This window comes from Tachyglossus aculeatus, chromosome 11 (assembly GCF_015852505.1).
Source record: "Tachyglossus aculeatus isolate mTacAcu1 chromosome 11, mTacAcu1.pri, whole genome shotgun sequence".
NCBI classification, from domain to species: domain Eukaryota; kingdom Metazoa; phylum Chordata; class Mammalia; order Monotremata; family Tachyglossidae; genus Tachyglossus; species Tachyglossus aculeatus.
The window spans coordinates 40,373,689-40,517,867 of NC_052076.1; the positions used below are offsets into that span (position 1 = coordinate 40,373,689).

General features: G+C 43.8%; 1 protein-coding gene and 1 non-coding gene across 3 annotated transcripts; both read right to left on the reverse strand.

The window, feature by feature from the left end:
- Positions 1-3,493: 3,493 nt before the first annotated feature.
- On the reverse strand, positions 3,494-101,413 carry MLYCD (malonyl-CoA decarboxylase). Of its 2 annotated transcripts, XM_038754593.1 has the most exons (5): positions 100,905-101,413; positions 62,364-62,476; positions 60,970-61,126; positions 55,267-55,416; positions 3,494-4,922 (listed from the first exon to the last, which is right to left on the reverse strand). In XM_038754593.1, exons 1-5 carry the CDS (start codon positions 101,394-101,396, stop codon positions 4,389-4,391), a joined length of 1,446 nt encoding a protein of 481 aa, XP_038610521.1. In that variant the 5' UTR covers positions 101,397-101,413; the 3' UTR covers positions 3,494-4,388. The 2 variants fall into 2 exon arrangements, with proteins under 2 accessions (XP_038610521.1, XP_038610522.1); XM_038754594.1 differs by lacking the exons at positions 60,970-61,126; positions 62,364-62,476.
- TRNAG-GCC lies at positions 11,284-11,354 on the reverse strand. Its single transcript has one exon. It is a non-coding gene; the product is annotated as a tRNA-Gly (tRNA).
- Positions 101,414-144,179: the final 42,766 nt, after the last annotated feature.

Consider the following 144,179-nt stretch of genomic DNA (forward strand, 5'->3'; position numbering starts at 1 on the left):
AGATCCTCCTGTCTCGCAGGCCTGTGCTCCGTCCTTTAGGCCACACTGCTTCCTGACTCCCTTAGAACTGTTCACGGTTTCTCCCCTGCTTTTCCAGGAGCCTCCATCCCACCCTGCCTTACCCCACCCCGGTGGAAAACGGAAAACCAGCCACAGTTTGGGCCACCTCCACAAAATCTCGGGAAGACTGCTGTGGTGGTCACCGTGACTACGACTTGGATTCTAAACTGGGAGAAGCCAGAAATTCAGTTCCTCGGGCAGCAACACCCCACTGCTATTTGTTTTTATTTTGACCATTGTTCCATTGTTCTTAAATTCGATGTTGTTTTAGTATTTTATTGTATCACTTCTTAACCGTCTGTCACCAGCCCCCTCTCTCCATCTAGTATTGTTAGATTGCAAACTCCTTGAGCCCTAGGGACCATGTCGAATTTCCACCAGTACATTCTTTCCCACGCAGAGTACACTGCTCTGCATGCAGTAAGCCATTAATCATTCAATCGTATTTATTGAGCACTTACTGTGTGCAGAGCACTGTACTAAGCGCTTGGGAAGTACAAGTTGGCAACAAATAGACAGTCCCTACCCAACAGCGGGCTCACGGTCTAGAAGCTAATCAATGCTATTACCATTAGTACTCCTCTGCCTTTCCTGACTCTGGGGCAGAAGGAGGGCTTGATTGGCAACACGGACACTGAGGAGATTCCCCTATGCTGCCGTTTTTTGTTCTTAGGTAACAGTTGCAGTACAGCCCATTAAAAATGGAGTCCTACATATAGGACACTAAGCAGTAAGGACACTGCTCCTTTCGCAGTTACGATACCCCCACACTGCTCTGCAACTTTGGCGATACTTTTTACAGCGTTAACCTAAATCTCAACTTTCGCGGGGTGCGTGAAAATTCCGAAATTAAAAGTGGCACCGGTTGACCTTTCTGCCACGTGAAAGGCTTTGCAGGGGGTAGAATTTGGGGTGAAACTGGAACTTTCATTTCATTCGGCTATTGACCGCCTGGAACAAACAAACGATGAAAGTGGCTGCAAAGGGAGATGTGCATGGACCACCAATGGGGCTCAGACTGCTTTGTTCTCCTCCCTCTGCAGATCTAACGGGGTCAGAGGATAAAATAAAAGCACAAGATCATCTTGTTTACTGTTAAAGAACTCCCTGTTTCTTCCTTGAAAGCGGTCTTCTACACTCACTCGAGCTCCAGACTCTCTGAAACTCATCCATTCCCGCGGAGTTAGCAAGCCTAACCAATAAACTGATCTTTTCCTGCAGGTACCAGTCCGATTTTAATGGGATTATTGAATTATCCCATTGCTGACATCAAAACGCAGAAAGCGTATAGTTTTCACTCGGAACTTTAGGCTGTTTTCTCTGGCCGCGGTTCAAGAGGATGTGAAAAATGCCATGGCAGAACAGCTGTCTTCTGGCCCAAGCAGCTCTGCCCTTTTGGCATCTCCACACAAATTTCAACTCAAGTCACGATGAGGGTCTCTCAATTTCTCTCTAATGGCTATGGCATGGAAACAGCTTGTTTTTCAGAAAAGTCCATTTCTTTCTAGAAGTTGATCATAACCAATAGATTTGCCTTGAATGACTGTCATAGGATGCAAATGCCAGTTCTAAGACACGATGGGCTTTCCTATTGAATCATTCTTAAAAACATAATGAAAAGCCACATGACACGGATAGAGACGATATGAGGCCCGGCTGCTTAAGGCCACTGTGGCTGATGAATCCTACCTCCTGCATGATCGCCCTGAGAATCTGCCTGCAGCTAGTCACTGCTACTTTTAAGTCAGAGAATCAGAGAGGTTCAATTCAGAGCACAAGCAGATTTCCAGCAGGGGTGAACACAAATGATCTCGATGTATTTTCATTCCTGGGAAGAAATGGTCCAATGGAAAAATCAAATACCTTACAAACAAAATCCAACCCATGCCATGCAGTTATGGTGGCAAAGAAAGGGATTTAAGGCATACTTATCAGCGTACACAGCCCTGTTGTTAGCCCAGTGGAAAAACACTGATTTAGGAATCACGACACCTGGGTTCTGGTTCTGATTCTGTCTGTAGCTGGCTAATATGGGCGAAGATCACACGTTCTTTCGCAACGGACTGCACCCTTACCTGACAATTTTTTCATTGCACTCTGTGCCCTACTGGGCACTATCTTGTATCTATCCCAAGGCTTAGTACAGTGTATGGAACGTAGTAAGCGCTTAACAATACCAAAAAAAAACAAAAAAAAAGGATTGGCAGGGTTGGAAGTGAGTGATGTCACACACACCAATCAACAATTCCTGTTCTCAGACGTGTGCAATCAATAAACCAATCAATGGTTCTCAATCAATAAATCCATCGATGGTATTCATTGAGCATTTTGTGCAGAGCACCGTACAACACAACAGAGTCGGTAAATATGATCCTTGCCTACAAGGAGCTTACAGGCTACAGGGAGAGAGCTGTGTCACAACAGCAGCTTAAAAGGATGGCTAGCATCTTGGGAAGTTGGAGTGAGAATTCAGCAACTGGGAAACCTGATCAGAAATAAATATAATATCAATCAATAGTGTTTATTTTTTTAATGTTAATTGTTAAGCGCTTATTATGTGTCAAACACTGTTCTAAGCCCTGAGGTAGGTGTAAGTTAATTAGGTTGGACACAGTCCCTGTCCCGCAAGAGGCTCACAGTTTAAGTAGGCGGGAGAATAGGTATCCCCATTTTACAGATGAGGAAGCTGAGGCAAAGAGAAGTTGGGACTTGCCAAGGTCAAGCAATTGGCAGAGCCAGTTTAGAATCCAGGTCCTTCTGACTCCCAGTTCTGTGCTCTCTCCACTAGGCCAAGCTCCCTCTCTTTATTGAGTACTTACTGTGCCAACTTGTACTTCCCAAGCGCTTAGTACAGTGCTCTGCACACAGTAAGCGCTCAATAAATGATTGAATGAATGAATGAATGAATGCACGCACTGTACGAGGTGGCTTGGGATAGTATAATACAGTTGGCAGTTGTGAACACTGCCCACAAGGAACATGCGTATAAATACCATTTGGCGAAAGAATAAGTGCAGTGGGGCCGAGTTGCACGGGACTGGATTTCACGCGACCCAGGTTCTCATCCTGGCTCTGCAATTGGCCTGCTGTGAGACCATGAGCAAGTCATTTAACCTCTCTAGCCCTCAGTTTTCCTCATCCGTAAAATGGGGAGATACCAACTCTCCCTTCCTCTTAAACTGGGAACCCCTTGTGTGATAAAGTCTATATCTGATTTGATTATCTTGTAATTGATCAAGTGCCTTGCACACGCTAAGCGCATAAGAATCCCAATGCTATATTTGGAATAAAGTATCAAAGTGCTTAGGAGATCATCTCTTCTAGGCCTTTTAGAGACTCAATTTTCTGAAATGGCTTTGATCTGGATCTGTCTGACTTTAAGGACAAAAATTAAATGACCTCCCCAAACACAAAAACAGACAGCACACACTTCTTAGGCAACCAAGTTTTATTGTTTAATACTTTGTAGAACAAACTGGGAGTTTTAAAAACCTCAATTTGAACTTGCAAATCCCCACCATGCCACAGTAAGGCTTAAAAGAATATAAAAGAAAACCAGCAAATGATACCAAATGGCAGGAAGCGATTGCCCTCCCTACACTACAAATCCTGAACCCTGCATGCAATCTGGAAAGCTACTGTTCCTAACCACTGACCTACTCAGTGTATTCACAGTCCAACCAGTAAATTGCAGAAAATTCTGTCCTCCATCAAATTCCTTATTCAGTGCTAACATTTTGAAAAGTGCGAAAATGGCGAAAGAAATAAAGAGATTTACAAGTTAGTGATTTCTTCGGAAGGAGAGCCTGCAGGATACCAATTTGGTGAGACTTGAAAGACAAAGGTCTGTCCTCTCAACCTGCCCCCTTTTTCCTGGGCACACAGATTCATTAATGTGTCAGCGTGTGAGAGTTCCTATATTCTTCTGAATACACAGTTTGGACAACAGCACATTGATTCTGCCAGTTACCCTGGGGCTTCAGGCTGTCCCCAAAGAAGTCAAGAATGACGTGGCAGCCTACCAGGGTGAGTACACAACTGCTCCTCCTCCTCTCCTCCCCTCCAAAAGCTTTTCTGCGGTACACCTGTACAGCAGCTATAGCAAAGACCCACAGCTGGAGAGCACTGGGCATCACATCGTCCCATGAAATATAATTACCAAAGTCTACACAGCTGTAAATCCCTGCCTATTTGGAGAAAAAAACCAGCTCAATCTGTGCATCCGTAAAAACGTCCCACCCCCGTCAGATCCAGCCAACTCCAGAAGAACCGCCCTCCCTCCCCCCATTTCAAACCAGGGGTCTTTGCTTCTGTGAGCCTGGATGTTTTCAGAGCTTGCTATTTTTCTGAAACTGAGACACGAGGTTCAGAACCTGCTCAGAAGCTTTGATGTGCTTTGTCCCAAGGTAAGCGGCACTGTTGGCGGCTGTTTCTTCCAAGAAGTATCGGTAGTTGACCATCAGCCCGCAAGACGCAGTGATGCCTTTGAAGCTCGTGTCTGCCATCCAGTTGATGCGCCACATCACGGCACCGTTCTGCAAGTGAAAATTGGCCACGGGGTTGAGGGCGAAGCCTCGGTGCTTCTCCCCAAACAGGTACCAGGCACAGAGCCGCATCAAAGGGGCCTGCAGCACTTTGACCAATTTCTCCGACTTGACCCACTCGTTGCTGGTTAGCAGCACCTTTAACGTTTCAGCCACGGGGCCCCCGGTGACTCCTGAGATTTCTTGACTTTCGGAATCAGTGAACAGTTCATTCCTTCCAAGTTCCTTTGTTTGGGAAGACAGGGTCCCGAGAAGCCATTTGGTGAAGCCGGGGATGGGCGACAGGCTGGAAAACGTGGTGAGATGTGGAAATTCTGTCTGAAAGTAGAAGGGGAAAAGGAACCATCAGGCGTTTGGGGGCATTCAAATTCTTATCTGCATTGACAGTGTGGGATTCTCTACTGACTCCTCTGATCTCGGGAATGACCGTTCCTTCCGTAAAAGTATTACATTGGGAAACTAAGTAAAAGAAGGGTCAGGCGGTTTGGATAATGTAGATGCTTTCTTGCTTATCAAGGAGTTAAACTGTTGACAAATGGATCATTTATGATTCAGTAGCCTCCTCCAAGACGCCTTTCCCGACTAAGCCGTACTTGTACATATCTATTCTATTTATTTTATTTTGTTAGTATGTTTGGTTTTGTTCTCTGTCTCCCCCTTTTAGACTGTGAGCCCACTGTTGGGTAGGGACTGTCTCTATATGTTGCCAACTTGTACTTCCCAAGCGCTTAGTACAGTGCTCTGCACACAGTAAGCGCTCAATACATACTATTGATTGATTTGTTTACTCCTCCCTTCTGTATCACCCTTGCATTTGGATTTGCAGTGCTTATTCACCCTACTCTCAGCTCCACAGCACGTCTATACATAACCATAATTTATTTATTTATATTAATATCTGTCTCTCCCTCTAGACCGTAACTTCCTTGGGGGCAGGGAACATGTCTACTAACTTTGTTATATTTTACTGTCCCAAGCACTTAGGACAATGCCCTGCACAAAGTAAATGCCCAATAAATACGGCTGGCTGACTGGCAAAATAAATACGATTGATTGATTGATTGACTGAACATTCACATCACTGTTAAAACCAACCAGCAGTCCCTGCCATCCCATCCTGATGTCCTAGCCCTGGTGAGGATTTCTGTACTTTGGGGGAACTGTTTTCCACTTAGTGCAAAGGCATGTTTGGAATATACCAATGACTGAATTTGTGCTTGGAGCTTTTGGAAACGTTTCCCAAGCCCCTTTCCCTCTAGCCTGCTAGCTTGTTATGGGCAAGGAACAGGTCTGCTAATTCTGTTGTACCATACTCTCCCGAGCACTTAATACAGCGCTCTGCAGATAGTAAGCACTCGATAAATACGACTGACTGACTGATTTACACCGCAACTTTCCCCATCAAACTGATGCTGCTACATCCCCAATTTTCCTATTGTTATTTTCTGACACATCGACTGTAGCAAAACCGAGAAGGAGCATGGATAGAGCATGGGCATGGGAGTCGGAAGGACCTGGGTTCTAATCCCAGCTCTGCCACTTGTGGGCTGTGTGACCTTGGGTAAGTCACTTCACTTCTCTGTGCCTCAGTTACTGCATCTATAAAATGGGGGTTAAGACTTGTGAGCCCTATGTGGGACAAGGACCGTGTCCAAACTGATTAGCAGGTATCTATCTACTCAAGCATTTAGTACAGTGCTGACCACGTATTAAGCGCTGAACAAATGCCATAAAAAAATCATATCTGATTTTTTAGTTACAATACCTGTGAGGTGGTCAGAGATTTTTAGGTGGGGCTTGCCCCTCTAAGTTTGAAAATGTTTTTTTGAATAGACTTATGAAACTACAACAGCTCACTTCTCTTAACCTATCTAAGGCTCCAGTGATGGTGATAACATTTTACAACAAAAGCACGTTTACTTTCATATCATAACTTCCCCGGGATCAGCAGGTTTGCCACAGAGGCTACGGGAAGTATCTCTTCTGCTTCGGTTGACATCTTCTATTGACACATCATGAAAAGGAACAACTCCCTTGACATAGCGTTGTGTCTACACCAGATACCACAACACGTCAGGAGAAGTTCCTGCCTAGCAAATGAATATACAGATCTGGCATCGCATTGTATCCAGACCAGCCTGAAATCCAACTTGTTGTTGTCAAAGGAAGAAATTGCGGGTCATTTATTTCCTCTTCTCCCACTCCCTTCGGGGTCCCACTTGCCCTAAGACTTGCACTCCTCCCTCAGCCCCTTAGCACTTACATACATATCCGCAATTGAATCTATTTTTTATTAATGTCTGTCTCCCCCTCTAGACTATACGCTTGCTGTGGGCAGGGAACGTGTCTACCAACTCTGTTAAACTGTACTCTCCCAAGAGCTTAATACAGTGCTTTTCACATAGTAAGTGTTCAATATCTATGACTGATTGCCTGGTTTCTCTGGCCCTGCAGAAGACTTCACAGAGGCGGCCGGGGCTGGGAAGTGAAGGAACAGAGAGGAGAGTGGGGTAAATAAGTGCTTCCCATTTCCAATCAATCAATCAATCGTATTTATTGAGGTCTTACTGTGTGCAGAGCACTGTACTAAGCACTTGGGAAGAACAAGCTGGCAACATATAGAGACAGTCCCTACCCAACAGTGGGCTCACAGTCTAGAAGGGGGAGACAGAGAACAAAACCAAACATACTAATAAAATAAATAGAATAGATATGTACAAGATAATAAATAGAGTGATAAATATGTACAAACATATATACAGCCTCTGACATATAGTTTGCTTAGGGTCAGGAGCCGATGGCCCTGGGGGTGGGTTTTGGATGAGACAGGGGTGGGGATGAGGGTAGACAGTCAGAGCAGATAAAGAACAGATCATCAATCGTATTTATTGAGCTCTTACTGTGTGCAGAGCACTGTACTAAGCAGATGTGGCTAGGAGCAGATTAGGAGAGCTGTGGGAGGGTGTGCTGTTTTTCCCTAACAGCATCATTTCCACATTCCATTCAACTGCCTTGGCTGGCAATTCTGCTCAATGGGGCGTGAGCAGACTCTGTGAGAGTCACTGACCGCAGAAAACTCAGAGAAAGCATACATAACGTCTGGCACTCGGCTAACTGCTCTTAAGTTTGAAAGGGTTTCGCCAGATGGAGCGAAGAAACGGGGATTTCCTGAGGGGCATCTCTGTGATTATACCATTGTGACAAACCCCCGAGGCCTGGAATTAAAGAAACCCGTCTAATGCACTTTCCTGAACTATAGCCTTTATCAACTTGAGCCCAAATCACTCCAGCCTGAGGGCCCCTATGGCAGAGGGGCAGTTTAATAGTGTTACTGAGAAGGCTCCTCCTCCGCTCTTCAGACAGTGCATCTTAGTCTCTACTTGGGAAAAGCCACTTCATTACAATCCTTACCATTCTGTCAATCAATCAATCAATCGTATTTATTGAGCGCTTACTGTGTGCAAAGCACTGTATTAAGCGCTTGGGATGTACAAGTTGGCAACATATAGAGACAGTCCCTACCCAACAGTGGGCTCACAGTCTAAAAAGGGGGAGACAGAGAACAAAACCAAAACATACTAACAAAATAAAATAAATAGAATAGAATTCTATTCTATTCTGTCAAGGGGAACCTGACAACTAATCTCAAAAGTTTTTTTTTTTTTTTTTTTTTCCTTCTCTGGAATGCTGAAACAGTTACTGTAGAGGGATAAAAATAAGACTCATTTTCTTGAGAGAGCTGAATAATTTAAGCCAGTGTGCAGTTACCCCCCAATTGAGGAGAAACATTCTAGTCGCTTTCCCCGACTTTGTGCTAACATTTTAATATCACTAGAAATGCAGTTGACAATGGAAATGAGGCCCCCCAAAATGGATCTTCTATCTTTTACTATTTTCTTGGCCACTAAAGCATCATTGTTAAGAAGTTAACTAAAGCAAACCGATTTAAATAAGGGGTCACACTACTTAATCCCTGCAACTGCAAAGAGACTCTTTAGAAACAAAACCAAACCTGGTATATTGAGAGAAATACCATAACCGGATTAGAGACAAACTGTACAAAACTACAGTGTCAGCTCTTCATTAGAATCTTGACTTTAAAAGTAAGATACCTTGAAACAACCTCACGGGAAACATCAACTCAGATGTGCAACTCAGCCCTTAAATTCTAACCTCAAACATGCATCTTCATTCTCTAAATAACCTTTTGGTTACGATAGGCACCATTTTGGGCATTTTAAGATTTTATATTTAGCATTTCCATTGAGCCCATAGACTGAGGGTCTTCATATAAAATCGACAGGACTCCTTTCTGAGTAAATGCAAGTGAATCAATACAGTTTAAATTTAGAAATAAACTTTTGATGTGCTAGGGGCCAAAGTACTTAACTGTGATATTGCCTGGACTAGCCTCTGCATCACTTTTTGTTTCAATTAGCCTCTGCATCACTTTTTGTTTCAATAGGAGATGTGGTATGTTCTCCTTTCCTGGCAGCGTGGCTCAGTGGCAAGAGCCCGGGCTCGGGCGTCAGAGGTCGTGGGTTCTAATCCCGGTTCCGCCACTTTGCTGTGTGACCTTGGGTAAGCCACTTAACTTCTCTGGGCCCCAGTAACGTCATCTGTAAAATGGGGATGAAGACTGTGAGCCCCATGTGGGGCAATCTGCTTACCTTGAATCTACCCCAGCGCTTAGAACAGTGCATGGCACATAGTAAGCGCTTAACAAATAGCATAATTATTATTATTATTAAATTTTGCTCCTGGGATCTAGTGACCCAGATTATATGGTGAATTTCTCATCGGGAGAGAGAGATCGTAAGGTTAGATCTGGATAAACCCAGAATACACAGAACGTCTACTTCCTACCAGGTAAAAGCCTATGACAGGGACACAGAGGCATTTGCTTTGCAACAGTGAGTCGGAAATGCTCGAAGACACCACTGAACATTTGTTAGACAAGGACCCTCTGGTAGTTCTATTTTTCTTGATTTAACAGCATCACAGCTGTAGAACAATACTAAGTGTATCAGAAAAGAAAACACTCTTGGTCCTAAAGCTGGAAATAAATCACAAATGGGAGTGCCATCCCTTCGATTCTAATTACGCTTTCAACTAAACCACCGCGGGCTGCCTAACACAGGAGGTAATCATTTAAACTCTTCTACACGCTTACCCGGGTACATTACGGCTGAAGAGAGGGGAGAAAAAAAACTGGAATAAGTATACTTCTCAACATACAATATTAATCTCAAATGCTAGATGTGGGCGCATCGGCGAAGTCAGGGAAACAAAAAAAGCCATGGGGGAAAAAAAAATTGAGGAAGGGCATCAGGAAAATGTATTCGGGGAAATAGCCTGGGCTTTGGTGTCAGAGGTCATGAGTTCAAATCCCACCTCCGCTGCTTGTCAGCTGTGTGACTTTGGGCAAGTCACTTCACTTCTCTGGGCCTCAGTTACCTCATCTGCAAAATGGAGATTAAGACTGTGAGCCCCACATGGGACAACCTGATCGCTTTGTATCCTCCCCAGTGCTTAGAACAGTGCTTTGCATATAGTAAGCGCTTAACAAATACCAAAATTATTATTATAGAGAAGCAGCGCGGCTCAGTGGAAAGAGCCCGGGCTTTGGAGTCAGAGGTCATGGGTTCAGATCCCGGCTCTGCCACTCGGCAGCTGTGTGACTTTGGGCAAGTCACTTAACTTCTCTGGGCCTCAGTTGCCTCATCTGTAACTGTTACCTCATCTGTTACCTCATACTGTCTCTATGTGTTGCCAATTTGTACTTCCCAAGCGCTTAGTACAGTGCTCTGCACATAGTAGGCGCTCAATAAATACGATTGATTGAGTGATCTGTAAAATGGGGATGAAGACTGTGAGCCCCACATGGGACAACCTGGTCACCTTGTAAATTCCCCAGCGCCTAGAACAGTGCTCTGCACATAGTAAGCGCTTAATAAATGCCATTATTATTATTATTCCAATGTAGTATTACTTAATTACTCTGTTTGCTTTGACATAATGAGTTCTTTACAACAGCAATTAGTAATCTCATATGATTGACAGTAGTACAGCCTTCTCCCTCTTCCCATCAAACCTACCAGGCAAATCAATTTAAACGAGCAGAGAGGAAACTGGCGAAATGCAGAAATTACATAACCTAACACAGCTCCAGAGCACAGGCAGCTCAGGTTCTTGTTCAACTAGGCTGCGTTTTTTCTCGGCGATAACCTGGAAGGGAGAGGTGTTCTGACATCTTTTATTAGACCATTAAATATCCTTTGGGCACTTGGAGCTAGGCTGTTGCAGGCTCCAGCGTTAGAAACTGTCCAAGTTCATTCATTGTCGTATTTATTGAGCGCTTACTGTGTGCAGAGCACTGTACTGAGCGCTTGGGAAGTACAAGTTGGCAACATATAGGGACGGTCCCTACCCAACAGCGGGCTCACAGTCTAGAAGGGGGAGAGAGACAACAAAACTAAACGTATAAACCAAATAGAATACATATGTACAAGTAAAATAGAGTAATAAATATGTGCAAACATATATACAGGTGCTGGGGGGAGGGGAAGGAGGTAAGGTGGGGGAGATGGGGAGGGGGAGAGGAAGGAGGGGGCTCAGTCTGGGAAGGCCTCCTGGAGGAGGTGAGCTCTCAGTAGGGCTTTGAAGGGAAAACATCTGTTGCATTGGCCGGGAACCGAACCCGGGCCTCCCGCGTGGCGGGCGAGAATTGTACCACTGAACCACCAATGCTCACATACTTATTGAGCGCTTACTGTGTGCAGAGCACTGCACTAAGCCTCCTCCTTCCCCCCCGCCCTACCTCCTTCTCCTCCCCACAGCACCTGTATATATCATCAATCGTATTTATTGAGCTCTTACTGTGTGCAGAGCACTGTACTAAGCACTCGGGAAGTACAAATTGGCAACGTATAGAGACAGTCCCTACCCAACAGTGGGCTCACAGTCTAAAAGACTGTCTGTATATGTCTGTACTGATTTATTACCAAGGCCGAGCCCTCGCATGGCGCCGGGCGGGGGGCAAGTTCTTAAAGGCCTTAAAAAAAGCACGAATGGAACAAAACCAAAGCTGTTCGCACTCTCCACTTGAGATTTGAAGAGAAGCAGCATGGTCTAGTGGATAGAAAGCGGGCCTGGGAGTCCTAAGGACCTGGGTTCTAATCCCGACTCCTCGACTTGTCAGCGGTGTGACACTGACCAAGTCACTTCACTTCTCTGTGCCTCAGTTCATGTGTAAAACAGGGATTAAGATTGGGACAGGGACTGTGTCCAACCCACCCGATTTGCTTGTATCCATCCCCGCGCTTAGTACAGTGCCTAGCACATAGTAAGTGCGTAACACATACCACAGTTATTATAAAGAGTGGGGGAGCGGCCAGTAGACACAGTAGCGTTTATACGGTTTAGCTGCGAAAAAGGATGATGGGGGAGAAAAAAATGGAAGGAAGCTTGAATGGTGATAAAGGTTTAGTTTCTCTTGTTGTGTGGCTTGCAGTGAAAAGCTAGATTACCTAAGCTTTATTATTTTGCCACCGTGTTGGGGCTGCTGGGGTCCACTTCTCTAATGAGAAGCAGGGTGGCTTAATGGGCCTGGTCAGAAGGACCTGGATTCTAATCCTGCCTCCGCCACCTGTCTGCTGTATAACCTAGAAGTCACTTAATTTATCTGTGCCTCGGTTCCCTCATCTGTAAAACGGGCATTAAGACTACGCCCCATGTGGGACAGCCCGCTGTTGGGTAGGGACTGTCTCTATGTGCTGCCGACTTGTACTTCCCAAGCGCTTAGTACAGTGCTCTGCACACAGTAAGTGCCCAATAAATATGATTGATCGATAGGATAATCCAGCCTGATTACCTTGTATTTACCCCAGTGCTTACAACAGTGCTTGACACATAATAAGCACTTAACAAATGCCATCAGCAGCAGCAGCAGTAAAATAATAATAATAATAATGGCGGCATTTATTAAACACTTACGATGTAAGCGCTGGGGAAGTTACAAGGTGATCGGGTTGTCCCACCCGGGGGGCTCACAGTCCTACTCCCCGTTTTACAGATGAAGTAACTGAGGCACAGAGACGTTAAGTGACTTGCCCAAGGTCACACAGCAGACACGTGGCGGAGCCGGGATTTGAACCCGTGACCTCTGACTCCCAAGGCCGGGCTCTTTCCACTAAAGCCACGCTGCTTCTCAGAAGCTCGAGCGGTGCCTGGGCCGGAGAGGGGTGCAGCCCACTGGCTGTCTCTTGCCTGTCCCCGCCATCCCTCCCCAACTGGGATCACCTTCCCTCTCCACCTCTCGCTGAAACCCCTTCCCACTCCCAACTCCTGGGAGCCTGCTCGCTATTCCCGCTAAAAGAATTTCTCTGGATCTGTGGCTCTAGGCCATATTTGGTTTTGGGTTTGTACACCTTTCCAAGACCAGATGGCCTGAGTTCCTGACCACATCACTGAGCGAGAATACGTCGTGCCAGTCAAGTGTTCAGAGGCAGAGATGTTCGTGATACAAAAAAATGCTATTAGGGTCTGAAGGAGAAAGAAATACACTACCTTATGAAGAGACGAGAGCTTCGGGGCTCGCTGAACTAAAAAGGGAGACGGGAGAGTGGGGACCAGGCGTTCATTCATTCAATCGTATTTATTGAGCGCTTACTGTGTGCACAGCACTGTACTAAGAGCTTGGGAACGTACAAGTTGGCCACATCTAGAGACGGTCCCTACCCAGCAGCGGGCTCACAGTCTAGAAGGGGGAGACAGACAACAAAACAAAACACGTGGACAGGTGTCAAGTCTTCAGAACAAACAGAATTAAAGCTAAATTCATTCGTTCAAATCTACCTCCCTGAGATTTGGGGCAAACCGCCAGATGTTACTCCCTTCGACTCAATATTCCTAACCTCTGCAACGACGAAAGTAGCCAGTACGCTGCTGGTCAGTCTGTCTTCAGTCTGTCTTAGGGAAGCAGCGTGGCTCAGTGGAAAGAGCCCGGGCTTTGGAGTCAGAGGTCATGGGTTCAAATCCCAGCTCCGCCAATCGTCAGCTGGGTGACTTTCGGCAAGTCACTTAACTTCTCTGGGCCTCAGTTCCCTCATCTGTAAAATGGGGATTAAGATTGTGAGCCCCACATGGGACAGCCTGACCAACTTGTATCCTCCCCAGCGCTTAGAACAGTGCTTTGCACATAGTAAGCGCTTAACAAATGCCATCATTATTATCATCATTATTCAGGACAGGGTTGATATTTCTAAGCTATGTAAAACAACTAATCTGATAGCAAGTACGGGCAAGCATTTTCAAATGGTCACTCGAAGATGTTACCATTAAATCTGCATGAATAATTGACTGGATGAGATCAAAAGAGAGTTTGTAATGGGCCTTGCAGTGATATTGGCAGCCTGTGGGGAGCATGTTAGGTATAGGAACTTACCAACCGCTTACTAGGTGCCAAGCCCTGTGCTAAGCGCTGGGATAGAGATGTAAGATAATCACAGCAGACCCAGTCCCTTCCCACACGGCACTTATGGTCAGACTGAGCCCCTTCCTTCCTCTCCCCCTCGTGCTCAGTGGAAAGAGCCCGGGCTTTGGAGTCAGAGGTCATGGGTTCAAATCCCAGCTCCGCCAATCGTCAGCTGGGTGACTTTGGGCAAGTCACTTAACTTCTCTGGGCCTCAGTTCCTTCATCTGTAAAATGGGGATTAAGATTGTGAGCCCCACATGGGACAACCTGACCAACTTGTATCCTCCCCAGCGCTTAGAACAGTGCTTTGCACATAGTAAGCGCTTAACAAATGCCATTATTATTATTATTATTCAGGACAGGGTTGATATTTCTAAGCTATGTAAAACAACTAATCTGATAGCAAGTACGGGCAAGCATTTTCAAATGGTCACTCGAAGATGTTACCATTAAATCTGCATGAATAATTGACTGGATGAGATCAAAAGAGAGTTTGTCATGGACCTTGCAGTGATATTGGCAGCTTGTGGGGAGCATGTTAGGTATAGGAACTTACCAGTCACTAGGTGCCAAGCCCTGTGCTAAACGCTGGGATAGAGATGTAAGATAGTCATAGGAGACCCAGTCCCTTCCCACACGGCACTTATGGTCAGACTGAACCCCTTCCTTCCTCTCCCCCTCGTCCCCCTCTCCATCCCCCCATCTTACCTCCTTCCCTTCCCATCACCTGTATATATGTATATATGTTTGTACATATTTATTACTCTATTTATTTATTTATTTTACTTGTACATATCTATTCTATTTATTTTATTTTGTTAGCATGTTTGGTTTTGTTCTCTGTCTCCCCCTTTTAGACCGTGAGCCCACTGTTGGGTAGGGACTGTCTCTATATGTTGCCAATTTGTACTTCCCAAGCGCTTAGTGCAGTGCTCTGCACATAGTAAGCGCTCAATAAATACGATTGATGATGATGATGATGATAAGAGGATTTTCTCCCTTCCCTGGCAGTCTAGCAACACTGCCCAGTTCCTGGACACAGCCAGGATGCTCTCTAAGGAGATCATCATGGGGAAAATCAAAGTTGGGAGGGGTGGAGGGTGCAGACAGTCTTAGTCATCTTCCCACTAGTTTCAGGGGAAACGAAATTCACTTGTAAGTCACAAGGAAAAATTCAATTTTCCTCTGACCCAGCTGAGAGGGGCTGGGAGGGGGGAGAAGTGGGGAGGTCTACAAATGATTTGTGTACATATGCGCACATACAGATGGGCTCTGTATTCAAATAATACACTACAGGCATGGTTGTTAATACGTTTAATTTTACAGAAATGGCCTGCAGAAACACATTCACTGGGAAAATAGTATTAATGAAAACAGCACTCCAAGCAATTATTCAACACATTTTCATGGCAATGTCTACTGAGAATGATATATTGGTTACCAGCAGTCTTGTCAACCATAGCTTTGCAAATAATTACTTATGGTGCCACTGGAACAAACGTGCTTCTCTCCAGATCCTGTCACCCTGGATATTGATTTGTGGCAAGACAAAAACATTTAGATGCATTTCCTTACGATTAGTAGAAGGGTTTTCATGGAAAATGAATTTTCGAGCACTGAACATCCAAGAGGAAGCTATCTTTAAAGAACAGAATCACTATATAATCTAAAACTTAAATAAAAGTTAGTTTTAGTAAACAAAAAGGTCGAAACTCACTTGCTGAAAGGATACATTTGGACTCTAGAATTGAGATGAATTTATTTAGTCCTGAGTTAAGAGCACATTCTCTCTCATGAAAGCGATATTGTTGAGACATCCTTCGATGTGACAACAATACTGCTGATGATGAGATTACACCCACGGCTGGGAGTCGTACTGAGTGTGTCTGTGAGCCTTCCCCTCTAGACTGTGAGCCTTCCCCTCTAGACTGTAAGCTCGTCATGGGCAGGGATCTTTTTTTTTTAATCGTATTTACTGAGCACTTACTGTGTGCAGAGCACTGGACTAAATGCTTGGGAGAGTGCAATATAATAATAAACAGACGCATTCCCTGACCAAAACGATCTTACAGTCTAGAGATAATGTCTACCAACTGTGTTGTACTGTATTCTCCCAAGTGCTTAGTACAGTGCTCTGCACACAGTAAGTGCTCAATAAAAACCACAGATTAACTGCTTGACTCTTTAGTATTTGTGTCCACAATGGCATTTGCTGGGCCCTTACCATTTGGGAGGATTGCTCAGATAATAATGATGGCATTTGTTAAGCGCTTACTATGCACAAAGCACTGTTCTAAGTGCTGGGGCGGATACAAATCTTGCCAAATCCAACGGCTCCTACTCTATCCTAATCCTCCTCGACCTCTCAGCTGCCTTCGACACTGTGGACCACCCCCTTCTCCTCAACACGCTATGCAACCTTGGCTTCACAGACTCCGTCCTCTCCTGGTTCTCTTCTTATCTCTCCAGCCGTTCATTCTCAGTCTCCTTTGCGGGCTCCTCCTCCCCCTTCCCATCCCCTTACTGTGGGGGTTCCCCAAGGTTCAGTGCTTGGTCCCCTTCTGTTCTCTATCTACACTCACTCCCTTGGTGAACTCATTCACTCCCACAGCTTCAACTATCATCTCTACGCTGATGACACCTAGATCTACATTTCTGCCCCTGCTCTCTCCCCCTCCCTTCAGGCTCCTGTCTCCTCCTGCCTTCAGGACATCTTCATCTGGATGTCTGTCTGCCATCTGAAACTCAGTATGGCCAAGACTGAACTCCTTATCTTCCCTCCCAAACCCTGCCCTCTCCCTGACTTTCCCGTCACTGTAGACGGCACTACCATCCTTCCCGTCTCACAAGCTTGCAACCTTGGTGTCATCCTCAACTCCGCTCTCTCGTTCACCCCTCACATCCAGTCCGTCACCAAAAACTGACGGTCTCAGCTCCGCAACATTCCCAAGATCTGCCCTTTCCTCTCCATCCAAACCACTACCTTGCTGGTTCAATCTCTCATCCTATCCTGACTGGATTACTGCATCAACCTCCTCTCTGATCTCCCATCCTCCTGTCTCTCCCCAGTTCGGTCTTATGTCATGCTGCCGCCCGGATCATCTTTGTGCAGAAACGCTCTGGGCATTTTACTCCCCTCCTCAAAAATCTCCAGTGGCTGCCAGTCAATCTACGCATCAAGCAAAAACTCCTCACTCTCGGCTTCAAAGCTCTCCATCCCCTCGCCCCCTCCTACCTCTCACCTCCCTTCTCTCCTTCTCCAGCCCAGCCCGCACCCTCCGCTCCTCTACCGCTAACCTCCTCACTGTACCTCCTTCTCGCCTGTCCCACTGTCGACCCCCGGCCCACGTCATCCCCTGGCCTGGAATGCCCCCAATCCCTCTGCCCATCCGCCAAGCTAGCTCTCTTCCTCCCTTCAAGGCCCTACTGAGAGCTCACCTCCTCCAGGAGGCCTTCCCAGACTGAGCCCCCTTTTTCCTCTCCTCCTTCCCATCCCCCAGCCCTACCTCCTTCCTCTCCCCACAGCACCTGTATATATGTTTGTACAGATTTATTACTCTATTTTACTTGCACATATTTACTACTCTATTTTGTTAATGATGTGCATTTAGCTTTAATTCTATTTATTCTGATGACTTGCCACCTGTCCAGATGTTTTGTTTTGTTGTCTGTCTCCCCCTTCTAGACTGTGAGCCCGTTGTTAGGTAGGGACCGTCTCTATATGTCGCCAACTTGTACTTCCCAAGTGCTTAGTACAGTGCTCTGCACACAGTAAGTGCTCAATAAATACGACTGAATGAATGAATGAATGAATACAAGGTGATCAGGTTGTCCCACAAGGGGCTCAGTCTTAATCTCCAATTTACAGATGAGGTAACTGAGGCCCAGAGAACTTAAGTGACTTGCCCAAAGTCACACAGCTGACAAGTGGCGGAGCCGGGATTAGAACCCATGACCTCTGGCTCCCAAGCCCGGGCTCTTTCCACTGAGCCACGCTGCTTCTCTACCAGTACCAGTGATCAAGATGGAAAAGTGCTTGGGTTGTTTCTGCAGTAGTGGTGATGTTTTGCAGCAAGTCTCCCTCACTCTCTCACTTGATGCCCCTATGATAACCAGCTGTTCTGAGGGAAAAAGAAGAGAACATTTCTAAGACTGCAACCATCTTAGAAACCACTGTGCCCTTACTTGAGTGTGATAATCAGAGTGCCTTAGTAAGAGTAGGAGGAATATATTCCATTCTTTTACAAAATCAAGCAAAGACAGGTCGGAGCTGGAAAACAACAGGAGCATCAGAGCAGGATACATGAGGGCAAGGGCAGTTGTTTCACGGTACGGTGCTGGACCACCAGACACTTTGACTTCAGTATAGTGTTTGGCACATGGTAAGCACTGACTACCACAATTATTATCATCGTCATTCTTCTTATTGCTGTTGTTATCATTAGCAGTTTTGTACAGCTAACTGCAAAACAACTCCCGAGTCACGACTTCTGACAAGGGCTCTATAGCAGAATACCACTACTAAGAGAAAAACTAATTTTGACTGAACATGGAGGTAAAGAAAAAAACATTTGACTAACCAAGTTTCCAACCTTATATAAAATCATCTGGTATTAATCACTAGATAGGCTCCCACGAAGTGTGACTCCCCAGTTCATATCTTCCCGACAACCACCCCAGAACTTGGGCATTAACGGTTCTCCGCAGCACATCTGTAAATACCAAGTTACACACTTTTTTACTTAAGCACTTATTTATTAAACTATCTTTCCGTCCTCTTTTTTCTCCTGTTTGGAATTCTGTGTCAGCCTTCTGCATTAGACTCTGCATTTCTTGAGGGCAGACACTGTGTTGCTTTCCAGATTCACTTAGGAATTCAACCATAAACATAAAATGAACTAATGAACATGTCTGCTGTGTGACCTTGGGCAAGTCACTTAACTTCTCTGTGCCTCAGTTCCCTCATCTGTAAAATGGGGATTAAGCCTGTGAGCCCCACGTGGGACAACCTGATCACCTTGTATCCCCCCAGCGCTTAGAACAGTGCTTTGCACATAGTAAGCCCTTAACAAATGCCACCATTACTATTAATGACAAGGGATCTGTGGATAAAACCGTAAATTAAAAAAAAAAAAGTATTAAAAGGATATATCTTAGTGAAGAGAGAAGCAAAGAGAGATAGTGAGGAAGGAAAAGAAAGTAGGTAGGCAGTGGAGAGCAAGGGAATAGCTGAAGAGGAAAACGGCTCAATGAATGCTCAATAATATTCATCCGAACATTTAGTGAGGCAGTTAACTGGTTTCTGATCAAGAACATTCAAGCTTATGTGTAATCAAGGTGTGCATGAGTGTGTGCATATGTGAAAAAGAAAAGAAAAGAAGAGAAAAGAGAAGAAAGGAAAAGAAAATGTCATGAGTGTATTCATTCATTCTTGGAATTCTATGCAGAACACTCTCTTGGGTGCAGTGGGGAATCCCAAGGGAAAACAGAAAATCTCATCCCTCACCCATAGGACTTTACAGCCTTTCCTCTCCATCCAAATTGCTATCACATTAGTACAATCACTCATCCTATCCCTCCTGGATTACTGCATCAGCCTCCTGTCTCTCCCCACTCCGGTCCATACTTCCCTAGGCTCCCCGGATCGCTTTTCTACAAAAACGTTCAGGACATAACACTCTGCTCCTCCAAAAACTCCAGTGGTTTTCCATACACCTCCGCGTTCATTCATTCTTTCAATCTCATTTATTGAGCGCTTCCGGCATGCAAAGCACAGAACTAAGCGCTTAGGAGAGTACAGCAAACAGGCACATTCCTGCCCACAACAAGCTCATAGTTTAGAGGGGGAGACAGATAATTACTATAAATAAATAGATAAGTAAATAATAAATTACAGATCTATACATATGTTCTTTGGGGATGGGAGGGAGGGTGAATGAAGGAGCATGTGAGAATGGCGCAGAAGGGAGTGGGAGATGAGGTGAGGAGGGCTTAGATTGGGTGGGAGAGAGTAATTATCTGTCTGATATGAGACAGATATCCGCATCAAACAAAAACTGCTCACCACTGTCTTTAAAGCATTCCACCACCTTGCCCCCTCCTACCTCACCTTGCTTCTCTCCTTTACAACCCAGCCCGCACACTTTGCTCCTCTAGTGCTAACCCTCTCATCATCAATCGTATTTATTGAGCGCTTACTATGTGCACAGCACTGTACTAAGCGCTTGGGAAGTGCAAATTGGCAACATATAGAGACGGTCCCTACCCAACAGTGGGCTCACAGTCTAAAAGGGGGAGACAGAGAACAAAACCAAACATACTAACAAAATAAAATAAATAGAATAGATATGTACAAGTAAAATAAATAAATGAATAAATAGAGTAATAAATATGTACAAACGTATATACATATATACAGGTGCTGTGGGGAAGGGAAGGAGGTAAGATGGGGGGGATGGAGAGGGGGACGAGGGGGAGAGGAAGGAAGGGGCTCAGTCTGGGAATCAATCAATCAATCGTATTTATTGAGCGCTTACTATGTGCAGAGCACTGTACTAAGCGCTTGGGAAGTACAAATTGGTGACACATAGAGACAGTCCCTACCCAACAGTGGGCTCACAGTCTAAAATGGGGAGATAGAGAACAGAACCAAACATACCAACAAAATAAAATAAATAGGATAGAAATGTACAAGTAAAATAAATAAATAAATAGAGTAATAAATATGTACAACTATATATACATATATACAGGTGCTGTGGGGAAGGGAAGGAGGTAAGATGGGGGGATGGAGAGGGGGACGAGGGGGAGAGGAAGGAAGGGGCTCAGTCTGGGAAGGCCTCCTGGAGGAGGTGAGCTCTCAGCAGGGCCTTGAAGGGAGGAAGAGAGCTAGCTTGGCGGAGGGGCAGAGGGAGGGCATTTCAGACCCGGGTGCAAAGCACAGAACTAAGCGCTTAGGAGAGTACAGCAAACAGGCACACTCCTGCCCACAACAAGCTCATAGTTTAGAGGGGGAGACAGACATTAACATAAATAAATAGATAAGTACATAAATAAATTACAGATCTATACATATGTTCTTTGGGGATGGGAGGGAGGGTGAATGAAGGAGCATGTGAGAATGGTGCAGAAGGGAGTGGGAGATGAGGTGAGGAGGGCTTAGATGGGGTGGGAGAGAGTAATTATCTGTCTGATATGAGACAGATATCTGCATCAAATAAAAACTGGTAACCACCTTGCTTCTCTCCTTTACAACCCAGCCCGCACACTTCGCTCCTCTAGTGCTAACCTTCTTGTTGAGGCTCCATGTCGCCTATCTCACCGCAGACCCCTACCCCACGTCCTGCCTCTGGTCTGGAACGCCCTCCCTCCTCAAATCCGACAGATAATCACTCTCCCCCCCAGCTTCAAAGCCTTACCGAAGGCACATCTCCTCCAAGAGGCTTTTCCAAACTAAGCCCTACTTTTCCTCATCTCCCACTCCCTTCTGCCTCACCCTAATCACTCCCTTTGCTCTTCCCCCTCCCAGGCCCGTAGCGCTTATGCCCATATCTGTAATTTTATTTTACTTATTTGTATTGATGTCTGACTCCCCCTGCTCTAGACTGTAAGCTCGTTGTAGGCAGGAATGTGACCATTTATTGTCTCTGTGCTTCAGTTCCCTCATCTGTAAAATGGGGATTAAGACTGTGAGCCCCCCATGGGACAACCTGATCACCTTGTAACCTCCCCAGCGCTTAGAACAGTGCTTTGCACATAGTAAGCGCTTACTAAATGCCATTATTATTATTATTGTAAAGTACTCTCCCAAGTGCTTAGTACAATGTTCTGCACACAGGAAGGGCTCAATAAATACAAATGAATGAATTAATCTAATAGAGGATTCAGGACTCGCTCAAATACAGGACACAAAAAAATAGGCAAAAATTATGCAATGCCTGAAGCAGAACTGCATAATTTTCAAAAGTAGGCACGTGCTAAGGACAACTGGAGACTAAGTTATAAACCACAAGACTCCCCTCTCCATCCCCCCGTCTTACCTCCTTCCCTTCCCCACAGTACCTGTATATATGTATATATGTTTGTACATATTTATTACTCAATTTACATATTTATTTACTCTACTTATTACTCTATTTATTTAACTTGTACATATCGATTCTATTTATTTTATTTTGTTAATATGTTTGGTTTTGTTCTCTGTTTCCCCCCTCTTAGACTGTGAGCCCACCGTTGGGTACGGACTGTCTCTATATGTTGCCAACTTGTACTTCCCAAGTGCTTAGTACAGTGCTCTGCACACAGTAAGCGCTCAATAAATACAATTGATTGATTGATTGATTGAACGATACCCTGGATTTCAGTACTACAGTCTCTTAGCTGTCATGAAGCACACATCTCCTAGACTATAAACTCACTGCGGGCAAGGAGCGTATCTCTCAACTCTGCTATATTGTACTCTCCCAAGCACTTAGTACAGTGTGGTTCACAGAAAGCGCTCAATAAATATGACTGACTGATTGACTGATGCACTTTTCTCTGAGAACAAATACTATCATTATTAATACCTACATTCATTCAACTGTATTTATTGAGTGCTTACTGTGAGCAGAGCACTGTACTAAGCACTTGGAAAGTACAATTCAGAAGTAGGGACAATCCCTGACTACACCGGGATTACAGTCTAGAAGGGGAAGACAGACATTAAAACATTATATAGCTACTAGTGGTTCCCTGTGTACTGTACTAGCATTCCATTTTTCCAACAGAAAAAGCGGAGCTACACCAAGAATAACAGACTTGTCATCAATATTCAGCCTAAACACCCGTCTACACACTGGACAGATACCCAAAGCCATGCAGGATAGGAGGGTGGTGGGGAGAGGAAAGGTAGGAGCTCACAGAATACTGACAAGAGAGAGATTCTAGCAGGAATACCGGAGGGAAGAATCGGAATCATTTTACAAAGCTGTCTTCTTATCAGCTTCAGGCAAGGAACACCGCTTCTAGGAAAGCCAATCCGTGCGTGATGGAAGGGTAGGAGGTGAAGGGTGAAAGTTGGACTACGTGACTAAATCTTTGAAAAAAAAAAGCCTCGAGCATAATCATTACCTTCAAAGATTCTGACTCCCGCATTTTGCGGTCACTGGTGGGAGATTTCGGAAGAGTTGGGAGAGGTGCAGCTGAAACAACTGAGCTTCTCCTCAAGTTATAGACTGGAATATTACTAGATCATAAAATGGAGAAAAAGGAATCTGAAGAAACTACTATACACTAACCTGAATGCCCAGGCTTTATCTTTATGGGGTTTTTTTCCTCATGGAGTAGAACATGGGACTATGCCTTCTAGGACATGTAAAGTGTCAGAGAAATTAGTTTTATTGACTTTCTTTTTATGGTATCTGTTAAGCTTTTACTATATGTCAAGCACTGTTCTATGTGCTGGAGTAGACACAGGCTAATTAGGTCATATACCGTACTTGCCCCAAGTAGAAGGGTACTGAATCCTCATTTCGCAGATGAAGAAACTTGCCCACAGGCAAGTGGCAGAGTCAGGATTAGAACCCAGGTCCTCAGGCTCCCCAGCCCGTGCTTTATCCACTAGGTCATACTGCTTTCTAATTTAATGTTCGATTTAAATGCGTGCCCTGAGGGACAAGGAATGTGTCCAATTCTCACCAGTGTATTCCTTTCTGTGCTTAGCACATAGCAAGAGCTTAATAAATACTTTCTCACCGCTACTACTATCCTTAAGGAAACAATCACGCTTGCCTTATAAAAATTCAGCAATCCCAATAAAGCTGCTGTTACTAAAGGCTTATTCAAAACTTCCATTAATCCTATTATTCAATGCTTTACAAATTTGACCAGGAGTGTTGGGGGAGGAGGAAAAGGACATTAACCCATTGTCAAAGAGAGGTCCTATTTATTTGAACTTGAAAACAAAATGAGTTTTAAAACAGAGATGAACAATGCCATGCTTAAATTGATATGCTGTCATAAAACTATAAATATCTTTTCAATACTGCATTTTTAAAAAATTAATGCCGTGACTTGAAGGCAACACCGCTACTACTATCCTTAAGGAAACAATCACGCTTGCCTTATAAAAATTCAGCAGTCCCAATAAGGCTGCTGTTACTAAAGGCTTATTCAAAACTTCCATTAATCCTATTATTCAACGCTTTACAAATCTGACCACAAGTGCTGGGGGAGGAGGAAATGGACATTAATCCATTGTCAAAGAGAGGTCCTATTTGAACTTGAAAACAAAATGAGTTTTAAAACAGAGATGAACAATGCAATGCTTAAATTGATGTGCTGTCATAAAACTATAAATATCTTTTCAAAACCGCATTTTTTAAAAATTAATGCCGTGACTTGAAGGCAAAACTAGTTTAGCAGAATGCACGGTTTTATGACGATAACCTCATTAGGGAAAAACATAAAGTATGACCATTGTTTGAGCTATCCAGTAGTTCAGTGATCCATCCAATCCGGTACTGACAGTAAGATGCTGGGAGGAAGCATGAACCATGTGCTAGCTGTCCTCCTTAACATTGATTTTACTTTCTATGGAGCTAGCTAATATTCCTACACCTTCCCCCTCTTCATTCTTAAATTGCCCTCTAGTGATTCATTATGAACTGCCCATCCGTGACTTTATTTAAATCCCTCAAACTTATTAATATTTTCTGCTTTGTCAACCTCCTGTGGACAATTTGACGTGCTTGACACTGACTATGCAAACAAGTGTTTTCTTTTCTTTGGAACCAACTCCTTTCCAGCTTCAACAGGTGTCTGCCCGTCCTGGTGTGAGATTTGGTGAACGACAAATCCGTATTCATCCTTGGGATGCTACTTCCATCACTCTTTGAAGTCGGACACTCAGTTTTGAGCTCCTATATCCTAATGCCCCGGATGATTTACACTCAGGACACGGGACTCTTTGGACGCCCTCCCTCTCCCAGGGCACCCCAAGACTGCCCCGATAGTTTGCTTCTACTATCACCTGACTCTTAGATTTGGTAGCCCCGAAAGGCCCAGGAAGCATCAGGGTGCAGCTAGATGGTCCTGAACCTTAATAATAACATTGACCTCCACCTCTAGACTGCAAGTTCATTTTGGGCAAGGGACATGTCTACCGACTCTGCACATGGTAAGCGCTCAAATACCACTCACGATGATAAAGGAGGCTACTGAAATTTGGGGAATGTCATAGGTTCCCCACACTCAGGCATACCCTTGGATTATAAACAGATACTATGTATTCATTTCGTTACAATGATAGTAGACAACAGCATCTTAAACTATGGAATAATCACCCAGCTCTGATCTGGAATGAATTCCTAATTTAATCCCAGGGATTATCACCTCTGAGTTTTGCCTTCAAGTTAAAAACTAAAATAATACTACACAGAAAAATGGGGGAAGGACTCTGAAGAAATTCCTATATATGAAACGGAGTGCTCGGACTTTATCCATTTTTTGGTTTGTTTGTTTTTTTTTCCTTGTAGTGGACCCTACCTACAGGCAGGGACCATATTTTAATAAATCATGTAAAATGTCAAATGCAATTACATTCTATTGAATGATTTAAATAATTCTAATTATCATACTTATAGAATTCAAATAACACCTAGGTTTCGCTTGATGGCTGCTCTGTGGGCATGCTGTCCACAGATTCCTCCCTGGGAGCTCATCCTCCTCTGACAAACTCTGATCTCCTCAAAGCTCTAAGGTTTTTTCCCACCTTCCAATTCCCCTTTTCCTGGTTCAATTCCTCATCTCCAGATTGTTGTGCTACCGGTGCCATCTCAGGATGATTGCTATCCCCAAAAAAAGCTTTCCCCGGGGAGGCAATCATGCCCTTTCTTGCACATCTGCACCTTTTCGGACTGAATCTTTTCCATCAACTTGTGTGGAACAGTCTCTATTCCCATGACCATATGTGTTACAATCCCTATGATGCATTTCAGAAAGATTAGAATTTGTAAATCTTTTTAATGGAAATGGAAAACCGAACAACTCAAAGTTGAGCCAGAGTACTGGGCCAGAATATTCACTACAGGCTGCAGAATATGGACATAGAAAAAAATCATTCATTCAATCATATTTACTGAGAGCTTACTGTGTGTAGAGCACTGTAGTAAGCCCTTGGAAAGTACAATTCAGCAATAGAGACAATCCCTGCCCACACTGGGCTTATAGTCTAGGAGGGGGAAGAGAGACATCAAAATAAGTAAAACAGGCATCAGTACAAATAAATAGAATTGGAAATTTACACATATATACATAAGTGCTGTGGGTCAGGGAAAGGTTGGGGGGAAGAACAAAAGGAAGCGAATCGAGGTGACGCGGATGGAGGGGGACCTGAGGAAAAAGGGGGCTTAATCAGGGAAGGCCTCTTGGAGGAGGTGAGGATAAGGTGGGATGTGGGCCAGGGGTTGACGGGGGGGACAGGTGAGATCGAGGCACAGTGAGAAAGTCAGCACAAGAGGAGCAGTGTATGGGCTGGGATGTAGGAGGAGAGAAGGGAGGTGAGGTAGAAAGGGCAAGGTGATGGAGAGCTTTGAAGCCAATAATGAGGATTTTTTGTTTGACACAGAAGTTGATAGGCAACCACTGGAGGTTTTTGAGGTGGGTGACATGCCCTGAACATTTCTGTAGAAAGACAATCCAGGCAGCAGAGTGAAGTATGGACTGCCGTGGGGAGAGGCAGTAGGTTGGCAGGTCAGAAAGGAGGCTGATGCAGTAATCAAGTGGAGACAGGACGAGTGATTGTACTAACGTGGAAGTGGTTTGGATGGAGAGGAAAGGGCAGATCTTTGTCAAGTTGTGAAGGTGAGAACAGCAGGATTTGGATATGTGGGGTGAATGAGTGAACGGAGTCAAGGATGACATCAAGGATGCGGACTTGTGAGACAGGAAGGATGGTTGTGCCATCCACAGTGTTGGGAAAGTTCAGGAGAGCACAGGGTTTGGGAGGGAAGATAAGGGGCTCTGTCTTGGACATGTTGAGTTTTGGGTGGCAGCAGGACATCCAAGTAGAGATGTCAAATTACATCCCACCTCCCCCACATGTCTGCTGTGTGACCTTGGGCAAGTCACTTCACTTCTCTGTGCCTCAGTTCCCTCATCTGTAAAATGGAGATTAAGACTGTGGGCCCCACATGGGACAACCTCATCTCCTTGTGTTCCCCCCAGTGCTTGGAACAGTGCTCTGCACATAGTAAGCGCTTAACAAATACCAACATTATTATCCTTGGCAAATGCATAATGTGGCTAGAATTATAAATGGTGGATAATCCTACTGCTTTGATCCTGGCACCGCCGTTTGTCAGCTGTGTGACTTTGGGCAAGTCACTTAACTTCTCTGTGCCTCAGTTACCTCTTCTGTAAAATGAGGATTAAGACTGAGCCCCACATGATCACCTTGTATCCTCTCCAGAGCTTAGAACAGTCCTTTGCACATACTAAGCGCTTAACAAATGCTGTCATTATTATTATTATACAAAAAAATTTAAGCTACACTGATGGGTAATTCTTTACAAATTTGCTATTCCTTGCATACCCTCTTTTTTTGACATTATGCTTCTTCACGTTTTCATCAGAGCTCATGTTTCACAGGATCCTTCGGATTCCATTAGAAGGATAGCAGTGCACTTGCAAGACCTGGGAAACAACAGCTTGAGAAATTGGGTAGGTTTGGTCTAAACCCAAGGCAATAATGCTATTTAATGAAAAGTACTGGACAACTATTGTGTATACAGTACTATACCAAGCCCCTGGGAGAGTAGGATAGTTGGTGGACACCATCCCTGCCCTCGAGGCATTTATTATTTAGCAGGGGAAGAGAGACACTAAAATAATTTATAGATAGGAGGAATGGAGAGACGTGTAGAATCACATTTTAGGAAAATCAACCAGGCAGCAAAATGAAGTATGACCCGGAAAGGGGAGAGAATAGAGGCAGTGAGACCGATAAGGAGGCCAACGCAGGTATTCAATCAAGCAGGATATGACAAGTGCCTGGACCAGCGTGGTGTCTGTTTGGATGGAGAAGAATAAACCACAAAATTCCCTATAGCATCTTTTTCAAAACTACCTCTTCTTGTAGAAAAACAGTGAATAATTCTGCTCCTGCTGTTCTCAAAAATTACAGTGTTGAAAGTGTCTAATTCATTTGGAGGCTTTCTGAAACCACCTTCACTGAGGCAAGATAGAGAGACTAATTTTTAATCCAAATGAATGCCCCAGATGCCCTGTCACATCTTTCTCCTTCTCAGAACAGGATAGGATTTTTGACACTGTGTGAGCATTTTTAATCACTGTTCATTTGTTTTATATTAACAGAAGTGTTCTTAAGGAATGCGGTGTAATACGGGGATCTCGTCCAAGGGATCTTGCTGCACTCCAAGTAGCTGGACTGAACTCCTGTCATGTTATGCCAGAGTCCCTGACTGACCTATCACCACACTAGCGTTTCTGGGTTACGAAGTCAGGGAATTGGTTAAGATTGGTGGCTAGGAGTGTCCAACCTGGCTTAACAGATTCATTTTTTAAAGTTTCAGGTACCACGTCCGTTAGCTATCACTGCCCTGTCCATACAGAGGACCCCTACCATCAGACATAGCTGTTCCTTTCTTCCCCCTGATTCAACGATAAAACTCTGGGACTGAATGTTTTTTCCATTTCGCTTATGAAGAGTGACGGCCAAAGCTCCATTTGGGAGATTGCGCTGGCACTGGACAGACAGAAATGTCACAGTGGGTTAAATTAAGGCAAAGTCAGATAAAGAAATGAGAGGGTGAGGGGATGTTTTACTGAAGGGTGGGAAACTTAAAAAAAAAAATACTGGGCCTTGGGAAATCTGGAATCCAGTAACCTTCTGCAGCTCAGATATGTGTCCTCAAATGCTCTGCAAACAGTAAGCGCTCAATAAATACGGTTGAATGAAGGACTACAGTGCTGTATAATAATAATAATAATGGCATTTATTAAGCACTTACTCTGTGTAAAGCACTGTTCTAAGCGCTGGGGAGGTTACAAGGTGATCAGGTTGTCCCACGGGGGGCTCACAGTCTTCATCCCCACTTTACAGATGAGGTAACTGAGGCCCAGAGAAGTGAAGTGACTTGCCCAAAGTCACCCAGCTGACAGGTGGCGGAGCCGGGGTTTGAACCCATGACCTCTGACTCCAAAGCCCGGGCTCCTTCCACTGAGCCATGCTGCTTCTCTAAACATAAAGAATTTAAAATGTTAGGTAAAAAGATAGCTGATATTGCCCTCTAAGGATCACTCAGCTGCCTGGTGCTAGCTACATCCTGCCTTCATCCTTTCCCCAGAATTATTAAGGGGCTCTTCGAAGAAAGACCGTATTGATCTCCGGGGGGAGAAGCTTAGCTTAAAAAATGGAACTGTCTACTGGTGCGGCAGTTCTGCTCCTACTACCACCTCTCTCTGGAAGGCACTGGTTCCAGGGTCTAAGATCACCCAAATCCTCCTACCAGGCCCTCCTCTCGAGTGGTACGAAATTCCCTGCTCCTCGCCTGCACCCTTGAGAAGTCAGCCGCGGCCCCGGGCTGCTGGAGTGTCTCACACGGCTCAGCGGAGCAGTGCCGAGCAGCATTCCACGGATCCGCGGCTGCGGTTCCCGATGCCGGAGTCAACAGTCAGGATGCAAGGAGTTGAACAGTCAGTCCCTAAATAATTGAGGGATGACTACATGATTTCTTGAATATTCAAAAAGAATGCTCTTGCACTTAGCTTCACAGTGCCGTGCACACAGTTGGAACAAAATTAATACCCTTCCGTTGATAGATTAAAGGAAAGGAAACAAATATTTTAATACAGTCAGGGCCACATTCAGTCAGGAGGCAGAGTGGCCTAGTGGAAAAAACAAGGGCCTGGGAATCAGAGGGCCTGGGTTCTAATCCTGGCTCTGCCACTTGTCTGGGGTGTGACTGTTGGCAAGTGCCTCGGGTACCTCACATGTAAGATGGGGATGAAAACTGTGAGCCCTATGTGGGACTGGGACTGAGTCCAACCTGATTAGCTTGTATCTACCCCAGCGCTTAGTACAGTGGTTGGCACATAGTAAGCACTGAACAGATACCATTAAAAAAATAAAATAAAATGCTGGTGACTGCATTTTTAGATGCATTTTTAGATGGCCATCAGGTACTCCCAAGAGTCATTTTGAGAAGCAGTGGCCTAGTGGATAGAGCACAGACCTGGGATTCAGAAGGGCCTGGGTTCTAGTCCTGGCTCCGCCACTTATCTGCTGCGTGACCTTGGGTAAGTCATTTCACTTCTCTGTGCCTCAGTTACCTCACCTGTAAAACGGGGATTAAGACTGCGAGCCCCATGTGGGACAGGGACTGTGTTCAACCTGATTACCTCGTAACTACCCCAGCGCTTAGAACAGTGCTTGGCACACAGTAAGCACTTAAATACCATAATTATTACTCCCAAGAGTCGCTTTGTGAAGGTGAGGTGGAGGCAATGCAAGGGGTCACCTTTTGACACCTGGCCCCCAAGACAGGGAAAAATCTTGCCATCCCCTTCTTATTCCATATAACGGCGTAAGGAACACTTTGCAGAAATCCATTTGAAGAGTATTTCTCCACCCCCGCACTGCGAGGCTTTGCCAAGAGAGATGGTTGTGCTCATCTGGGTAGTTTAGGTCAAGGCCTACGAACTCTCATGAGAGTTTTCCTTAATGTCGGGTTCATCTGAGACCTAACCCCCATACGACATTAGAACTGACTGAATTTCCTTTAAATAGCAGAAATCTCTGCAGGTGGGAACTGTTGGCCCTAACTGAAATAAATCAGGGTATCTCCAAGGACACTCCTCTGTGGTCTAAAAGGATGTCGAGTCAAGATCGCGCACCCTCCCTCTCCCGTCCCACTCTGATGTTGCAAGTGCTTTTATTCACATTTATCTTTTTTGAACAAATTAACTGTCAACAACCGATTAGGCCAAATCCAACTTAAAATCGAAGATTAGACAGTCAAACGCAAATTCAGAACGAGCACCTAGAAACCACTGGATGTACTTAAATCAGCAAGACCCGGTGACAGGAGTCCTAGGTGCAAAAGAAATGAATGGATGATTCGCAGAGCCGTTAGCCAGCATTTTTGAAAACTTACGGCGGATGGAAGGAGTCCTTGAAGACTGGAAAAGTGCAAATGTTTCCTTTTTTAAAAAAAAAGGAAAAAAGGAGGACCTGGGTAATTACAGACCAGTCAACTGAACATTGATATCCGGGAAGAAAACAGGGCAAATCATCAACAATCAATTTGCAACCACCTGGAAGAGCATATGATACAAGGAAGCAATCAACATGGTTTTGTGACGATCAAATCGGGCCCGACTAATTTAATTTCTTTCTCTGATAAAGTTACACACCACGGAGATAAGGGGAAAGCAATAGATGTAATCTATCTAAACTTCAATAAAGCTTTTGATTCCATACCCCAAGGCAGTCTCAATGGCAAGCTAGCAAAAGTTCAGTCACGACCACTGTAGCAGTGCTACAATGGCTCTGTGTCCACCTAGGCGGATAACACAAAAGACATGCACCGGGGTCAGTCCTAGATCAGTTCTGTTCAAAAACTTTCAAGAATGCTCAAGAACATAAATTCCAAGTTCAGCCAAATTGCAAAAACGATCCTACAGAAGTCTGGATAAAATCGAACGGCCACCCATAAACAGTGATATTTATTAAGCACTTACTGTACGCAGAGCACTGTACTAGGTGTTGGAAGAGTTCAATACAACGGAGACGGTAGATTCATTCACTGCTCACAAGGAGCTCCAGCGCTTATGTACATCCCAAATCGGTAATTTATTTTATTGTCTGACTCCCCAACTAGCCTAAAAGCTCTCTGTGGGCAGGGATCGTGTCTATCAACCAGACTGCACTTTTGAAGTGGTTAGAACAGTGCTCTGCACACAGGTAGTGCTTAGTAAATGCCATTGATTGATAGTGAAAAATGTGAGTGGGTAACTTCAAAGACCAAAAATAAACAAGATGATTACAAAATGTGGAAAGCCCAGTTATGAACTAGCAGAGCAGGAACAACAACAAAATACTTTGGGAGTTATATTGGGCCAGAAGGTGAAGATGAACCTGAAATGATGTGACTTTTGAAAGTAGCCCTTTTTGTCCTGAGATACATAAGCCGGACTATTGGAAGGACCAGGAGGTAACCACTTGGGAGAGTTCAATATAACAATATAACAAGACATGTTCCCTGCCCTGGCCTCTTCATTCCTGGAGATCCTCAGGGGAAGAAGAGCCATTTATCCTGGATGCTTATTCATTCACCTGGCAGGAATCAGGGGCTTGGACTCCAAATCCATAAGGATGACTACCTGAAAAAGGGACACACTCCAGCCTGCTCCTTCCCTTCAGCCTTAGCTACTGCAGAAAATCCAAAACCTTCTGTTTGTTGATAACCGAGAACCTGCTATTTACAACTAGGGTTTCCACAACCACTTCCCTGGTCATTACAGAGAACTCTGAACTCTCAAGGCTTTTAGAGGACCCTGGAGATTGATGGTTTAGTTAAGAGTGGTTAGAGGCCTCTACTATATAAAGAATCAAAGAGATCATGGAATTTAATTGGTCCCAAAGAGAGAGAATATTGGGGTGGGTAAAAACAACAGAGCCTTAAACAATAATTAATAACAGACACTAAACTCCTTGCCTGTTTCATATCACCAATAGATTTTTCCCCTCTCTAATAAATGAAAACTAAATCTTGATTTTTAAGATATTCTTCCTGTTTGGGAGGAGTTTTGTTTCTATTTTTTCCCCGCGCGGCTCTCGGTGAACAAATTCAAATACCTAGGAATTGAGGGGGCATTCAGAAGCTTCTGGGGAAACAAACATGGATGTTTAAAAGTCAGTGATTTTCTTCTGGAGGAAAATGATTGCGAACAAAACCATTCAAAATTGGTTAGAAGGCACAGTCTGACTGATGGCATACCACGCTTCCCTGAGTCTGTTTTGCAGAACCAAAAAGAATTGAAAAGCATAAAACATTATATTTACTATAATATGGAACAGACTGTGATGCTGCTGCTGTTAAAATCTCAAAAATGCATGTTAAAAAGCATTCTAGGATCTTGCTGAGAAGGTTTAAAAAATCTGTCATGCCCTAATAAGTGATTCTAAACAAGGCTTGTGTGCTTGCATGTATGTTTTAAATGGATGAAATCCATTTGTCTCTACGACTGGGTTAACTGCTAACAAGTGATTTTTTTTTTAAGTAAGTTTACGGGGATGAAATCAAATTATTTCTAGAACCTTACCGGGTTTGAAAGAATACATTTTTTTCTTCTTGTTTTGTGGTCATCCTGCACATAATACACCTTTGTGTGCACTCTGTGATGTGCCGGGCCCCTGCTCCCCTACTTGCTCGAGTAATCCTTGCCCCAGTAGATTCGAGTGGTGCTGCAAAACCACCACCTCCATAATCAATTCCTACACGCAGGCATCTGGTCCTGAAGTTTCAGGCCCGGGGCTCGCCCGCCATTCTCGATGGGAGATTCCTCATGCTCCTTGAGGGTTTCTTGTGAAAAGAGACATTGGAATCAATCAATCATGTTTATTGAGTGCTTACTGTTTGCAGAGCGCTGTACTAACGGCTTGGGAGACTACAATATAGCAACATAACAGAGCTGGTGGACACATTCCCTGCCCACAGTGAACGTACAGTCTAGAGTATAAGCTTATAAGGGAAGAAACAGCACTGAGACTTTACTTATTTTAAATATACAATTTTCCCTCACTTTTAATGGCCTGCATCCTGAGAATAGACAGTTTAGGTAGTCCTTGGACTTATGACACCTCCGATCCCTGAAAAGTGGGTCACAATTTTGAAAACTAAAGTAAATCAAAAACACTCTTCTCATAGGAGTCAAGTATAAATGGGGGGATTGATTCCTGAAACAATGTCAGATAACCTACTGGTACCCAAATTACCCCGAATTCTATATTCAATCCATTAGCAATTAGTAAGATGGCTACAGGAACGTACTTATATTGAGTCAAAGAGGTTCCACAATATGCATGCTGACTTTTACTCCATTAGAAGTATGGAGAGATTGTTCATCACCCCGTGGTGATCAGGAAACATCCTACTCTCATCCTCCAGCCTCTCGAGTGAAGCATTCCTGTCTCGTCCCCTTTAACCATTTCGGCTTTTAAAATTGATTCCCTATGACACCAGGGCCTCCCTTGCACTGCCCGGGCCCCAGACCTAGAGTGCCACAAAGGAGGCTAATGTTATCAAATCAAAACCAACGTGAGGTACAGCTGAAACAGGGTGTAAAATTGAGAAATCTAAATTTTTTACAAGTCCCTTAAATTGAGAACTTGCTGACTTACTCTAAAAGTGAGTCCAGTTTCTGGAGAAGGGGTAGGGGAGAGCTAACTCTGTAAGGATAAAATAGAAGCACCATGTTGCCATGCTTTTCTAGGTAAAATGTGGTTTCTTTTTATGTACACACAGATACACACTTCTTTCCTGGCTCTAGGTATCAGTATCAACATTCTTATGGTCTGCTGCTTCACTATCTGTAGTATTTATTAATGCCTGTCTCCCCCACTTGATTGCAAGCTTTTTGAGGACAGAGATTGGCCTACCAACTCTACTGTACTCCCCAGGGACCTTAGTACAGTGCATGGTAAGCACTAGAGAATAATAACTGTGATATCTGTTAAACAGTTACTAGGTGTCAAGCACCATACTAAGTGCTAATGTAGATACAAGATAATTAATCAATGGGATTTGTAGCACACTTACTATGTACAGGGCACTGTCCTATGCTCTTGGAACAGAACACTACAATATATTTAGTACACATGTTCCCTGCCCATTAGCAGCGTTCAGTCTGTGGGGGAAATAGATGTTAAAATAAATTACGGATAGATACATAAGTACTGTGAGGCTGAGGGTGGGTTGAATATCAAGTGCTTACAGGTTACAGATCCACATGCATAGGTGATGCAAAAAAGAAAGGGAGCTGGGGAAATGACAGCTTAGTCGGGGAAGGCCTCTTGGAAGTGGGGCTTTGCAGGTGGGGAGGATGGTGGCCTGTCACATATGAAGGGAAGGGAGTCCCCAGGCCAGAGGCTGGACATGGGCAAGGGATCGGCCGTGAGATACGTGAGATTGAAGTACAGTGAGGAGGGGGCAAGCTGAGGATAGCTGAAGCTGTGGAAATGAATGAGTTCTCCAAGAGAGTGGGTGTAGATGGAAAATAGGAGGGGACCGAGAACTGAGCCTTGAGGGACTCCCACTGTTAGAGGGTGGGAGGCAGAGAAGCCTACAAAAGGGATTGAAAAAGAGTTGCCGGAGAGATAGGAGGAGATCCTTGGAGAGGACAATGTCAGTAAAGCCAAAGTTAAAATACTGTTTCAAGGAAGAGAGGGTGGTCTACAGCGTTGAAAGCAGCTGAGACGTCAATGAGGATTAGGATGGAGTAAAGACGGTTGGATTTGGACAGAAGGAGATCACTGGTGACCTTTGAGGGGGCAGTTTTGTGGAGTGAAGGGGGCAGAAGCCAGATTGGAGGGGTCAAGGAGAGAACTGGAGGAGAGGAAATGGAGGCAATGGGTGTAGACAATTCCCTCATGGAGTTTGGAGAGGAGTAGTAGGAGACAGATGGGGCAATAAATGGAGGCAGCCGTGAGGTCAAGGGAGGGTGTTTTTAGGACAGGGCATGTTTAAAAGAAGTAGGGAAGAAGCAGTCACTGGAAAGTGAATGGTGGACCATCAGACCCAGTTCCTACCCCACAAGGGGATGCCTGTCTAAGTAGGAGTGAGAACAAATATTGAATCTGTTTCATAGTTCGGGAAACTGACGCACAGTGAAGTCAGGGATTTGCCCGAGGTCATAGAGCAGGCAAGTGGCAGAGCTGGATTTGGAATCCAAGTCTTCTGACTCTCGGACCCATGCTCTTTCCAGTAGGACACTCTGTGGTGGGTGAGAAGAAATCTTGAACAATAGTGTAGTTCTAACTAATCATTTCATTTTCTCATTGATTACTTTCATCTTATCAGTGGTGCTTCTGATTTTACTTTTTCCTATTATATGTATACAATTTGAGTCTGCCCATCTCATTAGATAAAAAAAACCCTTTGAGGGCAGGCTCCATATTGGTCTTGTAATTTTACTGTATGTTGCCAAGTATCTAAGGAAGATACTTCTCCCCCCTTCTAGACCGTGAGCCCATTGTTGCGTAGAGATTATCTCTGTTGCCGTATTGTACTTTCCACGTGCTTAGCACAGTGCTCGGCACAGTAAGCACTCAATAAATACAATTGAATGAATAAATATGTGCACAGTAAGGAGCCAATCAATTCTGATGGTAGTGATACTTTAAGTATTTTTAGAGCAGCCTTTTTTTCCTTGACTTTTGGGGTGGTTATGTAGTTAATATTCAACCAAATTTAAGAAAATGAAGCTATGTGATTCCCTGGTGTTCTCCGGTTGAATTGCAATAAACAGATCTTGTGCAAATTCTAATAGCTACAAAGACAGTAGCTCAAAACCTTGAACCCATCAGAAAAACAATTTAACATTTACATAACTAATAAAAAGTATAACACATGGACAGGCATTTTGTTACAACCGGAAATCAAAGTATATTCTAACTTGTATGCCTTTGTCAAAGCTTGGCTAAGTGAGGCTGATAATGGGAATGGAGAAAAGATTCATAGTTGAGTTCCAGTAAAAATCTATGAAGATAATTAGCTTCTTATCCATGCGTAAAATTAGGATGGTAGGAGCACAATTAGGGATAAACTCACTCAAACCAATGATAAAATTCTATTTTTCAAATGAATTTCTCTAAAAAATAAGTCATCATCCATGGAGGACTAGGAAAAAAAATCCTAATTTGAGCAGCAAAGACGAGAGATAGACTGGGTATGAATATGTCATTTGACACAAACCAGCATATTTTACCGTAATTCTCCAAAACCTGACAAGGAGGCAGTTTCCTAAATTTGGCAGAGCATGGAGAATTCCACCTCTATGTTTGGCCACCCAGTTCAAAATTCCATTTTTCATGATGGTTTTTAAACTGCCTACTGATGGTAATCAATCGTATTTATCGAACACTTACTGTGTGCAGAGCGTTGTCCTGAGCATTTGGGAAAGTACAACGTAACAGAGTTGGTAGACAAACTACCCTGTCCACAAGGAGCTCTACAGTCTAGAAGGTCATTCCTTCGATTCCCCTCTAAGGACAGATAAGTTGTATAGACAACCGAGGTCTGTTCCCGGTAAACACGTGGGAAGAAAATGTTCTCCCCTGGTTGGCTGAACTCATCCGTACAGAGTCTTGTTTGGGGGCTGCGAGGAGAAAGTTAAACCGACTCTAACCCTGCCCAATAAGGGGTCGCTCCCAATCAATCAATCTGAGTGAAAGTATCGATAGAAGATCCAATTCCACAATAATCATATAACCTATATTACACACCGAATGATAGCTGGATGTGGTTTTAATACAGGTGTGTGAAAGTAGGGCAACAGAAGGGCCACTGTGTTTCCATTTCCTCGTTGATGCTTCAGAGAGCAGGTGGAATCAATGGTATTTATTGAGCACTTTACTGTGTGCAGAGCACTGTACTAAGCCCTTGTGAGAGTACAACAGAGTTGGCAGACAAGTTCCCTGACTACAATAAGCCTACAGTCTAGAGAGGACAGTATAGAGGGAATTTGGGAAGATTTCTGAAGGTAGGTGGGAGACGGCCAGAGTTATGGGCTCATTGTTAGAAAACAGCCCAGGAGCAGCGAGGAAAAGCAAGAACAACATCACGTGAGTTATGGCCTGCCTGGAAACTTAAGAGCTGTAAGGTTGAATGCTGGCTCTGTCACTAAATTGCAGAATGACTTAAGGGCAAGTCTCAGGGTCTTCTAAGCTTCTTCGCTGCTTCTCCCATCTGACTGGGAGTCTCGCAAGGCTCAGTAGTCAGGGTGCCCATCTACTCCCTCCATTTCCACCCACTCCCTTGGAGAACTCAGTCGCTCTCACGGCTTCAACTACCATCGCTATGTGGATGATTCCCAAATCTACATCTCCCGCACTGCTCTCTCCCTCTTGGCAGACTCATCAATCAATCAATCAATCAATCATCAATCGTATTTATTGAGCGCTTACTATGTGCAGAGCACTGTACTAAGCGCTTGGGAAGTACAAATTGGCATCACATAGAGACAGTCCCTACCCAACAGTGGGCTCACAGTCTAAAAGGGGGAGACAGAGAACAGAACCAAACATACCAACAAAATAAAATAAGTAGGATAGAAATGTACAAGTAAAATAAATAAATAAATAAATAAATAGAGTAATAAATATGTACAACCATATATACATATATACAGGTGCTGTGGGGAAGGGAAGGAGGTAAGACGGGGGGATGGAGAGGGGGACGAGGGGGAGAGGAAAGAAGGGGCTCAGTCTGGGAAGGCCTCCTGGAGGAGGTGAGCTCTCAGCAGGGCCTTGAAGGGAGGAAGAGAGCTAGCTTGGCGGATGGGCAGAGGGAGGTCATTCCAGGCCCGGGGGATGACGTGGGCCGGGGGTCGACGGTGGGACAGGCGAGAGCGAGGTACAGTGAGGAGATTAGCGGTGGAGGAGCGGAGGGTGCGGGCTGGGCAGTAGAAGGAGAGAAGGGAGGTGAGGTAGGAGGGGGCGAGGTGATGGACAGCCTTGAAGCCCTTGAGAAGCCTTGGAGAGCCTTGAAACTCATGTTTCCATAATTTATTTATATTAATGTCCCTCCTTCTAGATTGTAACCACATCAAAAATAAACTCATTACTATCAGCTTTAAAGCACTCACCTTGCCCCCTCCTACCCTACTCATCTCGCTACCCTACTACAACCCAGCCTGCACACTTCGCTCCTCTAATGCCAACCTACTCACTGTCTATCTCGCCGCCGACTCCTCACCCTCATATATGTATATATGTTTGTACATATTTATTATTCTATTTATTTATTTATTTTACTTGTACATATCTATTCTATTTTATTTTGTTAATATGTTTGGTTTTGTTCTCTGTCTCCCCTTTCTAGACTGTGAGCCCACTGTTGGGTAGGGACTGTCTCTATATGTTACCAACTTGTACTTCCCAAGCGCTTAGTACAGTGCTCTGCACACAGTAAGCACTCAATAAATATGATTGATTGATTGATTCAATTTCCTCAATATTAAAATTCCTCAGTTTCCTCATCTGCATGAGCGGGACAACAAGAACACTTTTCTGCCAGGACCCTTGTGAAGAAAAACAGGTAAAAGTCAAATATAATAAGTTTTATCAAGTGCTATCAAAATGCTAAGTAATGATAAGGTGTTGGCAATCCACAAACAAGGAACATAGCTAAAGAAGGAAGAAGATGAGCAAGAGAGAACGGGAGGAGAAAAACAGGAATCTGGACCCCAAATTCCTGACCTTTCTTGCTGATGACACTGGATTGTTCTGAAACCAAAGCAAGGTTTTTTCCTCATCCAATTTTAAAACAAAAAGTCACCCCAGGTCCAAAATGGGTGATCTAGTGGAAAGAACACAGGCTTGCGAGTCAAAGGTCCTGGGTTCTAATCTGCGCTCTGCATCACACTTGTCTACTGTAATATTGGGCAGGTCACTTTTCGGGGCCTCAGTTTCCTCATCCATTATAATGGGATTAAATACCTCTTCAACCTCCCACTACGACTGTGGACCCCATGTGGGACAGAGACACCGTCTGATCTGCATATACTGAATTTATCCTAGCCTTCTTATTAAATGCTTAACGAAGAACATAATTACTATTATCGTTCATTGCTATAATAATAGCCCACCAACTATTCTATGGGATCTATGAGAGCCAGAATCTGAGGTACTTACCTTCTCCCCACTGTACTCTCTTCCAAGGATTTAGTACAGTGCTTCGCACACAGTAAGCACTCAATATGAATGAATAGAACCCAAGAGGAGGGAAAGTCCAGCACAGAGAGAGAAAATGTTTGAGAAGGTAGATCTTCCCTCCCCAACCGTCCAGACAGCTAGTAGCCAGGACGGCATGTTGAAGCACTGAAAGATTTTTCAGGGCAGGAGAAAAACCAGTAAGAGCTCTGTAGTTCGATTTGGACCCTTACCCCCGTGAGATGGGTTTCGGTTTCTCTGCCACTGCTGGGGTATCTCTGTCTCTGTGTGTGCTGCCTTATTACCTGATGCCTCCTTGGGCCTTCAAGGGTCTCCCTATCTTACTGCTGTAAACACGGGGCATGTAAAAAAGAGAGAAAAGAAACTGGGAAAGAGGTGACCAATGAGCCCAACTGAGGAGACGGGAGATGATTAATGGATTCAGAGAAGTGGGGGGAAAGGGCAATCAATGGAAGGTGAAATTTTTTTTTGGCCTTTTCTGAATCATTAGAATTTAGGGAATCATCCTGGCATCAGAGCAATGTTTGATTCCCAATTCATGAAAACCATAAGTGACGATGATGTGTGGCTCAGGAAACAAGAGTACTATGCAGTACAGTAGCTCTGAGCAAATGAATCAGTTTTATTCAGTTCCTCAAACTCCAAATTTATGTAGGAGTGCCTCGTATTTAATTTCTGAATACAAATCCTCTTCTACTAACTAAAATCACATAGGGATACTGAACATACGTTCAGTGATTGCTTGGGGTTGGGACCTCAACATCTGAATAGCTGATTTTTATAGAAAGAGTATTCTACAGTGACTATATAAAACTATTAACGAAATCCAAAGGTTTTTCAGGTAAAGTGGAAACCTTCTGTGGAACAGGTTTTATAGCCATGAAAAACCATATTAAGTCTATTTCCTCCAGTAGATGAGTTCTAAGCCAGAGTCAACGAGCTATCTACAAAATGCCGTCAGAAGCTTCTCACATTCCTCTGATATTTTGTGAAAAACCGGAAACTAGACACCAATAAAGTATGACAAATGAAGAAAGAATAACCTCAAATTAAAAGAAAATCATAGTAGTACAATCCAAGGTAATTACCACCATACTAGTAAAAATTTGTGTTTATATGCTGTCCAAACATTGCTTGATTCCTTCTTGTGACAAACCCAATAGGCATTTAATAAAGGTAAATTGACTGTGATAAGTGTACACCTTCTATGCCACCTAGTCTGTTAGCTCTTTGCAGGCAGGGTATTGTAAAAACTTGGTATATATTAAAAACAATAAACACCATTTATTACAATCCTCCATTGGTCTCTGCAACCGTGGGAATCACATCTGTCATTTACTGAAGGTACAGATCATTTACTGAAGATACAGAAGTCCTGTGTCTGTAGGACTTGGAATAGTTGGTTGGGTTAATAGCAGTAGTAATAATAATAATAATAATGGTATTTGTTAAGCAGTTAATATGTGCCAGGCACTGTACTAAGTGCTAGGGTGCATACAAGCAAATCGGGTTGGACATAGTCCCCGCCCCATATGGGGCTCACAACCTCAATCTCCATTTTATGGATGAGGAAACTGAGGCACAGAAGTAAAGTGACTTGCCCAAGGTCACACAGCAGGCCAGTGGTGGGGACAGGATTAGAACCCCTGACCTTCTGATTCCCAGGCCCAGGCTCTAGCCACTATGCCATGCTGTGTCTCATTATGATCTTCCTGATCAAGCACTTAGTACAGTGCTCTGCACACAGTAAGCGCTCAATAAATACGATTGATTGATTGATTGATCATGTGACAAAGCAACATAAAGGGCAAGGGCAGACATTCCTAAAGAGAGGGCATTCAGAACTTGAAGGCCTGGGTTTGGGAATACTATTTTGAAGACTTATTATGAATTATTATGACTTATTATGAATGGTCTTGGTTGCATTTCAAGAAGTAAATATTTTGAAAAAGAAATTCTGTCATGCACTGCTGTATTATTAAAAACATGGTATTTTTTAAAATATAACATCCAAAAGCTTTTAGGACTGGACAAAGAATTGTATCAATGGGGTTATCTCTAGAGATCAATCTGATTACTTTGCCATCAGTCTTTACTAGGGGGAAGTTCATGGCATGTGCTTTAAAATTTTCAACACTAAGATGCTTAAAAAGAACCCAATTTCACCCCTACTGCAGCTTTTTGTAATAAATAGCTACTTAGTTATTTCACAAGACAAATGAACAATTTCCCTGAAATTATCTATTTCGATACAAGGACTTTAGGGCCCAGGACCTTATGGTGCAGTTGAAATTTAACTACCCTGCATCTATAAATGGTCGCTTTCTAAGATTATTAAACTGTAGACAATGCATCAAATGGATTTCTCAGAGAAACCAACCAATTCTGGGAGGGTTAAATGCCAGTGTTATGGGTATTTTTGTAAGTGAATTATTTAGTGGGCAGATGTGCCTTAATGTACATAATTGGGAAATCCCAGAAAATGAATTCATCTCGTCTGGAATATCCTTGACTAAACCACATGTTTGATACCTATGAATAGGCCCATAATGTCTTCTTTCCTAATCGCTCAGGCAAGCAGATATCTCACCTCATCCCCTTGGTCATAAATTGTGCTTCTTGAGCAAATCAACATCATTTCAGACCTACTGCTGCTCATTACCTTAAATCCAAATTGTGCGGTGGCCTACAGGGCTGTGGCAGATTGAGATGTTTTATCTTCAGTGCACTATGGGCAGAATTAGATTATTACTTGTGGAAAAGAGAGAAAACTTAAACCAGCTTTCTATTGCCTCGATTAAACTACTTAACTGGCTGCGAGACAGGAAATACACTTAGCATCTCAAGCAACTGGATGATGGAGATTAGAATATGTCTTTAATAACCATAAAAAATAGACTGTGGAGACAAAAATGAACAAAGTCTGCAGATAATGTATGATTTTTGCCTCTGTAGGCTCCCATTATGGAAGGGGATTGAAATCCCCAGATCACTCTGGTAATAGAGAGTGTGAAAGCTCTTCAAGAATACTTAACCTTTTTTCACGTTAACAAAATAATGGGGAAAATGGCAGCTGAAACGAATGGATAAATGAATTGAATCTATTAGCGGTAATAACAATCTGTCTAGTATCGCGCTTGCTATTAAGGCATCAGGATTTAAAGAAGTCATTGCTTTGCACAGCAAGTGAACTATAAATCAAAACTGTTAAGCTATGTATTTTGAGTCAGATTCCCACAGTTTGGGGATACATGAACGGACTAATGTTTCAGAAAACATAACACTGTAGCACTTGTCGTGCAGATGAGTGTACCTTGGAAATCCACTGCTTCTAAATAAGCAAAACTACATCCTTAGTGAAACAAAATAACCTAAGAGAAGCAGCAGCTGGCCTAGTGGATAGAGCATAGGACCGGGAGTCAAAAGGACCTGGGTTCTCATCTCAACTGCACTATCTGTCTGCTGTGTGACCTCGGGCAAGTCACAACTTTTCTGTGCCTCAGTTGCTTCATCTGTAAAATGGGGATTAAGACTGTGAGCCCATGTGGAGCATGGTCTTTGTCCAAACTGATTAGTTTGTACCTACTCCAGTGCTTAGAGCAGTGACTGGCACAATAATAAGCACTCAACAAATACCACAGAAAAAATGACTTTCAACTAGTACCATAGTTATTGATTACACATACTAATATACACACATAATACCAGTTTGTAAAAATTTCTCTGCACCTATTTATATTTGTATTTATGGTTGAGTGTGGACACACACAAAAAAAAATCCTTCCTTAAAAATGCAGCACCATAAGAGTTATATAAAACAGTATCTATCAGTCACGCTCAGAAACACCCTATTAACAATTTCGAACAGGAAATGAATAACTTCCAATTGAAAACACAGGGCGGAATGTAATCACTTGATTGGAACCTGGCCAGAAAATCCAAAATAAATTACACTTAATGCTTACCTGCAAGATCATGTGTGGAATTCAAAGGACTCAACGCATAAGAACTCACGTCTCAATTTTACCTGACTCTTCCCCGTAAAGGGCAGGCAGGGAAAGAGCAGGTAATATCGGCCTTTTTTTTAAAAGTGAAGTCACTGTGGCCCTAAAAGGAAAAATGCCCGATAGTTTGTGAGCTAATGGTGTTCTACCCAGCACTCTTTATTGGTGAGGTAGGAAGGCTGAGAGACAGAGAACTGCCTAGATTCCGAAAAGAGAAGGAGCATAGCCTAAGGGATAGAGGACGGGCCTGAGAATCAAAATGACTTGGGTTCTAAACCCGGATTCACTGCTTGTCTGCTGAGTGACCCTGGGTCAATCTCTTAACTCCTCTCCGCCTCAGTCACCTCATCTGGAAAATACAAATTTAATATAGTCATGTTCATACACTTTTTCCTCTCCCCCTCCCACCCCCCCGCCCTACCTCCTTCCCCTCCCCAGAGCACCTGTATATATGTTTGTACAGATTATTTATTTTACTTGTACATATTTACTATTCTATTTATTTTGTTAATGATGTGCATCTAGCTTTATTTCTCTTCTGATGACTTGCCACCTGTGGGCCCTTTTTGGGCCAGGGACCAGATAATAACAATAATGATGATGGTGGTATTTGTTAAGTGCCTACTATGTTCCAAACCCTGTTCTAAGTTCAGGGATAGATATAAGGGAGGGTTTCTGCTAGTTCTCACCACCTAACGGCTCTCAACTCCCTAAATCTGAGCTCAGATTTGTCACCCCTCCTATGATCCTCTTTCCACTGTACCCCACCCTTCTCCTACTCCCTTCTGTGTCACCCTTGCACTTGGATTTGCTCCCTTTTTTCACCTTCACTCACAACACTTACATACATAGCTGTAATTTATTTTTTATTAATATCTGTCTCCCCCTCTAAACTGCAAGCTCACTGTGGGCTTTTAGACTGTGAGCCCACTGTTGGGTAGGGACTGTCTCTATGTGTTGCCAATTTGTACTTCCCAAGCACTTAGTACAGTGCTCTGCACATAGTAAGCGCTCAATAAATATGATTGATGATGATGATGTGGGCGGGGAACATGTCTTCTACCAACTCTGTTGTACCATACTCTCCCAAGCACTTAGTACAGTGCTCTGCACACAGTAGTGAAGCAGCATGGCTCAGTGGAAAGAGCACGGGCTTTGGAGTCGGAGGTCGTGGGTTCAAATCCCGGCTCCGCCAACTGTCAGCTGTGTGACTTTGGGCAAGTCACTTAACTTCTCTGTGCCTCAGTTACCTCATCTGTAAAATGGGGATTAAGACTGTGAGCCCCCTGGGGGACAACCTGATTGCTTTGTAACCTCCCCAGCGCTTAGAACAGTGCTCTGCACATTGTAAGCACTTAATCAATGCCATTATTATTATTATTATTGTTATAAGTATGATCGATCGATTGACCCCATGCTGTTCCCGGGGCTTTAAACCTGACATCTCAATCCTCCCCACTTTCAAAGCCCAACCCCATCAAGTCTTCCACAATGGATTACCCGTACCCCAATCTTATCACCCCTTCATTCATTCATTCAATTGTATTTATTGAGCGCTTACCATGTGCAGAGCACTGTACTAAGTGCTTGGAAAGTACACTACAGTAATAAAGATGATCCCTGCGCACAGTGGGCTCACAATCCGGCGGGGCGGGGGAGACAGACATCAATATAATTAAACAGGCATCAATATAAATAAAAATTTTTATATATGTAAAATACACACACACGTGCTGTGGGGAGGGGAGAAGGGGGAAGAGCAAAGGCAGCGAGTCAGGGTGACATGGAAGGGAGCGGGAGATGAGGACAAGTGGGGCTTCGTCACTTATATCTTTAGGTCTGAACTTGGCTCTTGTGTACATATGTATATTTGATTAAACAGTCCATTTTGTATATCCTGATTTCATTGTTCTGCCTTTCCCATCAGAATGTGAGTTCCTTGTTGGCAGAGAATGCGACTTCAGCTTCTGTTATACTTCCCAAGCGCTTAGTTCAGTGCACTGCATTCAGTAGATCCCGAATGAAATAGCATTACTACTAATCACATACGGGCTCTCACACTATTTTAGGCATCAAACAATTCAGAATAAAGGAGAAATCCTTCCCAGTTACCAGTTTGAAGAATGGCTCACCGAAGACAGAATTTTGATCGATTCTCCGATTGTAACACATCCATTTTCCATTCTATTGCAAGACTAAATACTCGGTAGTAGCCAGTGGCTGAGCTAAATGTACACCTGTCTCTCTTTTCCAGATGGATTATGTGATAAAGACGGGTTTGACTTCTATTTCTTCCTCAGGCACCATAAAGCAGAATCCCGAACACTGTGGCAACCTGATCAATAGCACACCCTAAGCTACAGTTCGGTAAACCAGTCAGTCATCAATTGTACGCTTGGCCCGCTAGTCGGGACTTACAAAGCAGCCAAACAATCCGCAATTTAGTCAGGATGGAATTGTCTCCCCGGGAGAATACTGATTCAGGATTAGCATCCGTGTTCGGCAGGATGGCGGAGGGAAAATTACTTACCAGCAGTTCGTGCCCTTGGAGGTGGATTGGTTCTATTTCTATTCCCAGCTGGAACTGGCTGCCTGTCAAGCTTGTCGTGGCAATAATGCTCTGGAAACAGACAATACAGTCCAAACGCCAACTGCATCTTGAACTGCGCGGCAAACATTATTGCTAAATGTCACCGAGTTGGCCCCTGAATAGTTTGGTCCCAGCCCGCGGGGCTCCTTCACTCGCTCATCTGATGGCATTTATTGAGCGCTTACTGTGTGCAGAGCATCTTACTAAGCTCTTGGGAGAGTATAATAAAACAGACACGTTCCCTGGCCACAACGAGCTTACAGTCTCGCGGGGGAGACAAACAGTAGTATAAATAAATTACAAATAGGGATATATATTGTAGTCTCTCAAGCCCATAGTACAGTGCTCTGCATGCAGGAGGCACTCAATAAATACGACTGAATAAAGGATGAGTACTGCTTTGATGCCACGTTACGTCTGATCATTTCCCAAGGGTTTTATGGGTACGAGGGGTAGCCCCCGCGCCCCGAGAGAAGTAAGCCAGAGCCAACTTCTGGTTTGGTCTGGGCTGACGTCCCATTTGGGGGCTTTTCAGGGACTGGAGCAATAACCCAGATTTCTGGTCTCTGCCACTTCGCCACTAAGCATCAACTTCTCTCCATCCGGATCATGCTGACATTATTCATCAGCTGTGAACGGGAAAACGAAGCAGACATCCCCAAGACCTGCTTTAGCCCAGATTTGTGGAAATAAACACGGAGGCACTTCAAGTTTGGAGGAGCCAAATTCGCGCCACCCAATCACCTGTAAGGAGGGAGTAGAAGGATGCCTGTCCCTCAATTTTGGCACAAGAGCCATTCACATCATTTCTACCACGCAACAATTCAATAGCTCATTAGCTTTAGAAGATCAATCCTTAATCTGCAGGGGAGAGAGTCCACGGCTTCTGACAAATTCTCCCTCCACCTTAAAACTTACTTCTTGCAAAGGGTTTTCCCTGCAAGAGAAGGAAAGTTTCCTAGAAAACAACTACAAAGTTTTCAAGCCCTTCTCACCAGCTGGCAGTGAAAGGTCTCAAACTACCATAATTTTCAATATGGACAGGGAATATGTATGTTGATTGTTGTACTGTACTCTCCCAAGCGCTTAATACAGTGTTCTGGACACTGCAAGCACTCAATAAATATGATTGGATGAATTTTGCCTTTTCAAACTAGGAAAATCTATTTCCAATAGCAAGAAGTATGGCTCACTGGATAGAGCATGGGCCTGGGACTCAGAAGGCCATGGGTCCTAATCCCAGCTCTGCCACTTGTCTGCTGTGTGGCCTTGGACAAGTCACTTCACTTCTCTGTCCTCAGTTACCTCGTTTGTAAAATGGAGATTACGACTGCGAGCCCTACGTAGGACAGGGACTGTGTCCAACCCGATTTGCTTGTATCCATCCACCCCAGCGCTTAGTATTATTATTATTATTATTAATATTATTATTATTATTACTATCATTACGTAGCCAGTAGCCACCAACTGGTTTCTTCCCAAGTACTCCAGTTTCCTCCGCGAGTCAGAAGGACCCGAGTTCTAATTCTAGCTCCTCCACTTGTCTGCTTTGTAACCTTGGGCTTGTCACTTCACTTCTCTGTGCCTTTGTTACCTCATCTGCAAAATGGTGATTCAAGACCTCTTCCCCTTCCTACTTAGACTGTGAGTCCTGTGTGGGACTGGCACTGTCTGACCTAATTATCTTGTATCTTCCCCAGTGCTTAGAACAGTGCTTGGCACATAGTAAGCACTTAACAAATACCACGATTATATTATCATTACTATTATTATTAATAGAAACAGCATGGGCCTGGGAGTGAAAGGACCAGGGCTCTAAACCTGGCTCTGCCACTTGTCTGCTATGTGACCTTGGGCAAGTCACCTACCAGTGCCTCAGTTCCCTCATCTGTAAAATGGGGATTAAGACTGTGAGCCCTATATGAGACATTGACTGTGTTCAACCAGTATATTTGGTTTTGTTCTAGTATGTTTGGTTTTGTTCTCAGTCTCCCCCTTTTAGACTGTGAGCCCACTGTTGGGTAGGGACTGTCTCTATATGTTGCCAACTTGTACTTCCCAAGCGCTTAGTACAGTGCTCTGCACACAGTAAGCGTTCAATAAATACGACTGATTGATTGATTCAACCTGATTAGCTTCATCATTACTCTTATGGTGGTTTGCCATTTGCAAGGAGGCTGATTCATCAAATTCTACTTCAAACATGAAATGAATTGTGCAAACCTATTTTTTTTTCAGGCACCATGAATATAAATGGAGGTGTTCAGTCAGGCTTTCCTACTAACCAAATCAATCAGTGGCACTTATTGAGCTCTTACTATGTGGAGGGCACTGTTCTAAGCACTTGGGAGAGTACGATACAACCCCAGTGCTTAGTCCAGTGCCTGGCACATAGTAAGTGCTTAACAAAAGCCATTAAAAAAAAAAAAGATTGAGGATGCCAGATTGTTACAGTATGCCAGAGGTGAGCAATTATAGACCAGAAGGTCACTGTCCTCATTGTGAGGTCAGTGGTGGACTAGAGTCACGGTAAGGTTGTTGATGGTATTCATAGATGGCTTGGAGGCAGGTAGTAAGTAGCCACTGGAAAAGTCAAGTCACTTCCTCAAACAGACTGGCAATCCCGGTCCATGCCCATGGGCCAGATTCAATCAACCAGTAACCAAATCTCCCCACCCTTGCCCAAGATACTACGAGGTAGCGTGGCTAATGGAAACAGCACAAAACTGTGAGTTCAGTGACCAGGTTCTAACCCAAGTCCTTCCATTTTCCGCCCTGTGACCCTGGGTAAGGCACTTGTCGGCTCTGGGCATTAGTTTCCTCATCTGTAAAATGAGGACAAAATGCCTGTTCTCCCTCCCTCTTAGAATGTGAGCCCCACGTGGGACAGGGAGTAGGTCCGATCCAATTATACTGTATCTACCCCAGCATTTAGTACATGGTTTGGCACGTAGGAAAAGCTTAATAAATATCCTAGTCATCATTACTCTTATGGTGGCTTGCCATTTGCAAGGAGGCTGATTAATCAAATTCTACTTCAAACATGACATGAATTGTGCAAACCTATTTTTTTTTCAGGCACCAAGAATATAAATGGAGGTGTTCAGTCAGGCTTTCCTATTAATCAAATCAATCAGTGGTATTTATTGAGCTCTTACTATGTGGAGGGCACTGTCCTAAGCACTTGGGAGAGTACAATCTGTACTCTCTGTAAAATGGGGATTAAGACTGTGAGCCCGCCAAGGGACAACCTGATCACCTTGTAACCTCCCCAGCGCTTAGAACAGTGCTTGGCACATAGTAAGCGCTTAATAAATGCCATCATTATTATTATTATTACTCTCTGTGCCACAGTTCCCTCATCTGTAAAATGGGGATTAAGACTGTGAGCCCCCCCGAGGGACAACCTGATCACCTTGTAACCTCCCCAGCGCTTAGAACAGGGCTTGGCACATAGTAAGCGCTTCATAAATGCCATTATTATTATTACAATACAACAGAATTAGAAAACACATTCCCTGCCCGCAATGAATTTACAGGCAAGAAGGGGAGACAGGCACAATTTATAATAATTTAAAGATAGGTACATAAGGGCTGTGGGGTTGGGGGTGGGATGAATATCAAACGTCCAAAGGTCACAGATCCAAGTGCAACTGTATTTCCAGTTATTCCCAATGAACCCCTTCCTCAGGAAATTTTTAAGCATTTGATAATACCTCAGGGTCCGATTCAGACCCTAAACAGAACACAGAATTTCCCTTGAAGTGTTTTTCTGGGGGGTTTTTTGGTCCTCATTTTATAGATGAGGAAACTAAAGCCCACTGAAGGTGAGTGACTTGCCCAGAAAATGGAAGGACTTGGGTTAGAACCATGTCATCTAAATCCCACAGGACTTACACATGTACCAAACACTCTTTTCAGTCACTATGCATTTTCCATACCCGGTGTAACACACATAGGTTGGGGGGTAAGTCGGATATATACCAACGGTAAAACCCCCCGACAGCCACTTCCCAGTGGACTGGCTACATCTAACATTCAAGGGGCTACAGGTCTTGAATTGTGCTTTGCAGTCCAACTCAAACACACACAAATAAATACCTGGAGCCTTGAAAATTAAGAGCAATTGTATTTCGGCTACGTAGTGAAACAGTTGGCGAATAAGGGGTCTTTATAATAGTATTCTATTATACTTGGCATTTAAATTACACTTTATACTGGAATTGCGGAATCATTCAGAATCCATGTTCTAAGCTCTTGATTTACAGAGGAATATATCTTTATTCAGGATTAAATATGAAAAGAGTATTTGAAAGAAAAGGCTGTAAACAACATGAAGTACAATTTACTTCAAGAGTTAGATAATCAAAAATTAGAGGGATGAACACCAATATTGTACAATGCTTTTTCTCCACTAGTACCATCCTATATCAGTGCTTTGATCAATGCTCTCAATTACCAAAAGGATATATTCTAAATTCACATGCAGCCTAAATGTCTAGAGCTAAAAAAAATAAAATCTAACTCTCAATATTTCTTCTATTGTATGTCACTTTAAGATGGCAGCAACTGAAATATTATCGGGGGGAGGGGGAAATTAAAAGTTACAGAGGCTTGAAATTAAGTGGTTTGGAATCAGTCAAATATAGTGGAGTGTAAATAAAACAAATAACGAGGCATCCTATTTCTTTTGCCACGTTGTCATTATATTCTTCGTTTATTCCCCTAGGATATTTTTTTGATCAAAACATGGAAATAGTACGGCAGCATATTAATATCTACAGGAACGATGCCCAGTAAATGGAGCAAAACAATGAGTAATATAGTTTGGCATGCAACATGAACAGTTTAAATTTTTTAATAAGACAACTTCCTAAATGTCTGACCTTTAGCCCAGCTTATCATCATCAATCGTATTTATTGAGCGCTTACTATGTGCAGAGCACTGTACTAAGCGCTTGGGAAGTACAAATTGGCAACATATAGAGACAGTCCCTACCCAACAGTGGGCTCACAGTCTAAAAGCTTATAAATGCACTCTGCCCAAAATGCTAATTTCAAAAGCATTTGGTCACAGCTACCTCAAAGTCCAACTCAGGACCCTAAACGGAGCACAGAATTTCAATTGAAGTTTTTTTTTTTCCCCTTTTGCACTTTGGGTGATGCCAACAAACTCCCTTTCCATCAGATAAAATTATTTTAACTTTGTGAATGAACTTGTTGCTTCTGTTCTCCTTCTGTTGTTGCCCATACTTTGGCAGCTCGCTGATTAATCAATCATATTTACTGAGTACTTACATGGTGCAGAGTATGGTACTAAGGGCGCAGGAGAGCACAACAGAGCAGAGTTGGTAGATATGTTCCCTGCCCGCAAGGAGCTTACCTTACCACAACCGCCATGAAGTTGGCAGGTGCCGGGAAAAGAAGTGTAAATATCTGGGAAACAATTTGTCAGCTCTGATCCAAGTTTGGCGGGGGAGAAGCCTGAATGGTCAAAGTTGATGATTTACGCTGGCATCTGGATTTCATTTTCCCTTGCTATTCCTGTGCTCAACTGCACAGGACTGCGTCAGCTGCATCTTGCTTGTTCAGCATAAGGCAGCCTGCACTTGGAAAGCAATAACCACCCTAATTGACAAGAACGTCTTTTTTCTTGTCAAAAGACCATTTCGATTTGTATTTCATTATTAAGTCATTTGTTCCTAAGGGCAACATAATTAAGTACCTGGACGGCTATCTGATAATATGCAGATGTTAGCCCAGAATCTCAGACTGGGTTAGATCAGTGGCAATCTCTAAAAACTAAGTGCTAGGTCACATGTCAGAACTCTGCAAGGGACATCAAAATCAATTGTTATTAATAATAATGATGATGATGGTATTTGTTAACCACTTACTATGCGCTAAGCACTGTTCAAAGTGCTGGGGTACAAGGTAATCAGGTTGTCCCACGTGGGGCTCACAGTCTTAATCGCCATTTTACAGATGACGTAACTGAGGCACAGACAAGTTAAAAGTGACTTTTCCAAAGTCACACAGCTCATAAGTGGTGGAGCCAGAATTAGAACCCACAACCTCTGCCTCCCATGCCCGTGCTCTTTCCACTAAGCCACGCTGCTTCTCTGGAATTACCCATTCCAAACATTCTTTTTGACTATTTCTTTCTTCAAAAAACCTTGCCTGAGACATTATTTGTCTTTCTGTTTACTTTATTGAACCTACTCAGGCCAAATGAGGCAGGATCGATCCATGGTATTTATTAAGTGCTTCCTGCGTTCAGAACTCTGTACTAAGCACTTGAAAATGTACAACACAATGGAGTTGGTGAACACTGATCCCTGGCCTTACGGAGTTCACAGTTTAGAGGGGGAGACAGACATTAAAATCAAGTATGGGTAGACACATAAGTGCCGTGAGGAAGTGCTGACTTTCCCATCACTGTTGACGGCACTACCATCCTTCCCGTCTCACAAGCCCGCAACCTTGGTGTCATCCTCGACTCCGCTCTCTCGTTCACCCCTCATATCCAATCCGTCACCAAAACCTGCCGGTCTCACCTCCGCAACATCACCAAAATCCGCCCTTTCCTCGTCTTCCAAACCGCTACCCTGCTGGTTCATTCTCTCATCCTATCCCAACTGGATTACTGCATCAGCCTCCTCTCTGATCTCCCATCCTCCTGTCTCTCCCTACTTCAGTCTATACTTCACGCTGCTGCCCGGATTATCTTTGTACGGAAACAGTCTGGGCATGTCACTCCCCTCCTCAAAAATCTCTGGTGGTTGCCTGTCAACCTATGCATCGATCAAAAACTCCTCACTCTCGGCTTCAAGGCTATCCATCACCTTGCCCCCTCCTACCTCACCTCCCTTCTCTCCTTCTTCAGCCCAACCCGCCCTGGTGCTAATCTTCTCACTGTGCCTCCATCTCGCCTGTCTCGCCGCCAACCCCAACCCACGTCCTGCCTCTGGCCTGGAACGCTCCCTCCTCCAATCTGCTAGACAATTACTCTCCCCACTTCAAAGCCTCGCTGAAGACACACCTCCTCCAAGAGGCCTTCCCAGACTGACCCCCACTTCTCCTCATCTCCCACTCCCTTCCATATCACCCTGACTCGCTCCCTTTGTTCTCCCCCCTTCTCCCTGTCCCACAGCACTTATGTATATATCTGTAATTGTATTTATTTATATTGATGTTTGTTTATTTGTCTGTTTACTGTCTCCCCACCCCCTAAACTGTGAGCTCGTTGTGGGTAGGGATTGTCTCTGTTGCGTTACTGTACTTTCCCAAGAGATTAGTACTGTGCTCTACACACAGTAAGCACTCAATAAATACGACAATGAATGAATGAGAGGATGGCGAACAACATAGTAGGGAAGAGAGAATTCAAAAGACTTATGCACATACCTATCTGGAATTTATTTTAATGTGTGCCTACTCATCTACAGTGCTCTGCACATAGTAAGCGCTCAATAAATACGATTGATGATGATGATCTAGTCTCTAAGCTCCCGGTGGACAGGGGTAGTGTCTACTGTACTTTCCCAAGCACTTAGTACAGTGTTCTGACACAGTAAATGCTCAATACCCCTGATTCTCACATTAAATGGAAAGTTTTGTTCGTTTTTCCAAATCCCGATCATTTAAAGTAAAATTCATTCAAAGATCAACTCCAAGATGCAGAAGGGACCAAATGTGCAGAATCAACTATTCCGTGAAAGCACAATTTGTCCACAAACAGTATTTCGGCAAAATGGGAATTTTTTTAAAAATTGCCTGGAACAAACAATGGTAAGATTAGTATTCTCATTCTAAATTCCCTCTCATGTAAATATTAACACTAAACTTGCCCTGACTCTCTTGGTACTAACTTCTCCAAAACTGTGCTAATGAACTGCTTAAATTCTAACAGATACAGATCCTGTTTCCAAATCAGTGGATAATATACATTATACCATTTCCACGGACATATACCAAAGAAATATATATATATATATATATATATATACACATGTACAGTTTGAACAATTTATACAAATTCCTGTTCTTCAAAATCGAAGACAATACTAATTAAAAATGGTGGTCCATAAAGGTACATGGTGGCTGAAAAGATAAAAGAATCTCTTTCATGTGAAGATCACCCTTTGACCTGGATCTGCAGCAGTTATTTGTTGCTTTTCTGCTGATTATCTTTCGACTAACCTTAGAGTCAATCTGTCCAAGGCTTTGCTCCTTAATAAGCTAATTATGACTAACCCACTCTACTCTAAACCTCTATTTCAGGCTTTTCATCCATCCAGTCTCCTAAGAAAGGGTATGGGGAAAAGTATTTGGCAGAATAGTGGAATTGGGAAATTTCTGTTATGGGATCAGAAAAATCCTTTTAAACAGAACCCAAGAAAGATGTAATTTGCATGATAAAACTGATGCACGGCTAAAAACAGCACAATGAACTATCAGAGCTAAACGTGATGATCAAGGGTAGATCAAGGGTAGAAAGAGAAATGGAAAGTGTCATATTTCCTGGCTGATAATGTGAGACGGAGCTGCAAGACAGTTCAAAGGGAAAAAAAAGCTCAAAGATGACAGTAAAAATGAGCGTTCCAACAATGTTACGTGTGTCGTGATTTCCCACCTACCTGCAGCTCTTTAACAACCCGCTTAATAAGGAAGGTTCCCAGCTCAACACCCTGGAGGCCTTGCTGAGTCAGACTGATGGAATAGAAAATTGCCGCAACAATTTTGTTGGAATCTTCTGTTTCTGGAGCAGAAAATTCTTTCACTATCGCCTGAAAAAAAAATTCATAATTGTATGACCATTCTATGATACTAAGTATAACAGTGATTCAATACTTTTTGATAATAAGGAACATATTTACAGACTTGGGTGTGCAAGAGGCAGGTATATTAAACTTGGGAAATTACAGAAACAGTAAGATATAATCTATGACCTTAAGGAACTTACCATCTAACGGGAAAGATAGGACTGCCCCACCACCACCCAACAGACAGTCACACAAACACATGCCATGATACACAAATAATAGAGCTACAAAGGACACAGGGCACACAAGAAGTGTGGTGTAGTGCAAATCAAGACATCAATCATATTTATTGAGGACTTACTGGATGCCCAGAAGAGAGACCTGGAGAGAGGCGGGGCTCTCGAAAAACTAGAGGGGCTGGCAGAACTTCTAGCCTTTCCTCCATCTTCCTACCTGTTTCTTCCAGAGCCCCCCTGGCCCCAAAACTGCATCGGTGGGGGGGTGCGGGGAGGGTGATGGCGGGGAGGTACTTGAGTGGTCGGACATTCTTGAGACAGGTGCAGGATAATCAATCAACATTCTTGTTGGGTTAATATGGATTTATAGGATTTATTGCTTCCTCCTCCTAAGCGCTTGGGAGAGTACAATATAACTGAGTTAGAAGACTTGCCCACAATAAGAGCACGGGCCTGACAGTCAGAAGAGCTGGGTTCTGCCACTTGCCTGCTGTGCAACCTTGGGCAAGTCGCTTCACTTCTCTGGGAATCAATTTCCTCACCTGTAAAAGCAAGTCAAAACTTGTTCTCCCTTTCCTTTAGACAGTGAGTCCCATGTGGACAGTGACTGTGTCCAACTTTATTACCTTATATCTACTCTGGCACTTAGTATAGTGCTTGGAATACAGTAAGCACTTAAATGCCATTATTATTATCAACATTATTAGTAAAGACTACAAACAGCATAAAAGTTCCATAGTGGCATATAATAATGATGGTATTTGTTAAGCGTTTACTGGGTGCCAAGCACTGAATGAATGATTAAAGTCAGAAGGGTTAATCTGGAAAGGCAAAGGAGGAGGTGGATTTCTGGTTGAACTTTGAAGACGATTCAGGATGAGGCTGGCAGAGAGAATCAATCAATCAATTAATCGTATTTATTGAGCGCTTACTGTGTGCAGAGCACTGCACACGGTACAGAGAGAAGAGAGAAGGAAGAAGGCACGTCAGCTGGGGTAAATGGCTCGGAGGTGAGAAAGTCAGACATGAGGAACAGAAAATAGGTTAAGCAGGCTAGAGCAGAGAGCATAACCAGACATACAGCTTGAGTTGACAGTGGCTAGGCCAGGGGAGCTAGATGGTGGAGTCTCTGAAGCCCACGTTTATGAGTTTCGATTGCATTCAAATGATAACTCAGAGCCACCGCAGGGTTCTGAGAAGGGGGTGACATCCACATTAATCCCACAACAGCAGAACTGCCTACACCAAATGTTCCTCGCCTGTCAAAGACAATCAAAAACCCTACTGAAATCCTGGAATAACAAACTAGGTCTAGGGCCCTCGTCAAGTGACAAAGACTGGCAGCGGATGCAAGTGGGAAAGGAAACTTCAAGAAATAACGGCTACAGAGGTGTGGGGAAGATGGCAGAAGCTACGGTGAAAGTGGTTGGCCTAAGGTAACTTTGGGAAGGGAAGAGGCTGGAAGGCTGGCACCGCCTAGCAACTTTGGCATGTCTCCCCCTTGCTCAGAAAGGAACTGGAGAGAGGCCTGACCCTTGACAAACTAGAGAGGGACTGGCAGAACATCTAGCCTCTCCTTCTTCCTATCTGTTCCTTCCCAGAGGGGCCCTGGCCCCAAAACTGCAACGGGAGGGGATGGCAGGGTGGTACTTGAGTAATCAGACACTCCTGAGACAGGTGCAGGATAATCAAAAAAAATTCTTGTTGGGTTAATACGGATTTATTGCTTCCTCCTTGCCCACGTGGCCTGTTGCTCTATCACAGAAGAAAATTAAATTGGTCAGGCACGACTTACTCTTCACAAAGCCATGTTGATTGCTACCCAGTTCCTTGTGCTCTTCAGGATGATTGCAAAGTGATTGTTTAATGATTACTTCTAGTACCTTTCTGGGAACTGAAGTTAAGCCAACCAGTCTATAATTATTTGGGGCCGTCTTTTTTTTCCCCCAGTTTGAAAAATGTTCTTTAAATCTGCTCTTTCCCGGGCTTTGGAGACTTGATTCGAGTCTCAAAATACTAGTTGGTGGCTGTTCAATACTGTTTGCCAATTCCCTCAGAACTTAAGATACCTGTCACCAGACCCTGCTGATTTGAATACCTCCAGCAGCTTCCTTCCCCTGTTTGGTTTGGTTTCCATCACTGGTGGCACTCAATCAGGTTTTCTTATTAGAGGTGACCCTTTTGTTGGGGGGTAAAGACAGAGGAGAAAAATCTATTACAAGTTCTGCCCTTGTCGGTCACCTGTATTCGGGTTCTCCATCCTATTTATCAGGAGCCAGGGAGGTGGCAGGCAAGAAATGAAACAGACATTATTGAAAAAGGTTGGAAAGACAGAAATTAAGGATTATGTGTCTCACAGGCAGCATTTCTTTAAAGAGTTTCCAAGAGACTGCAAGCCCTTTGCGGTCTAGGGACTGTATCCACATAGTCTTTCCAGGGCTTAATGCAGTGCTTATGATATGAGATTAATTCATTTCCCCTTTCTTTTCAGCTTTCTTGATTTTATGTCTATGCAAGCTGGCTGTTGTTTTGTATTCCTCCTTAGGGAACTGGACTGATTTGCCTCTTACTGGTTTTCCCAAATGCCTTTCAGGTCTCTGCAGAATTGTAGGTTTAGCCAACTCAACATCTTGCTACCTTTCTTATCTTGCTGCTGCACCGATATACAGTTCTTCCTATCCCCAATAAACTATTTAAGAAAGCATTATACTTTTTTTGGAACACTTTGTCTCGTGAGACTTTCTTCCCTTTTGGTTTCCATTTACCAGCTCCATGCATTTATTGAAATTTGTTTTCCTGAATCTTATTTTCTTTGCATTTATCTTCCTTTACCTCACTAACTTCATTTCTTCCTTTCCTTAGAATCCCAAATGCTACCATCTTGTGGCCACTTTCACTACTTTAGACATTTAATTTCTCTTAGCAAGAATGTAATAAAAAGAGCATCTTCCATAAATTGATTCTCCCTCAGTGTTAACTGAAAAATTGTCCACAGTACACAGTGAGATGATCTCATTGGACTACATGGGGCTTACTCTTTTATTTTTACAGTAGCTATCTCCCTCCCCTCCCCACAGCACTTGTGTATATTTGTACATATGTATTACTCTATTTATGATGTATATATGGCTATAATTCTATTTATCCTGATGGTATTGACCCATTTACTTATTTTGTTTTGTTGTCTGTCTCCCCCTTCTAGACTATGAGCCCACTGTTGGGTAGGGACCGTCTCTATATGTTGCCGATTTGTACTTCCCAAGCGCTTAGTACAGTGCTCTGCAAACAGTAAGTGCTCAATAAATATGATTGAATGAATGAATGAATGAATGAATGGGGGGAAAAAAACTGACCAAAACAGCTATGAGAGATGATATTCTAAAAAGCCCTCATTTCTCTCTGCCTCCTCATTTGCTGGTCTATTATAATGCTTAAAATGCTATTCTAAAAAGCGCTCATTTCTCTCTGCCTCCTCATTTGCTGGTCTATTATAATGCTTAAAATGCTATTTCTAATTCGGTCAGTTCTCCCATAATGGGTGTTTTCGGGTCATGATTCGGATGCATCGTGACAAAAGAATTAGAAAATACTCTTTCTACAGCACACGTCTGTCTGGGAGGAAGGCCGTGAGATGTTGGAAGAACCATTGTGTGTACGGCTGCGGCACTGGTCAAAGCCATTTTTCTGTCAAGTTTTCTCGAACAGCCTATAACAATTCTAGCCCAGGATTCCAGTCATTAATCATAAATCAATCAGTAGTATTTACGGAGCACCTTCAGTGTGCAGGGCACTGTACTAAGCACTTGGAGGACTACCACAGAATTAGCAGAAAAGATCCCTTCCCTTAATGAGTTTACAATCTAAGGGGGCAAGCAGAATCTAAAATAATTCACAAAAAAGAGAAAACGATAGAGTCAGAAAGTTAATATGTACATAAGTACTACAAGGTGGGCCAGTAGAAGGGGTGAGAAGTGGAAGTAATGTCAGCTTACTCACTACATTTCAGTTATTTCCACTTAATCCTTAGAATACTTCTGAGCTAAAGCCTCCAGTAAGCCTACTTATTTCCCACACTTTGTACACTAGTATAGAAACATTCGTTAATCTTGAGTGCTTCCCTTGAACTTCTACCTCCTTTGAACTCTTCATAGAAATCTACTATTCTCTTCTGTATACTAGGGGACCCCTCCATAACTGTTGACTGACTCTTGGATTTTCCCTTCTGCACTTTCATCATCATCAATCGTATTTATTGAGCGCTTACTGTGTACAGAGCACTGTACTAAGCGCTTGGGAAGTACAAGTTGGCAACATATAGAGACAGTCCCTACCCAATAGTGGGCTCACAGTCTAAAAGGGGGAGACAGAGAACAAAACCAAACATACTAACAAAATAAAATAAATAGAATAGATATGTACAAGTAAAATAAATAAATAGAGTAATAAATATGTACAAACATATATACATATATACAGGTGCTGTGGGGAAGGGAAGGAGATAACTTTCAACTTTCACTTTCAACTTCATTAGGCTTTCCCAAGTCAACTGTTGAGATTAACAACTCTCCCAGCAAAATGTTTACTTCATTTCTGTTCTTTGGGTGAAAATCAATACTCCCAGTCCTGGCAGAACACATGTCCACTACACATTTTGACTACAACACTGTTGTTAGAGAAAGTTTGTCCAACAACATAAACCTGTTTGGATTATCAAGTCCGTTAAGCACTTGACAGTCACCTTACCTCTGCCCCACGGCACTTATGTATAAATCCTTAGTATATTTTAATGTCAGTCTCCCCCTCTAGACTGTAAGCTCCTGGTTGGCAGATAATATGTCTAATTCTGTTTATTGTACTCTCCCAAGTGTTCAGTATAGTGCTCTGCACAGACTAAGTGCTCAATAAATACCACTGACTGACCATTGATTGAATGGATCCAAGATACCACAGTGTGTAAAGATACAGAGGGTGTCCATGTGTCCAGCATCACACACCGTGACTACCACAATGCAAATTTTCTCCACTTGGGTTTTCTGCGAGAATATAGCTCTTGTGCTTTAGGAGAACTGGATGCACATTTATTTATTGAACTGTATTTAATGAGTGCTTACGGTGTGCAGAGCACTGTACTAAGCGCTTGGGAAAATACAACAATAAATAGTGACATTCCCAGCCCATATGTTTGTTACAACCATTATGTTTCATAAAGTCAATTCAGAAAAGTCCATACTCGTGACAAAAAATAAATTTTGGATGAAACAGTGTTACACGGTCACTAATAACTTTAGTAGAGGCCTTCAGTGGTATCCATTTCCAAGTTAAATTTACTTTTGGATGATACCTGGATATTGTTGGAGATTTCGTTGGTCAATGCCACATGCAAAACTATCAGAGGCTCCCCAGGTGTTGAACAGTGCGAAAAAAAATAGCACCTTCTGTATGGCCCAACACGCCGTTTTACATCCATCCAGTTTTTAACAGGGTGCACGGCTTCACATCTGAACAGAAAAGTCCAAAAGTTCAAAATATTAGAACTCGAGAGTTTTTTTTTTTTTTATCATGAGAAAATAGTAAAGTTGCTGTAACCATCATATTTACAGACTAGCTCCAAAAAGAAACCTTTTCGGCATGGTAGATGCTTTTAAGTTGCTCCTCTGTTTCTACTCATTCTGATGCACCGGAATCCAACTACGTTTTACAGTATAACAGCATTCACTAACGTAAGTTATAATCACTAATGTCCGCATTTGTCAGATAAAGCCAGGCAGAGATACTGAGGAGCGGATATTCAAATTGGGATAATGCCAAAATTAAAGATTGAGTGTGAAACTCAGAGCTCCTTCCCCACTTGCCCTTCCTGTCCAGCACCAACATTATGGCTCCCAGCCAGGCAGAGCTGGAGGAACAGTTACATTAAAAACATTAAAAATGCTGAAGCAGTGTGACTCGGTGGAAAGAGCACGGGCTTTGGAGTCAGAAGGCATGGGTTCAAATCCCAGCTCTGACAACTGTCGGCTGTGTGACTTTGGACAAGTCAATTAACTTCTTTGTGCCTCAGTTACCTCATCTGTAAAATGGGGATTAAGACTGTGAGCCCCCTGTGGGACACCCTGATCACACTGCAACCTCCCCAGCGCTTAGAACGGTGCTTTGCACATAGTAAGCACTTAATAAATGCCACCATTATTAAAAAATAGTAACAATAATAATGTTGAGTTTCCCCTTCATTTTCCCAGAAAAATACCCTGAGAAAATGGAAGTAAATTTGGCTGGTTGTGAAGCTATTTGATCCTAATGTGCCTACCAATCTGTATTTTACGGTACCTTTAACATAACGTAACTAGGCCCAATGCAACGAATTTCACCATTTTAAGCAGTGTTGAAATTGGAGTAACCAATAGATGAACAAGAGGCCAACTTGCACAATAGGGTGTTTTCTCCTCAGAAACCATTCTTGGTCAAGGGAACATTTGCAGCCTTGAATAGGAAGTTGTAAGTCACATAACATAAACCTGTAGACAATTTAATGACTCAGGCTCAGTTTTCTCTAGCTATTTACCATTTCTTTTTTCGACTACCTCAGTCATTGTTGGCCCTTGGTGTGACACCCACAATCTCAAATTAGTGGCTGAGGGTCTTAAATTTTTCACTCAGCTCACTCAGAAACGGGCTCATCGTTATTCATGCGAATGAATCTGGATCAAACCAGTTAAGGATCCTTGACTCTGTACTTACTCACTAATCTTCTGCAGAAGTTCACAAGGTGAATGCCAGGTAACGCGTTCCAGGTTTAAGAATCCTATAGAAAACCACTCTGAGAGCATATTTTTCAGCACGCCATTCATTTCCTGGAAATAGGGAGAATAACGTCTCATTAATACACTGGAGGCCCCCCTCAAAAACTAGGTTATAGGCAAAGGGCATTCCCCTCATCCCACAATTCCACTCATGTCTGAAGCAATGAAATATGTTACCAAGAATTCTGGAATCTCTCTACAAAAATTTAAGAAGAGGTAGTCAAATAGTTTCTGAGATGGTTTAATGTGACCTGTAGAACTGCAGGAAATGAATCTGAAGATCTCTCAAAGTTTCTTTCAGCCCAATATTTTTCAGTAAAATCACGGGATGGTTTGGTTTTTTTCTCAAATGGCATTCATAAGAGTTTATTATGTGCCAGGCACTGTATGAGCACTGGAGTAGATGCAAGATAAACAGGATGGACTCAGTCCCTGTCCAACACGGTGTTCACTGTCTTAATCCCCATTTTATAGGTGAGGTAACTGAGGCACAGAGAAGATAAGTGACTTCCCCAAGGTCACAAAGCAGATAAGTGACAGAGCAGGAATTAGAAACCAGGTCCTCTGATTCTGAGGCCCTTGCACTTTCCCTCAGACCACACTGCTTCTCAGTTCTTGACATGCCTGACGGAAACTTTACTCCTTCAACTAAAGCACAGAAAGACGAAACATTTGTTTCACAATGCTTTTCCCTGGCAAACCTTGTAAATGAAACACAGTTAAACCACTCTCACGGGGCCTATTATAATTAAATCTCTTGCTTTGGCAAGAGCTTAAACAGGTGATTTTTTTTTTAATTTGACCAAACACTTCAACTTTCGGTCAAAAATTAAGAAGTTATTCTGACAATAAAACATGAACCACCCCATGAAATATGAATGACCACTATCAGTGCTGAATGCTGAGTTCATACACTAGTATTAGAAAAAAATTTTCATTAGGCTGGTATTGTTCAGTATTCCCAAAGTTATTTTTTCTACCAAGTTCAGACCACTTAAGCAAAAAAATGCTGGAAAGTCATTTTCACCAGCTCTTGAGAGAGGAGCTCCTGTGGCAGTTCTGCAGCCAAAAGCTCTTGAATCCTTAAGCCAGAGATGGACTAGCCATATCCCTACACACAAATCAATCCATGATTTCACGGTTTAAATGGGAACACTGACTCAGGGTTGAGGTAACATACTAATATAATAATAACAATAATAATAATAATAATGGTATTTGTTATTATTATGCACATCCCTTCCTCCTCTGGCTCACTAGGAAGCCTCATGGAAACTATCCTCCTCTAGCTCTATAAATGCTTAGGTATTCTCCCACATAGTGGCAAAAAAGTCTCACTTGAAACCAGATGCTGAAGTAAATGTCTTCCCCCGATACAGTACTTTCTAGAACTTGGAAGTCGATTATATTTATGCTGGAGAGCCACTTCATGAGTTTAGTTTAGATAGCGAAGACCACATAGGGCTGATAACACTAAAACTGTTACGGCGCTTATTGTATAAAGAGCCCTTAATGCTACCTCCTCACATATTTACGTGCTCTGCACACAGTAAGCGCTCAATAAATACGATTGATGATATTTACAACCTTTATAAACACGCTCATTAATACAGTACAACGATGGTATTGTATCAATTTTTACTTCAGTAGGACTCAGTGGAGATCTGAATACAATATAACTGGTAACCCAGATGGGCATAAAGCAGTGTGGGCTAGTGGAAAGAACATGGCTCTGTGAGTTAGGAGACGTGAGTTCGAGTCCCAGCTTCTAGGTGACCTTGAGCAGGCTCTTGGTTCTCCGGGAGCCAGTTTCCTTATCTGGAAAAAGGGAATAAGATGCCTACTCTCTTCCCTCTTATACCGGGAGCCCACTTGAGCCCGGGATGGTGTCTGACCTGATTATTTTTACCTACCTCAGCGCGCTGTCACCATATCATAAATTCTACTATTAGCATTATTATTAGACAGCCCTGGCTCTAGAATATGTTAAAGAAAAAATATAAGTATGGAGAATTTCAGCTGTCAGGGCAAAAGTGACCCTGCCCAGGGTGACTTTGGGAAAGAAAAAAAAAAATCTCTCCACATAGCCAACCTGGCCCATCTTTTCCTCCTCATCAGTTAGTTTAACAAGGGCTACTAGTCAAAGGAGAGACAATCAACAGTGTTCCACAATTAACGACGGGATAGCAGCTCTTCAGGGTTGCGGAGATGTGCAGAGTAAAAGCTCTAATATCATACCATTCAAATGTGTTATAATCTATTACTACACTCTGTGTGACCTTTGGAGAAGGTCTATATTGCAACCAGTTACTGGATTCCCAGAGAACTTCCAAGTGTTTCATCTGCTGGTGTTGCACTGTTTTGCCTAAATGAACGTTTAAAAAAAAAAGCCGCAAAGACAAAACTGCCAGTGCACTATGAAACTGATAGTTCAAATGCTAATAATCTGAAATGATTTGAATATAAGAAGGATTGACAAGGCTAAGATATTAACCAGTTTTCTATCCTGATGACACATATTAAACAATAGCTCAAGTAACTCTGTCAGTCATAGTGTAAATCCTAGTTGCGATTCAGTGGCTATTACAGCCTTCCTTCAGTTGAAATGATAAGGGCCACATATTAAAAATAACCTTATACAAAGTCAATAGTACTTCATTTAAAGATACTCCTCATTAAGAAAATATATAACTGGTAGGCATGATTTCCTCTAACAACAAATATAATAGCACAGCTACTGAATGAAATAACCTGCATATGGAAGATTCAAGAACTTCTCAATCTGGCGATTCTAAATAAAAAAAGCATGGCATGTGGGCTGAATTATTACAAAAAAAATGACATATGCATAGATATGGCTACTACATATCTCTGAAACAGACTACTGGAGCAAAGGCAGAATAGAAAATAGCATCTCTAGCAGGGAACTTGAAACCTACTACAGCATATTGAGAGAAACTTTACCTATAGAAAACAGATGTAATATTAAATAGAGGCAATAAGCTATATATACCTGAAAGATCTTGTCGTGGGCAGTGGATAAACTAAATATGAGTAAGCAAGTGAGGTGTAGTTAGCACTATAGTGAGAACAACTCACTACTTGTGAGTTGTCTACTTGTTTTGTCTGTCTACTTTTGTTTTGTTTTGTTGTCTGTCTCACCCTTCTGGTCTGTGGGCCCGTTGCTGGGTAGGGACTGCCAATGTTGCCGATTTGTACTTCCCAAGCGCTTAGTACAGTGCCCTGCATGCAGTAAGCACTCAATAAATGCAATTGAATGAATGAATGAATGAATGAATGAACAACACTGGATGCAAAGTATAAGCAGCAAATGTTAAAATAATCCCCAGTTATCCATGCTGTTCACTAAAGATGGGCAAGTCGCTTAACTTCTCTGTGCCTCAGTTACCTCATCTGTAAAATGGGGATTAAGACTGTGAGCACCCCGTGGGACAACCTGATCACCTTGTAACCTCCCCAGCGCTCAGAACAGTGCTTTGCACATAGTAAGCACTTAATAAATGCCATCATTATTATTACTATTAAAGATGTGAGTCATCCCCAGGAACGTTCATCAACCTTGCACCTATAAACCCCGACATAAGAAAATGAATCATTGTAATGAGCCGAGATGGAATAATTAAAATGATGAAAGATAGAAAACAGCCTTGAGATTTTTCTTTAAGGAAAACTGGCATATATTGTTTAATAATTTCAAGTGAAAAATGCAGGCTCCTGGGCCGTTAATGTCAGGTGTCCTCGAAAAAAAGAATTGCCTTCTTAAAGCTTCAGGAGCTGGCTATATAGTTGATTGTTCATACCTCCTCAAATCACACAAATGATTTGTTAATTAAAGGTGAAGGGAGCATGACAGATGTATAATTGCACTTTCTTATTGTGGTAAATCGTTATCAAGATATAAAAATCTTAAAATATTAAGAAGACTGGACATATATATTCTTACAATGAAAATGCATCTGAAATCAACTTCTGTTTTTAACAGCTCATTCAAATCCTACCCACCCTTTAGCTCACAACTGAGTTAGGGAGTTGCCAAAGAAATGAAGGGCCTCTCATGGGGAGAAGGATGAGAATGGTGATTTGCAAGTGGAGGGAGTTCCAGGAAGGATTAATGGTGTGAGCAAGGGTTGGAGGTGGGAGAGAGAAGAACAAGGCACAGGGAGTATGTTAGCTTTAGAGGAACTAAGAGTGCGAGATTGAGTGTAGTGGGAAAAGCGTGGTTAAGGCGCATAAAAAATTGCTTAAAAAACAGAAAGGCTTTTCAGCCTGCTGTTAAGGATTTTGACACCACACCTTTCATTTGAAAGGTAGCCATTTCACTCGGAAATGCACATAAGCATGTCAGTTACATCATCATCATCATCATCAATCGTATTTATTGAGCGCTTACTATGTGCAGAGCACTGTACTAAGCGCTTGGGAAGTACAAATTGGCAACATATAGAGACAGTCCCTACCCAACAGTGGGCTCACAGTCTAAAAGGGGGAGACAGAGAACAAAACCAAACATACTAACAAAGTAAAATAAGTAGAATAGATATGTACAAATAAATTAAATAAATAGAGTAAAAAAATATGTACAAACGTATATACATATATACAGGTGCTGTGGGGAAGGGAGGGAGGTAAGATGGGGGGATGGAGAGGGGGACGAGGGGGAGAGGAAGGAAGGGGCTCAGTCTGGGAAGGCCTCCTGGAGGAGGTGAGCTCTCAGCAGGGCCTTGAAGGAAGGAAGAGAGCTAGCTTGGAAGATGGGCAGAGGGATTGGGGGCATTCTGGGCCCGGGGGATGACGTGGGCCGGGGGTCGATGGCGGGACAGGCGAGAGCGAGGTACGGTGAGGAGATCAGCGGTGGAGGAGCGGAGGGTGCGGGCTGGGCTGGAGAAGGAGAGAAGGGAGGTGAGGTAGGAGGGGGCGAGGTGATGGACAGCCCTGAAGCCCAGGGTGAGGAGTTTCTGCCTGATGCGTAGATTGATTGGTACTTCACACCACATGAGGCAGAAACTCCTAAACTTTGGCTTTAAGACACTCAAAATTAGCTCACTCCCTTACTTAACCACTCTTTTCCCACTACACTCCATCTCGCACTCTAAGTTCCTCTAAAGCTAACATACTCCTTGTGCCTTGTTCTTCTCTCTCCCACCTCCAACCCCTTGCTCACACCATTAATCCTTCCTGGAACTCCCTCCACTTTCATATTTTACAGACAACTAATCTTGCAATCTCCAAAGCCCTTCTGGAATCACATCTCTTGCAGAGGGCCTTCCCTAATTACATCCTCTCCTTCCCAAGTTATATTCCTCACAATTACCACCTCAACACCAACTATTCACTCATGCTTCACACCTACCCACAGAACTTCTGCAATAATAATAATAATAATTGGCATTTGTTAAGCGCTTACTATGTGCAAAGCACTGTTCTAAGCGCTGGGGAGGATACCGGGTGATCAGGTTGTCCCATGTGGGGCTCACAGTCTTAATCCCCATTTTACAGATGAGGGAACTGAGGCCCAGAGAAGTTAAGTGACTTGCCCAAGATCACATTCATTCATTCAATCGTATTTATTGAGCGCTTACTGTGTGCAGAGCACTGTACTAAGCACAGCAGACATATGGCGGAGTCGGGACTCAAACCCATGACCTCTGACTCCAAAGCCCGGGCTCTTTCCACTGAGCCACGATGCTTCTCCTTCTGTACTTATTAATTTGTTGTTGTTGTTGTTGTTGTTGTCTTACACTGTCGAGTTGTGACCAACCCACAGCGACTCCACAGACACATCTCTCCCACACCGACCCACCTGCATCTGCAATTGTTCTGGTAGTGAATCCACAGAGTTTTCTTGGTAAAAATACGGAATTTGGTTACCATTGCCTCCTTCCATGCAGCAAACCTGAGTCTCCACCCTCGACTCTCTCCCATGCTGAGGCTGCCCAGCACAGGTGATTTTAAACATCTACATCCCTGTTTTCTCCCTTCTACAAAAACTTATTAAAATAATAATGATAATGGCATTTGTTAAGCGCTTACTATGTGCAGAGCACTGTTCTAAGCGCTGGGGGTGGATGCAAGGTGATCAGGTTGTCCCACATGGGGCTCACAGTCTTAATCCCCATTTTACAGACGAGGTAACTGAGGCTCAGAGAAGTTACATGACTTGCCCAAGGTCACACAGCAGACATGTGGCGGAGCCGGAATTCGAACCCATGACCTCTGACTCCAAAGCCCGTGCTCTTCTCCACTGAGCCACATGTCCTGCACATCTCCAGGAGGCCTTCACCCACTAAACCCTCATTTCCTCTTCTCACACTCTGTTCTGTGTTGCCCTTGTACTTAGATTTGCATCCTTTATTCCACCTTCTCCCAGACCCACTGCACGCACTTACACATCTTTAATTTATTAATATTAATGTCAGTCTCTCTCCTAGACTGTGCATTAATTATGGGCAGGAAATGAGTCCCCCAACTCTGTTACACTGTACTCTCCCAAGCACTTAGTACAGTGCTCTACACACAATAAGCGCTCTATAAATTCTATTGATTGATTATACAAAGCAGATGCTCAATAAGTACTACTAATTGATTTACCGGTTTGGCATATGGCCCAAACTGCTAATTAGTACTGACAAAAGCAATCACTCAACACCTAACATATGTGATGCTCAAGCAGAGCGAGTTGGTTTGTGGTCAAATCTGTCATAAAAATGCATTGTAAAAAGAAAACTTGGAAAAGATACGAAAAAAATCGGCAATGTCTTTGACACGTGATCTTAACGAGAATATTTCCCTTCTGTAACACGTACCGCCTTTCACACCTTGTGAGCACTCAAGTTTTAATTGAGAATGACAATTAATTAATGCTTAAATAGAGAAACCATAAATTTAAGAAGCTGAAAACGTTATGCAGGCTGGCTAACTTAACTAAATGAATACCTGATAATTATGTGAAAATCTTTCTCAAAGGATTATCAGTAGTCTGTTTTTGGTAATGGATTGGAGAGGGGCATTTTATATTGCAATTATCTAAAAAAATTAGAACTAAAAGAGACATGCATACACTTCCCACTGCAATTATATCTTAGAAATGGGTAGAGCCCCCAGAAGCTATAAATTCATGTCAACCCAGTGGCATTCTCCTTTCTGGTTTCCTCATTTTTGCACGCAGAACACCAAATGGTAATGACCCTGGTTCAATCCCAGATTTCCAAAAGTTCTCCCTTTTAGTCAGTTGTGATGCAGTTATAGAATTCCCATGTCCCAGAGAGATGCCTTCTTGCAACTTGCAATGAACATATGGCCACTCGTATGTTCAATTTCACTGTTACCTGTAAGAGGGGTCTGATTTTCCATTACAAATGGGCCACTGGCACAACTGCGTGTAAGATGCATGGCACTGAGGAACACCTCCGTTCCCTGGAAACATCACCTAATTTTGTCTTCACTGACCCTGTCCTCTTCTGGTTCTTCTCCTCTCTTTTTCAATTTCTTTCTCAAGCTCCTCCTCTGCCTCCCACCCCATAACTGTGGGAGTCCCTCAAGGCTCTGTTCTGGGTCGCCTCTTATTCTCCATCTACACTCACTCCCCTTGGAGAACTCATTCACTCCCAAAGCTTCAACCACCATCTTCACACGGATGATTCCCACATCTACTTCTCCAGTCGCAACCTCTCCTTTTGAGGCTCACATTTCCTCCTGCCTTCAGGACATCTCTACTTGGATGTCCTCCCATCACCTCAAACGTCACATATCCAAAACAGCACTCTTCATCTTCCCACCCAAATCCCTCCCTACTCCGGACTTTCCTATTACATCTTCATCCTCTCATATTCTCTCTCAGGCCTGGAACTCCCTCCCCCTTCATATCTAACAGACTATTACAGTCCCCGCTTTCAAAGCCCTTCTAAAATCACATCTCCTCCAACACGCCTTCCATGAGTAACCTCTCTTTGCCACACACACAATCTTTGCCCTTCAATATTCTCATACATATATAGAATATTCGATATTCTAATATTGTACATATTGATAACTCTATTTATTTATTTATTTGTTTTACTTGTACATATCTATTCTATTTTATTTTGTTAGTATGTTTGGTTTTGTTCTCTGTCTCCCCCTTTTAGACTGTAAGCCCACTGTTGGGTAGGGACTGTCTCTATATGTTGCCAATTTGTACTTCCCAAGCACTTAGTACAGTGCTCTGCACATAGTAAGCACTCAATAAATACGATTGATGATGATGATATTCATTCCACCTAGACCACCGATGTGCTTATCCTCATATTCCGCTGCTTCCCCATCTATAATTTATTTTAATGTGCATCTCCTCCTCTTTATTGTAAGCTCCTTCAATGCAAGAATTGTATCTACTAAACACTATTGTACTATACTCTCCCAAATACTTAGTGCAGTGCTCTACTACACCATAGGTGCTCAGTAAATACCACAGATTGATTGACTGATCGATAACCCACCCATTAACGTGTGAGCTCCTTGTTGGCAAGGACCTTTTGTAAAAAGGGGATTAAATCCTGTGCCCTCCTACTGTGATCCCCATGTGGAATAGGCAGTACATCTAACCTGATTATCTTTTATCTTTTTTTAGACTATGAGCCCACTGTTGGGTAGGGACTGTCTCTATATGTTGCCAACTTGTACTTCCCAAGCGCTTAGTACAGTGCTCTGCACACAGTAAGCGCTCAATAAATACGATTGATTTTATCTACCTCAGTGCTTAGAACAGTGCTTGGCACACAGTTAAGTGTTTAACAAATACCATTAATACCATAACAGAATATATCACCTCGTTATTCTGTACTTCTTAAGTGCCTAAGTACTGCGCTCCTCACTAAGGGAGTACTCAGTAAATGCTACTACCACTGTTAACAGAGTTTCTTAATTTGAAAATTCCTGCCAGAGCTATCACAGGGGGAATAGTTTAAAAAAACAAAAATTAATAGAGCCGGCTTATCCCCCTTCAGCAAACTAATAGAGGCATATTTGTCTCATACTTTATCGTTAATTTAGAACCGACCTGCCAGTTTCATCCTAAATTTAAGAAACCTGAGTTTGAGGAAAACTAATCTAATGCTTCCAGATTTAGCTGAGCTGAATATAAAGTACTTTAGCTCCTGATTTAACTACACAAAGAGAGTTGCCTCTTTGAATTACACGGCTACACCCCATTGCACACAGCACATGACAAATTATGCAATCCTAAATACTAAATCCTAAAATTGGATCACATGCTTTTTTTTAAATGGGTGCTTCAAGGGTGTGTGTGTGATTTTTTTTTTTTTAAACAAATGCACGGTCTCCCCTTTTCAACCCCAACAGACAAAATCCATGAGTCTCCCTGTGAAGCAGCTGTACACTTCTCTCTTCCTCCGCTTTTGAAAGCACCTCTTCTTCCCCTTCTTCAGTACTGCTGGGAGACTGGGGAGGAAGGGAGAGGATGTAGGGGGAGAAAACATGCAACCTTATGAGAAGCAGCATGACATAGTGGATAAAGCACGGGACTGGGAGTTCGAATTGCAACTCCGCCACTTGTCTGCTGTGTGACCTTGTGCAAGTCACTTCCCTGGGCCTCAGTCACCTCATCTGGAAAATGGGAATTGAGACTGTAAGCCCCACGTAGAGACTGTGTCCAACCCGATTTGCTTGCATTCACCCCAGCGCTTTGTACAATGCCTGGTACCTGGTAAGCATTTTAAAAATACCATTGTTATTATTATTATAATTATTCCCAAAAAGTGAAGTGAAGTGACTTGCCCAAAGTCACACAGCGGACAAGTGGCGGAACCAGGATTTGAACCCATGACCTCTGACTCCAAAGCCCGGGCTTTTTCCACTGAGCCACGCTGCTTCCCTAATGAAGCAACGGATGAATCCAAACTAATCAGTTTGGACACAGCCTTAACCCCCATTTTACGGATCAGGTAACTGAGGCAGAGAGAAGTGAAGCGATTTGCCCAAGGTCACTCAGCACACACTGTTGGGTAGGGAGTCTCTACATGTTGCCAATTTGTACTTCCCAAGCGCTTAGTACAGTGCTCTGCACATAGTAAGCGCTCAATAAATACGACTGATGATGATGATGCGCAGAGCTGGGCCCAGAATCCCAAGCCCTAGGCCATACTGCTTCTCACTCTTACTTCCTACCAATCTTGTTCCGGCATGGAGCGTGAGGAGCGAGGGGGAGAACAACACACTGAGATGGGAAAGCAAAGGATTTTCGGTCAAGGACAACCAGTTGCAGCCAAAGTGACCCCGGCACGATACCGATGCTGCACCGCAGTTCTGCGACCTGGCAAACTGGTGCCTCGGTAGCCAAGGTAGCCGCCTCAACTTTAGGTCGCCTGCTGGGCCTGCCCGCCTCACAGAACGCCGTACGATATTTTGGGGAAGAAACCTTCACCACTGCTAGTCTACCCACAAAAGAAAATCCCCTATTTGCAGGGCTGGGGCTGCATGTTGGGCCTCCAGTTCATTCATTCATTCAATCATATTTACTGAGCGCTTACCGTGTGCAGAGCACTGGACTCCAGTTCTGTGACACTTTTAGATCAAACCGACTGGAGTGCTGAGCGTGCTCTCAATTCCTTGGGGTTTGAATGTACAGAGCAGAGAATTTATGGGCTCAATTTTACATTTCAACCAGTATTTACTGGGCTCAATTTTACATTTCAACCAATCAACGGTATTTACTGTGCATCTTCAGTGGGCAGAGCACTATACTAAGCATTTGGGAAAGTACAACACAACAGAGTTGGTAGAAACGATCCATGCCCACAAGGATCTTGCAGCTTCCTGGGGGAGGCAGACATTTAATTATATTGCACCTTCTCATCATCATCATCAATCGTATTTATTGAGCGCTTACTATGTGCAGAGCACCGTACTAAGCGCTTGGGAAGTACAAATTGGCAACATATAGAGACAGTCCCTACCCAACAGTGGTCACGTATTTACTGAGCGCTTACTGTGTGCAGAGCACTGGACTCCAGTTCTGCGACACTTTTAGATCAAACCAACTGGAGGGCTGAGCGTGCTCTCAATTCCTTGGGGTTTGAATGTACAGAGCAGAGAATTTATGGGCTCAATTTTACATTTCAACCAGTATTTACTGTGCATCTTCAGTGGGCAGAGCCCTATACTAAGCATTTGGGAAAGTACAACACAACAGAGTTGGCAGAAATGATCCATGCCCACAAGGATCTTGCAGCTTCCTGGGGGAGGCAGACATTTAATTATACTGCACCTTCTCATCATCATCATCATCATCAATTGTATTTATTGAGCGCTTACTATGTGCAGAGCACTGTACTAAGCGCTTGGGAAGTACAAATTGGCAACATATAGAGACAGTCCCTACCCAACAGTGGGCTCACAGTCTAATAGGGGGAGGCAGAGAACACAACCAAACATACTAACAAAATAAAATAAATAGAATAGATATGCACAAGTAAAATAAATAAAGAGTAATAAATATGTACAAACATATATACAGGCTCAAGCGCTTAGTACGTGCTCTGCATACAGAAAGCACTCAGTAAATACGGTTGATTAAATTATCCATGGTCTGCTCTATTCCAAAATTTTCAATATAAATCCTGAATTTTAAGCCATTTTCATGCTACAAATTTGGCCAAGTCATACATGCAACTCCCGGGCGAAAATTGTTTCTGGAAGCATTCCTTTAATCTCCTAAATTCTATTCAACCCTGGCCATTTCATTTTAAAACACTTCAAACTGCCAGCTGAGAGACTAGGGACTTATTTGAAACTACAAGATTCATAGGTATGTCATCTCCGTCTGTTAAATGACTTAGGATAGATTTGAACCTGGATCATGGTGCTGAAAATCTTTTACGACTTTCTCTCATACAATCAGAATAAAAATATTTTCCCCCAAATTTCACTATATTTCTTGAAAATTACATTCATGACTTTAAATATGATGAGTGACTCACTATAAGCACATTTTTTTAAAAAAAATTAAGACCTAATAAAAGATAAAAGTGAATCTATTCCTATAAGTACACATCAAAGAAAAACTTTTGGCCCAAGCAATTACTGAAAATAATGCAAAAAGAAAACTACTTTTTATCACTAGAAGCATATTTTAACCTTTCAAAAGTAGGCTACTAAACTCTAGATTCTACAGTCCCAGTGTTCACTTACCGCTCAAAATCAGATAGTTCAATCTGTACTAATCCCCCCAAAGCTATAATTAGATTACCTTTTTCCAGAAAAACTCCTAGAGCAAAGTTGATGATAATGACCACAGAAATAGAGTTTGCAAGGCAAATCCTTGCGGGTCTCAGTCTTTTCCCATGCCTCGGATGCAGGCTCAATCAAATTTGCTGAGGGTTCTTTCTAGGCTGGGCCCTAAATTAAAAAAAAAAACAACAAAAACCAACAAACATCTTTCTTCCACACAATTTCAAAAACTGGAGGTGACCACATCCTCCTCAGGTCACTCAGAGGACCTGAGTTCTAATGCTGGCTCTGCTTCTTGTCTGCTATGTGACCTTGGGCAAGTCACTTAACTTCACTGTGCCTCAGTTACCTCATCTGTAAAATGGGGATTCAGACTGAGAGTCTCATGTGGGATATGGATTGGGTCCAACCTGATTATTCTGTATTTACCCCAGCACTCAGTACAGTGCCTGGCACATAGTGTTTAACAAATACCACTGGAAAAAAAAAACAACCTTGCTCAGTCATACCAAACTATAAGCTCTACCATAATCATTACTATATTGAGCAAAGGGAAATAAGCTACTTTTCCTTACAACACAGTTTAATCAACGAAAGATTTCTCTAGAAATTTAAAAAGAATACATAAAGTAATAATTTCACAGACTGTGGAACCTTTCCATAACCTATTTTAAAGTTTATATTTTTATGCCGTGGCTCAGTGGAACGAGCACGGGCTTTGGAGTCGGAGGTCATGGGTTCAAATCCCAACTACGCCAATTGTGAGCTGTGTGACTTTGGGCAAGTCACAACGTCTCTGTGCCTCAGTTACCTCATCTGTAAAATGGGGATTAAGACTGTGAGCCCCATGTGGGACAACTTATCTTGTAACCTCCCCAGCATTTAGAACAGTGTTTTGCACGTAGTAAGTGCTTAATAAATGCTACTATTATTACTTCATAAAAAGGGAAAAAGAACACAAATATAGGAAAATCCTATTTTTAAAAACAATTTAAATATGTTCCATCAATGTGTGGTATTTATTGAGCACTATGTACAGAACACTGTGTTAAGTGTTTGGAAGAGTAAAATATAGTAGAGTTGGTAGACACGATCCCTGCCCACAAAAAGCTTTCGGCCTAAAGGGAGGGAGTTTGCTCCACCTTGGACATACGTAACAGCCTCAGATCTCAAATATGGTTCTCGATAGTGGGTGACAATTCAGAGACGTCTGCTTTCTAAACGTTTATAAATACAATGCCATGAAGCTTCTGTTGAACGATCCTTGGTCTGAGAATTACATCACTTGCTGGTTCAACCTCCGAGCAACCTGCCCAAAATAGCTGCAAATAACATGCCACTTGTGGAGGAACTGGGGGAAAAAAGGCTGATTTCAGTGACCCCAATCACCTGGAACATAGGCAGGAAGGCACAAGCTGGGCTGAGGGGCACCCTGGAGCCACATCCAGAAAAGGACATTTTTTCCTCAGTCGGGAAGCAGAGAAATTGGATCACACAGGCTTAGAAGATCTACTTTGGGCCTGAATCATCCAGTTGGGATAACTACATGGAGCAGACCATGGACCACGGCTCCACTCTTCATTTGGTAGTAAAAGCATCTATTAAGCATCGACTGGGTGCAATGCACTAAACTAAGCAGGGACTGTGTCTCATGCCCAAATGTGTATTCTCTCCCACTGCCCTGTACGCAGTAAGCGCTTAATAAATATTACTACTTCTACATCGAAGCACTTTGGGAATACAAACAAGCAAGTGCACGCTAGCTGCCTACAAAGAGCTAGACTGTAAGTTCGTTCTGGGAAGGGAACAGGTCATTATTCTGTTGTATTGTACTCTCCCAAGCGCTTAGTAGAGTGCTCTACACATAGTAAGTGTTCAAGAAATCCCACTGATTGATTACACAGTGAGGAAGATGGGCAGAAAAGTATCTATAAAGTGATTAACGTGAATGTTCAATTGGTGTATAGGCATATTGCTGAGGATGAATATAAGTATATATGTACTGTATTGTACATTGCACATTGTATATGTATATATGTTTGTACATACTTATTACTCTATTTATTTATTTTACTTGTACATATCTATTCTATTTATTTTATTTTGTTAGCATGTTTGGTTTTGTTATCTGTCTCCCCCTTTTAGACTGTGAGCCCACTGTTGGGTAGGGACTGTCCCTACATGTTGCCAACTTGTACTTCCCAACCGCTTAGTACAGTGCTCTGCACACAGTAAGTGCTCAATAAATACGATTGATTGATTGATTGATAAGGAAGGACCTAAGTACTAGAGGTGACTGATGGGTCTATGTCACTTGGGATGCTGGGAAACAATCAAGGAAAGCATGCCGGAGGAGGAGGGCTTTCCATTTCACTTTAGCCGTGTAGATCCGATCAGTAGGATTGGGCCTGGCTTCTGACCAAAGAACAATTCCACAGTAACTTAAAAATAAGGGGCGGGGGGCAGGGAGTAGAGAGAATCTGAGTGACTATAAACCGCCAGAAATGACAGTCCCAGTTATGTTGGCTTGAGCCAAGTTCAACATCACAGGTCACTTACGAGCCACCCTTATTCAATCCTGCCAGCCGCACGGGCTTGTGTGAAGTCATTTCTACATTTAAAATAAATTCCGGTGAGGGAACTGCTGCCAGAATGGCCTTACTGAGCTATGTGATGCAGGTGGCCATTTTGTAAAGCCTACTAAATCGAAAAACTTCAACTAAGCCATCAGGTGAAGTTCATTTTAAACAGAAAACTCAGTACAAAAGAAAACAAAGGAAACGTGGTGTGGCACTAAATGCAAAATGTTAAAACTATCTTTCTTATAAAAAAAGAAAGCACGTTCATAAGTCCTATTTTCTTTAGTAGAAAATGCACTCAGCAACAAATAGGTTTCTCATTAAAGCCACAGGGTTATCCCCCTAGAATATAGGCATTTTGAAAGACCAATCATATTTCAACAGGTTGCCTGACTTCAGCAAAAGCATTCTTTGAAAAACAGGTCATTTACTCCAATATCCCTGAAAGCAAATAATTTAGTCTCCACTGCTTGTCATATTTGGGGCAATGATTTTTTTTTTTTTGAATAATCTGCTGTGCAATTAGTTAAAAATGTGTTACTTTTGGAAATAAGAATTGCAAACCTTGTTAAATCAATCCCTGAAAAAAACTGCTTGATCTACATGTATTCCATGTAATTATCTGAATCACCACAAAATTAATGAACAGACTTTAAAGAGGAAAAATTGCCGCAATTCCATCAAGAGGACAAAAGCATAATCTCGAGAGTAGGTTGGCGCTACTGAAGTCTGTTCTGTAAAAACTCCACAGCCCTCATTCGGAGAGAAAATTTACATTAAGGTCAGTCAGCACTCAAGAATTCCAGATATCCCTTTGCTGAATCCCCCTGCCCAGCCCCATATTTTACTGAAGTAAAAAATTTGAATAACTTTTAAGAGAAGTTAGGGGAGATGACTAACAGAGAAGAAAAATAAATTGGAAAAGGACACCTGGAGGAGATCTGATTACAGAAGAGCTTTGAAAATGGTGTGAGCTTGGACTTGAAGTGGGAGAGAGTGTCAGGAATGAGAAAAGATGCAAACAAGGGGTCAGAGATGGGAGAGACAAGAAACGGGCCCAGTCTGTAGATCTTCTTGAGGAGAAGAAGTGTGTGAGTTGGGGTGTAGTGGGTGGGGAGATGGAGAGAACGGATGGAGTGTCTTGTAGTCAAGTGGTCAGTTTGTGGCTGAAGCAGAACGTAGATGTTTAGAGAGAGTACATGCTTCCCCAGTGTGCCAAACACATCTGAAGGTACAACTACTCTGATATCCTGGAAGCTTTTTCTCTGAAATTAGGATCTGCACATTATAATTTCAACAGTTAGTGTGGATCAGGCCAGAGTTATACAGTAATGTGATTTATTTACCCCCTCTCAGGATCGCAGCTGGAGAGTTTCCAGTCCTCTACCAGTCTCAGCTAAGGGAGGGAGTCAAACAGAGGCATTCTTAGCTTAAGCAGTGGCCAGCAAGTGGAAGGCAATCTGCTACATGTCAAAACTCACCTGTGCTGAGCAGCAGTGGCATGGGAGAGTCGAGGGCAGAGACTCAGGGTTTACCGCACGGAAGGCGGCAATGGTAAACCATTTCCATAATTTTACCGAGAAAACTCTACGGACACACTACCAGAACGATTGCAGACGGAGAGTGGGGGTGTACTGGGAGAGATGCGTCCATGGAGCCACCATGGGTTGGAAAGGAGTTGACAGCATAAGACAAGTTTATGTAACATCTAGCTCTGCTAGACTGCAAAATATTTGAGATTAGGGATTGTGTCTGCTAACTCTATTGTCCTCTTCCAAGGAGGTGGTATCTAATTCTGTATCCAGTAGTCACTTAATGATGCCAGGAGTTGAACTGAATTTGGGATCTTTCAAATCGAGGTCAAAATTAAGGTGGGAGCAATGTAATTCTGGATGGGTGTTGCTTCCCTCCTCTTTACTGCTTCCAAATCTCGTTGGGGCATAATGAGTTTGTGAAAAACCTAGGAAACCAGTCCCAATGATGCCAGCTTTCAATAATCGAAGAGCTAATTATCTATTCTGTGGGTTAGGCTTTTTCCTTCTCCTCTTCCCCACTCTGGCATCCTTCCTGTTTCATGATTTCCCTGCTCACAGATCTTCTCCTGTTCTAGCAAAATACATATTTTAAGACCTCTTCATAGTTCCCCTTTCCTGTTTCTGCATCAAAGTCCAAAAGTAAATTTCGGGGTACGACGGAGGGAACAAAATGAAATTAGAATTCACTTTTTCAGCGTAATGGTGTTTGGAAACAGCATCATGAGTCTACTACACTTTGTTTTCTTTTCTAGACCATTTGTTCTCACAGTGTCTTACTGTATTGCTTTGCAGAACCAGAGAAAGTTGGTTGTCTGTTTTCCACCTGTCTCTTTCTCTTCCTTTGGGCATTTCAGACTATGGCAGCAAGGTAGTTTTCTTTTCATTTTATTTGTCTTCCAGTTGCCAAGGACTAAAAAAAAAGACTATAGAGATGGGAGGAAAAAAATTCCAGTACATTTTACACTTTCTGTAAATTTCCTTTGGCACTACTCCCATTTTTTCATGTTATACTGTACTATGTTCTCAAAATTGTAGCTGTAATACAATACCGGCTTAAATTGTCTCTGATGAGCTCGAACTATAACTTTCAAGTGGTTGGATAATCTTTAGTGGAACATTTTATTTCAGTAGCTTCAAGGTTTAAAAAATTTTTCTCAATACTGTAAACAGTTTCATTGTCAAAGTTTATACCGGCAACGATTCTGTCAAGACATTTTGTGGTTATTTTAGTGGTTCTGACTCATTTTATGGTCCACTTAACTCTAAAATTATCTGAAAAAGGGTTTGATATGTTAACCTCTCCAACCATCTTTTTCTAGGCATCAAATCTCTCTTAAAAAGGCCCCGTTCTTGTCTAGGCATTCTCACGTAAATACACTAACTCAGTGCTCCTCTTACGGAAAGACAAAAGAATCTAACCTTGAGGATATAATCTCCTAAAGTGAAGGGGGTGATTAAATAATTGCTAGCTTGTATGAATTATAAACTGGGAAGAAAGTAGTATTATTAGGAATTCCACATCCTCTAAACCAAGCCCTGACCCAGGCAAACCTGAATTGCAGAGACCAGAGAAGGAGCGTGGAGCCTAGACGACGTTCTTCACTCCCTTCTATGTCGCTCTTGCACTTGGATTTGCACCCTAAATTCACCCCTCCATCAGCCCCATAGCACTTAAGTCTATTTGTAATTTATATTAATATCTGTATCCCCCTCTAGACTGTAAGCTCACTGTGTGCAGGGAACGTGTCTACCAACTCTGTTATACTGTAGGCTCCCAAGCGCTTAGTACACTGTTCTGCACACAGTAAGCGCCCAATAAATATGATTGATTGGAAGCTATGAAAGACATGGTCCTGTCCTCAAGAAACTCACAGAATAAAGGAGAACAGAAGACACCTAAAAACATTACTGACTCCTACATTTGTAGAGTGCCAATATGATTTTTGTGGCTTAACAGAATTCACAATGAATATACAACAGGATCTTGTTTCTGTTCCATACTTTCCACTGCTATGAATCATGTGCACTGCTGATTCACATAACTTCTCCACAGTTTTCTATTTTCAGCATCATGAAGGGAAAATATAATTGTTGGTCTTGCTGTTGATTGCTCACCTAAAAATATCTTCATTCGGTTATGGGCTAAATGCAGTTGTTGAATGCCTACTGGCACATTAAAACTAACAAATGTGGGTTAAAGGCTTCAACCCCCTCTATTGCCTTCTAACCTTTACACACCTGCTTGCAGTTAGAATCAGAGCTGCAAAATCGAGGTAGATGAGAAACAAACAGTGCAAAGCAAATCAAACTCTGCTATTGTCTATACACTTAAGGCCCACCCCAAGACTTGAAAACCATAATCTTCAGGATGCCACTGGTGCCTGGAAACATTAATTTAGTTACTGGATCGTAGAACTGCATCAGGTTCTCTTTGTCTTGTAATGCCCACCCGGAGTCATTAATCATAGGATGAGAAGAAACACAGAGAAGTAAGCTACCCCATTCCCCAATCACAATCTCAACAAGAGACTATTTTTAAATATTGTGAGATAATTAGGATACTCAATCTTTGCCAGGGATAGTGGAGGAGGGGATGAAAGACTCATTTCAGCCAATAACTGCAACTTTTTTTCCCCACAAATAGCATTTTTCCAGAGGCGCTAACAAGCAGTAAAAAGGAGGCATTTGAATTTCACCTCTTTCTTCTTCCTGTTCACACTTAGGTGGAGATGCTAATAAGCACTGAAATGGCAGGCAGGCAGCAGGTGGAAAGTAGAAAGAAGCAAAGGGAGGTGGGTAAACTCCAAATTGGATAGCTGAATAAGAGTTATCCCTATATAGTACAGCGCTCCTCACACACTAAGCACCCAATAAATATTGCTGATGGGTAGTAACGGTATTTATTGGGCTTCCATCTTATGCAATAAGTTCATTGTGGGCAGGGAAGGCATCTACCAACTCTGCTGCACTGTCCTCTCCCTAGCACTTTGTACAGTACTCTGCACACATTAAGGGCTCAAAAGATACCACTGATGATGCAGTGCACTGTACCAAACATCATCACACCTCCTGGGCACGAAACAGCAGCACAAAAAAGCTGCCAGGTGGTTGCAAAGCTTCTAGGCTTCAGCTCTTCATGGACAGATCGCTTTAGGCTCAGCCTAACCATTTATGTCCATCTCCCCCTCAAGACTGGAAGCTCTTTGTGGGTGGGGAGTGTGTCTGTTATATTACTGTATTGTACTCTCCCAACCACTTATTACAGTGTTAGATAGTAAGCGTTCGATAAATATGACTGATTGACTGACAGGATGGAGGCCCAGAGTATGAACTCATCTCTAGCCTGAAGTTGCCCAAACTCATTTCTCCTAGGGGGGCAAGAATGCACAGGCTTCAGTAACAAAATCTTGCATGATTAAAAATCCATGTATCTCCTTATAATCTTCCCTAAAATCAGATCCAATCCATGAAGGATTATTATTTTTAATTTAAAAATATTGCTATGAGCTTGTTTCTTTTGTTTCACTAATCTGACTGTCTCTCCACAAATCCAAAACACCTGTTATAGCCACAGTTCTTTCTTCCCCGTTCTTTGCTTAGATTGCCCCTAACAGGCTTTAGGCATCGAGATTACGGGATCATTAGTTCCTCTGAAAAAGATAGTCTCATCATCATAACCTAAAGCAGCATTTATTGAGCATCTGTTGGAGGCAAAGGACTGTACTGAGTTTAGAAACTAACAGACGTGATCCCTGTCCCCAGGAGTTTACTGTCAAATGGAAGCTTTTCACAACCAACTCCTTGATTCAATCAATTATTGGTATTCACTGAGCACTGTACTAAGTGCTTGGGAAAGTACAATACAACAGAATTAGCAGACACATTCCCCACCCAAAAAGAGCTTTACTGGTTTTTTTCAAGGAAGAGATAGGCATGAAACTGGGTAGGGAAATATTTTATTTTGCTAGTAGTTGGCAAAGCAATTACTACTAAATGATTATTTTCCAGGGCTGTGGTAGACAAGATTTTTCTACAATATCTAGGTCCCTGGCCTATATTTTATATCAAATAAAAATGTTGTGCATAACTGAGTCATTGTAGAGAATACATTCTTCCAGGGACCTACACATTGGGAGTTTGACCAAACACATTCATGCAAAGTTGGAATTTGCCAATACTATCTTCTATTCCCACTGCAGTGTTTGAAGTTGTTTGCTTGCATAGCATTCCTTCTTATACCACTCCTGACCTTGAAGTTGAGTCATTTGTATACGATATTCCAGCCCACTGCTATTCAGCGATACCTCTCTGGTGTATGGTAATGGAGAAAATGTTCCAAAAGGGAGAAAACTCATGTTTAAATATAATCCTCTTTGGAGACTGCCAGGAACAGCGACGACGATGATGGAAAAAACATACGCTGCTAAGGTTTAAACCTAAAATGTTTTCCCTAGGGTGGCAGTTGCCTTTTAAATATATTACAAAATCACAGCCCAAAGTTGAAAGTCAAGTGGCAAGATTACTATTACAAGATCGCCTCCAAATTCAATAGACTCCATCTCCTATCTTTCTGAGGCACCCAATTACAAATTTATGAGCTTACCATATTTTACTACAGGTCACATCAAAAATTATTCTTTAAAAGATCTGCATGAGGCAGAATTCAGAGAGTACTCATGGAAGGGCAATGAAAATGATTCAAAGATTCAAAGAAAAACCAGATTGAGAAGAAAGATTAAAGGAACTGGAAACGATGGCAAGCTGTAATCCATCACCACAGAGGAAGGAAAAGGGAAAGAGGTTAAACTATATCGTGAAGTTCTTCAGTTTGACATAGGTAAGAATTTCAGTACAAGTGTTGTTAACCATCGCACTGGATTACCAAAGCAGACTTTGGGATCCTGATCTTTCCAATCTTGCAATCATTTCCAGAATACATCAATTCCCTTAACGTTTCTGTTATGAAAACATTCCATCTCCAGATACTGAACTTGAGTTTTCCGGAAGCTGAAGAACTTCCAAAAACTATCTATATACTCGGCATCCAAGGTTATCACCCACCTTGGATGATTTAAAGTCCTGCCCAAAGTCAGTTGGCTCTACACCAAAATAATAATAATAATTATGGTATTTGTTGAGCGCTTACTATGTGCCAAGCACGGTACTAAATGCTACGGTAGATACAAGATAATCGGGTTGGACACAGTCCCTGTCTCACATAGGGCTCACAGTCAATTCCCATTTTACAGATGCATTAACTGAGGTACAGAAAAGTGAAGTGACTTGCTCAAGGTCACACAGCAGACAGGTGGTGGAGACAAGGGATGCAGTCCCTTAAAGGCCTAGTTCTCAAGTTCTCTACACTTGCTTGGGGCCACTGGGATGTCAGCAGAACCCCACATTTTGGGGTAGTCTGAGCCTCCACACTTACAGTCCCACACTAAACAAGGGCTGGGCAACCTCAATGACACTTGTACAACCCTGGGGCACCTCAGAAAATATTGGGTTCTATCCCCCACAATACAAAGCCCTAATGGCCTTCCTTAGTTGTTAGATTGTAATAATCATAACCGTGACACTTGTTAGTGATATTTACTGAGAGCTTACTGTGTGCAGGGCATTGTACTAAGCACTGGAGAGTGTACCATATAACAATAAACGGACACATTCCCTGCCTGCAATGACTTAGAATGTGCTAAAGAGTATGTTAAATGCTAGGGTAGTTACAAGATGATCAATTCATCATTATCATCATCATCAATCGTATTTATTGAGCGCTTACTGTGTGCAGAGCACTGTACTAAGCGCTTGGGAAGTACAAGTTGGCAACATATAGAGACAGTCCCTACCCAACAGTGGGCTCACAGTCTAAAAGGGGGAGACAGAGAACAAAACCAAACATACTAACAAAATAAAATAAATAGAATAGATATGTACAGGTAAAACAAATAGAGTAACAAATATGTACAAACATATATACAAATATACAGGTGCTGTGGGAAAGGGCAGAGGCAGTCCCTGCCACTTCCGAGATTTGATCTTTTCAGAGGGAGGGAAAACAGGCATTTAATCCCCATTATACAGATGAGGAAATAGACACTGAGAAGTCACAGCGAACAAGACGACAGGCCAGGATTAAAACCCAGGTCCCCAGACTTCCAGTCCTGGACTATTTCCACTGGGTCATGCTGCTTCTCACCAACTACTAGCATCTCTGTGCGCTCATCTAAATGCTTAGATGCTCATCACAGTAGACATTCGATCAGTACGACTGTTTGCCCAATTGGGATTTCTTTCTCTGCTGAAGAGACGCTCCCGATAAAACATTGCCGGCCTCCAAGGCCAGGGAGCAGCAGAAACCACATCACAGGGTCTATGCTCTTCTGCATTTCCTTAATGCAGGGGTAGGATCCTTTCAGAATCCTCTCCCAGATGCTTTTTTAAAGTACATTTTTATATGACTTTGTAGGAACTGTTTTTAATGGAAGATTCTAAGACTGGCAAATAAATAAAAAACAATCTCCTGCCTGAGCAACTAGAATTTCTTCTGATCACATCTGAGGGCTATCCTTATACATGTATAGATGTTTGTACATATTTATTACTCTATTTATTTAGTTTGCCTGTACATATCTATTCTATTTATTTTATTTTGTTGGTATGTTTGGTTTTGTTCTCTGTCTCCCCCTTTTAGACTGTGAGCCCACTGTTGGGTAGGGACTGTCTCCATATGTTGCCAACTTGTACTTCCCAAGCCCTTAGAACAGTGCTCTGCACACAGTAAGCGCTCAATAAATACGATTGATGATGATGATGATGATGATGATGATAATTGGGGGACTTCAGTAGAGAAGTCAGAAGTGGCTCTCCTTCAATTAACTTCTTTCCTTTGGGTCTTATATCTTTCTACGTAGGTGCAGGAATAACCTATTTGAATTTTGATACTGCTCAAGAGAAACTTTGTTTTGTTAACAAAGAGCATATCTTTAACAGAAGCTGTTTTCTACTGAAGCCTCCCGACTTCTTAGCACAATGCTTTGCACACAGGAGGTATTCCACATATTCTTTTGATTGAATGACTGACATTAATGATCATTTAGGGCCTTACATTTACAGGATACATCATTCCATAAATAACAATTCCTTGAAAAATGAAGGAACTAAAAACACAGCCAGTTAAATATAGTAAGTTAGTCAATTATATTTATTAATAATAATAATAATGATGGCATTTATTAAGTGCTTACTATATGCAAAGCACTGTTCTAAGTGCTGGGGAGGTTACAAGGTGATCAGGTTGTCCCATGGGGGGCTCACAGTCTTAATCCCCATTTTACAGGTGAGGGAACTGAGGCACAGAGAAGTCAAATGACTTGCCCAAAGTCACACAGCTGATAATGGCGGAGCCGGGATTTGAACCCATGACCTCTGACTCCAAAGCCCGTGCTGTTTTCCATTGAGCCACGCTGCTTCTCAAGCACTTAGTATGTGCAGAGCACTGTGATCAACACTTGGAAGAGTACAATATAACAGACACATCCCCTGCCCGTAACAAGCTTATAGTCTAGAAGGGGAGACAGACATTAATATAAATAAATATATTACAGATATGTACATAAGTGCTGTGGGGCTGGTGGGGAATGAATAAAGGGGGCAAGTCAGGGCAACGCAGCAGAGAATTGAAAAGGAAAAGAGAGCCTAGTCAGGAAAGGCCTCTTGGAGATGTGCCTTCAGTAAGGCTTAATTGACTGCTGGATATGAAGAGAGAGGGCATTCCAGGCCAGAGGCAGGAAGTTTGGCAAGAGGTCGGCAATGAGATAGACAAGATCAAGGTATAGTGAAAAGGTCAGCACTAAAGGAGCAAACTGTGTGGGCTGGGTCGTAGGAGGAGGAGGTGAGGTGTTTGAGTGCTTTAAAGCCAATGGTAAGGAGTTTCTGTTGGACATGGGGGTGCCGAGGTAACCACTGGAAGTTCTTGAGGAGCTGCCTCCCTTAGCAACCTTGAACCGTCGAGTTCTCTTCTTTGGATGAAAGCTTCTGGTCAGTTGGGTCACCATCTAAGGGTACTATGACCTAGACCCCGCATAGCCAAGCTGCATGAACTGAAGAGCCACAAACCAAAAAACACAATATGGCCGGATCCCACCAATCCAAAAATGTTCTTTAACCGGAGCAGTGGGAGAGCATTCCCATCAGGATGGGGGGGGGGGGAGGGACGGGAGAGTAGGTAGCTAGCGGGAGACAGAGAGGGCCGGGGCTTGGGGAGAGACAGGGCACCGATGCCACCAGAAGGCCTGGAAGAACGTCACCCAACAGCATATTCCACTCCAGCCAAATAATAAAAAATTAACCAAATGTGCACAGACCCCAAAAGTGAAGACCTGCAGTGGGGCCATCTGGAAATCAGACTATACCTTCCCATATTGTTGAAGACAATCATCATCATCAGCCACATTTATTGAGCGCTTACTATGTGCAGAGCACTGTACTAAGCGCTTAAGACAATGCCAAGAAAAGCTGAATACCACTGATTAACTGATCAAAGATCTCAGTGAAAGCCAGATATGCTGCACATATTGCTTACTTCCCCATTTAAAAGACCTATCATAACATCAAATTAAACTGTCGGAAAATTAAAGTACTCTATTCAGGTAGCCAAATCAACCTGATAGACATTTTCGGGGCCGTCCCTAAAGCTGTTTGGGTGCTACTTGCCTGACCTTTCAGGTAATTATTGTTAAATTAATGTCAGGATCATTTTAAGAAATAATATTTCTTCACTGAACACAGGGCTTAAAACCTGGTCTCCTAGAATGTAGGGGTTGCTTTCTCGCAAATCACCCGCCCGGGTGAAGGAAAACTCGTTTTTTTTTTTTATACCCTGTGTTCAACACCATGTGCAGGCCCCACAGTTGCTTCTTTCCAGCATTCACAGATGCACGCTGTTGGACAAAAGTTTCCCAAGTTGGGCATCGCCTTCTATCCAAGCCCTACAATATAAATTCTAGCATAGTCTAGCAGACCGAGTGCCTACGGTTTTGATGAAAAATATGCTGAAAGCTTCAAGTTCAAGGCTAAAGGGCCTTTTGTGAAGAAGATCTCTAGGGCATATTAGTGCTTGAAGATTTATCAGATGCATGCATTAGATGGGAAAGTGGACCATAAAGGTCACCTATTTTTATGCACTTGGTGTAGGAAATACGCCCGGCTCTCTTACGGTAGAGAATTCAGCTGAACTTTTGCTGGTAGATATGCCTGAAGAGCGTTGCACCTAGGTCAAGATTATCTATCATCTTCTTTAAATCCACCAAGAAGACATTTACTGTTTCTTAGCAACTAGCCAGTGAAGTCTCTCGTCAATTTCTCTGGGCCACTGGTCTTGATCTTGCTGTTTACCCTTACAAAACTAACCCTGAATCTAAATGTCTGCAGATTTGCTGGGTATTTTTGTCTCCTTACAAAGCTCATCAATATCTACATATACCACTATTCAACATTTTCATTCAGCCCTTCTTCCTTCAGCAAACGAGGGTATTGTTCTACTCGTTTTCACTGGGTAATGTTATGCAAAGGTATGGCCCTTGCAGTCCAAATCTGGGCAGAAAATTATGCAGCAAGAAAGCAGTTTATCAGTGTTATGAATTACAGATCAGGGCAGGTAGTTCAGGTGCTTCAAAATATGGCTCCCGTTACCACACTTTGATGAATTTCGTACTTTGAAATGGGACACGGTAATGCACGCATTAATTTTGTTGCTCTAACTAGACAGAGTGCCATCATGGAAATAGATTCTATATTATATCCAGAGTCAGGGACAGAAACAGTAACTGTTCCGTGCATTTCAAAAACTCACCTAACAGGATAAACCGATTTGAAAATGTTTTTATTTATTACAATTTACTTATTACGCAGACAAGTGAGGAGTTCTGTTTTCATGATAATAATAATGTTGGTATTTGTTAAGTCAAGCACTGTTCTAAGCGCTGGGGGGGGGAGATACAAGGTAATCAAGGTTGCATGGGGCGCACAGTCTTAATGCCCATTTTACAGATGAGAGAACTGAGGCACAGAGAAGTTAAGGTCACACAGCAGACAAGTGGCGGAGCGGGGATTAGAACCCATGACCTCTGACTCCCAAGCCTGTGCTCCTTCCACTGAGTCACGCTGCTTCTCTGATCATCAACCAATGGTCATTAAACATCAGTATACAGTGGCCCAGATATAACTTTGGGCGCACACAATGTTTGCAATGTAGTATTTAATCACGAACTACATTAGGGAAATAATTACTGTTCTGACTTTTGTTGGCAAAACCTCCAAACTAGGGTTCAGGTGTACTACTATCACCATCATTTAAGACAGGGGCTGCCATAAGAACATTATTACTTTATTTTTCAAGGTCAAGAATGGAATTGTTTTCAAGTGATTCCAATTTCTTCCCTGACTCTTATACGCAGCTATCAACCAAACTACTGCATAGCAAACTATGGGCAGAAAGGCTCGATTGTGGAAAAGCTTTACTTGATTCACAGATTTTTTTTTAAACTCTGAATTTTGCTTCAAAATCTTCTCACTCGACTCTCATGTTTATAAGACAAATTTGAGAACCAACCATTCTGATGGGTAAATTTAGGGGTGAAATTTGTGTCTAAGAAACATTTTTCAGAGGAACAACCTTAATCCTTGAGTGGGCACTTCAACAGCATTTCCTAACTGACAACACACTAACAAGGTCCCTTATACCCACAGCTCCATAATAATTAATAACCACACATTGATAATTTGATTTTTTTAGGATGAAATCTTAATTTCTGGACTATTAAAACTCTGGGCTTTAGATCCCGAGCAAACAACAAAAATCCTCTTCCCTCCGCTTTCCTCCTTCAAAGCCTTCTTTCCCTTTTCAAAGTCCTACTGAAGAATCACCTCCTCTAAGAGGCCTTCCTAGACTAAGCCCCACCTTTTCCTCAGTTCCCCCTCCCTTCCACGTCACCTTGACTCACTCCCTTTGCTCTTCCCCCCACCCCACACCCCATAGCACTTACTTATATATGTATTATCATTATGGTATTTGTTAAGTGCTTACTACGTGCTGAGCACTGTTCTAAGCGCTGAGGTAGATACAAGGTAATCAGGTTGTCCCACCTGGGGCTCAGTTTTAATCCCCATTTTACAGATGAGGTAACAGGCACAGAGAAGTTAAACGGCTTGTCCAAGGTCACACAGCAGACAAGTGGCGGAGCCGGGATTAGAACCCATGTCCTCGGACTCCCAAGCCCGTGCTCTTTCCACTATCTATAATTCTATTTATTTATACTGATGTCTGTTTACTTGTTTTGATGCCTGTCTCCCCCCTTCTGGACGGTAAGCCCGGTGTAGGCAAGGACCGTCTCTACTGCTGAATTACTTTCCAAGCGCTTAGTACAGGGCTCTGCACACAGTAAGCACTCAAATACGACTGAATGAATGAATGCACAAACAACAATCACACCTGCAGAAAATGAATTTATAGCCTTTTAAATTGCTATTCTTCAAACTTAGTTTAATGTGAAAGAAAAGTAATATTGCACTACTTTACGGAAGACAAATACCGGAGTAAACCTAGCATGCTCACTGTGGGCAGGGAATGTGTCTTTCCAAGCACTCAGTATAGTGATCAGCATTCGGTAAGCGCTCAGTAAATGTGATCGATTGATCTGTTGGAACAATCCATTTTACCTCTTTTTACCTTTGCCCATTAATGATCTAACAAACCATGTGACATCGGTTTTAGAAATGCTGACCATATTATCCTTCTTTCTCTAATTTCACCAGTCATTTTTTTTTATTCAAAAAACTCTTCTTGAGTGCATTTTCTAAGGGACTAAAACTGACAAGACAGAATATATGGTGCCAGAGAGGCCTCAAGCATTATTCCAAATTTTGCATTCTTTCCACATGATTCGACCTCAGAAGACAGAATTTTAGATTGTTGAGGAACATAGTTCTGTGATCGTGCCCCATAACTGATTATTACAGGAGACAAGAATTAACCTCAGATATTTCCCAAAGGCTCCTGCCATTGGCTTCTAGGTTAAAAAACAAATCACGGGACAGCTCGCCAATTTTCAATTAAGATGCTAAAACTCACTGAATTAGTAATGCCAATTATGGGCTTTCCACTGGAAAGGAGAAGCATAAGTAGGCTGTTGAGGCACCGAAACGCCTTGCTTGAGGTATGGTTGTCAATCATAATCTGAGAAAAGTAGTTGGAGGGGAACCCAGCCATTGATAACAAAAGTCACAGTGAGACTTTTGAACTCTTAGATCACCGATATCTTTAATGAGTTCTGTGATTTGGAACTTCCCTGAACAAGGTAACTCAGTATCAAGCGAAACAATACATTGATAAGACGATTCAGTTCTGGCAAAGGAAAAAAAAGTGGCTGAGTGGATAGAGCAGGGGCCTGGGCTATGTGACCTCAGGCAAGTCACTTAACTTCTCTGTGCCTCAGTTACCTCATCGTTAAGGGGGGAATTAAGACTGTGAGCCCATGTGGGATGGGGATTGTGTCCAACCTAATTAATCATGTATCTACCCCGGCGCTTAGTACACTGCCTGGCACCCAGTAAATGCTTAACAAAATACCATTTTACAAAGAAATTTTGTTATTCAAATGGTCAAGATGTTGAAAGGAAAGGGTGAAGCAGAATATAGAAGTGCTTGAACCACATGAGTATCAGATACCAATCGGAAAGATTATGAGAATAAACATTTATTGGAAGAACTGAACTCCTACAAGTCTTAGTAAGAAACCATCAACTCAGATCACTTACAAAAAGATTAAAGTAAACGTGGTGGGGTGGAGGCATCGTTTTCTCATATTTCCTGGATTAATAAATGTGTGTGTTTTATGTGTTTTGTTCCTTTTCACATGTCCATCAATCACTGGTATTGAGTGCTTACTGTGTGCACAGCACAGAAGGATGGGCTTAGACATGTGCTTTATAATTTCATCTCAAGCCTGACTTTGCTACTACTGACTGCATCCCTACTTTACCCGCTAAAACAGCTGATGGCTCAAGACTCATCAGGTGACAACTTTATCACTCTCTATTTATAACCATTCACTTCAATTACTATTTGGACAGCAAATCAGTAACTAAAGGTAAATAACTTTCAAAGGAAAAAGACATTTATCTTATTTTCTCACTCAGGTTTTGATAAAAGTCTTAACCTTGTCATAATTTCTCAGAATGCTGTTTAACACTAATAGATTAAAAAAATGACTTCTGTTCACATTCCACAACAAGCTTGACTATTTCCAAAAACAAGCTGAAATCTGGAACTTGATCTGAAGTCAAATTCAACAAATCGGAAGGGGCTGGAACATACACACCTTCCACTCTACACAAGGGACAGTGTCAAATCCTAGTTAAAAGAATTGTGGTTCTCTGGAGAAACATTAAGAGTCTTTAAATTTAGTTTGTATAGAGATCTCGTAAATTATAACGCAAAACAAAATTTAAAGCAGACGAAGGTGGAAAGCAAAGGGGGTGGAAATCAGGAGGCATAACCCCAGGAGTTAGGAAAGAAACAGCTCCTAGGGCTAAGAAAAGAAATTAGTTATAGGATAGGTAAGATAAGTATTTTGCAACAAATCCATCAGTCAATTTTTATTGAGCTCTGTACTAAGCACTTGGGAAAGTACAATACATTTAGTAGACATGATCCCTGCCCTCAAGGAACTTACACTCTAGTGCAGCTTGCAATCAAATGTGGTAAAGCTGTGCAGGTAGAGCAGCCAGATTCAGAAGGCCTGTTCATTCATTTTGGTGGTAATTAACTTCGCATCCACCTAAGGAACAGGCAAGCCTATCATCCCACCTCAAATTCCAAAAGTAGGAGCTTGTGATCTACGGTGTGAGGCACATCAAGTTGTGTTGGATCTTTAACATTTTTTTCAAAATAAATCCTCCTCACCTGCGATGCCATGGAGAGCCGCAACTTCATTTTGCCCTTCAACTCCTTGATTTTCCTTCCCCCCAGGCCTGATCAGGCCCCTTTCCTATGCCCTGGGTGAATTTGCTTTCCAGAGGATAGCTCTGAAATTTACTTGCTGTAAACCAATCCAAACTGACACAGCTAGTGGTGAACTCTGTGGACTCAGCATCAGGTCTTTTAAAACAAACAGAGACCCTTCCCTTATTAGGTCCTCAGTTCCCCTTCTCGGTCACCTGTGTACTTGAGTCTGCACCCTTTAAGTACTTTTTTTTTGTAGCATTTATTAAGCGCTTACTTTGTGCAAAGCACTGTTCTAAGCACTGGGGAGGTTACAAGGTGAACAGGTTGTCCCACGTGGAGCTCACAGTCTTAATCCCCATTTTACAGATGAGGTAACAGGCACAGAGAAGTTAAGTAACTTGCTCAAAGTCACACAGCTGACAAGTGGCGGAGTCATGATTTGAACCCATGACCTCTGACTCCAAAGCCCATGCTCTTTCCACTGAGCCACTCTAAGTACTTGATATTCACCCCACCTTCAGTCCCACTGCATTCATTCATTCATTCAATAGTATTTATTGAGCGCTTACTGTGTGCACAGCACTGCACTAAGCTCTTGAGAAGTACAAATTGACAACATATAGAGATGGTCCCTACCCAACAATGGGATCACAGTCTAGAAGGGGGAGACAGACAACAAAACAAGTAGACATTTATGCATATATCTGTAATTTATTCTAATGCCTGTCTCCCCCTCTAGACTGTAAGCTCCTTGCAGGCAGGAAATACGTCTACCAGCTGTGATGCTCTGGATTCTTCCAAGCACTTAGTACAGTGATCTGCAAATAAGTCCTTAATAAATTTATCGATGATTGATAATTGACACATTTGGAAAACTGTGCAAAACACCGTCGGGGGGGAAGGGACTAAATTAAGAACTTGCAACTAAGTCGTTTATTTGTCCCATATCAAATCTGTGCCACTGTTTTCCTAAGATCATCAATCGTATTTATTGAGCGCTTACTATGTGCAGAGCACTGTACTAAGCGCTTGGAAAGTACAATTTGGCAACAGACAGAGACAATCCCTCTATCTCCAGGGCTGCAGTCTACCAAAAGTCACTATAGAGAAAACTTTCGCTTTGGTACTTACCCGTTCAGGATCAAGAAGGTTCTTCAGCTAACATCATCAATCGTATTTATTGAGCACTTACTATGTACAGAGCACTGTACTAAGCGCTTACTATGCTAACATGGCACGTGGAGCCCACCCGGGATTGCATTTTCAGAAGAATGCCCCCTAATTCCCTCAATAGCCACATGCTATAGCAGAACTGGCATACTTCGAAGTGCTCACAAGGCTCTCCCTTAGGAAAACCCTGTGATCTTTCCATTTGGGAAGCTTCAACTGGTTATCATAAATCAAATCAAGAATTCTAAAATGAAAGCTCTTTTTATGACCATTTCCTCAGGGCAAACTAAGAGAGTCAGGAGTTGATCGGTTCAGGATTAAAGTTCTTCCAAAGCAACCCGCAGAGTAAGATGCAACATATAACAACTGAAGAGAAGGGGTTGATTCTGGCAGTTGATTCTTTGGGTTCTAGGGAAGCCCAATTAAAGCTGGAGATCCTAAACTAGAAGCTCCAAGTTTCAGAAATCAAACCGTCAGTATTACCAAATCAGTGAACGACGACTTCTTAACCCAGTCTTGAAAACACTTAATTTTTAAAGGATTAAAATCCTGGAGGAGGACTCTGTGGAAGCCAAAGAAAGCTATAAATATTGTGTCATTCACACAGGCTACTTGCATTACAAATATCTTCACGTGGTACTAGGAGGTATGTAGCAACGTAACTGAAAAAAAAAATTGTCGGGCAAAGTGCAACTGAACAAACTCAGTAAACTAAAAAATAATGCAGTGTTTTAGGCTCAGCCACACGGATGGGAGGTTTATAAATGTATAAACGTATTTTAAAATGGATTTAACGTTTTCTTGGCACAAGGTACAGGACCCAGTTGGACCCTCAAGAACTGAAACCAGGAAAGGAAGGAAATGGGTTATACTGCTCTAAAAGGTTACAAAATTTCAGAGAACTCTTAATTATACTGTGGTAAATCGTCTTGAGATCTTGCTTCGTTCACAACAATAACTCTCAGGATTTCTACAAAACACTTTGGTTACTTGGCAATACTCTAGGGCTGACAGCCCAATTCGGGGGGGCAGGGATGGGCCAGAGACAAGGGTTATTACAGGATGCTTTGGATTCATATGAGTTCATAGGTAATATATTGTAAACTGTCAAGGTAAGTGGATGATCGATTGTGCTAAAATGCAGTGGTCAGAACAGATAACTTATCTACACAAACACACACACAAACTCTGTGTTGCAAAGGGTGGGGACTGTAACTAAGGTGGGGAGAAGAGAGATGCTGGTCGTCAATGCCATCAGCACGCTCTTTCAAACTTATACGGAGAAAATTGAAGAGGCTGGAGGATTAGCACATAACATCAGGTTACTAGGGCCCTGGATAAAAAATGAAACATCAGGGACACATCAAAACAAATGGATGTCATTCGAAGGAAGTAGCGTGGGGTAGTGGCTGGGAGTCAGGAGACCTGGGTTCCAATCCTGGTTCCTTGCTGTGTGATGAAGCAGCATGGCATTATGGATAGAGCACAGATCTGGGTGTCAGAAGGTCATTCATTCATTCAATTGTATTTATTGAGCACTTACTAAGAGCACTGTACTAAGCACTTGGGAAGTACAGGCTGGCAACATATATAGACGGTCCCTACCCAACAGTGGGCTCACAGTCTAGAAGGGGGAGACAGAGAACAAAACATATTAACAAAATAAAATAAATAGAAAATAAATAAGGTCTTGGGTTCTAATTCCGGCTCCACCACTTGTCTGCGGTGAGATCTTGGGTAAATCACTTCTTTGGGCCTCAGTCCCCTCATCTGTAAAATGGGGATCAAGAATGTGAGCCCCATGTGGGACACGAGACTGTCCAACCTGATTATCTTCTATCTACCCCAGCGCTTAGAACAGTGCCAGGGCCAAAGTAGGCGCTTAACAAATACCTCAATTATTATCATTACAAGTCACCTAAGTTCTCTGGGCCTCTGTTTCCTCATTTGTACGTGGGAGCACGGCACTTGCTTTCCCTCTCCCCTAGACTGGGAGCGGGGTACAAGAACTGGGTCCGACCTGATGATCCTGTTATCCAGGACAGCGCTTAGCACATAGTAAGCACACGATGGTGACGTTGGTGATGACTCCAGGGGCAGGAGGGGACACAGACACACACACACATTCTCAGGCCTAGTGGGTCAAGGTGATAATTTCGCCTGGAAGGGAGGCAGGGGAATCACTACCCGGGCTGACAGTACCTCGGGCACGGCAAGGGGGCCAGGCAGCTTTTACCATTGTTCTATAATAATAATAATAATAATGACGACGGTATTTGTTAAGTGGGTCCGGCACTGTTCATTAATTCATTTATTCAATCGTATTTATTGAGCACTTACTGTGTGCAGAGCACTCTACTAAGCACTTGGGAAGTACAAGTCGGCAACAGAGACGATCCCTACCCAACAAACAGGCTCACAGTCTAGAACTGTTCATTCAATTGTCTTTATTGAGCGCTACTGTGTGCAGAGCACTGGACTAAGCACTTGGGAAGTACAAATCAGCAACAGATAGTGCTGTTCTAGGCGCTGGGGTGGATAGAAGCTAATAAGGTTGGGCACCGTCCCCGTCCCACATAATTATTATTATTATTATTATGGTGGTATTTGTTAAGCACATAGTAATGTGCCGATGGGGATCACAGTCTCAATGCCCCCGTTTTACAGGTGAGGAGACTGAGGCCCGAGGAAGTGAAGTGAAGGGGCTCCCCCGAGGTCACCCAGCAGAGGCGTGGAGGGGGCGGAATTATTAATTAATGATAGCATTTATTAAGCATTTACTATGTGCAAAGCACTGTTCTAAGCACTAGGGAGGTTACAAGGTGATCAGGTTGTCCCACGGGGGACTCGCAGTCTTAATCCCCATTTTCCAGATGAGGCCCAAGGAAGTGAAGTGAAGGGGCTTGCCCGAGGTCACCCAGCAGAGGCATGGAGGGGGTGGGATTATTAATTAATGCTAACATTTATTAACCACTTACTCTGTGCAAAGCACTGTTCTAAGTGCTAGGGAGATTACAATAATAATAATAATGATGGCATTTATTAAGCGCTTACTATGTGCAAAGCATTGTTCTAAGCACTGTGGAGGTTACAAGGTGATAGGGTTATCCCCCGGGGGGTTCACAGTCTTAACCCCCATTTTCCGGATGAGGTAACAGGCACAGAGAAGTTAAGTGACTCACCCAGAGTCACATAGCTGACGATTGGCGGAGGTGGGATTCGAACCCATGACCTCTGACTCCAAAGCCCATTGCTCCTTCCACTGCACCACTACAAGGTGATCAGGTTGTCCCAAAGTCCTAATCTCCATTTTCCAGACGAGGTAAGTGAGGCCCAGAGACTATTCATTCATTCATTCAATCGTATTTATTTTGCGCTTATTGGGTGCAGAGCACTGTACTAAGCACTTGGGAAGTACAAGTCTGCAACATATAGAGACTGTCCCTACCCAACAGTGGGCTCACAGTCTAGAAGGGGGAGACAGACAACAAAACAAAACATATGAACCAAATAAAATAAATAGAATAAATATGTACAAGTAAAATAAATGAATAGAGTAATAAATATGTACAAACATATATACATATGTACAGGTGCTGTGGGGAGGGGAAGGAGGTAAGGCAGGGGAGGGGGAGAGGAAAGAGGGGGCTCAGTCTGGGAAGGCCTCCTGGAGGAGGTGAGCTCTCAGTAGGGCTTTGAAGGGAGGAACAGAGCTAGTGAAGGGAGGAAAAGCTAGTTAAGTGACTTGCCCACAGTCACACAGCCGACGTGGCAGAGGCGGGATTTGACCCCACGACCTGCGACTCCAAAGTCCAGGCTCCTTCCGCTGTGCCACTGCAAAGTGATGAGGTTGTCCCCCCGTCTTAATCCCCATTTTCCAGAGGAGGTAACTAAGGTCCAGAGAAGTCAAGTGACTTGCCCAGACGAGGTAACTAAGGCCCAAAAAGTCAAGTGACTTGCCCAGACGAGGTAACTAAGGCCCAAAAAAATCAAATGACTTGCCCAGACGAGGTAACTAAGGCCCAAAAAAGTCAAATGACTTGCCCAGACGAGGTAACTAAGGCCCAAAAAAGTCAAATGACTTGCCCAGACGAGGTAACTAAGGCCCAAAAAAGTCAAGTGACTTGCCCAGAGTCACACAGCTGACAATTCGCGGAGGCAGGATTTGAACCCACAACCTGTGACTCCAAAGTCCGGGCTCCTTCCACTGTGCCACTGCAAAGTGATGAGGTTGTCCCCACGTCTTAATCCCCATTTTCCAGATGAGGTAACTAAGGTCCAGAAAAGTCAAGTGACTTGCCCAGGCGAGGTAACGGGGGCCCAAAGACTAGTTAAGTGACTTTCCCAAAGTCACACAACTGACAATTGGCAGAGGCGGGATTTGACCCCACGACCTGTGACTCCAAAATCCGGGCTCTTTCTACTGTGCCACTACAAGGTGATGAGGTTGTCCCCCGGTCTTAATCCCCATTTTCCAGATGAGGTAACTAAGGTCCAGAGAAGTCCAGTGACTTGCCCAGACGAGGTAACTGAGGCCCAAAAAAGTCAAGTGACTTGCCCAGACGAGGTAACTGAGGCCCAAAAAAGTCAAGTAACTTGCCCAGACGAGGTAACTAAGGCCCTAAAAAGGTCAAGTGACTTGCCCAGACGAGGTAACTGAGGCCCAAAAAAGTCAAGTGACTTGCCCAGACGAGGTAACTAAGGCCCAAAAAAGTCAAGTGACTTGCCCAGACGAGGTAACTGAGGCCCAAAAAAGTCAAGTGACTTGCCCAGACGAGGTAACTAAAGGCCCTAAAGAGGTCAAGTGACTTGCCCAGGTGAGGTAACTGAGGCCCAAAAAAGTCAAGTGACTTGCCCAAACGAGGTAACTGAGGCCCAAAAAAGTCAAGTGACTTGCCCAGACGAGGTAACGGGGGCCCAGAGAGTAGTTGAGTGACTTTCCCAAAGTCACACAGCCGACAAGTGGCAGAGATGGGATTTGACCCCACGACCTGTGACTCCAAAGTCCGGGCTCCGTCCATTGTGCCACTACAAGGTGATCAGGTTGTTCCCCCGTCTATATCCCCATTTTCCATATGAGGTAACTAAGGCCCAGAGAAGTCAAGTGACTTGCCCAGATGAGGTAATTAAGGCCCCAAAAAGGTCAAGTGACTTGCCCAGACGAGGTAACTGAGGCCCAAAAAAGTCAAGTGACTTGCCCAAACGAGATAACTGAGGCCCAAAAAAGTCAGGTGACTTGCCCAGACGAGGTAACTAAGGCCCAAAAAAGTCAAGTGACTTGCCCAGACGAGGTAACTGAGGCCCAAAAAAGTCAAGTGACTTGCCCAGACGAGGTAACCGAGGCCCAAAAAAGTCAAGTGACTTGCCCAGACGAGGTAACTGAGGCCCAAAAAAGTCAAGTGACTTGCCCAGATGAGGTAACTAAGGCCCAAAAAAGTCAAGTGACTTGCCCAGACGAGGTAACTGAGGCCCAAAAAAGTCAAGTGACTTGCCCAGACGAGGTAACCGAGGCCCAAAAAAGTCAAGTGACTTGCCCAGACGAGGTAACTGAGGCCCAAAAAAGTCAAGTGACTTGCCCAGATGAGGTAACTAAGGCCCTAAAAAGGTCAAGTGACTTGCCCAGACGAGGTAACTGAGGCCCAAAAAAGTCAAGTGACTTGCCCAGACGAGGTAACTAAGGCCCAAAAAAGTCAAGTGACTTGCCCAGACGAGGTAACTGAGGCCCAAAAAAGTCAAGTGACTTGCCCAGACGAGGTAACTAAAGGCCCTAAAGAGGTCAAGTGACTTGCCCAGGTGAGGTAACTGAGGCCCAAAAAAGTCAAGTGACTTGCCCAAACGAGGTAACTGAGGCCCAAAAAAGTCAAGTGACTTGCCCAGACGAGGTAACGGGGGCCCAGAGAGTAGTTGAGTGACTTTCCCAAAGTCACACAGCCGACAAGTGGCAGAGATGGGATTTGACCCCACGACCTGTGACTCCAAAGTCCGGGCTCCGTCCACTGTGCCACTACAAGGTGATCAGGTTGTTCCCCCGTCTAAATCCCCATGTTCCATATGAGGTAACTAAGGCCCAGAGAAGTCAAGTGACTTGCCCAGACGAGGTAACTGAGGCCCAAAAAAGTCAAGTGACTTGCCCAAACGAGATAATTGAGGCCCAAAAAAGTCAGGTGACTTGCCCAGACGAGGTAACTAAGGCCCAAAAAAGTCAAGTGACTTGCCCAGACGAGGTAACTGAGGCCCAAAAAAGTCAAGTGACTTGCCCAGACGAGGTAACTGAGGCCCAAAAAAGTCAAGTGACTTGCCCAGACGAGGTAACCGAGGCCCAAAAAAGTCAAGTGACTTGCCCAGACGAGGTAACTGAGGCCCAAAAAAGCCAAGTGACTTGCCCAGACGAGGTAATTGAGGCCCAAAAAAGTCAGGTGACTTGCCCAGACTAGGTAACTAAGGCCCAAAAAAGTCAAGTGACTTGCCCAGACGAGGTAACTGAGGCCCAAAAAAGTCAACAGACTTGCCCAGACGAGGTAACTAAGGCCCAAAAAAGTCAAGTGACTTGCCCAGACGAGGTAACTAAGGCCCAAAAAGGTCAGGTGACTTGCCCAGACGAGGTAACTAAGGCCCAAAAAAGTCAAGTGACTTGCCCGCACGAGATAACAAAGGCCCAAAAAAGTCAAGTGACTTGCCCAGACGAGGTAACTAAGGCCCAAAAAGGTCAGGTGACTTGCCCAGACGAGGTAACTAAGGCCCAAAAAAGTCAAGTGACTTGCCCAGACGAGGTAACTGAGGCCCAAAAAAGTCAAGTGACTTGCCCAAACGAGGTAACGGGGGCCCAGAGAGTAGTTGAGTGACTTTCCCAAAAAGTCCCACAGCCGACAAGCGTCGGAGGCGGGATTTGACCCCGTGACCTCCGCCTCCCAAGCCAGGGCTGCTTCTCCGACGGGAGGGCGCCTTACCCTGACTTGCGGCCCCTCGACCATTTTCAGGGCCTGGGACTCGAGCAGGTCGGCCCTGAGGTTGACGAGGAAGGGGAGGCCTCCGTCCAGCTTGCTGATGTGGTGGAAGAGGCCGCGGTAGCGGGGCACCAGGGCGTAGCGGAGCCGGTCCTCGGCCTGCAGCAGGGCCCCGGGCTCCCGCTGCTGCTGCTGCTGCTGCTGGCGGAGCAGGAGCAGGTTGGCGCTGTGCGCCGCCACCTCGCCGTGGTCCACCCCGAAGGCCCCGGCCAGGCGGTCCAGCAGGGCGGCCCGCTGCGCCGGCTCCCGCAGCCCGCCGTAGAAGCGCACGAACTCGGCGCACTGGGCCTCGACCGGGGCCGGGCTCTTCTCGCGCAGCTCGTACACGGGCCGCCTTGGCACGGCGCGGCTCAGCAGCTCCTCCATCGCCCCGCAAGGCGCCCACCGCCCGCCCCACACCAGGTGCGCCAGCGGGCCGAGGCCCGGCCCTCGCATGGCGCCGGGAGGGAGCCAGGCCCGAAGGCGCGCGGACCGGGGAGGGGGCTGGGGGGGACGCCCCCTGCCCGCGGGGCCGGGCGGCGCGGGCTGCCATTGGAGGAGCCGGCGGACGGACGGGCGGACCGGCCAATCGGAAGCCCGGGAGGCCCCCCGGGGGGCGGGGCCGCCGGGGCCAGGCCAACTGTGGCCAGGGTTCAGGCGGAGGAAAGGCCAGACGAGCCGCGCTGAAGAATTCGAGGCCTGCGGGGCCGGACCCAGCCTTTTCATTCAATCGTATTTATTGAGCGCTTACTGCCTGCGGAGCACTGTAACAAGCGCATATAGAGACGGTCCCTACCCTACAGCGGGCTCACAGTCTAGAAGGGGGAGACAGACAACAAAACATATAAACTAAATAGAATATGTACAAGTAAAATAGAGTAATAAATACGTACAAACATAAATACATATATACGGGTGATGTGTGCAGAGCACTGCACTAATCCCCCTCCTTCCTTCCCCTCCTCGCAGCACCTGTATATACGTCTGCACAGATTTATTACCAAGGCCGAGCGCTCGCACAGCCCCGGGGGGCGGGGGGGGCACCTGCCCGCGGGGCCGGGCGGCGCGGGCTGCCATTGGAGGAGCCGGCGGACGGACGGGCGGACCGGCCAATCGGAAGCCCGGGAGGCCCCCCGGGGGGCGGGGCCGCCGACGCCAGGCCAACTGTGACCAGGGGTCAGGCGGAGGAAAGGCCAGACGAGCCGCGCTGAGGAATTCGAGGCCTGCGGGGCCGGACCCGGCCTTTTCATTCATTCATTCAATCGTATTTATTGAGCGCTTATTGCCTGCGGAGCGCTGTACTGAGCGCTTGGGAAGTACAAGTTGGCGACATATAGAGACGGTCCATACCCTACAGCGGGCTCACAGTCTAGAAGGGGGAGACAGACAACAAAACATATAAACCAAATAGAATATGTACAAGTAAAATAGAGTAATAAATACGTACAAACATAAATACATATATACGGGTGATGTGTGCAGAGCACTGCACTAATCCCCCACTTTCCTTCCCCTCCTCGCAGCACCTGTATATACGTCTGTGACTTTCCCATCTCTGTTGACGGCACTACCATCCTTCCCGTCTCACAAGCCCGCAACCTTGGTGTCATCCTCGACTCCGCTCTCTCATTCACCCCTCACATCCAAGCCGTCACCAAAACCTGCCGGTCTCAGCTCCGCAACATTGCCAAGATCCGCCCTTTCCTCTCCATCCAAACCGCTACCCTGCTAATTCAAGCTCTCATCCTATCCCGTCTGGACTACTGCACTAGCCTTCTCTCTGATCTCCCATCCTCGTGCCTCTCTCCACTTCAATCCATACTTCATGCTGCTGCCCGGATTATCTTTGTCCAGAAACGCTCTGGACATATTACTCCCCTCCTCAAAAACCTCCAATGGCTACCGATCAATCTGCGCATCAAGCAGAAACTCCTCACCCTGGGCTTCAAGGCTCTCCATCACCTCGCCCCCTCCTACCTCACCTCCCTTCTCTCCTTCTACTGCCCAGCCCGCACCCTCCGCTCCTCCACCACTAATCTCCTCACTGTACCTCGCTCTCGCCTGTCCCGCCATCGACCCCCGGCCCACGTCATCCCCCGGGCCTGGAATGCCCTCCCTCTGCCCATCTGCCAAGCTAGCTCTCTTCCTCCCTTCAAGGCCCTGCTGAGAGCTCACCTCCTCCAGGAGGCCTTCCCAGACTGAGCCCCTTCTTTCCTCTCCCCCTCGTCCCCCTCTCCATCCCCCCGTCTTACCTCCTTCCCTTCCCCACAGCACCTGTATATATGTATATATGGTTGTACATATTTATTACTCTATTTATTTATTTATTTATTTATTTTACTTGTACATTTCTATCCTACTTATTTTATTTTGTTGGTATGTTTGGTTCTGTTCTCTGTCTCCCCCTTTTAGACTGTGAGCCCACTGTTGGGTAGGGACTGTCTCTATGTGATGCCAATTTGTACTTCCCAAGCGCTTAGTACAGTGCTCTGAACATAGTAAGCGCTCAATAAATACGATTGATTGATTGATTGATTTATTACCAAGGCCGAGCGCTCGCATAGCGCCGGGGGGCGGGGGGGGCACCTGCCCGCTGGGCCGGTTGGCGCGGGCTGCCATTGGAGGAGCCGGGGGACGGACGGGCGGACCGGCCAATCGGAAGCCCGGGAGGCCCCCCGGGGGGCGGGGCCGCCTAGGCCAGGCCAACTGTGACCAGGGGTCAGGCGGAGGAAAGGCCAGAGGAGCCGCGCTGAGGAATTCGAGGCCTGCGGGGCCGGACCCGGCCATTTCATTCATTCATTCAATCGTATTTATTGAGCGCTTACTGCCTGCGGAGCACTGTACTGAGCGCTTGGGAAGTACAAGTTGGCGACATATAGAGACGGTCCCTACCCTACAGCGGGCTCACAGTCTAGAAGGGGGAGACAGACAACAAAACATATAAACCAAATAGAATAAATATGTACAAGTAAAATAGAGTAATAAATACGTACAAACATAAATACATATATACAGGTGATGTGTGCAGAGCACTGCACTAATCCCCCTCCTTCCTTCCCCTCCTCGCAGCACCTGTATATACGTCTGTACAGATTTATTACCAAGGCTGAGCCCTCCTCTGGCGCGGGGGGGGGGGGGGGGGGGGGGGGGGGGGGGAACGCCCCCTGCCCTTGAGGCCGGGCGGCGCGGGCTGCCATTGGAGGAGCCGGCGGACGGACGGGCGGACCGGCCAATCGGAAGCCCGGGAGGCCCCCGGGGGGCGGGGCCGCCGAGGCCAGGCCAACTGTGGCCAGGGGTCAGGCTGAGGAAAGGCCAGAGGAGCCGCACCCAGCCTTTTCATTCATTCATTCAATCGTATTTATTGAGCACTTACTGCCTGCAGAGCACTGTACTAAGCGCTTGGGAAGTACAAGTTGGCAACATATAGAGACGGTCCCTACCCTACAGCGGGCTCACAGTCTAGAAGGGGGAGACAGACAACAAAACATATAAACCAAATAGAATATGTACAAGTAAAATAAATAGAGTAATAAATACGTACAAACATAAATACATATATACGGATGATGTGTGCAGAGCACTGCACTAATCCCCCTCCTTCCTTCCCCTCCTCGCAGCACCTGTATATATGTCTGTACAGATTTATTACCAAGGCCGAGAGCTCGCATAGCGCCGGGGGGCGAGGAGGGGGCACCTGCCCTTGAGGCCGGGCGGCGCGGGCTGCCATTGGAGGAGCCGGCGGACGGGCGGGCGGACCGGCCAATCGGAAGCCCGGGAGGCCCCCGAGGGGGCGGGGCCGCCGAGGCCTTGCCAACTGTGGCCAGGGGTCAGGCGGAGGAAAGGCCAGACGAGCCGCGCTGAGGAATTCGAGGCCTGCGGGGCCGGACCCGGCCATTTCATTCATTCATTCAATCGTATTTATTGAGCGCTTACTGCCTGCGGAGCACTGTACTGAGCGCTTGGGAAGTACAAGTTGGCGACATATAGAGACGGTCCCTACCCTACAGCGGGCTCACAGTCTAGAAGGGGGAGACAGACAACAAAACATATGAACCAAATAGAATAAATATGTACAAGTAAAATAGAGTAATAAATACGTACAAACATAAATACATATATACAGGTGATGTGTGCAGAGCACTGCACTAATCCCCCTCCTTCCTTCCCCTCCTCGCAGCACCTGTATATACGTCTGTACAGATTTATTACCAAGGCTGAGCCCTCCTCTGGCGCGGGGGGGGGGGGGGGGGAACGCCCCCTGCCCTTGAGGCCGGGCGGCGCGGGCTGCCATTGGAGGAGCCGGCGGACGGACGGGCGGACCGGCCAGTCGGAAGCCCGGGAGGCCCCCGGGGGGCGGGGCCGCCGAGGCCAGGCCAACTGTGGCCAGGGGTCAGGCTGAGGAAAGGCCAGAGGAGCCGCACCCAGCCTTTTCATTCATTCATTCAATCGTATTTATTGAGCACTTACTGCCTGCAGAGCACTGTACTAAGCGCTTGGGAAGTACAAGTTGGCAACATATAGAGACGGTCCCTACCCTACAGCGGGCTCACAGTCTAGAAGGGGGAGACAGACAACAAAACATATAAACCAAATAGAATATGTACAAGTAAAATAAATAGAGTAATAAATACGTACAAACATAAATACATATATACGGATGATGTGTGCAGAGCACTGCACTAATCCCCCTCCTTCCTTCCCCTCCTCGCAGCACCTGTATATATGTCTGTACAGATTTATTACCAAGGCCGAGCGCTCGTATAGCGAAAGGGCGAGGGGGGGAACCTGCCCGAGAGGCCGGACGGTGCGGGCTGCCATTGGAGGAGCCGGCGGACGGACGGGCGGACCGGCCAATCGGAAGCCCGGGAGGCCCCCGGGGGGGCGGGGCCGCCGAGGCCAGGCCAACTGTGGCCGGGGGTCAGGCGGAGGAAAGGCTCTGAGGAAGCTGAGGGGGGGGGAGAGCGGGCCCAGCCTATTCATTCATTCAATCATTCATTCATTCATTCAATCGTATTTATTGAGCGCTACTGCCTGCACAGCACTGTAGTAAGCGCTTGGGAAGTACAAGTTGGCAATATATAGAGACGGTCCCTACCCTACAGCGGGCTCACAGTCTAGAAGGGGGAGACATTCATTCAATCGTATTTATTGAGCGCTTACTGTGTGCGGAGCACTGTACTAACCGCTCGGGAAGTACAAGTTGGCAACATCTAGAGACGGTCCCTACCCAGCAGTGGGCTCACAGTCTAGAAGGGGGAGACAGAGAACAAAACCAAACATATTAACAGAATTAAATAAGTAGAATAAATACGTACAAGTAAAATAAAACAAAACATATAAACCAAATAAAATAATCAATCTATCAATCAACCGTATTTATTGAGCACTTACTGCCTGCGGAGCACTGTACTAAGCGCTTGGGAAGTACAAGATTGCAACATATACAGACGGTCCCTACCCTACAGCGGGCTCACAGTCTAGAAGGGGGAGACAGACAACAAAACATCTAAACCAAATAAAATAAATAGAATATGTACAAGTAAAATAAATAAATAGAGTAATAAATACGTACAAACATAAATACATATATCCAGGTGATGTGTGCAGAGCACTGCACTAATCCCCCTCTTTCCCCTCCTCACAGCACCTGTATATATGTCTGTACAGATTTATTACCAAGGCCGAGTGCTCGCATAGCGCCGGGGGGCGAGGGGGGGCCACCTGCCCGCGAGGCCGAGCGGCGCGGGCTGCCATTGGAGGAGCCGGCGGACGGACGGGCGGACCGGCCAATCGGAAGCCCGGGAGGCCCCCCGGGGGGGCGGGGCCGCCGAGGCCCGGCCAACTGTGGCCAGGGGTCAGGCGGCGGAAAGGCCCTGAGGAAGCTGGGGGGGGGTGTGGACCCAGCCTTTTCATTCATTCATTCATTCAATCATTCATTCAATCGTATTTATTGGGCGCTTACTGCCTGCGGAGCACTGTACTAAGCGCTTGGGAAGTCCAAGTTGGCAACATATAGAGACGGTCCCTACCCTACAGCGAGCTCACAGTCTTGAAGGGGGAGACAGAGAACAAAACCAAACATATTAACAGAATTAAATAAGTAGAATAAATACGTACAAGTAAAATAAAACAAAACATATAAACCAAATAAAATAATCAAGCAATCAATCAATCGTATTTATTGAGCGCTTACTGCCTGCAGAGCACTGTACTAAGCGCTTGGGAAGTCCAAGTTGGCAACATATAGAGACGGTCCCTACCCTACAGCGGGCTCACAGTCTAGAAGGGGGAGACAGAGAACAAAACCAAACATATTAACAGAATTAAATAAGTAGAATAAATACGTACAAGTAAAATAAAACAAAACATATAAACCAAATAAAATAATCAAGCAATCAATCAATCGTATTTATTGAGCGCTTACTGCCTGCAGAGCACTGTACTAAGCGCTTGGGAAGTCCAAGTTGGCAACATATAGAGACGGTCCCTACCCTACAGCGGGCTCACAGTCTAGAAGGGGGAGACAGACCACAAAACATATGAACCAAATAAAATAAATAGATTAAATATGTACAAGTAAAATAGAGTAATAAATACGTACAAACATAAATACATATATACAGATGATGATGATGATGATGATGATGATGGCATTTGTTAAGCGCTTACTATGTGCAAAGCACTGTTCTAAGCACTGGGGTGGTTACAAGATGATCAGATCCCACAGGAGGCTCACAGTCTTCATCCCCATTTTACAGATGAGGTAACTGAGGCACAGAGCAGTTAAGTGACTCGCCCAAAGTCACACAGCTGACAATTGGCAGAGCCGGAATTCGAACCCATGACCTCTGACTCCAAAGCCCGGGCTCTTTCCACTGAGCCACACTGCTTCACGCAGCCACGCAGCGGGCTCACAGTCTAGTTTTGTTCTCTGTCTCCCCCTTCTAGACTGTGAGCCCACTGTTGGGTAGGGACAGTCTCTATATGTTGCCAACTTGGACTACTCAAGCGCTTAGTACAGTGCTCTGCACACGGTAAGTACTCAATAAATCCGATTGATTGATTGACTGATAGAAGGGGGAGACGGACAACAAAACAAAACATGTGGACAGGTGTTGTCATCAGAATAAACTCCTTCATTCATTCACTCACTCATTCATTCAGTTGTATTTATTGAGCACCCACTGTGTGCAGAGCACTGTACTAAGCGCTTGGACAGGACAATACAGCAATAGAGACAATCCCTGCCCACAACGGGCTCACAGTCTAGAGTGGGGGAGACAGATGGCATTGAGCGCTTACTGTATGCAGAGCATATTATAGCATATGGACATCGTTAACAAAATAAATAGAATAGTAAATATGTACAAGTAAAATAAATAGACCGTATTTATTGAGTGCTTACTGTGTGCAGAGCACTGGACTAAGCGCCTGGGAGAGTACAAATCGGCAACAGAGACGGTCCCTACCCTAGACTGTGAGCCTGCTGTTGGGTAGGGACCGTCTCTATATGTTGCCAACTTGTACTTCCCAAGCGCTTAGTACAGTGCTCTGCACACAGTAAGCGCTCAATAAATACGATTGAATGAAAGAATGCATGAATGAATACCCAACAATGGGCTCACAGTCTAGAAGGGAGAGACAGATGACAAATCTAAACATGTAGAAGCAGCGTGGCTCGGTGGAAAGAGCACGGGCTTTGGAGTCAGAGGTCATGGGTTCAAATCCCGGCTCTGACACTCGTCAGCTGTGTGACTTTGGGCAAGTCACTTCACTTCTCTGGGCGTCAGTTCCCTCATCTGTAAAATGGGGATTAAGACTGTGAACCCCAGGTGGGGCAACCCGATCATCTTGTAACCACCCCAACGCTTAGCAAAGCAGCATGGCTCAGTGGAAAGAGCCCGGGCTAAGGAGTCAGAGGTCATGGGTTCAAATCCCGGCTCTGCCGATTGTCAGCTGTGTGACTTTGGGTAAGTCACTTCACTTCTCTGGACCTCAGTTCCCTCATCTGTAAAATGGGGATTAAGACTGTGAGCCCCACGCGGGACAACCTGATCACCTTGTAGGCCCCCAGAGTTTAGAACGGTGCTTTGCACATAGTAAGTGCTTAACAAATACCACCATTATCATTATTATTATTATTACTTTGCACATCGTAAGTGCTTCATTATTATTATTATTATTATTATTATTATTATGTAGACAGGTGTCAAAACCATCAGAAGAAACAAAATTATAGCTATATACACATCGTTAACAGAGTAGCGTATATGTACATGCGCTCCTACAAAACGGAGTTTCTGTCCCTCCTCGCAGCCTCATTTTGGAAGAGGTGGTAGAGGGGACCAATGTCCCCCTCGGAGCAGCCAGTTTGGGAAAGGATTCCTGTTCACCTTTGCAAATAGGAAAGGTTGACGCAGGGATAGAAGCCGGGTGACGTGTCCCGTCCCCAAAAAAGGAGGCCTCGAGGGTCTGGCTGGCTCTAGGGAGAACCAGTGGCGGCGACTCCCGACTGTGGTATTTGTTAAGCGCTTACTATGTGAAAGGCACTCTTCCAAGCGCCGGGGTGGTTACAAGCAAATCCAGTTCCTTTCCCACACGGGGCTCCCAATCTTAATCCCCATTCGACAGATGAGGGAACTGAGGCCTAGAGAACTGAAGCAAGTGACTCGCCCGAGGTCGCACAGCGGACAAGTCGGGGAGCGGGAGTCCCAGATCCTTCTGACTCGCCGGCTCCAGGCTCTATCCACTAAGCCATGTTGTGGCCCTTGTGTTTGAAGACGGTGCGGCCGAGAATGACATTGTACTCAATCATCATCATCATCATCATCAATCGTATTTATTGAGCGCTTACTGTGTGCAGAGCACTGTACTAAGCGCTTGGGAAGTACAAATTGGCAACATATAGAGACAGTCCCTACCCAACAGTGGGCTCACAGTCTAAAATGGGGAGACAAAACCAAACATACTAACAAAAGAAAATAAATAGAATAGATATGTACAAGTAAAATAAATAAATAGAGTAATAAATATGTACAAACATATATACATATATACAGGTGCTGTGGGGAAGGGAAGGAGGTAAGATGGGGGGGATGGAGAGGGGGACGAGGGGGAGAGGAAGGAGGGGGCTCAGTCTGGGAAGGCCTCTCACTCAAGAGTGAGAGCGTTGGCCAATCTATGGAAATACCCTAAGCCACGTCACCCCACACCATTTGGGATGAGCATTGCTCAGAGTCTAGGGGTTAAGCGGGAAGAGGCACTCCTACCTGCTGGACTTTCTTTTTTTCTTTTGATATTTGTTCAGCACTTATTACGTCCCAGTCATTGTTCTAAGTGCTGGGGTAGATACGTGCTAATCAGCTTGGACAGCGTCCGTTTTACAGATGAGGGAACTGAGTCACAGAGAAGTTAAATGACTTGCCCAAGGTCACCCAGTGGGAGAGCCGGGATCAGAACCCCAGGTCCTTCTCCCCCTTTTAGACTGTGAGCCCACTGTTGGGTAGGGACTGTCTCTATATGTTGCCAACTTGTACTTCCCAAGCGCTTAGTACAGTGCTCTGCACACAGTAAGTGCTCAATAAATACGATTGATTGATTGATTGATTGATTCTGACTCCCAGCCCTGTGCTCCATCCACTAGGACACACCATTTTTGGATGAGGATTGCTCGGACTCCAGTGATTAAGCGGGAAAATGTACTCCTCCCACCAGCTGAAAATGCACTTGAGTTAGTATTAATAATGGCGGTATTTGTTCAGCGCTTACTATGTGCCAAGCGCTGTACTAAGCACTGGGGTAGAGGCGAGGTAATCGTGTCAGACAGTCTTTGTTCCACAAGGAATTCACAGTCAAATGGGGAGGGAGAACAGGCATTTCATCCCCATTTTACAGATGAGGAAACTGAGGCCCACAGAAGGTAAGTGACCTTCTGCTGCTTCCACGGTGCTGGAGTTTGGTATATTGGTGATGATCCGCACTGAGTCATCCATGCTTTCTCTCTTGGTTTCCCTGAAAGGACTCATGGAGAAGCATAATTAGGATTATCAGGACTACCACGGTGCTGGAATTTGGTATATTGGTGATGATCCGCACTGAGTCATCCACGCTTTCTCTCTTGGTCTCCCTGAAAGGACTCATGGAGAAGCATAATCAGGATTACCAGGACTACCATGGTGTGGAGTTTGGTATATTGGTGATGATCCGCACTGAGTCATCCATACTTTCTCTCTTGGTCTCCCTGAAAGGACTCATGGAGAAGCATAATCAGGATTATCAGGACTACCACGGTGCTGGAGTTTGGTATATTGGTGATGATCCGCACTGAGTTATCCACGCTTTCTCTCTTGGTCTCCCTGAAATGACTCATGGAGAAGCATAATCAGGATTATCAGGACAACCACGGTGCTGGAGTTTGGTATATTGGTGATGATCCGCACTGAGTCATCCACGCTTTCTCTCTTGGTCTCCCTGAAAGGACTCATGGAGAAGCATAATTAGGATTATCAGGACTACCACGGTGCTGGAGTTTGGTATATTGGTGATGATCCGCACTGAGTCATCCACGCTTCCTCTCTTGCTCTCCCTGAAAGGACTCATGGAGAAGCATAATCAGGATTATCAGGACTACCATGGTGCTGGAGTTTGGTATATTGGTGATGATCCGCACTGAGTCATCCACGCTTTCTCTCTTGGTCTCCCTGAAAGGACTCATGGAGAAGCATAATCAGGATTATCAGGACTACCACGGTGCTGGAGTTTGGTATATTGGTGATGATCCGCACTGAGTCATCCACGCTTCCTCTCTTGGTCTCCCTGAAAGGACTCATGGAGAAGCATAATCAGGATTATCAGGACTACCACGGTGCTGGAGTTTGGTATATTGGTGATGATCCGCACTGAGTTATCCACGCTTTCTCTCTTGGTCTCCCTGAAAGGACTCATGGAGAAGCATAATCAAGATTATCAGGACAACCACGGTGCTGGAGTTTGGTATATTGGTGATGATCCGCACTGAGTCATCCACGCTTTCTCTCTTGGTCTCCCTGAAAGGACTCATGGAGAAGCATAATCAAGATTATCAGGACAACCACGGTGCTGGAGTTTGGTATATTGGTGATGATCCGCACTGAGTCATCCACGCTTTCTCTCTTGGTCTCCCTGAAAGGAGTGCTCTGCACATAGTAAGCGCTCAATAAATGCGATTGATGATGGAGAAGCATAATCAGGATTATCAGGACAACCACGGTGCTGGAGTTTGGTATATTGGTGATGATCCGCACTGAGTCATCCACGCTTTCTCTCTTGGTCTCCCTTAAAGGACTCATGGAGAAGCATAATCAGGATTATCAGGACAACCACGGTGCTGGAGTTTGGTATATTGGTGATGATCCGCACTGAGTCATCTACGCTTTCTCTCTTGGTCTCCCTGAAAGGAGTGCTCTGCACATAGTAAGCGCTCAATAAATACGATTGATGATGGAGAAGCATAATCAGGATTATCAGGACAACCACGGTGCTGGAGTTTGGTATATTGGTGATGATCCGCACTGAGTCATCTACACTTTCTCTCTTGGTCTCCCTGAAAGGACTCATGGAGAAGCATAATCAGGATTATCAGGACTACCCTGCTTCTTCTTAGATGGATGCTGGGCTTGCTTGTGAGGCAGAAGGGCATAAAAGAAGTACAGACGGCACTGTCGGCATTCTACTCTCTTCTCCTTATTAATCAATCCTTCTACCTCTTCACCCCCTCCAGTCAAGCACCCTGGAGGAGGCTTTGAGGGAGAGCACCAAGTCAGCACAAGGAAAAACACCTCCCCACCTGGCCCAGCCAACCCAGCCCAGATTCCAATCCTGACACCGAGTCCAACTCTGACTTTGACTCCTAGTTCTTGTCCAAGTGGGATCCAGTCAAGACTGGAAGAGGAGAAAAAAAGGGTATCTTGTAAAACGTCCAAATCACAATAGACTCTAGTGAGAAATGTTATGATTCTCTAGGAAACTTAGAGAACTCACCAAAAAGGAGGAATCAATTTAGTCAGACTAAAAATAATCATACCCAGGTCTCCTATTAAGTTACAGGGTGCTTTCTTCAAGAACTCTACGTTAAGGAAAACTAGCATTGAGGTACTCCCTCCGTGTCTGACTGTGGGCCCATATGCAACATCATTTCTTCAGACACCACGCTGCCCCTTTTCAGATAGGTGTGTGTTGTTGAAATAATATTCTGTAATTCTGCCCTTACATTCTACCCAAAGCACACAGTGAAAGCCGGCATTTTGTTTCAGCCGAATGTATATAGAATTTCAGAGAAACTAATGAGAAAGCAATCATTTTCTGAAAGCAGAGATATTTTGGAGTCTCCTTCTCTAGATACCTTTGAAATGAGGAGAGGATGGTTTAGATGTAATTCTCCTTATGGCAAGGTGACGACGACCTTTAGTAGTTTTCAAAATCATCAGGTCACGAAAATTTCCATTTGATCCACAGAATTTACATTGGCGCCGAGCACATTGCCAAAGTAATCCCTTTCGGCTCCTACTTCAAGGTAATCACCATCTCATCTGGCTCCCTGTATCACTAAGTTAAAAGAAACCCTAGCCTGGAGCAAACATGGAGGTTTCGCCAGCACCTTCCTGTCTCCAAAGATGTTTTCCCTTAAGAAGGCAACAGATGGAATAGATGGGAGAGAAAATATTTATTAAATTATTTTTAGACCTTCTGCCTTGATTTTCATTAACTGGCCATCCGATTTCTTTCGCAACACTGTAAGTTTAGGCATTTTGACAATATTCGTTTTCATGGCTGGACCAAATAACCTCTTCAGAGCCCTTCCTGGCCTTCTACTATTGAATTAATAATGTGATTCAGTTTCATAATGGCACTATTTCTGTGGTTCCCTGGAATATATAAAGTTCTAGTAATGGGAGAGGTTCGCAATGCGCATAAACAGTTAGCAGCACAACCAGCACATTTGTTATGGTATTTGCTAATTATAATAATAATGTTCGTATTTGTTAAGTGCCTACTATATGCCAAACACTGTTCTAAGCACTGGGGTAGATACGTGGTAATCAGATTGTCCCACATGGGGCTCTCAGTCTTCATTCCCATTTTACAGATGAGGTAACTGAGGCACAGAGAAAATAAGTGTCTTGCCCAAGGTCACACAGCTGACAAGTGGCTAAATCCTTACTATATGCCAGGCACTGTACTAAACTCTGGGGTAAAATCCAGGTAATCAGACTGGACACAGTCCATGTCCCACATGAGGCTCCCAATCTTAACCCCCATTTTGCAGATGAGATAACTGAGGCATAGAGAAGTTAAGTGACTTGGCTCAAAGTCACGCAGCCGACAAGTGGCAGAGCTGGGATTAGATCCCAAGTAATCTAACTCCCAGGCCATCCTCTGGCTCTTCCCACTAGGCCGCTAGGAAAAGTTCAACTGACAGAGGATCTTTCAAAGAGTTGTCTGGTTGGGTCACTACTCAATAACTATCCACAGCTTCCCGCTCTGTTCTCTTTCTCTGAGACCAGTGGTAAATGAAAAGGAGAGATCATCATCAATCGTATTTATTGAGCGCTTACTGTGTGCAGAGCACTGAGAGATGATGGAGTTCCCCAGAGCCAAGGGGCAGGAATTTCTGCTTGATCAAGCAGAGAGGAAGAGGTAACCATTAAAGGTTTCTGAGATGTGAGGAGACATTAAATAACTGTGATATTTGTTAAGTGCTTACTGTGAGCCATGCACTGGGGGAGAGGCAAGGTCATCACATCCCTGACCCACACGGGGCTCACAGTCTAAGGAGGAGGGAGAACGGGTCTTGAATCCTAACTTTGCAGATGAGGAAACTGAGGCTCAGATAAGTTGTGACTTGCCTGAGGCCACGCAGCAGGGAAGTGGCAGAGCGGGAATTGGAACCCAGGTCCTCTGGGTCCCTGGCCAGAGCTCTTTCCACCAGGCCAATGCTGCTTCTAAACATGTGGAAAACTACGTTTTAGATCGATGATCCGAGTAGCAGAAGGAAGTATGGACTGGAAAGGAGGGAGAGACTGGAGGAAGTCAGAAGATCGAGGAGGCTGATGACATAGTATAACTGGGATAAAACGAGCACCTGGACCAAAAAAAAATCAGTGTGTCACCCCCTTTGTCACTGCCAACCTCCTCATTGTACCTCCACCTACCTTTCCTGCTTCCTATCTATACGGTAACCTCTGAGAATTTAAGTGGTCTCCCATCAGTTTTGTGCTCCTTAAATTTCTTCTCACTCCCTTCTCCCCTGCAAAAGTTTCTCCTTTTCTTATTCCTTCCCTTTCTAAATGAATGTCAGTGAGCGGGCCTGCAGCTGGTCAATTACTGGAGGAGTTAAGGCAGTCCCTCTGAGAGAGATTGAAATTGTCAAGCAAGAGAAGATCGGATGAATTAATTACCATGTTATCTTTACGCACAGTAACTGAGATTACTTTGCCCTTATTAGCAAAGAGGCTTATGAAAACCTTAAAGAAAGGTTGTAAAAATTTAACATGTGGCTAACTCAGAGAAAACGGGAATAAGTTTATTAGCGAGTGTGCTTCTCAGTAGCTCGATCCCACAGTGTCATTCCTGATTCTCCAGCAAATTCACCGTTGACCCTAGGGACAGCAGTGTATCAGAAAAAGGGGGCTTCTGCCCAGAGACAGAACAATTTTCAGCTACAAACCCGTATTTTTATTTGATGACAAGGATGGGGTGGTTGGGAAGAGTTAGTGACGATGCAAGGGGAAGTTGGTGGAGAAGGAGGAGAGGGTTGGTGGAGAGTAAGGTAGAGTTGGTGAGGAGATTGGGGAGAATTGGGGAGAAGATAGGGAAGAGTTAGTACAGAGGAAAGGGAGAGATGATTTAAAATGTTCTCCCTTATTAGTGAAGTCTTTCCCCTAAATGGTAGGAATTGCAGATAGATAGTAGGCAGGTAGATAGTAAAAACAAATAATTCAGTGTTTCCACTCACTTCTACAGTCCACATCTCCACCCAGCTCTCCTGGACTTGTTGGTGTGTCCTTTTAATGCCCAGGGGGAAAGAAGTTTGGAGCCACTCGACATTCAGAATCCACTTCACCTGCAACTACTGGGCTCCTTTCACAAGATGAAGTCACACTGATAGGCTCTGGCTCAGATAAGCCATTTAATTTCCTCCTTTTTGTTGAGTTTTTCACCCTCTGGGAAATGAGACACCAATATTTATCACCGAGAAATGTGCTGGGTAGCGGTACAGAACTATCTATTAAGAGCTTGGGCTTTCCTGAAAGCCAATGCAAATGAATCCCAAAACCACAACTGGAGTCTCATCAAGTTGTTTCTCATGAGGATTTGACTTCTGAGATTCAGTTGATACTTTCAGGTGGTTCCACCACCGTACATTTGAGCCTGTTGCGGGGTAGGGATTGCCTCTATTTGTTGCTGCATTATACTTTCCAAGCGCTTAGTACAGTGCTCCACACACAGTAAGCGCTCAATAACTACGATTGAATCAATTTGATCCTGAAGACTGGTCCAGCACAGCACTGGGAGTCAGAGACCTGGGTTCTAATCCCAGGTCCACCACTTTCCTGCTGTATGAACCTCAGTGCCTCAGTCTATTCTATTTATTTTATTTTGGTAGTCTGTTTGGGTTTGTTCTCTGTCTCCCCCTTCTAGACTGTGAGCCCACTCTTGGGTAGGGACTGTCTCTATATGTTGCCAGCTTGTACTTCCCAAACGCTTAGTACAGTGCTCTGCACACAGTAAGCGCTCAATAAATACGATTGATTGATTTTATCACCTATAAAATGGGAATTAAATACCTGTTCCGCCTTCCCGTTAGACTGCAAGCTCCACGTGGGGCAGGGACTGTGTCCCATCGGATCATCTTCTGTTGACTCCAGTGTGCCACACAGTGCTTAGCACTTGGTAAGTGCTTAACAAATGCTACAGGTAAACGTCCTTCCCGAAAGTGGTGGAAGAGAAGACTCAGGGCAGACTCCAGTACTGGAGAATCAAGCGGAAGTGAAAGCAGAGAGGCAAGTTGTGGTGATAAGTGAACTGTGATTACTTGTTCCTCAGCATTCCCCACCTTTCCAGCTGAAGACTCTGTGCCAGGAAGACAGGACAGGAGCTCTGAGGAGCCACGGATGGCAACTTTTGATATTCTCTTCCTGCTGCCGCATGGGCTCAGATCTTTACCTGCAAGTATGACTGTGTCCAGGACTTCTTTCTTCCGTTTGCCTGTCATGCATATCTCTCTTTCTCTCTCTGTCTCTCTCTCTCTCCTTTTCTGGTTTTCCCCTTTGTCTCTCTGCCTCTGTTTCCTGGCTCTTTCTCCACTTTCACCCCCACCCCAGAGACACACACCACTTTAGTTTCTACTCACCGCTCCTCTAGAACTTGGGAGTGCCAAAATACATCTTGACCTCAATTCTCCAGTTGTATTTTTTAAAATCCAAAGAAAGCATTGTAACTTTAAATTTCTGGGTACTTGATAATAAAGTACATTTTGTGGGTCTGAATAATCCATATCTTTGACTTGCGTAGAGACCCTCTCAAAATGCATTTCGCCTGGAGAGATTTTCATTTGTTTTCTTAATTCAGGGCTCATGCTTCTAGCAGAAGAATTGATGGAATCAGTTGGAGTGGGTAAGAATGACATGGATAAGAAAGGTAGGCAAAGGTCTAGTGAAAACTTTGATGGTTGTGAAGGTTTCCCAAATTTAGAGAGCAGCTTGGATTAGCAGAAAGAGCAGGGATATGGGAATTGGGAGAGTTGGGTTCTACTCCTGGCTCTGCCACTTGCCTGCTGTGTTACCTTGGGTAATTCACTTCTCCATGCCTCGGTTTCCTCATCTGTAAAATGGGGATTAAATACAGTTTGTTCTCCTTGCCCCTTAGACTATGACCTCCATGTGGATCAGGGACTGTGATCTGCTTATCTTACAGCTACTCCAATGTTCAGTACAGTACTTGGCCCGTATAAACACTTAACAAATACCATAGTTATTATTTGCTTTCAAGGCTGAGTTGTCAATTGAATTATTTTAGAAAGCATCTATCACCTACTACCTAGCACCGCGAGGCTGATATAATATTAAATTATTCCAAAGGTCTTTTAGGTCCTATTTAGCAATGATTTTACACTTCTCCTTGTTCCAGGTTTGGTCTTCTCTTCCTTATTTAAAATTTATAAAAGGGAACTAAGCAATTATAATATAAGGTGTTAATGAATTTTGTCCATAACAATAAGTGTAATCAAAGCCGCTGTTAAATACTGTATACTAGCTTACAATGCAGTTTTTCTCAAACTTTTCTTTCAAGATGCATCTCACACTGCTGTATGCATCTTTTAGGATGCATATCACACTAACAAATCTCAAAGATATTAAAAATGAAACAGCCAGCACAAATTACAAGAATTAGCAAGAATGCTGCCATGGACGATTGTCCTTGCAGCCTCTTGGAAAACATGAAAATGAACCACACATTAGGCGTGCTTCAGAAAGCTCTTCTCTTTGCCGTATTCAGAGCATAACTATGGTGGAAGATAATACTTCATCAGCAGACACTTTTTTTAAGAAAAGGCAACAATTGATTTTTATGATTAGGCTACCCATTTGGAAAAAAAAAAGCAGTAGGACAAAAAAGGGAATTACATACTCAAGAAATTCAGAAAGGAAGGAGAAAATTATCAAATCACTCCTGGTATCCAACTTAAAATTTGTAGTATCACTGGTACTTATCTATCCACTGGTAGGGTGGCCATTTGTTGTAAAAGGTCACACACTCTTGCTACCACTTCTCCAAGTTCCTTCGGAACACACACATCCAATTGCCACAATTAGTAACACAAAGGGGAAGTATAGACTAATAATAATAATTGTGGTATTTGTTGAGCTCTTACTATGTGCCAAGCACTGTACCAACTGCTGTGATAGATACAAGACAATCAAGTTGGACACTACCTGTCCTCATGGGACTCACGGTCTAAGCAGGAGGGAGAGCTGGTATTTGATCCCTGTTTTACAGACAAGGAAACAGTATTCTCTAAGCACTTCATTTTCATCCTACCCTCAGCCCCACAGTACTAATGTACATTTCCATAATTCATTTATTAATGTCTGTCTCCCCCCTAGACTGTAAACTCCCTGTGAGCCAGGAAGCATCATGGAGTAATGGATAGAGTCAGAGAACCTGGGTTCTAATCCCAGCTCTGCCACTTGTCTGCTGTGTGACCTTGGGGAAGTCTCTTCACTTCTCTGTGCCTCAGTTACCTCATCTGTAAAATGGGGATTGAGACTGTGAGCCCCAAATGGGACAGGGGACTGCGTCCAACCAAATTTGCTTGTATCCACCCCAGCGCTTAGTACAATGCCTGGCACATAGTAAGCGCATAACAAATACCACAATTACTATTATCATTATTATTGTCATGTCTACCAACTCTGTTGTATTGTACTCTCCCAAGTGTTTAGGACAGTGCTCTTCACGCAGTAAGCGCTCAATAAATACCACTGATTGATTGAGGCACAGAGAAGTTACGTGACTTGCCCAAGGTCACACAGAGGACAAGTGGCAGAGCCAAGATTAGAACCTGGGGGATCCACTGATGACCAAGCTCATGCACTTTCCCATTGGCCATGCTGGTTCCCAAACAAACAAACAGACAAAAAAAACTTATTAGAATGTAAGGCAATAAAAAAAAATACTACTTACTGAGTCAAACCAATGGTCCACTTGGCCAGGATTCTGTTTTTGACAATGGTAACAAGATTGGCCAGAGGAACACAAAGACAGTTGTTTAGAAAGTACCCTATACCATTCCAACCTTTCCCTCTAATAACCCCTTACTGATCACTCTTTAATAAATTTTCCCAACCTCTTCTTGAACCTACTAATATTTTCAGGCTGCTCAACTTCCCGTAGCAACAGACTGCATATGTTCTAGACTGTATGCTCATTATGAGCAGGGAATGTATCTGCTAATTCTGTTGTACTGTACTCTCCCAAGAGCTTAGTAGGGTACTCTGCAAAAGTAAGTGCGCAATAAATCAATCAATCAATCAATCAATCAATCGTATTTATTGAGCGCTTACTATGTGCAGAGCACTGTACTAAGCGCTTGGGAAGTACAAATTGGCATCACATAGAGACAGTCCCTACCCAACAGTGGGCTCACAGTCTAAAAGGGGGAGACAGAGAACAGAACCAAACATACCAACAAAATAAAATAAGTAGGATAGAAATGTACAAGTAAAATAAATAAATAAATAAACAGAGTAATAAATATGTACAACCATATATACATATATACAGGTGCTGTGGGGAAGGGAAGGAGGTAAGACGGGGATGGAGAGGGGGAGAGGAAAGAAGGGGCTCAGTCTGGGAAGGCCTCCTGGAGGAGGTGAGCTCTCAGCAGGGCCTTGAAGGGAGGAAGAGAGCTAGCTTGGCGGATGGGCAGAGGGAGGGCATTCCAGGCCCGGGGGATGACGTGGGCCGGGGGTCGATGGCGGGACAGGCGAGAGTGAGGTACAGTGAGGAGATTAGTGGTGGAGGAGCGGAGGGTGCGGGCTGGGCAGTAGAAGGAGAGAAGGGAGGTGAGGTAGGAGGGGGCGAGGTGATGGAGAGCCTTGAAGCCCAGGGTGAGGAGTTTCTGCCTGATGCGCAGATTGATCGGTAGCCATTGGAGGTTTTTGAGGAGGGGAGTGATATGTCCAGAGCGTTTCTGGACAAAGATAATCCGGGCAGCAGCATGAAGTATGGATTGAAGTGGAGAGAGACACGAGGATGGGAGATCAGAGAGAAGGCTAGTGCAGTAGTCCAGACGGGATAGGATGAGAGCTTGAATTAGCAGGGTAGCGGTTTGGATGGAGAGGAAAGGGCGGATCTTGGCAATGTTGCGGAGCTGAGACCGGCAGGTTTTGGTGACGGCTTGGATGTGAGGGGTGAATGAGAGAGCGGAGTCGAGGATGACACCAAGGTTGCGGGCTTGTGAGACGGGAAGGATGGTAGTGCCGTCAACAGAGATGGGAAAGTCAGGGAGAGGACAAGGTTTGGGAGGGAAGACAAGGAGCTCAGTCTTCGACATGTTGAGCTTTAGGTGGCGGGCGGACATCCAGATGGAGATGTCCTGAAGGCAGGAGGAGATGCGAGCCTGGAGGGAGGGGGAGAGAGCAGGGGCAGAGATGTAGATCTGGGTGTCATCAGCGTAGAGGTGATAGTTGAAGCCGTGGGAGCGAATGAGGTCACCAAGGGAGTGAGTGTAGATTGAGAACAGAAGGGGACCAAGCACTGAACCTTGGGGAACTCCCACAGTAAGAGGATGGGAGGGGGAGGAGGAGCCTGCAAAAGAGACTGAGAAAGAACGACTGACTGATATGCTTAACACCCTCCATGTGAAATGTTTCTTTTTGTTTGCTTTGAACCTGCCGTCTTGAAGTTTCATCCTAAAACCCTAAGTTCATCTTATCAGTGTTGTTGTTTTATTGTTAACTCTAATAATAATACTTGCTAAATGCCTACTATACCAAACACTCTGCCAAGAACCGAAGTAGGTTTTTTTCACCAGCCCCTTCTAATCAATCAATCAATCAATCAATATCAATCGTATTTATTGAGCGCTTACTGTGTGCAGAGCACTGTACTAAGCGCTTGGGAAGTACAAGTTGGCAACAATTTATAATCTAATCTAAACAACTTCTAATCTTTAAATTTATCGTGGGCAGGGAATGCATCTACCAACTCTTGTTTCATTGTATGCTCCCAAGAGCTTAATACAATGCTCTGCATGCAACAAACACTCAATAAATATGACTGATTGCATCCTCCAATATCCTTACCATTAGTTGGCATTCACTAGCAAGTCTATATAGTCTATGCTCCTGTTTCTTCTCTCCACCTTTATGCTCTCTAGTTCTTCTGTCTCATTCTATCTCAATGATCTCATTTCATTCTAATATCCCTTTCTCCATGCCTTGCAGTTACATCTGTGATTTGTTTTGGTAATTCCTTTGGTGTACTGCTCTCCTCCTCCCCCTTCTCCCTCCCCCCTCTGCCCCCACCAACATTTCCTCATTGACAGAAACTCTCTTTCGCTTCCCAGGAGATTCTCACACCGAATGTGCAAAACTAAGAACTAGCCCCCATTTTACATAGGAAGAAACTCAAGCATCTTTCATTTCCACTTCCAGCTCCTTTGACTTTTCTTCCTTGTGTGGTTTTTTTTTCTCCTTGGGTTCTTTAGAACTGGCCTGGGCACTCTGGATTTCTGTTGCCCCTTTCTTGACCAAATCAAATGAAAATACCCAGAGAAATGCATGTGGCAGGCTGTGGCTCATTCAGAAGTAGTGTTTCTTTAAAACCACAATATTTAAAAAGCAGAAAACTCTTCACACATATATTGGTGCTGCTAGAGACTATTTATTCCCTGCAGTGTCAGTCACAGATGACAAAATCCTGTTAAATACTCGGCAAGTTTCTCTGAGGTCGCCTTTGCCTAATTTTAACTCATTTTTCCCTTAAATGCACAATGCTAATCAAAATCAGTGTCTCTTTTCCATTTCAATTTAATTGTAAATCTGGGTGTAGGAGCCTAAACCATCAACTTCTCTCTCTCAGGAGAACAGATCAGGGTCCAAGTTTGCCATCCTTGGCCTCCTATTCAATATCTCCTTTTAATGAAATTCTGTATTCTAGGAGTGTACTGAATCCCGCTCATTATCAATGCACAAAAAAAGAAACTCTGTCTATCATCTCTACGCCTCCCTACCCAGACTGTATAATAATTTGGCGAGGCCATGCAGACCTAAACCAGGAAAATGGATTCTTTCTCTGTCCGCTCCTAGTCCTGAGGCATCATGAAATTTGGGACTACTTCAGGTCTGACCCGGGCTATCAGTCAATCAAGCAATCAACCAACCGTATTTATTGAGCATCTACTGTGTGCAGCACACTGCACTAAGCGCTTGGAAGAGTACAATATAAGACTTGGCAGACACTTTCCCTGTCCGCAACATGCTTGCAGTCTAGAGGGAGAGACAGACGTTAATATAAAGAGATAATATAATACATTATATTGCGCATCATACATTATAATTATACATATATCATTGTATTATACATTATAGAATATTATGTTCTATATCATACATTATATAGATAAGCAGCGTGGCATAGTATAAAGAGCACAGGCTTGGGAGTTAGAGGTCGTGGGTTCTAATCCCGACTCTGCCACTGATCAGCTGTGTGCCTTTGGGCAAGTCATTTGACTTCTCTGTGCCTCAGTTACCTCATCTGTAAAATAGGGATTAAGACTGTTAGCCCCACGTGGGAAAACCTGATTACCTTTGTACCTACCCCAGCACCTAGAACATGCTCGGCACATAGTAAGCGCTTAACAAATGCCATCATTATCATTATTATATAAATAAATAAATTACGGATACCTACCTAAGTGTAGTGGGGCAGGGAGAGGGGTGAATAAAGGGTGCAAATAAAGGCTGGGCCCAGAATTTAGGTTTCTGAATCTCAGCTACACCTACCCCAAGGACCGTGTTCTCCAGTTAAGCATAAGAGCCAGGGAGGCATTCAGGAAAATTGGAATGTATTAGATTTTAAATTAAGAGAATCGCATTCCTCCTGGAAAATTTGGGAGGCTACAATGTAGAAAGTGTAAGGACTGTTCAGCATGGCAGCCTTTCTGTTACACATTTCATTTCTGGGATCTTATTTTCCTCAGCCAGGTGGCTTAATTTGTCATGAGAGAGGTGCTGGGCCCAAAGTAGCAGGCATTGGAGCCCACCGGCCAACATTACAAACGCCAAACAGCCAGCGCAGCTCTGGAGTTGGGAATTACCCCACGCGAGCTGCCAGCTCTCTCTAGCAGAAGTTACCCAATGAAGTCATCAAATCAAATACCATTCACTGATCGAATGATTGGAGGAACTGGAGATATACCGTCTCTTAGGAGTGTGCTCTTTACATGTCCCAGTTCGTTCAGCAGTCCAGTAAATTAATGATTAGGGGGTGACCCTTTGCGGGGAGTCCCAAAAGGCAATCACCACACCCAATTGGGAAATTCTGGATTGATGGCATATCACCCTCGGCCTGGAAACCCCTCAGTGCTCTGCACACAGTAATCACTCAATAAATACAAACTGAATGAAGACCACAATCCATCCGTTCAATCGGGCTAAGAATCTGAGGGGGAGGAGAGAACGGGTATTGAATCCCCATTCTACAGATTAGGAAACTGAAGCCCAGATAAGTTAAGTGACTTGCCCAAGATCATATGGAAGGCAAGTGACAGAGCTGGGATTAGAATCCAGGTCCCCTCCTAGGGCACAGAGTGGCTTTTTCCCACGTTGGCCAGTTACGAGCAGAGGCAACACTAGAACCCAGGCCTGATTCTCAAAACAGCGGTCTTCCACTAGACTATCAGCAGGGCTCCAGTTTTGGAAGATGACAACTCAAAGACAGAGATGGGGGAGCTGCATTTGGAGCTCTACTTCTTTCTATAAGGATTTTCCTATAATTGAAGGGAAGTTTCCTTCAAATTCCCGACTTCTGGCCCTACTTACTCTTCAGTCTCAAAGGAGGAACTAGAATACAGTTAACTTGATTTCCATGAAGTGGCTCAAAATCAAGTCTTGTACTCCATTTCCAGCTCTGACAGTCATGCCCTTATAGCATTAAAGACGCCTTAACCACTTTATGCATTAACTTCCCCATTTGTAAATATGGGATATAGTGTGTTCAGAAATATTATGTGATTGATTTATGGATCATGGAAAATGAAAAATTCTTTATGGAAAATAAAACCGAATGATTTCTTTACCTTTCCTTCCTATTTAGCCTTTATAATGATGCAATAATAACAATAATAATATTTGCTAAGCATTCAATATGTACCAAACACTGTAAAGGAAGCACAGGGGTACATAGAAGACAATCAGAGCTAACACAGTCCTTGTTCACAGTCTAAATGGAGAGAGCACTGAAATTTAATCCTCATTTACCAGATGAGGAAACTGAGGCATAGAGAAAGCAATTCGAGGTGATTGAACAAACAAAAAAGTTTCTCAGCCTGAGCTAATAGGAAAAATCATCTTCATCTTCTCCATGACATAAATTTTGACAGAACTTTGACATAAGTTCTGGGGTAGACGCAAATTAATCTGGTCAGTCGCAGTCTAAAAATAATTTAGAAATGCAATCAAGACAAGGTAGCAGATCTTGTCCAGTTAAACCCATATGACTCTGCCCTCCTGCTGTTTTCTTTTTTCTTATTCGTTCTTCAGCTAGCACAGTGGCTAAAACAACTACAAAGGTGTGCTCAGAGGGGCAACATACACACACCCTTTCCCACCCAGCATGTCAGGGAGTCAGAGATCCCACCAAAGGAGTAACAGAAGATGGGGTTTGGGGAGGTCTGTCAGAGCAGGGGGCCTTTCGTGGTATTCTCCTCTCCTCCCACTCTGTCAATCAATCAATCAATCAATCATATTTATTGAGCGCTTACTATGTGCAGAGAACTGTACTAAGCGCTTGGGAAGTACAAACTGGCAACATATAGAGACAGTCCCTACCCAACATTGGGCTCACGGTCTAAAAGGGGGAGACAGAGGACAAAACCAAACATACTAACAAAATAAAATAAATAGAATAGATATGTACAAGTAAATGGTAGCAGTGGCGGAGGGGGGGGGTCTTCAGTGTGGTCCCACAGAACTTGGCGAACACCAGACATGAAACAGTCCATCATGATTAAAGATAACGGGTTGAGTGCTGAAAATGTAAAGCCAACTATCAAAGATTGAGTTTTATTACAAAAAGAAAAACATTCCAATCAGGGCAATGCAGAGGGGGCGAGAAAGATGGTCGTTGCCACGGGCTAGCCGTTCAAGAGAGCTACGGACAGGATGCGGAGGCTTTTAAAATAAATGGAGAGGGAACTGGGGATAGGCCAGAAATACAGCCCTGCCACAGGCTGAGGAATTCTTGGGCACGTCTCTGATTCCCATCACAGGTTGGAGGATTTTAAAGCCAAAGAGCCATAAAATTTGCAGTCACACTCTGCCACAATTTTTTTTTTAAATCACGGAAGTAAAAGGAGAGTAACCTTTTTGATTTGAAGTTGTCGGATGAGAATTTCATCAGGGGAACAGAAGTCTACAGGATGTCTCTTCCATTTAGATGATATAGTTCAATATTATTGTTTTCTTTATTGGATAGAATCTTCCCCCAGTGAAAATATTTGTTTGCTAAACCTTTTCAGAAATCCCCTTCTATGTATTTATACATAAATTATATAGCATTCTGCAGAATGAAATAGAGGAGTGTGCAAACTACAGAAGCGGAATGCTTCATTTTCAGTTGCCAAGCAAAACTACATCCATATGTTCCTGTATGACATTTTAATATTTATGATACATAAACTCCTCCATCCAAAGAAATTTCCAGAAATTCACTCTCCTTGGCCAAGGCTTTGACAATAAACCACATTTCCAGAGTGCAAAATTCCACAGCCGCAGCTGAGGAATCATCATTATCATTTAGAACTATAAGTTGAGATGTATAAGCTTTATTAAATCCACGCCTCGGATGCCTTCACATGAACCATTTTGAGTCGGAAGAACACATGCAAAGGTTTTGATGGCTTATTTAATTAATAATTGCTCATTTTAATTTCTAAATTGTAGGCTGAAATAGTGATAGAATCTAATGTATTGTGTTCACTGGGTTAGACGCAGAAGAGCTTATAACCACACAAAACTAGCAATCTGTTTTGTATTTAAGAACAAGCCTCTCGACAAGCCTGTTAATGCATCTGAAGTGCACTTTTAGAATATTTTTACACAAGAAAGGAGGCTTGTCGGGTGATTTCATAAATCTTCTGGTACATTATTGAAAGCAGCCCTACACAGCAGTTATTTAGCAGAAGGAATTATTTTCTCAGCTTCATAATGGTCCTTCAATTATTTAAAGCTTCAGTTAGGGTTGTTAGGATTGATCGGATTAACAGTTTTTAGCAAACATTTGTTAAAAATCCAAAGCATTTTTGTTCTTTGTTATTTTTAAATGTCTAAGCCGCGGCTGAGGACTACAGTGCCTGTTTTTATTTTAGTAACCTTATTTTGGAAGCTTTTTCTCCTCAATAACTGTTGTATGGATTGACCACCAACAGAACCTCATTCATTTACATTTTTGTCCCATGAAAACAGATATTTTAAAAAATTCTGGTTTATTTTGAATGTCCAGTAAAAACATCCTCACAGTAAAATACAAACTGCAAGTGTCAGTGTCGGCCCACGTCATCCCCCAGGCCTGGAATGCCCTCCCTCTGCCCATCCGCCAAGCTAGCTCTCTTCCTCTCTTCAAGTCCCTGCTGAGAGCTCACCTCCTCCAGGAGGCCTTCCCAGACTGAGCCCCTTCCTTCCTCTCCCCCTCATCCCCCTCTCCATCCCCCCATCTTACCTCCTTCCCTTCCCCACAGCACCTGTATATATGTATATATGTTTGCACATATTTATTACTCTATTTATTTATTTTACCTGTACATATCTATTCTATTTATTTTATTTTGTTAGTATGTTTGGTTTTGTTCTCTGTCTCCCCCTTTTAGACTGTGAGCCCACTGATGGGTAGGGACTGTCTCTATATGTTGCCAACTTGTACTTCCCAAGCTCTTAGTACAGTGCTCTGCACACAGTAAGCACTCAATAAATACGATTGATTGATTGATTGATTGATTGTCACTGCTTTTAAAACACAGCTAAAATTCACTGTTATTTATTATTGATAATAATAATAATAGTAACGAAATGATAATGATGATGATGACAGTACTTGTTATGCACTTATTATGTGCCAAGCGCTGTTCTAAGCACTGGGCTAGAGACAAGTTAATCAGGTTGGACGCAGTCCCTGTCCCACATGGGGCTCACACTTTTATTCCCATTTTACAGGTGAGGTAACTGAGACTCAGAGAAGTGAAGTGACTTGCTCCTGCTCACACTGCAAACCTGTGGCAGATCTGGGATTAGAACCCAGGTCCTTCTGACTCTCGGGCCTGTGCTCTAACCGCTAAGCCATGCTGCTTCTCCGGTGTCGTCAATTTCAGTGTCATCCCAACTGCTTCCTCTCCATCTGCCACCACCCCTGGGCTGCCTCCCACCAGCTTTTTGGACACAGGAGGAGCCAAGGGGGAGAAGGGGGAGAAAATAAAAACAGGCACTGTAGTCCTCAGCCACGGTTTAGACATTTAAAAATAACAAAGACAAAAATGCTTTGTATTTTTAACAAATGTTTGCTAAAAACTGTTAATCCGATCAATCCTAACAACCCTAACTGAAGCTTTAAATAATTGAAGGACCATTATGAAGCTGAGAAAATAATTCCTTCCGCTAAGTGACCCATCAGTGAGGATGCAATGATGGGGAATCAGAGGAGTCAAAGGACCCTGGTCTAATTCTGGCTCCACCACTCGCCTGCTGCATGACCTCAGCCAAGTCACTTAACTTCTTTGCGCCCTAGTTTTCTCTTCCGGAAAATGGGGATTCAACACCTGTTCACCTTTCCTCTCAGACTGAGCCCCATGTGGGACAGGGACTGTGTCCAACCTGATTATCTTGTATCTACTCCAGCCCTTAATAAAGCACTTGGCTCATAGTAAATACTGTGCAAACAATTACTGTGTAAATACAGTAAATAGAGAAGCAGCGTGGCTCAGTGGAAAGATCCTGGGCTTGGGATTCAGAGGTCGTGGGTTCTAATCCCTGCTCTGCCACTTGTCAGCTGTGTGACTTTGGGCAAGTCACTTCGCTCTCTATGCCTCAGTTACCTCATCTGTCAAACGGGGGTGAAGACTGTGAGCCCCACGTGGGACAATCTGATCACCTTGTATCCCCCCCAGTGCTTAGAACAGTGCTTTGCAGGTAGTAAGCACTTAACACCATTATTATTATTACTTTACAAAGCCCACAATTATTATTATAGCTATTATTATGATACGATAGAATTGATAGACAAGATAAATACCCTCCAGATGCTTGCCATCTAATGGAGGAGCTTACATTGGATGCCAATATGGGTGTAACATGGAATCCAAAGGCACCTGGCAAAACATCCGACCACAAGTAGATGCAGTCTGTCCAGCAAGTGGGAGAGCTGACCCCAGGCTTCCTGAAATGTGTTCTAAGGCAGTTCAAGTGTCAAAAAGTCCCCGAAACACTTGCTTTGGACGAGCAAAATCATTCGGTTTTATTTTCCATAAATCCCACACATTTTGGGGCCCCGTTTCTCTCTGTGCAGATTCCCAAAGAGAACCAGTCCTCCCATTGGACACATCTTCTTCAAAAATGCCCCCACCCCCTAGGAGACTAGATTTTGAGTTGATGTTTTGAAAACAGGGAGTTCAGTCTAGAAATACTTTTGTAACTGAGGGTAATTTCTTTTTTTTACTTTATTGCCCCCAAATCCAAGTTGCAGGAAATGAAGATGAGCAGAATGCCCTATGAGAGTGTGTGCCTGGTTATCATCGGGCTTTGAGCCCTTCGCTATGGGTCAGTATACACCTGCTAATAGGCAAAATGATGGTTTTAAAGTGCAGTAAGGAGGGAGGGAGAGGCCTTACCTGGCAATAGACTGGAAGAACAATTAGATTAAAACTTCAATAAAAGCAGGCTACGACAAAAGTGCTCAAGCGAACAGCTTTGCTCATTGAAGATAAATGACCCAGACCCTTGGAAATGCAAGTCCTTTATTAAAGCCCCGGCCTGATAGGATTTAATCGGGCTGCATTAGGCTGTCTGACAGTGACCTTCACGCTGACCTGACCGACCAGTATCCCTTCCTCTGTCTCTTTGAGATGGGAGTGATTTTGTTTCCTCGATTCAATTTAAGGCTCTGGAAGAGTTGAGACACTTGGGAGCACCGAGTTTTGGAAATTTTATGAGGAGTAATATTATGATACAGTGCAGGCTGTTGTTTACATGGGCCTGAGTTTATCCCTGAACCTGGTTTTTCAGAGTCTTCCAGCTTTTATCAGGAAGTTACAGCTCACACTTTCACAGAAATTGGATGCTAAAATGCTTCCCGGGAATAAATGCTGTAATGAAATGAGCTGACCTTTGAAAACATTTCCAGTTTGTAATGCACATGTCCTTATATAAGACATTCTCCCACACAACATTATATAGCCTACAAACACACACCTGCAACCTTGACCCACATACATATCTAATATAGCCCATACGCACATACATAGAATATATAGCCTACATGCACACATACAATATATAGTGTCCCCCCCCCCACACACACACACACACACACGCGCACGCAGACCGTGGCTCAGTGGAAAAGAGCCCGGGCTTTGGAGTCAGAGGTCAGGGGTTCAAATCCCAGCTCCGCCACTTGTCAGCTGTGTGACTTTGGGCAAGTCACTTAACTGCTCTGTGCTTCAGTGAGCTCATCTGTAAAATGGGGATGAAGACTGTGAGCCCCACATGGCACAACCTGAACATCTTGTAACCTCCCCAGCGCTTAGAACAGTGCTTTGCACATAGTAAACGCTTAATAAATGCCATAATTATTATTATATAGGGTTAATACACTCACATAGGGTCCTAAATAGCTGTCCATTTTCTAAATGGATGCCTCTGATAAACTATCAATCAATCAATCATATTTATTGAGTGCTTACTGTGTGCAGAGCACTATACTAAACACTTGGGAAGTACAAGTTGGCAACATATATACAATATATAAACTATAACAATGTGTGGTTGATATTACCAAACCATGAATCAATCAATCAATCAGTGTTTTTTATTGAGCACTTACTGTGTGCAGAGAACTGTGACAGTCCCTCCTCATTCCATTCTGCATATATAGAGATCACCTTTCACTGTTTTGGTGCATTACTAACTGACTTCATCCCTGACCTAGGGTCGTAAGCTTTATGGGGTGGGAAGGTCAATTCTCAGACAGCCCATACAACCCCAACTTTGTAATGCTCATGTTGGCCGGTGGACAATATTTCTCAAGAGACACGGACAGTGGTCCCTTCATTTCAAACCCCAATTCCTAAACTCTTAGAGTTCCTGGGATGGGACTGCCCAAATCCTGCCATTTTCTCTTTCCATCTCTTGCTGTCTGAGCAATGGTGACTTCGTTGCTGATTACATTAATTGGAGCAACTCTGCTGGTTGGGCTCATAATCTTTCTAAAGTTACCATTCCATTCCTGATTGTGCATTGCTGTGGTTTTAATACTTTTCTTCTCCCCTTTACCTTTTCAATTGTCCCACTCAGCTCGTGGTAGAGGTTGCTTGATATCCTGCCACTATGTAGACTGAGCCCCCTTCCTCTCCCCCTCCCCATCCCCCCGACCCTACCTCCTTCCCCTCCCCACAGCACCTGTATATATGTTTGTACAGATTTATTCCTTTATTTATTTTACTTGTACATATTTATTATTCTATTTATTTTATTTTGTTAATATGTTTTGTTTTGTTGTCTGTCTCCCCCTTCTAGACTGTGAGCCCGTTGTTGTGTAGGGACCGTCTCTATATGTTGCCAACTTGTACTTCCCAAGTGCTTAGTACAGTGCTCTGCACACAGTAAGTGCTCAATAAATACGATTGAATGAATGAATAAATGAATATGTAAACCACAGACTACTGCTGTGGGCACGGAACACATGTCAACCAACTCTGTTGTGTTGTTCTCTCCGAGCTCTTGGTACAGTGCCTCTGCGCATGGGAAGCACTCAATCAATGCCACTGATTGATGGATTGATTTCCTCTTTTCCCCACTTGCAGGGAACAGGCGAATGGAGAGAGTGGCTATGGCCTCCAGGACAATTCAGCCTTACTGTAGTGATAATCAGTCAGTGGTATTTACTGAGTGCTCATTGTGTGCAGAGCTTTGTACTAAATATTTTTAATAGTGTTTCTTAAGTGCTTACTATGTGCCAGACACTGTATTAAGCACTGGGAGAGATAATAATAATAATAATAATAATAGTAATTATGGTATTCATTTAGTGCTTACTATGTGCCAGGCACTGTTCTAAGCACTGGGGTAGATACAAGATAATTGGTTGGACAGTCTCTCCCTGTTCAGCGTGCGTGTGCCCGCGCCCGGTCCGGAGGATGGCGGAGCCAGCCGCTTTGCCCGAGGACCCGTGGGTCAAGGTGGAGTCAGCCTACAGCGACAACAGCCTGGACCCGGACGACGAGGACAGCGACTACCACCAAGACGCCCACGAGGAGTCGTACAAAGACCGGCGTCTCCGGGCCCACACCCAGGCCGAGCAGAAGAGGAGGGATGCCATCAAGGTGGGGGGGGTCCAGCCCACCTCTGCCCCCCACCCCTTCTGCCCCTGCCCCACTTTGGCCGAATCTTGTAGCCCCCAGGGACCTCAGCAGATCCCCTGGGCCTGGAATGCCCTCCCTCTGCCCCTCCGCCAAGCTAGCTCTCTTCCTCCCTTCAAGGCCCTACTGAGAGCTCACCTCCTCCAGGAGGCCTTCCCAGACTGAGCCCCTTCCTTCCTCTCCCCCTCTCCATCCCCCCATCTTACCTCCTTCCCTTCCCCACTGCACCTGTATACATGTATATATGTTTGTACATATTTGTTACTCTATTTATTTTACTTGTACATATCTATTCTATTTATTTTACTTTGTTAGTATGTTTGGTTTTGTTCTGTTTCCCCCTTTTAGACTGTGAGCCCACTGTTGGGTAGGGACTGTCTCTATATGTTGCCAACTTGTACTTCCCAAGCGCTTAGTACAGTGCTCTGCACACAGTAAGCGCTCAATAAATACAATTGATGATGATGATGATGTTCCACAGACTTAATCCCCATTTTACAGATGATGGAACTGAGGCACGGAGAAGTGAAGTGACTTGCCTAAGGTCACACATCAGACAAGTGGCGGAGCCGGTATAAGATACTTGATAGAGTACAATACAACACAGTTGGTAGACATGTTCCCTGCCCACAAAAGCCAGAGAACCCTGCCTCCCAGCCCTAGGCGTGCAGGTATCCGTGTAGAGTTCATAGGGGAACAGGGATGGAGCAAAGCCTCCCTGCCTCTACAAGAAGACCGTCAGGACTAAGGGTTACTGTGGAGCTGTTCGGCTCCCACGACTCTGAAGAGTCTTCTTGGACTCCTCAGTTTGTGGGTGGAAACTCAGGTTGCTTGGTGACACTCACGGCTGCATTAGTGACAAGCATGGCTCAGTGGAAAGAGCACGGGCTTTGGAGTCAGAGGTCATGGGTTCAAATCCCGGCTCCGCCAATTGTCAGCTGTGCGACTTTGGGCAAGTCACTTAACTTCTCTGGGCCTCAGTTTCCTCATCTGTAAAATGGGTTTTAATGTGAGCCCCCCGTGGGACAATCGGAGCACCTTGTAACCTCCCCAGTGCTTAGAACAGTGCTTTGCACATAGTAAGCACTTAATAAATGCCATTAAAAAGAAACTGGCTCCCTGCAGCACCTCATTCTCGGAGAGTTTGGGGATAGGGTGTGATTCCCCGAGAAGCAGCGTGCCTCAGTGGAAAGAGCATGGGCTTTGGAGTCAGAGGTCATGGCTTCAAATCCCGGCTCCGCCAACTGTCAGCTGTGTGACTTTGGGCAAGTCACTTAATAATAATAATAATAATAATAATAATAATAATAATGGCATTTGTTAAGCTCTTACTATGTGCAAAGCACTGTTCTAAGCGCTGGGGAGGGGAAACAAGGTAATGAGGTTGTCCCATGTGGGGCTCACAGTCTTAATCCCCATTTTACAGATGAGGTTACTGAGGCTCAGAGAAGTTAAGTGACTTACCCAAGGTCACACAGCAGACATGTGGCGGAGCTGGGATAACTTCTTAACTTAACTTCTTCTTAACTTCTCTGGGCCTCAGTTACCTCATCTGTAAAATGGGAATTAAAACTGTGAGCCCCCTGTGGTACAACCTGATCACCTTGCAACCTCCCCAGCGCTTAGAACAGTGCTTTGCACATAGTAAGCCCTTAACAAATACCATCATTATTGTTCCCGTTAGCAGCTCACAGATACAGGGGTGGGGTCTGTTCTGACCTGCCACCTATTAGGAGATCCACTTATTTTATAACCAGTTCCCATTAAGCAAGAGACTCTCACCTGGCTTCCTGTTCCTCTCCACACCCCGCTTCACCGAAAGGAATGGCAAGCACATCTGCAAGGTGGGAAATTCAATACCTGTTCTCCCCAGCACATAGCCCGGGAGCCCCATGTGGGACAGGGACCATTTCTGACTTGGTTATCTTTGATATACCCCAGTACTTAGTCCAGTATTTGGCACAAAGTGCTTTATAAATATCATTATTATTGTTATTATTATTATTATTACTATCATTAAACTAGACCACACTGTCTCCAAATGCTCATCAGTGCTCATCCACTTCTGTGCCAAACAGGAACTCCTTACTGCCAGCTTTAAAACACTCAATCAGCTTGCCCCCACCAACATTTTCTCACTGATCTCCCATTACAACCCAGCCCACATGGTTCATCCCTCTAATGCCAACCTACTCGCTGTACCTGAATCTCTTCTTTCTCACTGCCGACCCCTTGCCCATGTTCTCCCTCAGACCAGGAACTCCTTCCCCCTTCATATCTGACAGACAAACACTCTCTCCTCACCGTCAAAGCTTTATTGAAATCACATTTCCAAGAGGCCTTTCTTGACTAAGCTCTCATTTTCCCTACTCCCTCTCCCTTCTGGGTCCTCTTTGCACTTGGATTTGTACCCTTTATTCAGCTCCACATCACTTAGGTATATGCCATAATTTATTGGAATGTCTATCTTCCCTCTAGACTGTAGGCTACTTGTGAGCAGGGATCGTGTCTATCAACTCTGTTGAACTGTCCTCTCCCAAGTGTTGACTACTGAATGCTGTGCTCAATAAATACCATTGAGTGATTGATCGATTCCATTTTTTCATTTGCTTTCATGGATTGTAATTTATTCTTCTTTGAATTTCATATTTGTTCTATTCATCTGACTTCCCCCATGTAGATTGTGAGCTCCTTGGTGACAATAATTATTTTGTATTTCCCTCTGTGCTTGGCATAGGGCTTGGACCATGTTAAGTGTTAAGGACATATTGTATCTAGCATATGATTGACATTTAATAATTATGGTATTTGTTAAGCACTTACTATGTGCCAAGCACTCTTCTAAGCACAGAAATAGATACAAGGTAAAGAGGTTGGTCACAGTCCCTGTCCCACATGGGGCTTATAGTCTTAATCCCCGTTTTACAGATGAGGATACTGAGGCACAGAGAAGTGAATTGAGTTGCCCAAGGTCACATAGCAGACAAGTGACAAAGGCAGGAGGGTTTCCATTTTCAGGCCCTCTCCCAGTGTATTTCATATAAAAAGGCAGGGCTTGTCTAAGCTTACTTGAAATCAGGACAAAACAAAATGAACTAACTTATTTTACAGGTCAACTTCCTTGAATGAGAACCATCTTCGAAAGGGCCCGAACTCTGAAAGCAGCTTGCTTTCTGCTGCACATTTTGCCCAGCATGCCCAATATTACAGAATAACTCCAAACTGTTCTGAATTCCAACCGTGCTTTGAATGAGAAATCAGCGGGGGACGATTTTCCTTCAAATGTGACAGAAAATATATTGGTTTAACCTTTTAGGTGCATCTTTACAGATCCACTTAAACTCAACTGAAAGCCCATTTGACAGTAAAACCACCTAGGTCTAGAACCAATATGAGTTGGTTCCCTTCAACAGGGCAAGAAGTTTCCTCAATTAACTCTTCTAATTCCGAAGTAGCCAGTGAGAAATTCAGATTGCGTATTGATAAATTTTCTCCATAGTCATCGTAACATAGAGGGAGACTAAGATCCTTCCCATCTCACAAGCCCGAAACCTTGGTGTCATCCTTGTCTAGACTGTGAGCCCATTGTTGCATAGGGACCATCTCTATATGTTGTCGACTTGTACTCCTCAAGCGCTTAGTACAGTGCTCTGCATACAGTAAGTACTCAATAAATACAATTGAATGAATGAATGAATGAATCCTTGACTCCGCTCTCTCATTCACCTCACACATCCAATCCATCACCAAAACCTGCCGCAACATTGCCAAGATCCGCTCTTTCCTCTCCATCCAAACTGCTACCCTGCTGGTTCGATCTCTCATCCTAATCCGACTGGATTACTGCATCAGCCTCCTTTCTGATCTCCCATCCTCCTGTCTCTCCCCGCTTCAGTCTATACTTCACTCTGCTGCCCGGATTATCTTTCTACAGAAATGCTCTGGGCATGTCACTCCCCTCCTCAAAAATCTCCAGTGGTGGCCTATCAACCTTCTCATGAGGCAAAAACTTTGCACTATGGGCTTCAAAGCTCTTCATCACCTTGGCCCCTCCTACCTCATCTCCCTTCTCTCCTTCTACAGCCCAGCCCGCACACTCTGCTCCTCTGCCACTAACCTCCTCACTGGGCCTCATTCTCACCTGTCCCATCATGGACCCCTGGCCCACATCCTACTTCTGGCCTGGAATGCCCTCCCTCCACACATCTGCCAAACTAGCTCTCTTCCTCCTTTCAAAGCCTTACTGAGAGCTCACCTCCTCCAGGAGACCTTCCCAGACTGAGTCCCCCCTTATCCTCTGCTCCTCCTCCCCTCCCCATCACCCCCATCCCTCCCTCTGCCCTATCCCTTTCCCCTCCCCACAGCACTTGTGTATATTTGTACATATTTATTACTCTATTTTATTGATGTGTATATATCTATAATTCTATTTATTTTGATTATATTAACACCTGTCTATTTGCTTTCTCTTTCTGTCTGTCTCCCCCTTCTAGACTGTGAGCCCATTGTTGGGTAGGGACTGTCTTTATATGTTGCTGAATTGTACTTTCCAAACGCTTAGTACAGTGCCCTACACACAGTAAGTGCTCAATAAATACGAATGAATGAATGAATGAACATGCGTTAGTGGTATGAGATCGGTGGAGGATCAGGGGAATGAGGGAGTTGAGTTCAGTGGAGGGGGCAGTGTTAGAAGTATCAGTCTGTATGTCAAATAGAAGGCATTTGGGGAATGGAGCCCAGAGAGGACTTGACAACTTTAGAAAATTAAATGATCAAATGAACAACATTAAAATATGTAGTTAGAACTTGGAGGGAGCAGCCCTTAGGAACTCGGAACAAACATCCCTTTCTTATACATTCCTTGGCTAATCATCAGAAAATCGAAAAATTGGAATCAGTTCAGTTTTCCAACTGAGGTCTTTTTCGGAATCCACTGGGAGAATTTAACAGCTACTTCCCGGTTCTCTCACTCCCTTGCCCCCATGCTCCTTGTCTTATTTTATTATTTCAAAAAGATATGGGATAGGGCGACAGCCCGCTGAAACTTCAGGGCATATGCATAAATGAGGTGGTCTGCTTTATTAACCTCATAAAAATATTGAAAGAGAAGAATCATTCATATGCATTTTTAATATCCCAAGGAGTGGCAACGTTGAGAATTCATTTTGCTTTTTGTTCTGCCAACCAAATGACTCCCCTCATGAATTGCTTTTCTATCTAAAATCAGAATTGAATAGGTTTGTTTTTCTCCCTTTGTAACTTTCCCAAATAAATACTTGTTTAACATGGCCTCGTAACCTTTCCTTAAATTAAGTTCGTTTGTTTCAGATTTCCATTTTCTTTCAATTATTCCTGCAATTAGGCCTTCTAAACATAGAGAGGAGGGAGAGTAAGCTAAAGTGACACTTACGCTTTTTTCTGCCTTAATAATAAATTGCAGCAGCTCTTATTGAAACCCCAACCACAATGAAATGATTAAGGATCTTGACAGCTGGTATGTACATCTTGAAAAGACAGCAACATTTTCAATACAATAGACTCATCAGGGATAACAGTTGTAAACGGTTTCTAGTGTACTCATTTAATTATGAAAATCTTTCTCAGTGCTCATGGGAAATATTTTAAAAATGCTAAACCAGCATCGCACAAAGGAGCAAAAAGCTTAATCAAGTTAAATATTTTCTCTGACCCTATAGTGAACAATCGCCATAAATTTAGGCTTTAAAATTTTTTATTACTGTTGATGTTATGTCGAATAACAACATGACAACAACTGAAGTCCTCTCTGACATATAATTGTTACTGACTATAATAATGGATACTCCAGACACGGCCTTAAAGGAACGCTGCAACAGACAAGAGTGGTCCATACATAAATGTGTAATATGCTCTTATAATAGCATTTGTTAAGTGCTTACTATGTGCCAAGCACTGTTCTAAGCATTGGGGTCAATACAAGGTATTTGGGTTGTTCCACGTGGGGCTCACAATCTTAATCCCCATTTTACAGATGAGGTAACAGGCACAGAAAAGTTAAGTGATTTGCCCAAGGTCACCAGGCCATGCTGCTGCTACTTCTTCTTCTTCTTCTTCTTCTTCTTTCTTCGTCTTCTTCTTCTTCTTCTTCTTCTTCTTCTTCTTCTTCTTCTTCTTTCTTCTTCTTCTTCTTCTTCCTTCTTCTTCTTCTTCTTCTTCTTCTTCTTCTTCTTCTTCTTTTCTTCTTCTTCTTCTTTTCTTCTTCTTCTTCTTCTTCTTCATCTTTTCTTCTTCTTCTTTTCTTCTTCGTCTTCTTCTTCTTCTCCTTCTTCTTCTTCTTCTTCTTCTTCTTCTTCTTCTTCTTCTTCTTCGTCTTCCTCTTCTTATTCCTGCTAGCACTTACTATGTGCCAAGAATTGTACTATGTGCTGAGGTAGGTACAAGATAATCAGATTGGACACAGGGTTCCTACCCCACATGAGGTTTGCAATCTAAATAGGAAGGAGAATGGGATTGAATCTCCATTTTACAGATGAGGAAAGTAAGGCACTGAGAAGTGAAATGACTTGCCCAAGGCCACACAGCAGGCAAGTGATTGAGATGGGATTAGGGTCCTTTGACTCATGGGCCTGTGCTCCTTCTTCTAGGCCTTGTTGATAAAAAAGCAGAATAATCCAGAAAATATTGGTATTTAACTCATTATTTGGTAATGGGTTAAAAATCAATAATGCAAATTCCATTAGAAATAATTATTAATGCCCAATTCCATCAATAATTTTTTTGAAAGGAAAAGACAATCTTATCCTTTAAATAGTGAGCCAGATTTTCCACATTACCTAAATTGCTCCCCAGGGGTACGGCAAATGGACTAAAGATGGCATGAACAAGAAGGTAAATTAGGGTGACCAGCTCAAATAAAAATTATTATGGTATTTGTTAAGTGCTGATTTTGTGCCAAGCATTGTACTAAGAACTGGGGTCGATACATGATAATCAGGTTCAGATTAAATGGTCGCAAGAGAACCAGCTGGTTTTCCTTGCCAAAATGATTAAGGAGCAATTCATAAATTGGAGAATTTTCAACAGGCCTAAAATTATATCATCACATTAGTAAACACCATAGAATTTAATGAAATAATTGTGACTTCTTAGCAACAGCTGGTTCCATGACAGTCAAGCCAACTTTCGGGAAAGCAATTGTCATGTAGGGCTGACTGTCACAGGCTAATCAACTTATAGTTTGCTTGACCAAGTACAAACCAATGCTTGATTTTGTTGAAATCCAAATATCATAAATGCATGGCGGTCAGGTACATATTTAAATTAAAGCTAATAAATCATATTAAATTAAAGCTAATAAACCAAAAGAATAATAAATTCAGTTTCCTAAATACGAAGCTTTAGAAAAGCAGTCTCAGACTAATAAAGACCTAGAGCAAGTGTGATATTGATGACGTTGTGGCCTAGTTCGAAGAGCACTAATCCCAGCTCCACTACCTGTTTGGGCTGTGTGACCTTGGATAAGTCACTTAATTCATCCTTGCCTCCAATTTGTCACCTGTAAAATGGGGATTCAATAGCTGTTCTCGTTCCTACTTAGCTTGTGAGCCCTCATGTGGAACGGGGACTATTTTCTGCCTGATTATCTTGTAGGTATCCCAGCACTTAATTTAGTACTTAGCACAGAGTAAGCACTCAAAAGGTACACAATTACCATTATTAAGTGGGAAGGGAACTATGTCCAATGTACTTGACCCATAGTTAGTGCTCAATAATTCCATCATCATCATTATGATCAGTAAAGTAAAAGACCTAAACACACACCTTTCCCTGACCCCCACAAACAACTGATGGGCAATCTACGGGAACATGTCTTGCCGTTCTCTCTTTCTCCATGGAATTGGTCCAGTGTCAGTTCGTCTCCAAGGGATGGAGGCTAGTTCCTATGATTATCTGAGATCCTCTCAGCTCTTGGAACCACTAAGAAGACAGTCTTCTAGCTGTGGGGGTTTCTGTTTGTTTTCTCCCCTATCAGCTACCAGGATAAGGACTTTAAACGGGATGATGAAGTTGGGGAGAGTGGAGAAAAGTCTCTTTTCCTAGGGATGCGGATGACTGCAATGCTTTAGTCTCTGTGTCTGATTTAGAATGTTCTTTACGTTGAACTGGCCAGCTTTCTTGATTTTATTTTTCACCTTGTTTAGTACACACTTTGTTCTGATAAGCTAACTTGGAGCTGTACAGGTTCGAACCCAGTTCAGTGCGAGCATCTGTCAACTATAAATTATTTGTTATGTACTCAGAGTTTTATGACTCATGCAGTAAAGGGCCGGTATAAAAGCTATTATCCATAGTATTTCAGAAATTCATGTTTCAGTGTTTGAAATGTTCTCGAATGTTATCTAGGGGTAAGACTATGACAACAGCCCATAAAGTTAAATGATAGTTCTCTTTTATAATGTTATTTTATCTCATGCCAGACTTTATGACTTTTTTTATCTATCCTCACAAACTAGGGAGCAAACTCTAATGATATTTATAATATCCCCTTTTCTCTCCGGACTGAATAAATATTGCACTATCCTAATGAGAAAATTAATCAAACCATTAGGATGTTCTTGTCTAACAGATATCAGGCGAAGCCTGAATACTTCATTCAATCAATCAATCAATGGTATTTATTTAGCACCAACTGTATTCTAAGAGCTACCAGTCTGGTTGCATAAGAACCTACCCTAAGGGAGAGATGTAGTATTTTGTCTGGGTTTGAACCCCTCTTTGGGAAGATCAGGGCCAAAACCCCAGGGCTTAACAGAAAGAGCACAGACATGGGAGTCAGAGGATCTAGGTGCTAATTCCAGTTCTATCTTCGGTGTAACCTTGGGCAAGTTATTTAACTTCTCTGTGCCTCAGTTTCCTCATCTGTAAAATGGTGACAACCCCTGTTCTCCCTCCTACTAAGACTTTGAGCCCTGTCTGCACAGGGCCTGGTTCCAACCTGATTATCTTGTACCTACGCCGACAGTACAATGTTTGGCATTTAGTAAATGTTTAACAATTAGCATTATTATTACAATCCCACACTACCCAGACAGGACCAAAGAATATAACATTACAGTGAGATGTTTAATATCCCTTTAATCCCACTCCGGCTACCCAAGACTACTTACCTATAACAATCAAATAATGATAACTTCTCCCTTTTACGCTCACACATGACCTTTATCTCTCCCTCTTTGCCCCTAGCTGGGCTTAGCCAGCATCCCTGGTTCCTTCTGCTTCTCTTCTTCTAGTTCATTATCCTCTGCCGAGCCATTTATCCCTTCTCCATGGTGGCTGGGCAGGTGGAGTTCACTCCAGGACACCCAAGAGAGACAAAAGGGAGGCAGAGTGGAAGAGGGAGAGAGGGAAGAAAAGGGTGTGAGAGACAAAGTGTTTTTCCACGTTTCTGAGCTTGTAGGGAGAAGAGGGAACTTCTGACTCTCTCCTTAAGTAATTTCTTTTAACATCTGCCTCTTCAACTATTCATTCATTCAATCATATTTATTGAGTGCTTACTGTGTGCAGAGCACAGTACTAAGTGCTTGGGAAGTACAAGTCGGCAACATATAGAGAGGGTCCCTACCCAAATTCCTTGAGGGTAGAAATCGTTTCTACAGACTCCATTACACTATACTCTTCCAAGTACTTAGTACAATCCTCTGCACACAGTAAACATTCAGTAAGTACCATTGACTGACTGATTGGAGGGTAAGAGGAGAGAAATAAAGAGGACCTGAGAGACACTTCTGGGGCAGATCAGGTCACATGAAAAAGTGGGTACAGAAGAGAAAAGCCAGAATCTCGAATCTCTCATTCACTATTCTAATTAGAAAGCATGAAGTGCCCATAGGATGCACAGTACTGAACTGGCAGTGAAAGAAGGCAAGATTCAAGGTTCACTGGGGATTTTGTGGCAAACAGTTCCTGCCCTACTGGGGGATCACAATCTAAGTGGGGAGGGAGAACAAGTATTTAATCCACCTGTGTCCAACCTGATTAGCTTGTATCTATCCCAGTGATTAGAACACTGCTTGACACATAGTAAGCGCTGAACAAATATCATTATTACTTTTATTATTGTTATTATTATTACTATTATCTTACAGGTGAGGAAATGGACACGGAGAAGTTGTGACTTGCCCAGGGTCACACTCCAGGGAAGTGGCAGAGTCAGTCCCCTGACACCCAGGACCAAAATATTCCATTAGACCAGCTGTTTCTCTACCTCCCAGGCAGTCTGCAAATTCTAGGTGTGCCCCATCTCCCCCTTCTAATCCAGAGTGATTATTAGGTGACCACATACCTTTTTCTTCTTATTTTCCTATTTTGAAACACTTTCCATCTCTCAGAGAAAGTATTTTTATAATCTAATGCATCCACCTCTTACATAATCATAAATGTTCACAAATGGAAGGGGGTATAGTTAAACCCTCAGCACCTCTCCAGCATCTTTGTTACACTACAGTGTCCCCTTTCATTTCTGAGCTAGAGCAGCAGTTCAGTGGCTGTCCAGAAACATTCCCTCTCGCTTCCAGTCATGACCTTTATGCTTCTGAAGTAGTCATTTGTCAAGGGTGTCATTTCTTCATCTGTCCCACAACAGTTATGTCATATTTAGCAGGGGTGCCCAGTTCTTCTCTGAGATGTGGAAGACAGCTATTGCTGCTGTTTACCTATGCAGCCTTTGCCTGCTTGTCATGTAATTTGATTTTCATGCCTTCTGCCTCCAGATCTATCACTCTTCGTATTATTGGCCATCTCAAGCTTCTGCCTGAGCAGAGCTACTAGACAGACTTGTCTTCTGTGATATAAGGGGTGAGCCAACTACCAAGACCCTGAGAGTAAAATCTATTAACTAAAGAAAATCCAAGATGATGTTTTAAGATCTTCAGATAAGTGGCAGCAGGGGAGTAAGCTGTACTGCTAAATCCAGGTTAATTACCTAAATTCAAAAGACCATCCGTTCAAACTATGTCTCTGAGGAGCCATACTTCAAAGGAGTGTGAGGATATACTTGAAAGCAAAATGCTGAATATGGATTGTCCCCAGGAAACATTCCCTAGACCCTAAGCCAACAGTTATCTTGGATCGGTAAGAAGGCTGGTTAATCGTGAGAGCGGGTTGGCAGGGCCACATGGAGTGACCTAAAATGTCGATCAGGGAAGGAGAGATGACCGCTAGATTGAAAGCTCCTTGAGGCCAGGAATCATGTCTACCTACTCTATTGCACTCTCCCAAGTATAATATAGATCTCAGCCCATAGTAAGCACTCAATAAAAATCACGATTGACCCATGCAGTTCCATTAAGGGAGGAAAGGCAAGAATTCTCCACTGTTGCTTCTCCCTATTGAGGCTGCAGCTATCTGGTAAGATCCTGAAGGTGAACCTTATAGACCCTACAAAGTTGGTTTTCAGGGACTCAGTGAGCTGGACAGAAGCAGAGACAGGAGAGGGACAATTGACATGAACTGAGGGTAACTGGTTGAAAACCAGTGTTCAAAGTGGAACCAGGAGAGCAGAGGAGGCTTGGAGTCACAGATACAAACTATTAAAATGGCCGTAGCCAGTTCTCCCTCCACTCAGACCTCATGGCTCACCGCAAGCCCGATCTGAGGACAGACAGCGGAAACGTTTCATGTGAGCCCGTTGTTGGGCAGGGATTGTCTCTATTTGTTGCTGGATTGTACTTTCCAAGCGCTTAGTACAGTGCTTCGCACACACTAAGTGCTCAATAAACATGATTGAATGAATTCCCTCACCCAGGTACCTCTAGTAGGCCTGGGCTAGTAGAGTTGAGGAAGACAAACCTGCCTGTGGCACATGCGATTTTGAG

Excerpts from the sequence above, each read along its gene's own strand:
- MLYCD (XM_038754593.1), bottom strand. The coding sequence starts at position 101,396 with ATGCGAGGGCCGGGCCTCGGCCCGCTGGCGCACCTGGTGTGGGGCGGG. Across the intron at positions 62,477-100,904 it reads TCGAGGGGCCGCAAGTCAGG|GAAATGAATGGCGTGCTGAA; the intron begins GTAAGGCGCCCT and ends CCCTATTTCCAG. Across the intron at positions 55,417-60,969 it reads AAATCTCCAACAATATCCAG|GCGATAGTGAAAGAATTTTC; the intron begins GTATCATCCAAA and ends TTTTTTTTTCAG.